The sequence below is a fragment of the Nannobrachium achirus genome, assembly GCF_963921795.1.
Source record: "Nannobrachium achirus genome assembly, chromosome: 15".
NCBI classification, from domain to species: domain Eukaryota; kingdom Metazoa; phylum Chordata; class Actinopteri; order Myctophiformes; family Myctophidae; genus Nannobrachium; species Nannobrachium achirus.
The window spans coordinates 36,464,764-36,608,942 of NC_137822.1; positions in this window are offsets into that span (position 1 = coordinate 36,464,764).

Genomic DNA, 144,179 nt, shown 5'->3' on the forward strand with positions numbered 1-144,179 from the left:
ATATTAGATTGTGACATTATTTTTGACATTGTGGGTGTGAGTGGGATTCGAACTTACTACCTCTGGCACTTCAGTCCTGCACTTATCCTCGGCGCCACTGGAACCTGTTAGTTAAAATGGGTGTTTGTCCCTATTTGTATATGACCAGCTTAGACCAGCACAGACCAGCACAGACCAGCACCAGCACAGACCAGCACCAGCACAGACCAGCAGTAAAACACAACATGTGCTGGTTTGTGCTGGTGCTGGTCTGTGCTGGTTTATGCTGGTTCATGCTGGTCTGTGCTGGACCAGCACCAGCACAGACCAGCAGTAAAACACAACATGTGCTGGTTTGTGCTGGTGCTGGTCTGTGCTGGTCTATGCTGGTTCATGCTGGTCTGTGCTGGACCAGCACCAGCACCAGCACAGACCAGCAGTAAAACACAACATGTGCTGGTTTGTGCTGGTGCTGGTCTGTGCTGGTCTGTGCTGGTCTATGCTGGTTCATGCTGGTCTGTGCTGGTGCTGGTGCTGGTCTATGCTGGACCAGCACCAGCACCAGCACAGACCAGCAGTAAAACACAACATGTGCTGGTTTGTGCTGGTGCTGGTCTGTACTGGTCTGTGCTGGTCTATGCTGGTTTATGCTGGTTCATGCTGGTCTGTGCTGGTGCTGGTGCTGGTCTGTGCTGGTGGACCAGCATGGGACCAGCACAGACCAGCATAGACCAGCACCAGCACAGACCAGCATGAACCAGCATAAACCAGCATAGACCAGCACAGACCAGCATGAAAATTGTGCTGGTCTGTGCTGGTTTTTCTAGCATGGAATTCCAAGTGCTTGTCAGGGTGGGGGTCCCCAGTTTGTACTGCTCTTTTTTTTCTTTTACTCTTATCTATCTTTTGTCTTACTTCTCTGTAACTTTGTAAATACTGTATACTGCTATGCTACAACTGGACAACTGAATTTCCCCCTTGGGATAATAAAGGTATCATCTATTCGTTCAAATATGTTCATTTTGGGGGCCACAGCCTAAAAGGTTTGGGAACCCTTGCCTCACTGCAAAGAGCCCTATAGCAGCTCTCACTCAGGCTGTTACCTGCACGTCAACCAAGGGCTAACTGACTCCCATCACCTACAGGCTCACTTTTATAGGAAATGAGATGTACCAAAACACATAACAGCAACTGGCAATTCAATTAACCCACACTAAGCAAACACGAGGCCTGTAAGTTAACTTACAACATTTACCATCAAGTTAACATACATATATTATCCGGGTGCCCATACAAACTCTTTTCAAATAGGATTGAATCAAACACCCCTCCTCCTCTACAGTACTTGGCACCTGCCCAATCAACAGGATTACCACTGCAGAGGGGAGAGGGTGATGTCTCTCCCCTCTGCATTAGGCATTATTACTTTAAACATTATTAATGCTTTAACTAACAAAATAGCAGATCTACAAGCTCGCAATGCGGCACCGAATGCCGCGCTGCAAGCTTGATCTGCTATTTTTGAAAAATCGAACATTTGTGCAAGTCTTGAATATTTTGACCTGATTCTATAAATATCTCATAAATCCTGACAGGTTTCTGAAAATGTGAAAATATTCCTATGTCAGTGGTGCTCAAACCTTTTCATGCAGAGGACCCCCAAAATGATATGTATTTTGGCCACAGACCCCCATCCCAAAATATTTAGATCCAGGAACCCCCAGAAGCAAAATTTGAGTTAAAAATATCTGCGTTAAATATACATACAGTTCAAAGATTTGCACAAATTTTCACGACTTTTCCAAAATAGCAGCGTGGCACTCGGTCGTCTCGGTGCCGAGCTGAGCTTGTACAGGTATATCTGCTATTTTTCAATGGTTAAAACATAAAATAATTTCAGGTCTAAAACCATGTGTAAAGTGCATGTGTTCTTTAGCAATGCATTGTTGATACAACTTACAATGACACAATTTGACCCACACTTCCAAGCCTATAAGGACATAGGATGATTGCTAGTTTGGAAGCAGCTGCGTAGTCAAGTGTGTGCCAACTGTGCCATGTCCCTGAGCATGTTCTATGTGTATGGGGCACGGGCTGGCTAACCTGAGGTGCTCTCATATGAATACAAATAGAGAACAATCAATCATACATATATATAGGCTAATGGCATTGCTGTTGTGGGCTGGTTCATGGCTGTACTAACTATGGGGGCAAACTAGCATGACCTCTCCTGCTACACTCTCATCAAAAATACTATCATGGAATAAGTATACTGGCATTTTATGTCTCTACTGATTAAATGCCAAAATGGAAAGACGTTTTATAAAACGTCTTTCTTTCTTTATAAATGAATTTATATTTGAGTGTATAGAGCATAACCATTGTCAAAGAAAAGGGAAAAACAGCGCCCTCTCTGTTTTGTTCCTCGCAGCATCAGTCAGTCTGTTCTTGAGAAATTAACTATAGAGGCACAAGGCACACATTGCACAGAGATTAGAAGGACATATGAGAATGCTATGGAGCCTATTTATATTGGTTATTTGCTGGTCTATGCACGTGCCTTACAGGACAATGAGTGCACCTGATGCTGTAAATATTAATGGCATGCATCCCATTGAACTGCACATAGTCCTTCTCTCTCTCTCTCTCTCTCTCTCTCTCTCTCTCTCTCTCTCTCTCTCTCTCTCTCTCTCTCTCTCTCTCTCTCTCTCTCTCTCTCTCTCTCTCTCTCTCTCTCTCTCTCTCTCTCTCTCTCTCTCTCTCTCTCTCTCTCCTGTCCTACCATACTCTCAGGGTCATCAATATGTCTGTAGTCTGTACACATGGATAATGCTTTCGTGGCAAAGACTTGGTCATGTCCGTAGATTTAAACACCATTTACACACCATTATAATTACGTGTGCCAGCATGAGCGTGCAAGTACTGCTCTCGGTGTATCTGTGCGACCCTGTGCGTCTTTGGTTACGTCATCCAATGGGAAAACCCCTGAAGAAACACAGGGTGACGTCACCAACTTGGTGAGGTCAACAACAACAAGTGCGACCTGATATAAATAACCTTATATGAAGTGCACAAGTAGCAAGTTGGCACCTCGACAGAGTGCAGTCTAGTTTTCTTATTTTGATCACAAGACCCACTTACCGAATGTCAGTATCCAGAATATGTATGACACTTATTTACTACGACACTATGGCATATTAGGAGTCTGACTAGTACTAGTGGTTCTCAAATGTTTTATTGGCTCTGTACTTTTATTTCTACTCCACTTCATCTCAGAGGCAAACATTTTACTTTTACTCCATTACAATTATTGGGAAAACTTTACTAGTTATGTTGTAGATTTTGATTATTATTATTACAAAACATACATTAACCACTTCAGCCCTATACACATTTCGACAATTTGAAAATAGCTGCTCTGCAAGCTTGTAGATCTACTTGTAGATCTGCTATTTTCAAAAGAAGATGAAATTAGACATTATGCGTAGTAGTAAGCCTTGCCAAGCCATGAGGCCCATAGGGCCTATCTCCTGTTTCTGTATATGAGCAGGCTTGATGTAAGTACACCCCCTGGACATGACACTAGTGTCACAGGGACTTACCCCCAATCCAACCCTTGATGCTGAGTGCCAAGCAGGAGGCACTGGGTTTCAGAGTCTGGTCCGGCCGGGGATCAAACCCTGACCTCCCAGTCTCAGGGCAGACACTCTAACCACAATGCCACTGAGCTGCTACTTTTACAACTTAAATTAATTGCATTTTTATAATTGCATTTTTATAGTGCTTTTCCAAGTGCTTTACAATGGTTCATTCATTCATACATTGGGAGGTGAAGCGGCCAACAGTTGACGCCAGCGTCCTCACTTCCCACATTCACACACCAAAGGTGGCAAGCTGACACCGACCGACTCATTGGTGGCAATGTGGGGTTCAGTCAGTGTCTTGCCCAAGGACACTAACATGTGGACAGGAGGAGCCGGGATTCCAGTGTTGGGAAAGTTCACTTTAAAAACGAACTAGTTCAAGTTCAAGTTCAGAACTTCTAAAATGAACTAGTTCATTTTTAGTTCATAATTCCCCATTATGAACTAAAGTTCATGGTTCCCCAAAATGAACTACATAGTTCTTTTTTAGTTCTTTTTTTAACCATATTTTTTTTATACTTTTGGCTATTGAAAAAAAAAAGAAAAAAAAAAAGGAAAATATATATATATAAAGGTCTATATATATATAAATGTTTAGACGTTGCTGCATGCTATTATTTGTCAAAATTATTGACTCAGCCCATATAGAACCACACACAGCAATAATTTCATCCAACTTAACATTGAGGTGCCCACAATATTTATGTGCCCACTGCCTAGTTCCCAGTCTTCCTGCACCCTTATTGTGAAGGGCTGAATGTAATAACCATGTTATTGTCTCATTGTGTGAAATATCATAATATTCAAAACAAATATTTGACTCCAATTGATTCCCCACACAGTATTGACTTGATATAGCAATATACAAATATATATATATTACACAGCAGTTGTGGGAAAACTAAGACATTGTTCAAAAAACACAATTCCGATTTTGGTCATTTTGGAAATAGGGCAAAAAATATATTTTTCTTCAATCTACTGTCTTGACACTCTAACCAAAATTGTTCTATAGACCATAATCTACAAATTGGAAGTGAAAGAAACTTTAACACACATTTGAAATAAAAAGAAAAATTACATGTACAAGGAACCCCACTAGAAAAAAAAAAAAAAAAAATTACATGTACAAGGAACCCCACTAGAAGGCAGACGTTTCTCGTGCACAGCATGTTTCCGCGTTGGTTAAAGTAGCTGATCTACAAGCTCACGTTGTCTCGTGGATGCGACGCGTTGTGAGCTTGCAGATCAGCTATTTTCGCCGTGCAACACACATAGGACAAAGTATAGTCAGTCAGGCTTGCGAGACGAGGAGGAGATTAACAGTGCAGCAGCAGAGTGCAGACAGCACCGCATATCAACGGAGGAACGTTCACGAGGAGCTTCGTGCAGTGCCTACTATTGGAGCATGTGAATGAAAAGAGAGACGAGAGGAGCAGAGGACAGACGACCGCGGAGGCGCGGACCGCCGCATGAACGGCCGACGAACGCCGACGAACGTCGTTCACGGGCGTCAGAATGACCGCGTTCGACAATATCGTTCATCAAGCGAAAACAATTACGTTCAGTTCACGTTCGCCCAAAATATGAGCGTGTTCATGAACGATCGTTCTTTGAACGCGTTCGGGTACAACACTGCGGGATTCGAACTGCCGACCCACAGATCATGACCTGCTCTTCCTTCTGAGCCACAGCCAACCTTTAAGTATATTTTGGTGCCAATACAATAGCTTCGTACTTTTCCCCCGGACGTTCAGAGTATTTCATACTTTAAGTAAGAAATGTGAGTTATTTTTCCACCACTGGTCACACAGGAGAGAAGGGTCTTGTTTATACCTTCCTAATGGATGACCATAAACTAAATCATACTCAGTTACCGAGAGGACGTGCACGCAACCAGAGATTCTCTTGACAAGTACGCTGTCAAATGCTCAGTGTTCATTGGCCCATCGGTACACTCCCAGAGTTAAATAAACGCTGACAGTTTTACAGTGCACTGTCTGTCATCACAGGGGTCAGCTGTGTAAACACAGATTAACCTCTCCCATTACACTGAGCCCTGAATAAGAGCACTGAGGGTTTTACAGTGTGCATTAGTGACTTGTTTACTTTGTAAGACTTGGATACATGTTTATGTGCTACAATAACGCAAGTGCATAAAAGGATTCATCCAAATAAACCTTAAGAAATGGACCCGCAAGGGAGTCGTTCTCAACCTTTTCAGGCCGTGACCCCCCAAATGATCATATTTGAACTGTGGACCACCCTGATAAGAACTTGAATGTAGGAGTTGAGGCATTACATCGGTTCCACAGATAAATAGTGTTAAAATAGCTGACTGACTATTTTCGATTTTTTATCAATCTATCTATCTTATATTATTTGACAATTTGGCCAATGTTTATAGTGTGTTGATTACTTTTTGATACAGTAAGTAAAGGCATTTTTTCTTTATGTCCGTATTACATGTCTTAAAAGTCCTTAATGGTCACTTAACTGTCATCTGGGGACAAAAAATAAAATAGATTTAAAAATCATGTGGCGACTGGGGACCCCGACCCACAGGTTGAGAACCACTGTAGTATACTGACATATCCTTTACAGATAGAAACCCTCCAGATTGGACCCATGAGGCTGGGTACATTTTCACACTGGGTTGAATTACCACCCGGGGTTTTTACTGTGTGTGGAAGCTTAGAGTGACAAACAGGTGAGAAGGAGAGACAGGATTTGAACCTACGGGCCGGCAGGGATAGATGTGGTTTTAAAGCAGTCGCTCAAATTAATCATTTAAATTTATGTACAGTGAGTGGCAGCCTAACACGCACATGCACGCACCAAACTCACACCCATTGCAAGCAGGGCCGTGCAGAGAGCACTGAGTGGGCAGGTGCTCAAACCTCACAAAAGGGCACGTGTCTTCTGCACATGCTCGTGCCATTTCCAGAAATGTAGCTAGTACATAGAACTTAGCATGCTTTATGGCCGTCTCTAATAAAGTTGTTTGCAGAGGAAAGGTTATAACCATTTTTTGCATGCACATTCCCAGTAGGCCATGGAAGAACCTCTAGGACATTTCAAATCGGGGGAGCCATATTTGAAAATATGAAAATGCATGACTATACATCACATATCTGGAACATAACATCACATACATGTTGCATTTAAATACATTTATTTAACTACATTGCAATATCAATATTTTTTGACAGTGTGTGCTCTGAACAAAACAATACCAATTCAGCCCTTTTCTGCCTTTTGTCACAAGAATGCATGACATTGCTAATAACACTAAGCCTATTCACAGACCAATTATATCCAAATGTAAGATGTGGAAAGGTCTCTACAAAATAGACTCACATCTTGAGAATGAGACAACATAAAGAACAAGCATTTAGACATCCTTACATACTGAGAAATAACCCCAGGTTAATTCCAAAACACTCAATACATACAAGGGCAGATCTACAAGCGATGTGTTGTGAGCTTGTAGATCTGCTATTTTCAAAATAGTTTCATAAAGTTTGAATCCTGAAATGGGACTTACTGCATAATAAGTACTTTTACTTTTGGTACTTTCAGGACAATTTGATGCCAAAGACTATTTCTATATTGTGGTATTGGTACTATTAAGTTAAGAGTACTTCTTCCACCCCTGGTTGTGCGACAAATACAATACATTTTTTATTTGTATTGAACTCAAGTGTCCATGGCGTGAGTAATCAATAGAAAAAAATACATTTTGGGGTGAACTACTCGTTTCGCTGGGGACCCCCTGGTACCCCGCCAAGGATCCCTGGGGGTCCCTGGACCCCACTTTGAGAAGCAAAGGCGTGGAAAAAATTGTGCCGTCTCATAACAGAGCATTAGCGAGGAGCGAGGACCAATTACATCAGAGTTGAGGAAGTACATTTTGTATAACACCTTTCTATTGTGAAAATAGTCGATCTACATGCGTTGCGAGGCGTTGTGAGCATGCAGATCAGCTATTTTCACAATTTCTGTCTCTAATATTTGACAATTTGGCCAATGTTTAATTTGTCATTTTAGAGGTATTAAAAAGTCCTTAAATTGTCGCTTTAGAAATGTGCAGACATCCTCTACACACTTAAACTTTATGTTGGTTTGTTTACTGTTGAGTGAGAAAACAATGTTGCACATTAAGTCAATCATCTGGGCCCCCCCTAAATAATTTGGGGACCCCCCTGGGGGTCCCGACCCACAGGTTGAGAACCACTGTCATAAACAAGCATTAGGAGCGAGGACCAATTAGCCAGTAGCTATGCCCCTCCCCTAAAAGCTTTTGTCCAATGCTAGCTTAGCAACCGGCAGCTTGCCAAGGCTGTTGCCAAGGCAAACCTTGGCAAGCAGGAAGTTATTCTAAGCTAGCATTGGACAAAAGCTTTTTGGGAGGGGCATAGCTACTGGCTAATTACATTAAGATAGGCTAGAAGTGCAGGGTGACAGTGGTCATTGATTTCAATAAGGCCACTCGCAGCCTGTGCAGCCGTCCCCGTAGACCAGGTTTCCGGGACACTGCTGGGTGATGGTGATCCCGTTGGAGCAGTGGTGGAAGGTGTTGCTGTCCAGCTCGTTCTCAAAGAGGCCGTCGGGCTTCCCCTCGCAGAAGCGGCTGCCGGGAACGTGCACCACGGGCCAGTCGCAGCACTTGCAGACGTCGGAGAACACCAGGCCGGCGGGACACCTCATGAGGAAGGTCGCCCCCCGGTGGCACTGGAAGAAGGAGCCGGGGTCCGCGGGGTTCACAAAGAGGCCACTGGGCTTCGTTCTACAGAAGGTGGAAGCAGTGGTGGCGGCGGAGGCGGTGTTAGAAGTGGTGGTGGGGGCAGCAGTGGTGGTGAGGCCTGTTGAGGGTCAGATAGAACGGGACGGGTCGGGAGTGAGAGCAGTGGCGTCAGTTCAGAAAAAGCTAAGGTATGGCAACATGACTTGTGTCTTGCACGCGCGCGAAGCACCAGTCATGTTGCCATACCTTAGCAACAGGCATGATACATTTATTTTAAGAAGTATATTTTATTTCCCCCCCCCCCCATTTCTACGGTTTCTTGGGCTGGATATGGCAGCCTGGAACAGTTGTTCAAGTGCAGCTAAACTTGGCATGTTAGTAAACATGCCACAATTAACAATAATGCATTGCACCTGTGCAGCTTGACCTACGGAACCTGGGAATGTACCATTTTGTCAAGATGGGGAGAAAACAAGTGTGGAGAATATAATTATAATACCTTGTTAAAGTGACATTTTTGTAAAAAAATGTTTTATTGTAGTTATTTTACTGTAATTTAACAATAACCAGCACAGATAGACAAAGAGACATTCATAGATTTATATTTATAAGTAACTTTTATTCTCCCCCTGGACCCAGGGTATGGCAGCTGCATACCCCTACCATACCCAATTGATGCCCCTGAGTGAGAGTGAGACTTTCAAGGCATTGCCCCTGTAAATGAAAGATTTCTAAAAAAAATATACTATATTTTAAGATGTGGTGCCATACTTTTTCTGTTTTGTATGTGTCTATGGAGTTAACGTTACTCTATTAGACCCCTGGCTGTGTGGTTATAATGTGCGGTTATAATTTGTCTTCCCTGTATATTTTTGGATACTTCCTGAAAGCTTAAAGCCTGAGTCAAAAGGCTGATCGAAAATCACTGAGTTAATGAGATCGTAAAGTCAGCCCCTCCCCTTTACCTTACACCCAACACTGTGGGTGTGGCTAACTTCAGCTGGGTCACCACCCACCTGACAACCAGGCATAGCTAATGAACTGGTGGGTGTGGCCACATAAAAACATAATTTTAAAACTTTCTGTAGACTTTTTTGGAAAAAATCTTCCTCCTGGTATAATCATAATACCTAATAATCATGTTTTTCATGGCACTGCATCTTTAAGGCGTTTTTAAATTTTAGTTATAGAGGACAAGGCTTATTTTGCTTATTAGTCAGAGATCCTTTTAAAGGAGTTGACGGTGATAAAAATGTAATCAGCTCACCTATAACATCAGCGATAACACATCGCAGCTTCGACTGATATTTGGCCACTTGACTTTGACTGAAACGGAATGAAGCACACAACGTTACGGCTGGAACGTCTTAAACAAGTTAACAAAATTATATATTACATTAAGTGTGTAGTTATGTGTTTGTGTAGTAGTATGGTTTCAGGTTTACCTGTTAGGATGTGTTTCACTTTCAACAATAAAGCAAATGGGGAACTGGCGATTCAACTCATTGGCAGGCGGTGTCCATGTAATGATAAACTCTTGACTGGACAGCCTGCTCTTCATAATTCCTGATGGTCCACTGATCTGAAGATTAAGGAACCTACAAAGAACAAAAACAATACTTTAAAAAAAAAAAAAATTCTGGGGGGAAAAAGGGAAAAGGGAAGCGCTTTTAAGAAATAGTGATAATAGCGATCTACAAGCTAACAACGCACTGTACCATTTCTGAGCCTTCCACTCCCAATTTTTTGGCTACAAATCAGAATGAAATTGTCTCATTCTTTAGTGCTGGATGTGCTCTAATTTGTGCCATTCAAATCATCAATTGTGTTCTTATAAATATTGATACCTACATATTGATGGTTATGAATTAGCAGAATTTAGCAGCAGTACAGTTATGTGCCCACAGAGGGCAGTGTAGAGCAGCAGTACTTGCTTGTAGAACATAGCAGCAGTACAGTGGTGGTCTGTAGGATATCTAAAAAATTATACCAGCACAAATTATAAAATTGACGGCACAATCCAGCACAAATCCAGCACTAAAGAATGACAACATTTTATTCATGTTTTCATCACAGAGGTGCACTGCTGCTATTTCTAGGTTCTTAACGGGCCTGAAAGTTAAGGCTCGGCCCCAACTAGTCCCTAACTGGGCCAGCCCAAGGCCCGGCCTGACTAATTAGCATACATTTTAGTAGAGTCAGGTTCGGGACTAATTTGAGAACTCTATCACAGAGTAAAAGTAATAAAAATAAAAATAAATGTCGGCTCGCCCCGACTAATTAGCCTGTATTTTAGGCCCTACACAGCCCGAAAATGTCGGTCCAGGTCGGGTATGGTCGGGTTTGGGCAGAATTTGAGAACTCAAATTTCCACTACTATTGAAATGGGGCTATATTATAATATTTCTTTGTCTCTGTCATGTTTCCAAAATCCTTTACTTTTCAGGATTCAAATTCAAATATAGTAAAAGTTGCTCATCGTCAAGGATCTGCTACTGCAGTGTGAGCAAGTATAGGATACCAAAATACATTTTAGTCGACAAAATCAACTGTACATCTAGTCGACTAAAATTGGATGATATTTAGTCGACTAAAACTAGACTAAACACTAAAACTAACCCTTCAGATTAATAAAATGTGACTAAAACTAAATCAAAATGTGCCTTCAAAATCAACACTGCTTTGAGTTTAGAGCTGAAAGAGTTTGGTTTTAAAGTGACGTTTGTTTCCTGACCTGCTGCGCCGTGACAGAGCTCTGACTCTGATCTCCAGCGGCACGCCGACAAGGATAGGGAGATGAGCTCCGTTGGGTGGAGTTGGAGACAAGATCAGGGGAATAAAGTCGCCAGCACAACACGACGGGGCATCTGCGTCAACTGAAAGTCACATGAATAAAAAACACAGTCAGAAGAATGCTGAAGCACGGGGATGTTGTAGCCTAAAGCAGGGGTCTTCAATGTTTTCAGGCCAGGGACACCTTAGCTGAGAGAGATGAAGCAGGGACCCCCTCTACATAATGTATAAATCATATGTGTGATGCAGATTTTCATCGATTTCATATAGATTTATAGACTTGTTTGACAGCACTGTCATCAGCCTATGTTGGATTTGTGTTTTTAGCTAACTTGACCTTTCACTCTGTACTTGGTCTGCTCTTTTTTACCTCTACACCAAACCTATTTGCCGAACATAGCCGATCTACTGCAAGGCGTTGAGAGCATGTAGATTTGCTAAATTTAGCTTTAAGTTCTCCTCAGAATAGGGGTGTGAGGGTTCAAGTTGTTCATTTAAAAGAATGATCCTATCACAAAGATTTGGAGGCCCCCCTGCAGTAACTCTGAGGACCCCCTAGGGGTCGACAGAAACCCCCTTTTGAAAACCCCTGGCCTAAAGAAAATGCTCAAATGTATGTTAAATTGTTGAAAGGTGTGTCTGACCAAACACGGTAAAATCCAGAGGAATTCTGCTTAATGGAGCTGATGTCGGTATTATGGTGGAGGTTCCGTCGCTGAAGGAAACAGTGATTTGTTTCCTGGGGAAGTCTTCCAGGATGAGCTCAAACGCCAGTACTGGTTGTCTCATAACACCAGTGAGGTTATATGTCAAGAGGCAGTTATCCTGAAGAAAAGAAAGGAAGTTTACTAATATTATACAGCTGGCAAATTATATGATAATTACACTATGGGCTGTATTTTGATTGTCTTAAAGATGCAGTGTGGGTGGTGTCCCAGCTGAAGTTAGCCACACCCACAGTGTTGGGTGAATGGTAAAAGGGGAGGGGATGATTATATGATGGAACAGCACTTTTGAGAAGGTGTCAGCCTCCAGGAAGAAACCCCAAATACAAAGGGAATACATAATTGCTCATAAAAAACACAACAGGGGGTCTAATGAAGTACTGTCAACCTCATAGACACACTAAAACCAGAAAAAGTACAAAACTATGGTACCGCCTCTTTAAGTACCAGCTCTTATGACTTAACGTAAAGGCCTATCTATCCATACCGTCTCCGATCACCACATTTTTTTGTCGGAGAGTTCCGACTTTTGGACATGCAGCTTTCCGAAACTCTAATTCAGGGTAATGCTTTTCAGAAGATGCGAGTGAACGTCATTTTGTAGTTAAACCGGACCTTTCCGACGGAATGTTCGGTAGTCCGAGACAGTATGGACAGGCCTTTAAGTTAAGGCATAAGAGCTGGTACTTAAGACAATTAAAATAGAGCCCATATATCTCTAAAAAAAGTTGGATGTGGTGGTTTGAACAGTTCTTACTTGATCTAAGAAGAACCCTGGAGGTAGGCCCTGGCATGGGCCACAGTTAGGGCTTACTGCAAACCTGCATCGAACCCGGTCGCCATCAGAATCGAATGCTGTGAAATTCACTGTCCCGGGACAGTTTTGGTGTATCCTGTTATGTGAGGAACAGTTCTGTGAGGTTACTCAGTGAGGGAAGAAGTCCTCACATGTTTTACTTAAAGGACCGCTGACACGCCCCGAAATTATTATAGTATGATACAGTAGGTGACGTGGTCTCTCTGAAAACGGTCTGAAATAGTCTGAAACTCATGTCACAGTGTCATCTGCCCCTCGCCCCCCAACAACAGCTGGCCAGTACAGTAAGTAGTCTAAGTACAGTCAATTCATTTGATTGGCTTATAATTGCGCATTCCCACAATGACATCATAAAAATATTAACTCATATTTTCAGATGACTTTGTGACAGTACCCCTTTAAGTAAAGGTATAAATACAGAAATGTAGATATATATACAGATCCATCTGTAAAAATTAGAATATTGTGAAGGCCTAAAGAAAAAATATCTTGAAACTTTCATATATTTCTTGACATTCAGTGACTTATTCCAGACCTTTCTTGTTAAAATTAAAATGTTTATGGCATACAGCTCATGAATATCAAAAGTCCATATTTCAAAAGATTACAATATTACACGAGACCTCTCAAAACAAGCATTTATAATAGAGAAATGTCAACCTTATGAAGTCAGAGTTGCTTGAATTCTAGTGGGATGTTTCTGAAGTCAGTTATGATTTGGGGTGCTAGGGCATCTGCTATGCTTTTTTTACACAATATTCTATTTTTCTGAGATGGATCTGTATACAGTATAGCGGTATATACTCCATTACAAGTAGAAGTCTTGTATTCAAAATGTACTTGAAAGTAGGCTACATAAGTATCAGTATCAAAATATATATATAATATAATATATTATACATACCTGTATATATAATAATAATATATAATAATATATTATATATATATATATATATATATATATATATATATATATATATACATAATATATAATGTATAATATATATATAAAGTAAAAGTACTCATTGTGCAGAATGTCCCAAAGTTCAAAATGTATATAACAAAAAAAAAACACACACACATTTTAAAATAGTTGAAGCTCACAAGCTCACTATGCGACGCATTGTGGAGCGCTGTGTGTTTTGTAATAATAATCAAAATCTACATATTACACATTTAGTTATGAAGTCATTACCATATTACATGCGCTGTATGTATGTACACTGTAGACAGTTTTATGTGACATGTATGATAGTTATGAAGTCATTACCATATTGCATGTATAATAGATAGTGTTGATGTTGTTACCGTAGGACATGTATGATACCCGGGATGGGAGGTCTGTTGGCCTCTCCGGTGTCCGAGCGGATTCCCAGGTCCACTTGTGAGGTCATTGTGAATGGAATTGGTGCTGGTGTGCTCCAGTTAAAGTAGAACCAGTTAGAATTGTTTGGGGCAAAGCTGTTTACAAGATTACAAAATATAGTAAATACATATATTCAAAATACAAGAACTATTACAATACAGTCAAGGTTATTTAAGGCAGTGAGTGTCTACCTTTGCAATGTCAAAGGCGGGGAGTTACAGTCAGGGACGTGCTGGGCCCCTAATTCAGCCCGGGAAAAAGAGTTGGAGAGGCCCTCATTCCTCATCTCTCTCTATAGCGCTGCTGCTGCTACTCAAAGATTTGCCATTTCAGATCATGACAAGTGACAAGCCAGTGGGCCAATTACATGAGTTAAATTTTGTCGTTGTCGGGTGGAAACCTTGCATGTCCAAAATAGGGATGTCACTAACGGTTTATCCAGTAACCGGTTAGCCGTCAGCATTAACCGGTTAATTAACGGTTTTTAATTATTATTTTTTTAATATATATTTTTTTATTATTATAATTTTTTTAACCCAAAATTGTATATATAAGTACACAGAATTAATGTTGGTAGACGAATGGTAGACATTTAGTTATGCTCCTTTGAAAGACAAACAAAAAAGACGGATTTAACAATAAAAATAAATTGTTCTAGGCTTAATCATCAATAAACAACAAGCATCGCCTGCGTGTTTCAACAAGTGGTCGGCGGCGGTGCCTATTCTGCCTTTCAAACAAACAAGCTCTAGCCTAGGCTGAGCATTTTTATTGAGAACCATTAACATGACGACGAGTTCTGTTGTGTACGAGTCTGTTGACTCGCGCTGCAGAGAAAACTCTTCCGAGATGAAAATGGCAGATCTACAAGCTCACAGCGCGTCAGCGACATGAGGCTGTTGCCTCATGTCGCTGCTGTATTTGAGAAAGATACTGTCGTCTACACTCCTTTCCTTTTGAAATGCTCCCAGACCGAAATACCTCTGTTGGCTACGTGTTCTGTTTTGTGTATTCCGACGCTCGTTGTCTGATCCTCCCCGGACCACACTGTGGCACATACCCCACTGCGTAACACTAAAACAGCTGTCTCTCATTCACTGTTCGATTGGACATGACATAAGACTACTTACTCTCTTGCGCCTCCCAGAGTCTGTTTGACAAAATCACATCTCCATAGCCAAAAACACTATGCAGGTCCAGGAAAATGCGATCATATTATTATGAAAATTAACCGTGAAACCGTTAAGCATGACCGGTTATTTCTTAACGGTCGGCTAACCGGTTAACCGGTTAATCGCTGACATCCCTAGTCCAAAACCGTTTGTTTTGTATTTATCATTTTAAACTAGTGAAAACAGCCGATCTACAAGCACACAATACCTCACGTTGCGAGGCGTTGTGTGCTTGTAGATCTGCTGTTTTCACTACTTTTGTGCGACGGCCTTGTATGATGAAGCAGGACTTTGCTTTGCGAAACAATTTACAAATTTGAAACTTGGAGATACAAGGTTTCTGCCCTACAGTGACGATTTACTTTGTTGGCCGCCCAGCCCCCAAAATGGAACGAAGTCCGACATTTTATTTTTAATTTTTTCCTAATGGCCAGCCTGGACCGGCCGGGAATGAACCGGCCGTTCAGGAGTTGTCCCGCTTTTCCCAATGGCCAGCACGTCCCTGGTTACAGTAGGTATGCAGATAAGGCTACTGGTTACAGTAGCCTTATTGTGATAGGACTTTAAGATTATTTTACATTACTCACTGGATTTTAGACCATCCTTTTTTCTTAAATGCAAATCGCATATAAAGTTAATTATTTGAATAATTGTGGTTGTTAATTTATATGAAAGATACAATATTGACAGACCACTCCTGTAAAATATAAATGCTCACCTTATCTCAAAAGGTCTGTTGCTACTCAACAGTCTTGTAGTCACCAACTCCTGTAGACATCTGGGTGGATGGGATGATAATCGTTTATCGTGATTAAAAAAATAAACACTTACAATATAGTCTCATGGAGATTTAAATGTATCAGCAAATTGTCCGTCATGCACGACCTGAGATAGCTCTGTATTTGGACAGTTTTTTTCCCGTCCACACCAAATCGCCATAAATAGCAGAACTACAAACTCATAATGTGTCACTACGCGGCGCATCGTGAGCTTGTGGATATGCTATTTTTGCCGAATGTTCAGCCCCGGAGTATGGATGCTGGGGTGTATATGTGGTCAACAAAGGTATAATTTTAAGAGTTTCAAGCTTATCGTGATAATATCGTCACAATCATTTGCAATAATTGTGGACACAATGATCTTGACATGACATTTTCATATCATCCAGGGGTCATCCAGGGGGCATTTTTGTCAAAATAAATCTTTTGGCCATTGATAGCCCTGAATGACTGCAATAGGTCTGTAACTCTGAGAGTGTAACACATTTTGTTTCCATTTGTAGGCTACTCTCAGAGTTATGGGGTCCTTGCAAATAGACTGTTTGAGAACTGCAAGTAGGCCTACTAGTGGACTCACAATGTCATAATGTGCCTTAGTGTCATAGTTAATCAATGTCATACATATTCTGAAGAAAACCTGACGTGACATTCAGTAATTGGGTCCTATGATCAGAATAAGAATATTATAATGGTGTGTAAAACCAAATACGTGCCACGGACGAGGCCAAGTCATTGCCACGGACACATGTCAGTGTAATGAGTGTACGGACATATCGATGACCCCCTGATATCTTCCCATCCCTATAAGCACCTGTCACTGCTGCTATCAATAACTGCGACTGATTGGCTTGTCACCGTTCCACAGTTTCCGCTGATACAGATGGTGTCATTCGCGCTTAAGTTCCCGTTGCACGTGGTAGCGGCTGCCTTGACGCGAAGTTCCACCTGCAAACAAAACATTAAAGGGGAAGACCACCTATTTTCAATATTGAACTATGTCATTAATATACCTTAGAGGAGTTGTGTGGAAATACAAAAATGTTCCCCCCCTTCCCCTTTAATAACAAAACGACTTGAATCTTCTTGAATCAGTGCAGCAAAATGCCAATGTCACAATACCCCCCCCCCCCCAAATAAGTACATAAATACAAAGATTATTAATAATTCAATGTTGTTCAGGTTAATATGAGCATTAGTGAGGCTTCTGCTTTTTATCCCCTGAAGATGAGCTAGGTACAGTAGGCCTATGGCAGAATTGAGCAAATTATAACAGTGACACTAGATATCAGTATGACATTTTAGCAAAATGTTACATTTGTTATGGGTTTATTTTAATTGTATGATGTACTTTGTACTGGGTACATGTAGGCCTATTAAACAGACCAGTAACAACAACAATAATATTAATAATAATAATAACAAAAATATTCACCTCCAAAGGTGAAAAAGGTCCTTTTGGGTAGAAGCTCATGGATCCTCCGTACAGTCGATTCTGTGCATTCACTGCAGTCACAGCGGTGGACACCAGCAGCACCAGTAGCAGCATCATGATGGATGGAGAGTCTGTCTGCTCCCCTCAGAAACAACCAGCCCTTATATGCACCGTCACAAGGAAATGAAACCGACGCCTCATTGTAGACCTTACAAAAGAACATGAAACTTGACCGGTTTTATCATCTGAGCGAATCCGTTTCAAAGCAGGTCACATTCAGTAGAGCACTTTAACATCAGTGGTGAAAGTGAGCCGGAATGGCCGGAACCCCCGTTCCGTTAAAACATTTGGGGCCGGAACGGCGTTCCATTAAGAAAAGGAGAAGCCAGCTGTCAAAATCCCATGTTATATAACCTGCCACAAACGCACGTCCAGGAAGAAAACAATAGCCTATAGGCCTACTAAACATGCCCTTAGAGCAGTGGCTCCCAAACTTCTTGGCCTGTGACCCAAAAGAGAAACCCCTAGAAATGTTCTCTTTTCAAATGGGGGTCCGCGGGCCAATAAGTGTCAATTTGGGGGTCCTCGACATGAAAAAGCAAATCGTAAAATCTAAAGTGACACGGATGATTTCCCGGTGTCATTAAGGGCCATTCACACTGAGCACTTTAACTATAACTATAAAAGTATAGTTTTGTCAATTAGAAGCTAGCATTGGACAAAAGCTTTTTGGGAGGGGCATATTCTAAGCTAGCATTGGACAAAAGCTTTTTGGGAGGGGCATAGCTACATGCTAATTGGATTGGCAGTGTTCACACAGTCTATAAAAAAGGTGAACTATATTGTTAGTTATCTTCACAGTTATATTTAGATAACTATAATAAATTAAGTACAGTACTTTAGGGTTTCTCAAACTTTCAAATGTCAAGGTCTCCCCTTAACTCTGACAGTGTACAAATGGAACCAAATGAACCCATTTGTACACTGTCAGAGTTACAGACTTGTATGGGTCAATTTAGACCCCTTTTAAGGTACCCAAAGGAGTCCCTGGAATCCACTTTGAGAACCACTGCAGTACTTCATTATAACTGTCAGTGTCCACCATCATCAGGAGACTTCTCAAATTCCTCCAGTCATTCTGTTTGCGTGGCATAGGCGTTATGGGGCTTTTAAGCCGTGACATCATTTTGTAGGCAGAGGAGAACTCTGCCCCCAGAGCATTTTCTGTCCCTCGCTATTTCAACAGATCCGAGACAAAAATAACGACTAAAGTATAATTCTAACACTTTCCTTTCAACAACAAAGATAAGAAAAATGTGTAAATATTAAAAATAGTAAAAAGATTCACGGAAACTGGGGGCAGAAATTCTCCTCTGCCTACAAAATGATGTCATACTTAACAGCCCCAATGTGTTATGTTACTGAGGATGTTATTCACTGTTAATAGATGCACTCAGTGGTGGAACAAGTATTCAGATCTGTTGCTTAAGTAAAAGTATCAAGACTGCACTGTATAAACACTGTCTGATAGGGCCACGGTCACACTGCACTTTAATTCTACCTATGAGGGTGGACTTTGCCAATGCATTTCAATGGGAATGTAGCGTTTCTTTTTTTTCCTTTTTTGTTGCAGAAATCCGCAAATGGCAGCAAACTGCTCCATTCCCATTGAAATTCCCAGTCAGAATCCACCCTCATAGGCAGAATAAAAGTGCGGTGCGACCGTGCCCATAGGAATAAAAGTCTGCACTTGAGCAAAAATACAAAAGCACTGACATCAAAATATAAAGTACAAAAAGTAAAACTCAATATGAAGAAATGTCCTATTTCACAAGTTTTAAAATGTCTAATTTGTATAGAAATATTTTATGTGACGCGTTGTGAGCATGTAGATATGCTATTTTCAAATAGCTGTAGGGCTGAAATGGTTAATGTATGTGTTGTAATAATAATCAAAATCAACAAAGTAACTTTACGTTTTCAAATGAAGACGTACAATGGAGTAGAAGTACTGAAATTTCGAAATACTCCAGTAAAGTAAAATTACCTCAAAACTGTGCTTAAGTTAAGTCACTTTCAAGCACTGACAAACAGATCTCATCCAGATCAGTATTGTTTTGCAGATATCTATTTACAATGTTGCAAATCATTCAAGGGTTAGGCCTACTTAGGAGTCAAACATATGCAATTCCATCCTACCGCACGTGCGCGTGCGTGCGTGCGTGCGTGCGTGCGTGCGTGTGTGTGTGTGTGTGATGCTGGCAGTGGTAAATGATTGTGTTAAAGCAGTAGATGTGTGTGTCTGAGACAGTGAGTCCGACAGACACAGAATGCTGTCTGCCCCAGATAATTAGAGATGGGAGGGAAATAGCCTGGCATGGCCAGACTAATATTACTGCGTAGATATTAATTAATGCCTCTGGTGATAAAACAAAGAAAGAAAAGATGGATTGCAAACCCCTAAAGGATCCATAATGCAATGCCAAGGGCCAAGAGATACTTTGCCCAGATCCCCGCCATGGCCCGCTACCTCCGCAATGTGGACTCGGAGCCCGTCGCCCGCGGCAACCAGCTGGCATCCAAGCCCGTCACCACGGAGACAGACAAGGGACCCGCCACCAACACTGTGGCCTTCTCCGCTCTCAAAGAAGCACTGTGATCTTTCTTAAAAAAGCTCTGAAACTAAATCACTTTCCACTTTCTACTTTCTACTTTCTACCTCTCCTCTCCTCTCCTCTCCTCCCCTCTCCTCTCCTCTCCTCTCCTCTCCTCTCCTCTCCTCTCCTCTCCTCTCCAACTGTGATGCTCTCAAAACTATTGCCTTTGTTTGCAAAATAATGCAAATCAAGTTGATTTTTGCTTTGTGTTTTGACTTTATTTGATTGAATTGGCTTACTGCTGGAACGTGCACATTTTCTAGAGATGGACACAAATATTCTTGACATATCTTTCATCAGTCTTTACCAACCAGTAAGACTCCCTAATCGGGAGATAAGCGACCGTTGGTCGCTTATCTCCTGTCACACTGCTGACATCAGTATGACATCACACCGTACACAAATGACCCTTATATAAGACCGGCATTATCTACCGACAGATTAGATGCAAGCAGGATCTCGACTCTGACACAACTCATCGGCTCATAAGCTGGTTCTCCCTCGATATATGGAGATAACCGACGAATCTCACTAAGTCTGACCTCACAAGCCCCATATTTGGACACGAACAACATATAACTCCATATATAGAGACATAGCTGCTGACATCAGTATGACATCACACTGCTGACATCAGTATGACATCACACCGTACACAAATGACCCTTATATAAGACCGGCATTATCTACCGACAGATTAGATGCAAGCAGGAACTCGACTCTGACACAACTCATCGGCTCATAAGCTGGTTCTCCCTCCATATATGGAGATAACCGACGAATCTCACTAAGTCTGACCTCACAAGCCCCATATTTGGACACGAACAACATATAACTCCATATATAGAGACATAGCTGCTGACATCAGTATGACATCACACTGCTGACATCAGTATGACATCACACCGTACACAAATGACCCTTATATAAGACCGGCATTATCTACCGACAGATTAGATGCAAGCAGGATCTCGACTCTGACACAACTCATCGGCTCATAAGCTGGTTCTCCCTCCATATATGGAGATAACCGACGAATCTCACTAAGTCTGACCTCACAAGCCCCATATTTGGACACGAACAACCATCAGTATGACATCACACCGTACACAAATGACCCTGACGGCACACACCAAGCAGTGTGATGTCATACTGATGCGGAGATATGAGCAGGGCAAAGATGTGACGTGTGACGTGTGACCGACGGACGGACGGACGGACGGACGGCCGGTGGAGGTTTTGATACTAAACTGCGACCTGACGGTCGCAATTACAGACTTGATTGATCATTTAGGGTGGCTTTTTGTGGAGAAAGTTCAAAGCATTTAAATTCGCTGTCATGGATGAAAAATTAACAGTGGAACGGAATGTAATTTTGTAATTAAAAGAAATTGGGCATTTTATAACAAAAGATTGGAAAGACATGAAGAAAACTGAGTTTCCCCAAAACTTTGATAAAAGGTTAATTGTTTTAGGGTCAGTTCTTGCATGGGAACACTAAAAAGAGTATTTGCCACACTTGACTCATGAAGCCATGGAACAGTGACATCAGAGCAAGATGAGCAAGGTGATTATACAACTAGAAAGGCCGAGTTGCATACCCAGGGCCCACAATATTTGGAAGGCAGTTATAGCTTCATGTGTTGGTCTATAACACTGTATAGTCATACAATCAAAATCTTCTTTTCAGTATTTTCACCAAAAGGCCCTTTTAGAAATGTCAGCCCCTGCCTCTCTAACATTCTCTGCGTGTCCCTGGTACACATTATCTCTGGGGCTTGAGTTGATCAAGAGAAACTGTATCACTCAGATCTTTCAGATCCCATTCCAATTGTCTCACTGCCTTCTAAATGTTGCGCGCCCTGCATAGGCAACACTACAGGTATGTGATTGTGATTGGTGTACGAAGGGAACCGACTTTCGGGTCCATTTGGTTCCATTCGTGTACGGTCAGATTTATGGGGGTCCGTGTCCTAATATGCCAAACTGGGAGTCCTTAAAAAGTAACCACTGGTTTATAGTAGGGTGCAAGTGGTGCAGGGGTGTTGCAGAATACTTCTATACTTCTATTACTATTACCTGGTGCATTCTTTTTCAATCTACATCTATACCTCTATCTCTTTTTCCAAAACTAGCAGTGCTACAAGCTCAGTACACACATAAATATATTTACTAATCCAAGTCAGAAAAAAAAGGAAAACATTGAAATGAAAATTTTCATTAATAATGAAAATGTAGTGATAGTGGAGTAGAAGTAAAGGCCTGTCCATACTTTGACCGAAATGTTCGTTGAGTTGGACTTTCCGACGTGCACATTTCCAAACTCACAGGCCTTCACACACACACACACACACACACACACACACACACACACACACACACACACACACACACACACACACACACACACACACACACACACACACACACACACACACACATATTTTCAAATAAAGAATAAAGAATGAATAGATTAATGAAAAGTGTTTGTTGAAGTGGAATTTAATACAGTGTAGGAAAATAACTGAGTACGGAGACAGCAGCAGTGACTCAGGATGTAGAGTGACCCGGCATACTTATTGTGACACACACACACACACACACACACACACACACACACACACACACACACACACACACACACACACACACACACACACACACACACCTGTTGTTCACTTTGAGGGAACCTGAGATACATTTCCTCAACTTGATACATCTTGATGATTATTACATCAGGGCCTGATGTAATAATCTTATGGGGTAGACAATAAGGGAAATATACTACTGATTATGATCACTGGCCCTGACACGTATGCGTGCCATAGACTGTAGAAAAATATGGACGAAACGACGCCATTGGTTTCTATGCAGCGCAAATGGCCCTTTTCCACCCCTTGAAATGGGTGTCGCCATCATAGAAATAAATAGAATTGTAAAAGCACCAGAGATGCTATTGGCTGCCAACGGTCACGTGCAACGCAAGGATACTCGGGAGAATGTGTTGAGCTCTGCCGAAAATATAGCAGACGAAGAAGAAAACGTGGACCGCCCACAAGCCAGCCAGCGAAAAACAAATCCAGTATGGCTGACACAGACGGACCGCAGTGACAGTAAATGTCCGAAAAACGCTTTAATTTTGCCACGGAGATTTGAGCACCGAACGTTTGGACTCTGGAGTAGCCGCTGCAGCCGCCGCTAACCAAGCCTCGGTTCCCGAGGCTACCGCTAACCTGACCGGGCCGTCTAGGACTCTGTACCCCGCATTGGAAGGCCGCTAACCAAGCCTCGGTTCCCGAGGCTACCGCTAACCTGACCGGGCCGTCTAGGACTCTGTACCCCGCATTGGAAGCCTTGTTGAGGACTCTACTTTTGAAAGTGCCCGTGCAGTTCTCCACTAGACTCGTGCAGTTCTCCACTAGACTTGTCACAAAGCAAAGAGGCATTCGTCCAGAGAAATATGCATGGGTCTATTATGCACTAATAGTTTTCATTCACACCTCTTAACAAAAGCCGTTGACAATGTCAATGTGACACCTATGTTAACAATGCGATTAATGTAGGAATGGATGCAATATGCATATGAATTGTTCATTGTGACTACAGTCTATGATTGTGACATGCTAAGTAGGCTACAGTAGCGAGAAGCTGGATTAATGAATTGATTCGTGAACTAATTATTGAGCTGACATTATGCAGTATCGTGGGTTAATTATTCCTACATATTAAAGAGGTTATTTCAATCAGCGATCGTTAACGTAAATGCACTTGATTCATGTCATTTTTTGTTTGATTGAGGTATTTACAGTAGTAGGCTAGCCTACATCATTCAGCCTATCCTCCTCTTTGATTCAGTCAATTTCATTCTGGTTTAGATTTTGGAAATAAAATGTGAGATCAACCAATGCCTATTTGTGTGCGTTCCTGCTTTTGTGTGAAATTTGTATGTGTGAATGTAAGTGCTAACTTTGTGCAGACTGTTCTATTAACAATTATACTGTAGCCTCTGTCGTTTTCAAATGTTTTAATCAATACCATTTGGCGAGGCGCTAAATGTGAGTGTTTCTTAATAGTTTTATATTCTATTATAGGCTATACCACTTTATATACGAGTGGTTACTTGGGGGAAATACATTATTATACTAGCCGTTCTAAACCTACAAAAAGCCAGATAATTGCCATAACATCACGTCGCCGAAGCAGCTGCTATGACCAACTTCAAAAAGAGCTCCCGACCAAGATCTCCCATACTCAGCTGGCTCCAACAACAGGATCAGGTATGCCAAGGGATACGGGATAGCAGGACATGCAATTTATGTAAAAAGGTGCTGTTTTCAGTTTCCAAAATGTTACATGATATATTTGATAAATGGCCTATAATGTAAAGTAAGTCTGTGGTAGGCATACATGACAAATTATCAAGAATGCCAATGTTAAAGACGAGTTCATAAAATAATCTAGGCTTCCATTGGCATAGAACATAGGCTATTTTGGCTGAGTGGCCACTGATAATCTGTAGGCACATGTCGATCACGGATTGATGTGGCATGCCATACTTGCACAAATCATGACGAGAAAAAAATAAAAAATAAAGACGCATTGTTTTGGTGGCATTATATATAGGCTCTCATAAGTTGTTACACAATCGGGCAGGTATAGCCTTCATAATAAATAAATACCAAGTCGTGTGGCTGATATGCCTATAAGAGTAAATACATTATAGGCGTATTAACAAAAACTAGGTTTTAACATTTATAGCCTATAATTATACAGAATAGCCTATATGTGTGTTTATTTATGTCCTCGCTCATTTTAATAGCTCTGGATTAAGAGCGTCTGCCTATATTGTACAGTGTAACCTGGGTTTGTATAATAGTTTTATATTGTAACAATGTTTATACGCCGTTGTACAAAGAAAACCGACCTACAAGCTAACAGTGCGTCGCATTACGACCCGCTGATGAGCTGATGTGGGCAAAGGCTGATCTGGGATCAGCCGCGCCCCTGCAACTTTATCATCTATTTTAAAATAAATGGACCAAATTTCGACAAAACGCATATGATGGTGATTGAAAGGCAATTTTTAACTAGCGATAGGAACCATAAAGTATTCATGAAAATGTTAATTAAGGCTAGAACACGAAAGGGGAAAATGGGAATCAATGAATGGGATCCAATGGTGAACAATTCTTTTTGCAACCGGCCGGGGGGGAAAACAGCGCAACTAGCGGCCAATCATAGGAAGTTTTACTTCCGTATTGGAGTCATTTTAAATCGGCAGAACTTGCCCCTTGATGCGTGCACAAAACGTGTGTCCTCATAGGACCCCAATGCAAAACAGCCATTGAGCTTTCTATACAGCTGGCAGCCATGCAGCCTATTTTTGGCTATGCATGGCTGAGTTTTTATTTTATTTTTTATTATACCTATTCCAAATACATATTAATTTGGGGGTAAAGTAAGTAAGTAAGCCTTGGCGAGCCATTAGGCCCATAAGGGCCCTTAACCTGTTATCAGTTCTCGGCCCGCCGGCGGGCCCAACGGCCGTACTTTGACTAACATTCACGTCCACGCAAGCGTGTGTTTCACCTACACGGGCATGTCGCATATCTATAGAAAGCCACAAGTCTTGTGATTACAGAGCTGCAAAACTCGCGCTACTATCAACGTTGAAGTCCGACATACATAAACTAACAAATGTTGATAAAGTTGTAACTACTCACGTTCAGAGATGGTTTCTAGTCCACCAACATGATCTATTTCCACAATAATGATGTTCTTAGTTCGTGTAAAGTACACATAATCCAAGCCATTGATTGAAAATAGTCCAAACCATGTTTTCCTTCATGCCATGACTGATCTCCCATTGGCAGACATACAAACATGATGACGACGAAAGACAACTCTTCACGGTGTTTTGCATGTAAATCCAGTCCACATTTTCAGTATAACCCCTTGTTTGCTCTCAAAATCATAGCTCAAAATGGCCCCCAAACGATTGACACTTCATTTCGCATGATTCCTAAACCCACCAGGATTGAGTTAAGACCCGCCTCCTCTGGCTACCGCTCTGGTCGGCCTTTCAAAAGAAAAGGTGTTCCAGAGGCTAAATGCCAGCCGCTGGCATAGATTGTATGTAACTGCAGTCAAGCCACTGTTTCAAAGGTTCCGTATTTGACCTCTTGGGGGCGCTCTAAGTGTGTCTTATGTGTTTCAAGTTCCTTCTTTCATCGGGGTTCTTTTTAATCAAGTGTGTTGACTACACCTGTTGTCTCCCTAAAGAGAGGGGAGCAGCAAACATGATGTTCCACAGACCACAGAGAGAGAGAGCTCTGTGCAGAAGTAGAGTTGGATATTAAAGCAAAGTAAAGTAAAATTGGAGTAAATTTTTGCTTCCTCATTACGTCACATGTCCCTCATCACCGCGGTGTGGTTGGCTACGTTCCTGCCTCTGATCTAGGCTGACACTACCAGCTAGCCAAAATACGCCGTGGGGATGCGGGACATGTGAAATTATGTTGTGGGGTCCCCAGATGATTAGCTTAATGTCCAACATTGTTTTCCTCACTCAACAGTAAATAAACCAACATACAACATACAACATACCAACATTTAAGGACTTAGCAGACCTTTTTAGTACCAAACTAGCCAACTTGTTAAATATTTATGTAAGAAAGAGGCAAACATTGTGAAAATATCCGATCTACAAACTCACAATGCAGTTGTGAGCTTGTAGTTTGACAATATGCATCTGTGGAAATTGTGGAATTGTGGAGTCAAACGTAATGTAATAGGCCCTACCTACAATTCCAAGTGCTTGTCAGGGTGGGGGTCCCCAGTTTGTACTGCTCTTTTTTTTCTTTTACTCTTATCTATCTTTTGTCTTACTTCTCTGTAACTTTGTAAATACTGTATACTGCTATGCTACAACTGGACAACTGAATTTCCCCCTTGGGATAATAAAGGTATCATCTATTCGTTCAAATATGTTCATTTTGGGGGCCACAGCCTAAAAAGTTTGGGAACCCTTGCCTCACTGCAAAGAGCCCTATAGCAGCTCTCACTCAGGCTGTTACCTGCACGTCAACCAAGGGCTAACTGACTCCCATCACCTACAGGCTCACTTTTATAGGAAATGAGATGTACCAAAACACATAACAGCAACTGGCAATTCAATTAACCCACACTAAGCAAACACGAGGCCTGTAAGTTAACTTACAACATTTACCATCAAGTTAACATACATATATTATCCGGGTGCCCATACAAACTCTTTTCAAATAGGATTGAATCAAACACCCCTCCTCCTCTACAGTACTTGGCACCTGCCCAATCAACAGGATTACCACTGCAGAGGGGAGAGGGGTGATGTCTCTCCCCTCTGCATTAGGCATTATTACTTTAAACATTATTAATGCTTTAACTAACAAAATAGCAGATCTACAAGCTCGCAATGCGGCACCGAATGCCGCGCTGCAAGCTTGATCTGCTATTTTTGAAAAATCGAACATTTGTGCAAGTCTTGAATATTTTGACCTGATTCTATAAATATCTCATAAATCCTGACAGGTTTCTGAAAATGTGAAAATATTCCTAACTAGCATGACCTCTCCTGCTACACTCTCATCAAAAATACTATCATGGAATAAGTATACTGGCATTTTATGTCTCTACTGATTAAATGCCAAAATGGAAAGACGTTTTATAAAACGTCTTTCTTTCTTTATTAAATGAATTTATATTTGAGTGTATAGAGCATAACCATTGTCAAAGAAAAGGGAAAAACAGCGCCCTCTCTGTTTTGTTCCTCGCAGCATCAGTCAGTCTGTTCTTGAGAAATTAACTATAGAGGCACAAGGCACACATTGCACAGAGATTAGAAGGACATATGAGAATGCTATGGAGCCTATTTATATTGGTTATTTGCTGGTCTATGCACGTGCCTTACAGGACAATGAGTGCACCTGATGCTGTAAATATTAATGGCATGCATCCCATTGAACTGCACATAGTCCTGCTCTCTCTCTCTCTCTCTCTCTCTCTCTCTCTCTCTCTCTCTCTCTCTCTCTCTCTCTCTCTCTCTCTCTCTCTCTCTCTCTCTCTCTCTCTCTCTCTCTCTCTCTCTCTCTCTCTCTCTCTCTCTCTCTCCTGTCCTACCATACTCTCAGGGTCATCAATATGTCTGTAGTCTGTACACATGGATAATGCTTTCGTGGCAAAGACTTGGTCATGTCCGTAGATTTAAACACCATTTACACACCATTATAATTACGTGTGCCAGCATGAGCGTGCAAGTACTGCTCTCGGTGTATCTGTGCGACCCTGTGCGTCTTTGGTTACGTCATCCAATGGGAAAACCCCTGAAGAAACACAGGGTGACGTCACCAACTTGGTGAGGTCAACAACAACAAGTGCGACCTGATATAAATAACCTTATATGAAGTGCACAAGTAGCAAGTTGGCACCTCGACAGAGTGCAGTCTAGTTTTCTTATTTTGATCACAAGACCCACTTACCGAATGTCAGTATCCAGAATATGTATGACACTTATTTACTACGACACTATGGCATATTAGGAGTCTGACTAGTACTAGTGGTTCTCAAATGTTTTATTGGCTCTGTACTTTTATTTCTACTCCACTTCATCTCAGAGGCAAACTACTTGTAGATCTGCTATTTTCAAAAGAAGATGAAATTAGACATTATGCGTAGTAGTAAGCCTTGCATAAAGCCAACATACAGTAAATGTATGCAGGGTATTCGTTCATTTTTAAAGAGACAATTTAAGGACTTAACAGACCTTTTTAGTACCAAACTAGCCAACTTGTTAAATATTATGTAAGAAAGAGGCAAACATTGTGAAAATATCCGATCTACAAACTCACAATGCAGTTGTGAGCTTGTAGTTTGACAATATGCATCTGTGGAAATTGTGGAATTGTGGAGTCAAACGTAATGTAATTGGCCCTACCTACAATTCCAAGTGCTTGTCAGGGTGGGGGTCCCCAGTTTGTACTGCTCTTTTTTTTCTTTTACTCTTATCTATCTTTTTGTCTTACTTCTCTGTAACTTTGTAAATACTGTATACTGCTATGCTACAACTGGACAACTGATTTTCCCCCTTGGGATAATAAAGGTATCATCTATTCGTTCAAATATGTTCATTTTGGGGGCCACAGCCTAAAAAGTTTGGGAACCCTTGCCTCACTGCAAAGAGCCCTATAGCAGCTCTCACTCAGGCTGTTACCTGCACGTCAACCAAGGGCTAACTGACTCCCATCACCTACAGGCTCACTTTTATAGGAAATGAGATGTACCAAAACACATAACAGCAACTGGCAATTCAATTAACCCACACTAAGCAAACACGAGGCCTGTAAGTTAACTTACAACATTTACCATCAAGTTAACATACATATATTATCCGGGTGCCCATACAAACTCTTTTCAAATAGGATTGAATCAAACACCCCTCCTCCTCTACAGTACTTGGCACCTGCCCAATCAACAGGATTACCACTGCAGAGGGGAGAGGGTGATGTCTCTCCCCTCTGCATTAGGCATTATTACTTTAAACATTATTAATGCTTTAACTAACAAAATAGCAGATCTACAAGCTCGCAATGCGGCACCGAATGCCGCGCTGCAAGCTTGATCTGCTATTTTGGTGCGCTGGTACAGGGGCTGCACCGCGACTCAGCGTGTCACGTATGCCTTGATGTGTTACAAATGTTTGTATATATGTTTTGAATACATGACTGCTGTGTCGTAAGACAAATTTCAGTGTGAACTGACAATAAAGTACTATATCATATATCATATCATATTTTTGAAAAATCGAACATTTGTGCAAGTCTTGAATATTTTGACCTGATTCTATAAATATCTCATAAATCCTGACAGGTTTCTGAAAATGTGAAAATATTCCTATGTCAGTGGTGCTCAAACCTTTTCATGCAGAGGACCCCCAAAATGATATGTATTTTGGCCACAGACCCCCATCCCAAAATATTTAGATCCAGGAACCCCCAGAAGCAAAATTTGAGTTAAAAATATCTGCGTTAAATATACATACAGTTCAAAGATTTGCACAAATTTTCATGACTTTTCCAAAATAGCAGCGTGGCACTCGGTCGTCTCGGTGCCGAGCTGAGCTTGTACAGGTATATCTGCTATTTTTCAATGGTTAAAACATAAAATAATTTCTGGTCTAAAACCATGTGTAAAGTACATGTGTTCTTTAGCAATGCATTGTTGATACAACTTACAATGACACAACTTGACCCACACACTTCCAAGCCTATAAGGACATGGGGCTGTTAAGTATGACATCATTTTGTAGGCAGAGGAGAATTTCTGCCCCCAGTTTCCGTGAATCTTTTTACTATTTTTACTATTTACACATTTTTTCTTCTCTTTGTTGTTGAAAGGAAAGTGTTAGAATTATACTTTAGTCGTTATTTTTTAGTCGTTGTTTTTTGAAATAGGCAGATTCTCCTCTGCCTACAAAATGATGTCAAGGCTTAAAAGCCCCATAGGATGATTGCTAGTTTGGAAGCAGTAGTCAAGTGTGTGCCAACTGTGCCATGTCCCTGAGCATGTTCTATGTGTATGGGGCACGGGCTGGCTAACCCGAGGTGCTCTCATATGAATACAAATAGAGAACAATCAATCATACATATAGGCTAATGCCATTGCTGTTGAGGGCTGGTTCATGGCTGTACTAACTATGGGGGCAAACTAGCATGACCTCTCCTGCTACTACATCAAAAATACTATCATGGAATAAGTATACTGGCATTTTATGTCTCTACTGATTAAAGGGGAAGACCACCCATTTTCAATATTGAACTATGTCATTAATATACCTTAGAGGAGTTGTGTGGAAGAAAAAAGTTCCCCCCCTTCTGTGTTGCCTAGAACTGGAGGATTGATTTTGGGGTTTGTATTGTAAAGTACAACTTGATGACATCACACCGTTGTACTTTACAATACAAACCCTAAAATCAATCCTCCAGTTCTAGGCAACACAGAAGAAGGGGAACTTTTTTTTCTATTTCCACACAACTCCTCTAAGGTATATAAATGACATATTTCAGTATTGAAAATGGGTGGTCTTCCCCTTTAAATGCCAAAATGGAAAGACGTTAAACGTCTTTCTTTCTTTATAAATGAATTTATATTTGAGTGTATAGAGCATAACCATTGTCAAAGAAAAGGGAAAAACAGCGCCCTCTCTGTTTTGTTGAGGCACAAGGCACACATTGCACAGAGATTAGAAGGACATATGAGAATGCTATGGAGCCTATTTATATTGGTTATTTGCTGGTCTATGCACGTGCCTTACAGGACAATGAGTGCACCTGATGCTGTAAATATTAATGGCATGCATCCCATTGAACTGCACATAGTCCTGCTCGCTCGCTCTCTCTCTCTCTCTCTCTCTCTCTCTCTCTCTCTCTCTCTCTCTCTCTCTCTCTCTCTCTCTCTCTCTCTCTCTCTCTCTCTCTCTCTCTCTCTCTCTCTCTCTCTCTCTCTCTCTCTCTCTCTCCCTCCCTCCTGTCCTACCATACTCTCAGGGTCATCAATATGTCTGTAGTCTGTACACATGGATAATAATGCTTCCGTGGCAAAGACTTGGTCATGTCCGTAGATTTAAACACCATTTACACACCATTATAATTACGTGTGCCAGCAGAGCGTGCAAGTACTGCTCTCGGTGTATCTGTGCGTCCCTGTACGTCTTTGGTTACGTCATCCAATGGGAAAACCCTTGAAGAAACACAGGGTGACATCACCAACTTGGTGAGGTCAACAACAACAAGTGCGACCTGATATAAATAACCTTATATGACCACAAGTCCACAAGTAGCAAGTTGGCACCTCGACAGAGTGCAGTCTAGTTTTCTTATTTTGATCACAAGACCCACTTACCGAATGTCAGTATCCAGAATATGTATGACACTTATTTACTACGACACTATGGCATATTAGGAGTCTGACTAGTACTAGTGGTTCTCAAATGTTTTATTGGCTCTGTACTTTTATTTCTACTCCACTTCATCTCAGAGGCAAACATTTTACTTTTACTCCATTACAATTATTGGGAGAACTTAACTAGTTATGTTGTAGATTTTGATTATTATTATTACAAAACATACATTAACCACTTCAGCCCTATATACATTTCGGCAATTTGAAAATAGCTGCTCTGCAAGCTTGTAGATCTACTTGTAGATCTGCTATTTTCAAAAGAAGATGAAATTAGACATTATGCGTAGTAGTACGCCTTGCCAAGCCATGAGGCCCATAGGGCCTATCTCCTGTTTCTGTATATGAGCAGGCTTGATGTAAGTACACCCCCTGGACATGACACTAGTGCAGGGGTTGGCAACCCAAAATGTTGAAAGAGCCATATTGGACCAAAAAAAAAAAAAAAAAAAAAAATCTGTCTGGAGCCGCAAAAAATTATAAAAGCCTTATATATCGTCGTTGTCGGGTGGAAACCTTGTATGTCCAAAACTTCGTTTTGTATTTATCATTTAAAAAATGAACTAAACTATTGAAAACAGCCGATCTGCAAGCACACAACGCCTCGCATCGCATTTTTCGTCACAACGCGAGGCGTTGTGACGAAAAAAAATCGTTAAAACAAAAAATATTTTTTTCCCCCCCATCTTTTTCCATTTTCATACATTTTTTAAAAAGCTCCAGGGAGCCACTAGGGTGGCGCTAAAGAGCCGCATGCGGCTCTAGAGCCGCGGGTTGCTGACCCCCGCACTAGTGTCACAGGGACTTACCCCCAATCCAACCCTTGATGCTGAGTGCCAAGCAGGAGGCACTGGGTTTCAGAGTTTGGCCCGGCCGGGGATCAAACCCTGATCTCCCAGTCTCAGGGCAGACACTCTAACCACAATGCCACTGAGCTGGTACTTTTACAACTTTAATGAATTGCATTTTTATAATTGAATTTTTAATTTTTATGATCCATATTTATTTAACTTTAATTAATTAATTTAACATTTATTAATTCATTCATTCATATATTGGGAGGTGAAGCGGCGAACAGTTGACGCCAGCGTCCTCACTTCCCACATTCACACACCAAAGGTGGCAAGCTGACACCGACCGACTCATTGGTGGCAATGTGGGGTTCAGTCAGTGTCTTGCCCAAGGACACTAACATGTGGACAGGAGGAGCCGGGATTCAAACTGCCGACCCACAGATCATGACCTGCTCTACCTTCTGAGCCACAGCCAACCTTTAAGTATATTTTGGTGCCAATAGCTTCGTACTTCTCCCCCGGACGTTCAGAGTATTTCATACTTTAAGTAAGAAATGTGAGTTATTTTTCCACCACTGGTCACACAGGAGAGAAGGGTCTTGTTTATACCTTCCTAATGGATGACCATAAACTAAATCATACTCAGTTACCGAGAGGACGTGCACGCAACCAGAGATTCTCTTGACAAGTACGCTGTCAAATGCTCAGTGTTCATTGGCCCATCGGTACACTCCCAGAGTTAAATAAACGCTGACAGTTTTACAGTGCACTGTCTGTCATCACAGGGGTCAGCTGTGTAAACACAGATTAACCTCTCCCATTACACTGAGCCCTGAATAAGAGCACTGAGGGTTTTACAGTGTGCATTAGTGACTTGTTTACTTTGTAAGACTTGGATACATGTTTATGTGCTACAATAACGCAAGTGCATAAAAGGATTCATCCAAATAAACCTTCCTGTTAATAAAAAGAAATGAACCCGCAAGGGAGTCGTTCTCAACCTTTTCAGGCCGTGACCCCCCAAATGATCATATTTGAACTGTGTGGACCACCCAGATAAGAACTTGAATGTAGGAGTAGAGGCATTACATTGATTCCACAGATAAATAGTGTTAAAATAGCTGACTGACTATTTTCGATTTTTTATCAATCTATCTATCTTATATTATTTGACAATTTGGCCAATGTTTATAGTGTGTTGATTACTTTTTGATACAGTAAAGGTATTTTCTCTTTAGTATGTCTTAAAAGTCCTTAATGGTCTTAACTGTCATCTGGGGACCACCACAAAAAAGGGGAAAAAAAAATAGATCATGTGGCGACTCGGGACCCCGACCCACAGGTTGAGAACCACTGTGGTATACCGACATATCCTTTACAGATAGAAACCCTCCAGATTGGACCCATGAGGCTGGGTACATTTTCACACTGGGTTGAATTACCACCCGGGGTTTTTACTGTGTGTGGAAGCTTAGAGTGACACAGGTGAGAAGGAGAGACAGGATTTGAACCTACGGGCCGGCAGGGATAGATGTGGTTTTAAAGCAGTCGCTCAAATTAATCATTTAAATTTATGTACAGTGAGTGGCAGCCTGACGCACATGCACGCACACACACTCACACCCATTGCAAGCAGGGCCGTGCAGAGAGCACTGAGTGGGCAGGTGCTCAAACCTCACAAAAGGGCACGTGTCTTCTGCACATGCTCGTGCCATTTCCAGAAATGTAGCTAGTACATAGAACTTAGCATGCTTTATGGCCGTCTCTAATAAAGTTGTTTGCAGATGAAAGGTTATAACCATTTTTTGCATGCACATTCCCAGTAGGCCATGGAAGAACCTCTAGGACATTTCAAATCGGGGGAGCCATATTTGAAAATATGAAAATACATGACTATACATCACATATCTGGAACATAACATCACATACATGTTGCATTTAAATACATTTATTTAACTACATTGCAATATCAATAGTTTTTGACAGTGTGTGCTCTGAACAAAACAATACCAATAAACCCTTTTGCAAATCCCGCCCCATTCTGCCCTGTTACTATGATGGGACATTAACCCTGGGCAGATTGTTTTTATAGTGGAAGTGGATGGGATTTTTTTCCCCTTCATAGCCTCATTACAGCTATATAAAGTACCAAAGGAAAAACACCTAGGTGATATTAATAAAAAGGGAAGACAAAGGTACAGTAGTTACATTGCAAAACAGGGGATTTACCCGAAAATATATGTTTTAATTTGTTTAATCCCAGTGGGACAGAATCCTCTTTGCAGATTCTTTTATAGTGGTAGTGGATGCGATTTTTTTCCCTTCATAGCCTCATTACAGCTATATAAAGTACCACAAAAAACACATCTACGTGATATTAATAAAAAGGGAAGAAAAAGGTACAGTAATTACATAGCAAAACAGTAGTTTTCCCCCGAAAAATAAATGTTTTAATTAGTTTAATCCTCTGGATAAGAGATAGAAAGAGAAGCGCATTGCATCTTGGGTACTAGGAAGAGGACAGAGAGAATGTTTCTCCTCACATAATAGGCTGGCTTTTCGTAATTCTGCCCATTTAAATTATATGTACCCAATCGTGACTCTTAGACCATTGATAAGGTACATGTGAACTAGTTTGTTGAAGCTTATTCGTTATGATGAGCGAGATCGCTTGACGCTTGCCGTCGCTATCACCGTACCGGCCGATCTCCGTGTCGCGCACTGCGGACAGTTTTTGAAAGGCTGAAGCAACATTCTCCACTGCACAAACTCCACCCCCGATAGCAAAAAGTGAATGTTTTTTTCTGGTTGGCCAGTCAGGGAGTCTCAGGGACCAATCAGAAGGCTGACAAACGGTCTATTCAGCCCTTTTCTGCCTTTTGTCACAAGAATGCATGACATTGCTAATAACACTAAGCCTATTCACAGTCCAATTATATCCAAATGTAAGATGTGGAAAGGTCTCTACAAAATAGACTCACATCTTGAGAATGAGACAACATAAAGAACAAGCATTTAGACATCCTTACATACTGAAAAATAACCCCAGGTTAATTTCAAAACACTCAATACATACAAGGGCAGATCTACAAGCGATGTGTTGTGAGCTTGTAGATCTGCTATTTTATAAATAGTTTCATAAAGTTTGAATCCTGAAATGGGACTTACTGCATAATAAGTACTTTTACTTTTGGTACTTTCAGTACAATTTGATGCCAAAGACTATTTCTATATTGTGGTATTGGTACTATTAAGTTAAGAGTACTTCTTCCACCCCTGGTTGGGCGACAAATACAATACATTTTTTATTTGTATTGAACTCAAGTGTCCATGGCGTGAGTAATCAATAGAAAAAAATACATTTTGGGGTGAACTACTCGTTTCGCTGGGGACCCCCTGGTACCCCGCCAAGGATCCCTGGGGGTCCCTGGACCCCACTTTGAGAAGCAAAGGCGTGGAAAAAATTGTGCCGTCTCATAACAGAGCATTAGCGAGGAGCGAGGACCAATTACATCAGAGTTGAGGAAGTACATTTTGTATAACACCTTTCTATTGTGAAAATAGTCGATCTACATGCGTTGCGAGGCGTTGTGAGCATGCAGATCAGCTATTTTCACAATTTCTGTCTCTAATATTTGACAATTTGGCCAATGTTTAATTTGTCATTTTAGAGGTATTAAAAAGTCCTTAAATTGTCGCTTTAGAAATGTGCAGACATCATCTACACACTTAAACTTTATGTTGGTTTACTGTTGAGTGAGAAAACAATGTTGCACATTAAGTCAATCATCTGGGCCCCCCCTAAATAATTTGGGGACCCCCCTGGGGGTCCCGACCCACAGGTTGAGAACCACTGTCATAAACAAGCATTAGGAGCGAGGACCAATTAGCCAGTAGCTATGCCCCTCCCCTAAAAGCTTTTGTCCAATGCTAGCTTAGCAACCGGCAGCTTGCCAAGGCTGTTGCCAAGGCAAACCTTGGCAAGCAGGAAGTTATTCTAAGCTAGCATTGGACAAAAGCTTTTTGGGAGGGGCATAGCTACTGGCTAATTACATTAAGATAGGCTAGAAGTGCAGGATGACAGTGGTCATTGATTTCAATAAGGCCACTCGCAGCCTGTGCAGCCGTCCCCGTAGACCAGGTTTCCGGGACACTGCTGGGTGATGGTGATCCCGTTGGAGCAGTGGTGGAAGGTGTTGCTGTCCAGCTCGTTCTCAAAGAGGCCGTCGGGCTTCCCCTCGCAGAAGCGGCTGCCGGGAACGTGCACCACGGGCCAGTCGCAGCACTTGCAGACGTCGGAGAACACCAGGCCGGCGGGACACCTCATGAGGAAGGTCGCCCCCCGGTGGCACTGGAAGAAGGAGCCGGGGTCCGCGGGGTTCACAAAGAGGCCACTGGGCTTCGTTCTACAGAAGGTGGAAGCAGTGGTGGCGGCGGAGGCGGTGTTAGAAGTGGTGGTGGGGGCAGCAGTGGTGGTGAGGCCTGTTGAGGGTCAGATAGAACGGGACGGGTCGGGAGTGAGAGCAGTGGCGTCAGTTCAGAAAAAGCTAAGGTATGGCAACATGACTTGTGTCTTGCACGCGCGCGAAGCACCAGTCATGTTGCCATACCTTAGCAACAGGCATGATACATTTATTTTAAGAAGTATATTTTATTTCCCCCCCCCTTTTCTACGGTTTCTTGGGCTGGATATGGCAGCCTGGAACAGTTGTTCAAGTGCAGCTAAACTTGGCATGTTAGTAAACATGCCACAATTAACAATAATGCATTGCACCTGTGCAGCTTGACCTACGGAACCTGGGAATGTACCATTTTGTCAAGATGGGGAGAAAACAAGTGTGGAGAATATAATTATAATACCTTGTTAAAGTGACATTTTTGTAAAAAAATGTTTTATTGTAGTTATTTTACTGTAATTTAACAACATAATAACCAGCACAGATAGACAAAGAGACATTCATAGATTTATATTTATAAGTAACTTTTATTCTCCCCCTGGACCCAGGGTATGGCAGCTGCATACCCCTACCATACCCAATTGACGCCCCTGAGTGAGAGTGAGACTTTCAAGGCATTGCCCCTGTAAATGAAAGATTTCTAAAAAAAATATACTATATTTTAAGATGTGGTGCCATACTTTTTCTGTTTTGTATGTGTCTATGGAGTTAACGTTACTCTATTAGACCCCTGGCTGTGTGGTTATAATGTGCGGTTATAATTTGTCTTCCCTGTATATTTTTGGTTACTTCCTGAAAGCTTAAAGCCTGAGTCAAAAGGCTGATCGAAAATCACTGAGTTAATGAGATCGTAAAGTCAGCCCCTCCCCTTTACCTTACACCCAACACTGTGGGTGTGGCTAACTTCAGCTGGGTCACCACCCACCTGACAACCAGGCATAGCTAATGAACTGGTGGGTGTGGCCACATAAAAACATAATTTTAAAACTTTCTGTAGACTTTTTTGGAAAAAATCTTCCTCCTGGTATAATAATAATACCTAATAATCATGTTTTTCATGGCACTGCATCTTTAAGGCGTTTTTAAATTTTAGTTATAGAGGACAAGGCTTATTTTGCTTATTAGTCAGAGATCCTTTTAAAGGAGTTGACAGTGATAAAAATGTAATCAGCTCACCTCTAACATCAGCGATAACACATCGCAGCTTCGACTGATATTTGGCCACTTGACTTTGACTGAAACGGAATGAAGCACACAACATTACGGCTGGAACGTCTTAAACAAGTTAACAAAATTATATATTACATTAAGTGTGTAGTTATGTGTTTGTGTAGTAGTATGGTTTCAGGTTTACCTGTTAGGATATGTTTCACTTTCAACAATAAAGCAAATGGGGAACTGGCGATTCAACTCATTGGCAGGCGGTGTCCATGTAATGATAAACTCTTGACTGGACAGCCTGCTCTTCATAATTCCTGATGGTCCATTGATCTGAAGATTAAGGAACCTACAAAGAACAAAAACAGTACTTTAAAAAAAAAAAAAAATTCTGGGGGGAAAAAGGGAAAAAGCGCTTTTAAGAAATAGTGATAATAGCGATCTACAAGCTAACAACGCACTGTACCATTTCTGAGCCTTCCACTCCCAATTTTTTGGCTACAAATCAGAATGAAATTGTCTCATTCTTTAGTGCTGGATGTGCTCTAATTTGTGCCATTCAAATCATCAATTGTGTTCTTATAAATATTGATACCTACATATTGATGGTTATGAATTAGCAGAATTTAGCAGCAGTACAGTTATGTGCCCACAGAGGGCAGTGTAGAGCAGCAGTACTTGCTTGTAGAACATAGCAGCAGTACAGTGGTGGTCTGTAGGATATATAAAAAATTATACCAGCACAAATTATAAAATTGACGGCACAATCCAGCACAAATCCAGCACTAAAGAATGACAACATTTTATTCATGTTTTCATCACAGAGGTGCACTGCTGCTATTTCTAGGTTCTTAACGGGCCTGAAAGTTAAGGCTCGGCCCCAACTAGTCCCTAACTGGGCCAGCCCAAGGCCCGGCCTGACTAATTAGCATACATTTTAGTAGAGTCAGGTTCGGGACTAATTTGAGAACTCTATCACAGAGTAAAAGTAATAAAAAAAAAAAAAAATGTCGGCTCGCCCCGACTAATTAGCCTGTATTTTAGGCCCTACACAGCCCGAAAATGTCGGTCCAGGTCGGGTATGGTCGGGTTTGGGCAGAATTTGAGAACTCAAATTTCCACTACTATTGAAATGGGGCTATATTATAGTATTTCTTTGTCTCTGTCATGTTTCCAAAATCCTTTACTTTTCAGGATTCAAATTCAAATATAGTAAAAGTTGCTCATCGTCAAGGATCTGCTACTGCAGTGTGAGCAAGTATAGGATACCAAAATACATTTTAGTCGACAAAATCAACTGTACATCTAGTCGACTAAAATTGGATGATATTTAGTCGACTAAAACTAGACTAAACACTAAAACTAACCCTTCAGATTAATAAAATGTGACTAAAACTAAATCAAAATGTGCCTTCAAAATCAACACTGCTTTGAGTTTAGAGCTGAAAGAGTTTGGTTTTAAAGTGACGTTTGTTTCCTGACCTGCTGCGCCGTGACAGAGCTCTGACTCTGATCTCCAGCGGCACGCCGACAAGGATAGGGAGATGAGCTCCGTTGGGTGGAGTTGGAGACAAGATCAGGGGAATAAAGTCGCCAGCACAACACGACGGGGCATCTGCGTCAACTGAAAGTCACATGAATAAAAAACACAGTCAGAAGAATGCTGAAGCACGGGGATGTTGTAGCCTAAAGCAGGGGTCTTCAATGTTTTCAGGCCAGGGACACCTTAGCTGAGAGAGATGAAGCAGGGACCCCCTCTACATAATGTATAAATCATATGTGTGATGCAGATTTTCATCGATTTCATATAGATTTATAGACTTGTTTGACAGCACTGTCATCAGCCTATGTTGGATTTGTGTTTTTAGCTAACTTGACCTTTCACTCTGTACTTGGTCTGCTCTTTTTTACCTCTACACCAAACCTATTTGCCGAACATAGCCGATCTACTGCAAGGCGTTGAGAGCATGTAGATTTGCTAAATTTAGCTTTAAGTTCTCCTCAGAATAGGGGTGTGAGGGTTCAAGTTGTTCATTTAAAAGAATGATCCTATCACAAAGATTTGGAGGCCCCCCTGCAGTAACTCTGAGGACCCCCTAGGGGTCGACAGAAACCCCCTTTTGAAAACCCCTGGCCTAAAGAAAATGCTCAAATGTATGTTAAATTGTTGAAAGGTGTGTCTGACCAAACACGGTAAAATCCAGAGGAATTCTGCTTAATGGAGCTGATGTCGGTATTATGGTGGAGGTTCCGTCGCTGAAGGAAACAGTGATTTGTTTCCTGGGGAAGTCTTCCAGGATGAGCTCAAACGCCAGTACTGGTTGTCTCATAACACCAGTGAGGTTATATGTCAAGAGGCAGTTATCCTGAAGAAAAGAAAGGAAGTTTACTAATATTATACAGCTGGCAAATTATATGATAATTACACTATGGGCTGTATTTTGATTGTCTTAAAGATGCAGTGTGGGTGGTGTCCCAGCTGAAGTTAGCCACACCCACAGTGTTGGGTGAATGGTAAAAGGGGAGGGGATGATTATATGATGGAACAGCACTTTTGAGAAGGTGTCAGCCTCCAGGAAGAAACCCCAAATACAAAGGGAATACATAATTGCTCATAAAAAACACAACAGGGGGTCTAATGAAGTACTGTCAACCTCATAGACACACTAAAACCAGAAAAAGTACAAAACTATGGTACCGCCTCTTTAAGTACCAGCTCTTATGACTTAACGTAAAGGCCTATCCATACCGTCTCCGATCACCACATTTTTTTGTCGGAGAGTTCCGACTTTTGGACATGCAGCTTTCCGAAACTCTAATTCAGGGTAATGCTTTTCAGAAGATGCGAGTGAACGTCATTTTGTAGTTAAACCGGACCTTTCCGACGGAATGTTCGGTAGTCCGAGACAGTATGGACAGGCCTTTAAGTTAAGGCATAAGAGCTGGTACTTAAGACAATTAAAATAGAGCCCATATATCTCTAAAAAAAAGTTGGATGTGGTGGTTTGAACAGTTCTTACTTGATCTAAGAAGAACCCTGGAGGTAGGCCCTGGCATGGGCCACAGTTAGGGCTTACTGCAAACCTGCATCGAACCCGGTCGCCATCAGAATCGAATGCTGTGAAATTCACTGTCCCGGGACAGTTTTGGTGTATCCTGTTATGTGAGGAACAGTTCTGTGAGGTTACTCAGTGAGGGAAGAAGTCCTCACATGTTTTACTTAAAGGACCGCTGACACGCCCCGAAATTATTATAGTATGATACAGTAGGTGACGTGGTCTCTCTGAAAACGGTCTGAAATAGTCTGAAACTCATGTCACAGTGTCATCTGCCCCTCGCCCCCCAACAACAGCTGGCCAGTACAGTAAGTAGTCTAAGTACAGTCAATTCATTTGATTGGCTTATAATTGCGCATTCCCACAATGACATCATAAAAATATTAACTCATATTTTCAGATGACTTTGTGACAGTACCCCTTTAAGTAAAGGTATAAATACAGAAATGTAGATATATATACAGATCCATCTGTAAAAATTAGAATATTGTGAAGGCCTAAAGAAAAAATATCTTGAAACTTTCATATATTTCTTGACATTCAGTGACTTATTCCAGACCTTTCTTGTTAAAATTAAAATGTTTATGGCATACAGCTCATGAATATCAAAAGTCCATATTTCAAAAGATTACAATATTACACGAGACCTCTCAAAACAAGCATTTATAATAGAGAAATGTCAACCTTATGAAGTCAGAGTTGCTTGAATTCTAGTGGGATGTTTCTGAAGTCAGTTATGATTTGGGGTGCTAGGGCATCTGCTATGCTTTTTTTACACAATATTCTATTTTTCTGAGATGGATCTGTATACAGTATAGCGGTATATACTCCATTACAAGTAGAAGTCTTGTATTCAAAATGTACTTGAAAGTAGGCTACATAAGTATCAGTATCAAAATATATATATAATATAATATATTATACATACCTGTATATATAATAATAATATATAATAATATATTATATATATATATATATATATATATATATATATATATATATATATATATATATATATACATAATATATAATGTATAATATATATATAAAGTAAAAGTACTCATTGTGCAGAATGTCCCAAAGTTCAAAATGTATATAACAAAAAAAAAACACACACACATTTTAAAATAGTTGAAGCTCACAAGCTCACTATGCGACGCATTGTGGAGCGCTGTGTGTTTTGTAATAATAATCAAAATCTACATATTACACATTTAGTTATGAAGTCATTACCATATTACATGCGCTGTATGTATGTACACTGTAGACAGTTTTATGTGACATGTATGATAGTTATGAAGTCATTACCATATTGCATGTATAATAGATAGTGTTGATGTTGTTACCGTAGGACATGTATGATACCCGGGATGGGAGGTCTGTTGGCCTCTCCGGTGTCCGAGCGGATTCCCAGGTCCACTTGTGAGGTCATTGTGAATGGAATTGGTGCTGGTGTGCTCCAGTTAAAGTAGAACCAGTTAGAATTGTTTGGGGCAAAGCTGTTTACAAGATTACAAAATATAGTAAATACATATATTCAAAATACAAGAACTATTACAATACAGTCAAGGTTATTTAAGGCAGTGAGTGTCTACCTTTGCAATGTCAAAGGCGGGGAGTTACAGTCAGGGACGTGCTGGGCCCCTAATTCAGCCCGGGAAAAAGAGTTGGAGAGGCCCTCATTCCTCATCTCTCACTATAGCGCTGCTGCTGCTACTCAAAGATTTGCCATTTCAGATCATGACAAGTGACAAGCCAGTGGGCCAATTACATGAGTTAAATTTTGTCGTTGTCGGGTGGAAACCTTGCATGTCCAAAATAGGGATGTCACTAACGGTTTATCCAGTAACCGGTTAGCCGTCAGCATTAACCGGTTTTTAATTATTATTTTTTTAATATATATTTTTTTATTATTATAATTTTTTTAACCCAAAATTGTATATATAAGTACACAGAATTAATGTTGGTAGACGAATGGTAGACATTTAGTTATGCTCCTTTGAAAGACAAACAAAAAAGACGGATTTAACAATAAAAATAAATTGTTCTAGGCTTAATCATCAATAAACAACAAGCATCGCCTGCGTGTTTCAACAAGTGGTCGGCGGCGGTGCCTATTCTGCCTTTCAAACAAACAAGCTCTAGCCTAGGCTGAGCATTTTTATTGAGAACCATTAACATGACGACGAGTTCTGTTGTGTACGAGTCTGTTGACTCGCGCTGCAGAGAAAACTCTTCCGAGATGAAAATGGCAGATCTACAAGCTCACAGCGCGTCAGCGACATGAGGCTGTTGCCTCATGTCGCTGCTGTATTTGAGAAAGATACTGTCGTCTACACTCCTTTCCTTTTGAAATGCTCCCAGACCGAAATACCTCTGTTGGCTACGTGTTCTGTTTTGTGTATTCCGACGCTCGTTGTCTGATCCTCCCCGGACCACACTGTGGCACATACCCCACTGCGTAACACTAAAACAGCTGTCTCTCATTCACTGTTCGATTGGACATGACATAAGACTACTTACTCTCTTGCGCCTCCCAGAGTCTGTTTGACAAAATCACATCTCCATAGCCAAAAACACTATGCAGGTCCAGGAAAATGCGATCATATTATTATGAAAATTAACCGTGAAACCGTTAAGCATGACCGGTTATTTCTTAACGGTCGGCTAACCGGTTAACCGGTTAACCGCTGACATCCCTAGTCCAAAACCGTTTGTTTTGTATTTATCATTTTAAACTAGTGAAAACAGCCGATCTACAAGCACACAATACCTCACGTTGCGAGGCGTTGTGTGCTTGTAGATCTGCTGTTTTCACTACTTTTGTGCGACGGCCTTGTATGATGAAGCAGGACTTTGCTTTGCGAAACAATTTACAAATTTGAAACTTGGAGATACAAGGTTTCTGCCCTACAGTGACGATTTACTTTGTTGGCCGCCCAGCCCCCAAAATGGAACGAAGTCCGACATTTTATTTTTAATTTTTTCCTAATGGCCAGCCTGGACCGGCCGGGAATGAACCGGCCGTTCAGGAGTTGTCCCGCTTTTCCCAATGGCCAGCACGTCCCTGGTTACAGTAGGTATGCAGATAAGGCTACTGGTTACAGTAGCCTTATTGTGATAGGACTTTAAGATTATTTTACATTACTCACTGGATTTTAGACCATCCTTTTTTCTTAAATGCAAATCGCATATAAAGTTAATTATTTGAATAATTGTGGTTGTTAATTTATATGAAAGATACAATATTGACAGACCACTCCTGTAAAATATAAATGCTCACCTTATCTCAAAAGGTCTGTTGCTACTCAACAGTCTTGTAGTCACCAACTCCTGTAGACATCTGGGTGGATGGGATGATAATCGTTTATCGTGATTAAAAAAATAAACACTTACAATATAGTCTCATGGAGATTTAAATGTATCAGCAAATTGTCCGTCATGCACGACCTGAGATAGCTCTGTATTTGGACAGTTTTTTTCCCGTCCACACCAAATCGCCATAAATAGCAGAACTACAAACTCATAATGTGTCACTACGCGGCGCATCGTGAGCTTGTGGATATGCTATTTTTGCCGAATGTTCAGCCCCGGAGTATGGATGCTGGGGTGTATATGTGGTCAACAAAGGTATAATTTTAAGAGTTTCAAGCTTATCGTGATAATATCGTCACAATCATTTGCAATAATTGTGGACACAATAATCTTGACATGACATTTTCATATCATCCAGGGGTCATCCAGGGGGCATTTTTGTCAAAATAAATCTTTTGGCCATTACCAGAAACGCATAAAGTGATAGCCCTGAATGACTGCAATAGGTCTGTAACTCTGAGAGTGTAACAAATTTTGGTTCCATTTGTAGGCTACTCTCAGAGTTATGGGGTCCTTGCAAATAGACTGTTTGAGAACCGCAAGTAGGCCTACTAGTGGACTCACAATGTCATAATGTGCCTTAGTGTCATAGTTAATCAATGTCATACATATTCTGAAGAAAACCTGACGTGACATTCAGTAATTGGGTCCTATGATCAGAATAAGAATATTATAATGGTGTGTAAAACCAAATACGTGCCACGGACGAGGCCAAGTCATTGCCACGGACACATGTCAGTTTAGTGAGTGTACGGACATATCGATGACCCCCTGATATCTTCCCATCCCTATAAGCACCTGTCACTGCTGCTATCAATAACTGCGACTGATTGGCTTGTCACCGTTCCACAGTTTCCGCTGATACAGATGGTGTCATTCGCGTTTAAGTTCCCGTTGCACGTGGTAGCGGCTGCCTTGACGCGAAGTTCCACCTGCAAACAAAACATTAAAGGGGAAGACCACCTATTTTCAATATTGAACTATGTCATTAATATACCTTAGAGGAGTTGTGTGGAAATACAAAAATGTTCCCCCCCTTCCCCTTTAACAAAACGACTTGAATCTTCTTGAATCAGTGCAGCAAAATGCCAATGTCACAATACCCCCCCCCCCCCCCCCCCCCCAAATAAGTACATAAATACAAAGATTATTAATAATTCAATGTTGTTCAGGTTAATATGAGCATTAGTGAGGCTTCTGCTTTTTATCCCCTGAAGATGAGCTAGGTACAGTAGGCCTATGGCAGAATTGAGCAAATTATAACAGTGACACTAGATATCAGTATGACATTTTAGCAAAATGTTACATTTGTTATGGGTTTATTTTAATTGTATGATGTACTTTGTACTGGGTACATGTAGGCCTATTAAACAGACCAGTAACAACAACAATAATATTAATAATAATAATAACAAAAATATTCACCTCCAAAGGTGAAAAAGGTCCTTTTGGGTAGAAGCTCATGGATCCTCCGTACAGTCGATTCTGTGCATTCACTGCAGTCACAGCGGTGGACACCAGCAGCACCAGTAGCAGCATCATGATGGATGGAGAGTCTGTCTGCTCCCCTCAGAAACAACCAGCCCTTATATGCACCGTCACAAGGAAATGAAACCGACGCCTCATTGTAGACCTTACAAAAGAACATGAAACTTGACCGGTTTTATCATCTGAGCGAATCCGTTTCAAAGCAGGTCACATTCAGTAGAGCACTTTAACATCAGTGGTGAAAGTGAGCCGGAATGGCCGGAACCCCCGTTCCGTTAAAACATTTGGGGCCGGAACGGCGTTCCATTAAGAAAAGGAGAAGCCAGCTGTCAAAATCCCATGTTATATAACCTGCCACAAATGCACGTCCAGGAAGAAAACAATAGCCTATAGGCCTACTAAACATGCCCTTAGAGCAGTGGCTCCCAAACTTCTTGGCCTGTGACCCAAAAGAGAAACCCCTAGAAATGTTCTCTTTTCAAATGGGGGTCCGCGGGCCAATAAGTGTCAATTTGGGGGTCCTCGACATGAAAAAGCAAATCGTAAAATCTAGAGTGACACGGATGATTTCCCGGTGTCATTAAGGGCCATTCACACTGAGCACTTTAACTAACTATAAAAGTATAGTTTCGTCAATTAGAAGCTAGCATTGGACAAAAGCTTTTTGGGAGGGGCATATTCTAAGCTAGCATTGGACAAAAGCTTTTTGGGAGGGGCATATTCTAAGCTAGCATTGGACAAAAGCTTTTTGGGAGGGGCATAGCTACATGCTAATTGGATTGGCAGTGTTCACACAGTCTATAAAAAAGGTGAACTATATAGTTAGTTATCTTCACAGTTATATTTAGATAACTATAATACATTAAGTACAGTACTTTAGGGTTTCTCAAACTTTCAAATGTCAAGGTCTCCCCTTAACTCTGACAGTGTACAAATGGAACCAAATGAACCCATTTGTACACTGTCAGAGTTACAGACTTGTATGGGTCAATTTAGACCCCTTTTAAGGTACCCAAAGGAGTCCCTGGAATCCACTTTGAGAACCACTGCAGTACTTCATTATAACTGTCAGTGTCCACCATCATCAGGAGACTTCTCAAATTCCTCCAGTCATTCTGTTTGCGTGGCATAGGCGTTATGGGGCTTTTAAGCCGTGACATCATTTTGTAGGCAGAGGAGAACTCTGCCCCCAGAGCATTTTCTGTCCCTCGCTATTTCAACAGATCCGAGACAAAAATAACGACTAAAGTATAATTCTAACACTTTTCTTTCAACAACAAAGATAAGAAAAATGTGTAAATATTAAAAATAGTAAAAAGATTCACGGAAACTGGGGGCAGAAATTCTCCTCTGCCTACAAAATGATGTCATACTTAACAGCCCCAATGTGTTATGTTACTGAGGATGTTATTCACTGTTAATAGATGCACTCAGTGGTGGAACAAGTATTCAGATCTGTTGCTTAAGTAAAAGTATCAAGACTGCACTGTATAAACACTGTCTGATAGGGCCACGGTCACACTGCACTTTAATTCTACCTATGAGGGTGGACTTTGCCAATGCATTTCAATGGGAATGTAGCGTTTCTTTTTTTTCCTTTTTTGTTGCAGAAATCCGCAAATGGCAGCAAACTGCTCCATTCCCATTGAAATTCCCAGTCAGAATCCACCCTCATAGGCAGAATAAAAGTGCGGTGCGACCGTGCCCATAGGAATAAAAGTCTGCACTTGAGCAAAAATACAAAAGCACTGACATCAAAATATAAAGTACAAAAAGTAAAACTCAATATGAAGAAATGTCCTATTTCACAAGTTTTAAAATGTCTAATTTGTATAGAAATATTTTATGTGACGCGTTGTGAGCATGTAGATATGCTATTTTCAAATAGCTGTAGGGCTGAAATGGTTAATGTATGTGTTGTAATAATAATCAAAATCAACAAAGTAACTTTACGTTTTCAAATGAAGACGTACAATGGAGTAGAAGTACTGAAATTTCGAAATACTCCAGTAAAGTAAAATTACCTCAAAACTGTACTTAAGTTAAGTTACTTTCAAGCACTGACAAACAGTATCCCTCATCCAGATCAGCATTGTTTTGCAGATATCTATTTACAATGTTGTAAATCATTCAAGGGTTACGTAGGAGTCAAACATATGCAATTCCATCCTACCGAACGTGCGCACGTGCGCACGTGCGTGCGTGCGTGCGTGCGTGCGTGTGTGTGTGATGCAGTGGTAAATGATCGTGTTAAAGCAGTAGATGTGTGTGTCTGAGACAGTGAGTCCGACAGACACAGAATGCTGTCTGCCCCAGATAATTAGAGATGGGAGGGAAATAGCCTGGCATGGCCAGACTAATATTACTGCGTAGATATTAATTAATGCCTCTGGTGATAAAACAAAGAAAGAAAAGATGGATTGCAAACCCCTAAAGGATCCATAATGCAATGCCAAGGGCCAAGAGATACTTTGCCCAGATCCCCGCCATGGCCCGCTACCTCCGCAATGTGGACTCGGAGCCCGTCGCCCGCGGCAACCAGCTGGCATCCAAGCCCGTCACCACGGAGACAGACAAGGGACCCGCCACCAACACTGTGGCCTTCTCCGCTCTCAAAGAAGCACTGTGATCTTTCTTAAAAAAGCTCTGAAACTAAATCACTTTCCACTTTCTACTTTCTACCTCTCCTCTCCTCTCCTCTCCTCTCCTCTCCTCTCCTCTCCTCTCCTCGTCCTCTCCTCTCCTCTCCTCTCCAACTGTGATGCTCTCAAAACTATTGCCTTTGTTTGCAAAACAATGCAAATCAAGTTGATGTTTGCTTTGTGTTTTGACTTTATTTGATTGAATTGGCTTACTGCTGGAACGTGCACATTTTCTGGAGATGGACACAAATATTCTTGACATATCTTTCATCAGTCTTTACCAACTACAGACTTGATTGATCAAGCCCCCCCCCCCCCCCCCCCCCCCACACACACACACACAAGAAAGGAATTGCACCACACCGATTACACCTCAATATCAGACTCCCATAGATTTATTTCAAAGATCAGCATCACTTCAAAGGTCTAAGGAAGAATGCTTTGATCACAGCCAAAATAATACTAAATAAAACATAGAGCTTATCATAAATTATTAAGCCTTTTGAATGGTGATTTTAGGGTGGCTTTTTGTGGAGAAAGTTCAAAGCATTTAAATTCGCTGTCATGGATGAAAAATTAACAGTGGAACGGAATGTCATTTTGTAATTAAAAGAAATTGGGCAAGCTTGGCTGCTTTCATTTTTCATTTTATAACAAAAGATTGGAAAGACATGAAGAAAACTGAGTTTCCCCAAAACTTTGATAAAAGGTTAATTGTTTTAGGGTCAGTTCTTGCATGGGAACACTAAAAAGAGTATTTGCCACACTTGACTCATGAAGCCATGGAACAGTGACATCAGAGCAAGATGAGCAAGGTAATTATACAACTAGAAAGGCCGAGTTGCATACCCAGGGCCCACAATATTTGGAAGGCAGTTATAGCTTCATGTGTTGGTCTATAACACTGTAGGTCATACAATCAAAATCTTCTTTTCAGTATTTTCACCAAAAGGCCCTTTTAGAAATGTCAGCCCCTGCCTCTCTAACATTCTCTGCGTGTCCCTGGTACACATTATCTCTGGGGCTTGAGTTGATCAAGAGAAACTGTATCACTCAGATCTTTCAGATCCCATTCCAATTGTCTCACTGCCTTCTAAATGTTGCGCGCCCTGCATAGGCAACACTACAGGTATGTGATTGTGATTGGTGTACGAAGGGAACCGACTTTCGGGTCCATTTGGTTCCATTCGTGTACGGTCAGATTTATGGGGGTCCGTGTCCTAATATGCCAAACTGGGAGTCCTTAAAATGTAACCACTGGTTTATAGTAGGGTGCAAGTGGTGCAGGGGTGTTGCAGACTACTTCTATACTTCTATTACTATTACCTGGTGCATTCTTTTTCAATCTACATCTATACCTCTATCTCTTTTTCCAAAATTAGCAGTGCTACAAGCTCAGTACACACATAAATATATTTACTAATCCAAGTCAGAAAAAAAGGAAAACATTGAAATGAAAATTTTCATTAATAATGAAAATGTAGTGATATAGTGGAGTAGAAGTAAAGGCCTGTCCATACTTTGACCGAAATGTTCGTTGAGTTGGACTTTCCGACGTGCAAATTTCCGAACTCTCATTCGGTCTAATGCTTTTCAGAAGGCGCGAGTGAGGTCATTTTGCAGTCGAACCGGAACTTTTGACCGAAAATGGCGGTTTCGGTCAAAGTATGCACAGGCCTTCACACACACACAACACACACACACACACACACACACACACACACACACACACACACACACACACACACACACACACACACACACACACACACACACACACACAAACATATTTTCAAATAAAGAATGAATAGATTAATGAAAAGTGTTTGTTGAAGTGGAATTTAATACAGTGTAGGAAAATAACTGAGTACGGAGACAGCAGCAGTAACTCAGGATGTAGAGTGACCCGGCATACTTATTGTGACACATACACACAAACACACACACACACACACACACACACACACACACACACACACACACACACACACACACACACACACACACACACAGCTCACTGTTGTTCACTTTGAGGGAACCTGAGATACATTTCCTCAACTTGATACATCTTGATGATTATTACATCAGGGCCTGATGTAATAATCTTATGGGGTAGACAATAAGGGAAATGTACTACTGATTATGATCACTGGCCCTGACACGTATGCGCGCACAAAACGTGTGTCCTCATAGGACCCCAATGCAAAACAAGCCATTGAGCTTTCTGTGGTTTAAATATAGAGTTTCATTGGAACAGAATACAGCTGCCAGCCAGCCTATGTTTGGCTATGCATGGCTGAGTTTTTATTTTATTTTTTATTATACCTATTCCAAATACATATTAATTTGGGGGTAAAGTAAGTAAGTAAGTAAGCCTTGGCGAGCCATTAGGCCCATAAGGGCCCATAAAGCTTATCTCCTGTTTCTGTAGCGTGAGGCAGCTTGATGTGTACAAGTACACCTCCTGGATATGACACTAGCATGACGCAGGGACTTGCCCCCAATCCAACCCTTGATGCTGAGTGCCAAGCAGGCAGCATCTGGGTCCCATTTTTCAGAGTCTTTGGTATCACCTGGCCATGGATTGAACCCCGACCTCCCAGTCTCAGAGCGGACACTCTAACCACAAGGCCACTGAGCTGCTACAAGGGGGTCCTTGAAATGAAAAGGTGGGAGTTGTAAAAAGGAAATGCATGTGTTGGGGTTGTCGTGGGCTGAAAAGGTTGAGAACCATTGCTATGGCAATCTAAGCCATTGTGAAAGAAAAGGGAAAAACTCTGTTTTCTCTGTTTTGTTCCTTAACACTACATCTCTTCTTGAGAGACTGCTATAGATGGTCTTTTTGCTTGCCTCTGCTCACAGGTCAGAGGACATGAGGGTGAAGTTACTACATACAGCACATTCAGAGCTGGGAGGAATGCAATGGCTTGCCTTGTTCAAGGACATGTCAGCAGGGTGAATTCTCAGTGACGCCAGGGTTTGAACCGGATCTTCTTTCTTTTTTTTTTTTCAAATTTTTTTTATCCCACAATTTTGTAACCCATTTTTTCACCCAGTGCCAATTGCCTATGTAATCCTGGGCTCTGCTCTCCCTCTGCTAACCTGGGGAGGCAACGGACTGACCTCATGCTTCCTTCTATGCATGAGGAGTCCAAGTTGCTTCTTTTTTCACCTGACAGTGGAGATTTCCCTGGTTTGGACGTAGCGCGTGGAAGGAACACGTTATTCCAACCAGTTCCTTTCCCCTCCATCAAGCGCCCCGGCTTGCAGGGAGGCAGGGAGGCATTATTGAGACCAGGATTACGTGCATGTTTTTGTGAGGGTATCAACCCTAGGAGACACGGGGAGAACATGCAAACTCCACACAGAAAGGCCCTATCGCCAACCCCACCTAGGGTGTGGGCGCTGATGACGCGGAGGAGAAACACGCCGCCAGCGCCCACAGCGTCCCCCGGCGGGAATCGAACCCAGGACCTTCTAGCTGTGAGGCGAAGCGCTAACCACTGCGCCACCGTGCCTCCCGGATCTTCTTTCTGCTCTCCACATTGTGCTGCCCATTGAGTGTACATGAGACTCAAGAGTTCCTTTTACTGCCGTTTATTTCCATAAACACTGTAGAACGGACACAGACAAAACAAAAAATAACTATAATATAATATAATATAATATAATATAATATAATATAATATAATATAATATAGGCCTACATGACTGCAAGATTCACAAAAACAAATACTGACCAGTGACACTTTGCCTGCATAAACAAACACAACTGGGAGGGGGGGGGGGGGGGGTCACAGGGGGTGACCTGGATCCTCAATACTTCTTGAAAAACGTCTATTTTCTCCTCTTTAATTTAGCCTATTTATCTTACTTAACTTTCTTTTACTTGAGTTCTCTTAGTTAACTTTATTTTACTTGAGTTCTCTTAGTTAACTTACTTAGATTTCACTCACTTTTACTCACTTTTTTAATTTTCTTCTCTTCCATTTTACTCCAATTTTACTTTACTTTGCTTATCCAACTCTACTTCTGCACAGAGCTCTCTCTCTCTCTGTGGAACATCATGTTTGCTGCTCCCCTCTCTTTAGGGAGACAACAGGTGTAGTCAACAAAATTGATTAAAAAGAACCCCGATGAAAGAAGTGACACATAATTAGGAACTTGAAACACATAAGACACACTTAGAGCGCCCCCAAGAGGTCAAATACGGAACCTTTGAAACAGTGGCTTGACTGCAGTTACATACATTCTATGCCAGCGGCTGGTATTTAGCCTCTGGAACACCTTTTCTTTTGCCCTTGGCTTGCCAGAGCAAGCCAAGGGCAAGTTTGTCGTTTGTTAGTATAGGCCTATAATACATACTGTATATATTGCCGTTTATCTAGCTAGTTTAGCTATTTAGTGTGGTTGCCCCCGCAGGTACTTGTCCGACTTCCATCTTCCAAATAAACCTTTATTTGCCGTGTTATTCCTCCCACAGTTTTGGTGGCACGCATTTGGGCCATATGTCAAATTGACCGGCTTTGATCGGGACACGCATGCGTGCTATTTTGCTAAGAGATACGTTATATAGGCTATAGTTTTTGTTATATAAAGTGGTGAAAGTGAGCCGGAACGGCCGGAACCCCCATTCCGTTAAAACATTTGGGGCCGGAACGGCGTTCCATTAAGAAAAGGAGAAGCCAGCTGTCAAAATCCCATGTTATATAACCTGCCACAAACGCACGTCCAGGAAGAAAACATAGCCTATAGGCCTACTAAAGTCAGATTAACATACAGTAGGCTACACAAGTGTTACTAGTTAGACTATATTTTCTGATAAAGTGCTTCTAAATTATTCCTGTGGGTTTGTGTAGGTCAGTGTAATCGATTCTGTTTGTTTCAGTGTTTGACACGGAGCGGGTAGAGGTGGGACGTTCGTGAACGAATCGAGTCGTTTGAACGGCTCTTTGAAATGAACGATAGGATTCGGTTCACAGTAGGGAGCCGTTCCTTCGAATGAGCCAGTCTTTTGAACGGCTCTTTGAAAGGAACGGATCCCAGAGATCCGGCTCACTTCAAAGAGCCATAAATCCCATCTCTACCGCGGACGCCATCGTGAAAATTATGCCTTTCCAGTAGTTAGTGTTTCCTAAACTATTAGGAGGCCTTTGTTATTTAGCATTACCAATAGTAGCAGAATCCATTGAAAAATCTCTTCCATCAATTATTTGGGGTTTCATACTGACCTATCTAATATTTGATTCATTGCAAACAGACCACTAGGGGGCGAGCCCAACTTGTTTGCGATGGTTTTTGTAAACCTTATAACCATACCTAACACCATGCCAAAAATCTAAAACTTGTCACCAAGTGCCCAAAGTTGATGTTTTTTGACGGATTCCCTCCCAGCTACAGGGATAGATGTGGTTTTAGAGCAGTCGCTCAAATTAATCGTTTTAATTGCGACCGTAAGGTCGCAGTTTAGTATCAAAACCTCCACCGGCCGTCCGTCCCTGAGTCACACGTCACACGTCACACGTCACACCTTTGCCCTGCTCATATCTCCGCATCAGTATGACATCACACTGCTGACATCAGTATGACATCACACCGTACACAAATGACCCCTATATAAGACCGGCATTGTCTGTCGTACATTTCGATCAATTCCAGTGGGGATGCCATTGAAAAGTTAATCTAGTTGTACAAAGTAATCAAAGAATGGGTTGACTGGTAGGCTGGTTGACTGCTTTATCTGTGGAGAATGTATGTCACTGAGTCCTTTTATAGCGATTGAAATCATGATGAGGTCACGATGAGTCATCTATGCCCAAATATAGATTTCTATGTCAGATGGCCCATGGAGTTTGTGATGTCAAACCTAGCAACCCAATATAAACAAACCTGATGTCAGACCTGAAGTATCCTTTTATACCCATATATGGAGATACAGAGATCTCCATATATGGGCATATTAGAAAGCCCATATATGGGCATATACGGATGACATCAGGGATATCCATATATGGGCATAAAAAAGACAAGGGCTTACAGTTAAGAGATCTCCATATATGGGCATATCAGAAAGCCCATATATGTTCATATACTGATGACATCAGGAATATCCATATATGGGCATAAAAGGGACAAGGACTTACAGTTAAGAGATCTCCATCTATGGGCATAAAGGGACAAGGACTGTTACAGTAGATATAGAGATGTCCATATATGGGCATACATGAACAAGGACTGACAAACACTGAGATCTCCATATAACCTATGGGAATAAGGGACGAGGACAATGCGTAGCATTGTGAGCTTGTAGATCTATTTTCTAAATATTGTTGTACATTAAAAACTTGAAATGGGTCGTTCTGCATAGTACTTGGGATTTGTTGATGTAAATGTTCACATAGAGTGTAATAATTGGTAAAACAAACTTTTGGCCTATTTGTGGAGATAAGCGACCAACATCTCCCGATTAGGGAGTCTTACTGGTTTATGTACAGTGAGTGGCAGCCTGACGCACATGCACGCACACACACTCACACCCATTGCAAGCAGGGCCGTGCAGAGAGCACTGAGTGGGCAGGTGCTCAAACCTCACAAAAGGGCACGTGTCTTCTGCACATGCTCGTGCCATTTCCAGAAATGTAGCTAGTACATAGAACTTAGCATGCTTTATGGCCGTCTCTAATAAAGTTGTTTGCAGATGAAAGGTTATAACCATTTTTTGCATGCACATTCCCAGTAGGCCATGGAAGAACCTCTAGGACATTTCAAATCGGGGGAGCCATATTTGAAAATATGAAAATACATGACTATACATCACATATCTGGAACATAACATCACATACATGTTGCATTAAAATACATTTATTTAACTACATTGCAATATCAATAGTTTTTGACAGTGTGTGCTCTGAACAAAACAATACCAATTCAGCCCTTTTCTGCCTTTTGTCACAAGAATGCATGACATTGCTAATAACACTAAGCCTATTCACAGTCCAATTATATCCAAATGTAAGATGTGGAAAGGTCTCTACAAAATAGACTCACATCTTGAGAATGAGACAACATAAAGAACAAGCATTTAGACATCCTTACATACTGAGAAATAACCCCAGGTTAATTTCAAAACACTCAATACATACAAGGGCAGATCTACAAGCGATGTGTTGTGAGCTTGTAGATCTGCTATTTTCAAAATAGTTTCATAAAGTTTGAATCCTGAAATGGGACTTACTGCATAATAAGTACTTTTACTTTTGGTACTTTCAGTACAATTTGATGCCAAAGACTATTTCTATATTGTGGTATTGGTACTATTAAGTTAAGAGTACTTCTTCCACCCCTGGTTGTGCGACAAATACAATACATTTTTTATTTGTATTGAACTCAAGCGTCCATGGCGTGAGTAATCAATAGAAAAAAATACATTTTGGGGTGAACTACTCGTTTCGCTGGGGACCCCCTGGTACCCCGCCAAGGATCCCTGGGGGTCCCTGGACCCCACTTTGAGAAGCAAAGGCGTGGAAAAAATTGTGCCGTCTCATAACAGAGCATTAGCGAGGAGCGAGGACCAATTACATCAGAGTTGAGGAAGTACATTTTGTATAACACCTTTCTATTGTGAAAATAGTCGATCTACATGCGTTGCGAGGCGTTGTGAGCATGCAGATCAGCTATTTTCACAATTTCTGTCTCTAATATTTGACAATTTGGCCAATGTTTAATTTGTCATTTTAGAGGTATTAAAAAGTCCTTAAATTGTCGCTTTAGAAATGTGCAGACATCCTCTACACACTTAAACTTTATGTTGGTTTGTTTACTGTTGAGTGAGAAAACAATGTTGCACATTAAGTCAATCATCTGGGCCCCCCCTAAATAATTTGGGGACCCCCCTGGGGGTCCCGACCCACAGGTTGAGAACCACTGTCATAAACAAGCATTAGGAGCGAGGACCAATTAGCCAGTAGCTATGCCCCTCCCCTAAAAGCTTTTGTCCAATGCTAGCTTAGCAACCGGCAGCTTGCCAAGGCAAACCTTGGCAAGCAGGAAGTTATTCTAAGCTAGCATTAGACAAAAGCTTTTTGGGAGGGGCATAGCTACTGGCTAATTACATTAAGATAGGCTAGAAGTGCAGGATGACAGTGGTCATTGATTTCAATAAGGCCACTCGCAGCTTGTGCAGCCGTCCCCGTAGACCAGGTTTCCAGGACACTGCTGGGTGATGGTGATTCCGTTGGAGCAGTGGTGGAAGGTGTTGCTGTCCAGCTCGTTCTCAAAGAGGCCGTCGGGCTTCCCCTCGCAGAAGCGGCTGCCGGGAACGTGCACCACGGGCCAGTCGCAGCACTTGCAGACGTCGGAGAACACCAGGCCGGCGGGACACCTCATGAGGAAGGTCGCCCCCCGGTGGCACTGGAAGAAGGAGCCGGGGTCCGCGGGGTTCACAAAGAGGCCACTGGGCTTCGTTCTACAGAAGGTGGAAGCAGTGGTGGCGGCGGAGGCGGTGTTAGAAGTGGTGGTGGGGGCAGCAGTGGTGGTGAGGCCTGTTGAGGGTCAGATAGAACGGGACGGGTCGGGAGTGAGAGCAGTGGCGTCAGTTCAGAAAAAGCTAAGGTATGGCAACATGACTTGTGTCTTGCACGCGCGCGAAGCACCAGTCATGTTGCCATACCTTAGCAACAGGCATGATACATTTATTTTAAGAAGTATATTTTATTTCCCCCCCCCCCATTTCTACGGTTTCTTGGGCTGGATATGGCAGCCTGGAACAGTTGTTCAAGTGCAGCTAAACTTGGCATGTTAGTAAACGTGCCACAATTAACAATAATGCATTGCACCTGTGCAGCTTGACCTACGGAACCTGGGAATGTACCATTTTGTCAAGATGGGGAGAAAACAAATGTGGAGAATATAATTATAATACCTTGTTAAAGTGACATTTTTGTAAAAAAATGTTTTATTGTAGTTATTTTACTGTAATTTAACAATAACCAGCACAGATAGACAAAGAGACATTCATAGATTTATATTTATAAGTAACTTTTATTCTCCCCCTGGACCCAGGGTATGGCAGCTGCATACCCCTACCATACCCAATTGACGCCCCTGAGTGAGAGTGAGACTTTCAAGGCATTGCCCCTGTAAATGAAAGATTTCTAAAAAAAATATACAATATTTTAAGATGTGGTGCCATACTTTTTCTGTTTTGTATGTGTCTATGGAGTTAACGTTACTCTATTAGACCCCTGGCTGTGTGGTTATAATGTGCGGTTAGAATTTGTCTTCCCTGTATATTTTTGGTTACTTCCTGAAAGCTAAAAGCCTGAGTCAAAAGGCTGATCGAAAATCACTGAGTTAATGAGATCGTAAAGTCAGCCCCTCCCCTTTACCTTACACCCAACACTGTGGGTGTGGCTAACTTCAGCTGGGTCACCACCCACCTGACAACCAGGCATAGCTAATGAACTGGTGGGTGTGGCCACATAAAAACATAATTTTAAAACTTTCTGTAGACTTTTTTGGAAAAAAATCTTCCTCCTGGTATAATCATAATACCTAATAATCATGTTTTTCATGGCACTGCATCTTTAAGGCGTTTTTAAATTTTAGTTATAGAGGACAAGGCTTATTTTGCTTATTAGTCAGGGATCCTTTTAAAGGAGTTGACGGTGATAAAAATGTAATCAGCTCACCTATAACATCAGCGATAACACATCGCAGCTTCGACTGATATTTGGCCACTTGACTTTGACTGAAACGGAATGAAGCACACAACGTTACGGCTGGAACGTCTTAAACAAGTTAACAAAATTATATATTACATTAAGTGTGTAGTTATGTGTTTGTGTAGTAGTATGGTTTCAGGTTTACCTGTTAGGATATGTTTCACTTTCAACAATAAAGCAAATGGGGAACTGGCGATTCAACTGATCGGCAGGCGGTGTCCATGTAATGATAAACTCTTGACTGGACAGCCTGCTCTTCATAATTCCTGATGGTCCACTGATCTGAAGATTAAGGAACCTACAAAGAACAAAAACAATACTTTAAAAAAAAAAAAAATTCTGGGGGGAAAAAGGGACAAGGGAAGCGCTTTTAAGAAATAGTGATAATAGCGATCTACAAGCTAACAACGCACTGTACCATTTCTGAGCCTTCCACTCCCAATTTTTTGGCTACAAATCAGAATGAAATTGTCTCATTCTTTAGTGCTGGATGTGCTCTAATTTGTACCATTCAAATCATCAATTGTGTTCTTATAAATATTGATACCTACATATTGATGGTTATGAATTAGCAGAATTTAGCAGCAGTACAGTTATGTGCCCACATAGGGCAGTGTAGAGCAGCAGTACTTGCTTGTAGAACATAGCAGCAGTACAGTGGTGGTCTGTAGGATATCTAAAAAACTATACCAGCACAAATTATAAAATTGACGGCACAATCCAGCACAAATCCAGCACTAAAGAATGACAACATTTTATTCATGTTTTCATCACTGAGGTGCACTGCTGCTATTTCTAGGTTCTTAACGGGCCTGAAAGTTAAGGCTCGGCCCCAACTAGTCCCTAACTGGGCCAGCCCAAGGCCTGGCCTGACTAATTAGCATACATTTTAGTAGAGTCAGGTTCGGGACTAATTTGAGAACTCTATCACAGAGTAAAAGTAATAATAAAAAAAGATGTCGGCTCGCCCCGACTAATTAGCCTGTATTTTAGGCCCTACACAGCCCGAAAATGTCGGTCCAGGTCGGGTCGGGTTTGGGCAGAATTTGAGAACTCAAATTTCCACTACTATTGAAATGGGGCTATATTATAGTATTTCTTTGTCTCTGTCATGTTTCCAAAATCCTTTACTTTTCAGGATTCAAATTCAAAAATAGTAAAAGTTGCACATCGTCAAGGATCTGCTACTGCAGTGTGAGCAAGTATAGGATACCAAAATACATTTTAGTCGACAAAATCAACTGTACATTTAGTCGACTAAAATTGGATGATATTTAGTCGACTAAAACTAGACTAAACACTAAAACTAACCCTTCAGATTAATAAAATGTGACTAAAACTAAATCAAAATTTGCCTTAAAAATCAACACTGCTTTGAGTTTAGAGCTGAAAGAGTTTGGTTTTAAAATGACGTTTGTTTCCTGACCTGCTGTGCTGTGAGACAAGGCGTGACAGAGCTCTGACTCTGATCTCCAGCGGCACGCCGACAAGGATAGGGAGATGAGCTCCGTTGGGTGGAGTTGGAGACAAGATCAGGGGAATAAATTCACCAGCACAACACGACGGGGCATCTGCGTCAACTGAAAGTCAGATGAATAAAAAACACAGTCAGAAGAATGCTGAAGCACAGGGATGTTGTAGCCTAAAGCAGGGGTCTTCAATGTTTTCAGGCCAGGGACACCTTAGCTGAGAGAGATGAAGCAGGGACCCCCTCTACATAATGTATAAATCATATGTGTGATGCTGATTTTCATCGATTTCATATAGATTTATAGACTTGTTTGACAGCACTGTCATCAGCCTATGTTGGATTTGTGTTTTTAGCTAACTTGACCTTTCACTCTGTACTTGGTCTGCTCTTTTTTACCTCTACACCAAACCTATTTGCCGAACATAGCCGATCTACTGCAAGGCGTTGAGAGCATGTAGATTTGCTAAATTTAGCTTTAAGTTCTCCTCAGAATAGGGGTGTGAGGGTTCAAGTTGTTCATTTAAAAGAATGATCCTATCACAAAGATTTGGAGGCCCCCCTGCAGTAACTCTGAGGACCCCCTAGGGGTCGACAGAAACCCCCTTTTGAAAACCCCTGGCCTAAAGAAAATGCTCAAATGTGTGTTAAATTGTTGAAAGGTGTGTCTGACCAAACACGGTAAAATCCAGAGGAATTCTGCTTAATGGAGCTGATGTCGGTATTATGGTGGAGGTTCCGTCGCTGAAGGAAACAGTGATTTGTTTCCTGGGGAAGTCTTCCAGGATGAGCTCAAACGCCAGTACTGGTTGTCTCATAACACCAGTGAGGTTATATGTCAAGAGGCAGTTATCCTGAAGAAAAGAAAGGAAGTTTACTAATATTATACAGCTGGCAAATTATATGATAATTACACTATGGGCTGTATTTTGATTGTCTTAAAGATGCAGTGTGGGTGGTGTCCCAGCTGAAGTTAGCCACACCCACAGTGTTGGGTGAATGGTAAAAGGGGAGGGGATGATTATATGATGGAACAGCACTTTTGAGAAGGTGTCAGCCTCCAGGAAGAAACCCCAAATACAAAGGGAATACATAATTGCTCATAAAAAACACAACAGGGGGTTTAATGAAGTACTGTCAACCTCATAGACACACTAAAACCAGAAAAAGTACAAAACTATGGTACCGCCTCTTTAAGTACCAGCTCTTATGACTTGACGTAAAGGCCTATCCATACCGTCTCCGATCACCACATTTTTTTGTCGGAGAGTTCCGACTTTTGGACATGCAGCTTTCCGAAACTCTAATTCAGGGTAATGCTTTTCAGAAGATGCGAGTGAACGTCATTTTGTAGTTAAACCGGACCTTTCCGACGGAATGTTCGGTAGTCCGAGACAGTATGGACAGGCCTTTAAGTTAAGGCATAAGAGCTGGTACTTAAGACAATTAAAATAGAGCCCATATATCTCTAAAAAAAGTTGGATGTGGTGGTTTGAACAGTTCTTACTTGATCTAAGAAGAACCCTGGAGGTAGGCCCTGGCATGGGCCACAGTTAGGGCTTACTGCAAACCTGCATCGAACCCGGTCGCCATCAGAATCGAATGCTGTGAAATTCACTGTCCCGGGACAGTTTTGGTGTATCCTGTTATGTGAGGAACAGTTCTGTGAGGTTACTCAGTGAGGGAAGAAGTCCTCACATGTTTTACTTAAAGGACCGCTGACACGCCCCGAAATTATAATAGTATGATACAGTAGGTGACGTGGTCTCTCTGAAAACGGTCTGAAATAGTCTGAAACTCATGTCACAGTGTCATCTGCCCCTCGCCCCCCAACAACAGCTGGCCAGTACAGTAAGTAGTCTAAGTACAGTCAATTCATTTGATTGGCTTATAATTGCGCATTCCCACAATGACATCATAAAAATATTAACTCATATTTTCAGATGACTTTGTGACAGTACCCCTTTAAGTAAAGGTATAAATACAGAAATGTAGATATATATACAGATCCATCTGTAAAAATTAGAATATTGTGAAGGCCTAAAGAAAAAATATCTTGAAACTTTCATATATTTCTTGACATTCAGTGACTTATTCCAGACCTTTCTTGTTAAAATTAAAATGTTTATGGCATACAGCTCATGAATATCAAAAGTCCATATTTCAAAAGATTACAATATTACACGAGACCACTCAAAACAAGCATTTATAATAGAGAAATGTCAACCTTATGAAGTCAGAGTTGCTTGAATTCTAGTGGGATGTTTCTGAAGTCAGTTATGATTTGGGGTACTAGGGCATATGCTATGCTTTTTTTACACAATATTCTATTTTTTCTGAGATGGATCTGTATACAGTATAGCGGTATATACTCCATTACAAGTAGAAGTCTTGTATTAAAAATGTACTTGAAAGTAGGCTACATAAGTATCAGTATCAAAATATATATATAATATAATATATTATATATACCTGTATATATAATAATAATATATAATAATATATATTATATAATAATAATAATAATATATATATATATATATATATATATATATATATATATATATATATATATATATATATATATATATATATATATATATATAATGTATAATATATATATAAAGTAAAAGTACTCATTGTGCAGAATGTCCCAAAGTTCAAAATGTATATAACAAAAAAAAAACACACACATTTTAAAATAGTTGAAGCTCACAAGCTCACTATGCGACGCATTGTGGAGCGCTGTGTGTTTTGTAATAATAATCAAAATCTACATATTACACATTTAGTTATGAAGTCATTACCATATTACATGCGCTGTATGTATGTACACTGTAGACAGTTTTATGTGACATGTATGATAGTTATGAAGTCATTACCATATTGCATGTATAATAGATAGTGTTGATGTTGTTACCGTAGGACATGTATGATACCCGGGATGGGAGGTCTGTTGGCCTCTCCGGTGTCCGAGCGGATTCCCAGGTCCACTTGTGAGGTCATTGTGAATGGAATTGGTGCTGGTGTGCTCCAGTTAAAGTAGAACCAGTTAGAATTGTTTGGGGCAAAGCTGTTTACAAGATTACAAAATATAGTAAATACATATATTCAAAATACAAGAACTATTACAATACAGTCAAGGTTATTTAAGGCAGTGAGTGTCTACCTTTGCAATGTCAAAGGCGGGGAGTTACAGTCAGGGACGTGCTGGGCCCCTAATTCAGCCCGGGAAAAAGAGTTGGAGAGGCCCTCATTCCTCATCTCTCTCTATAGCGCTGCTGCTGCTACTCAAAGATTTGCCATTTCAGATCATGACAAGTGACAAGCCAGTGGGCCAATTACATGAGTTAAATTTTGTCGTTGTCGGGTGGAAACCTTGCATGTCCAAAACCGTTTGTTTTGTATTTATCATTTTAAACTAGTGAAAACAGCCGATCTACAAGCACACAATACCTCACGTTGCGAGGCGTTGTGTGCTTGTAGATCTGCTGTTTTCACTACTTTTGTGCGACGGCCTTGTATGATGAAGCAGGACTTTGCTTTGCGAAACAATTTACAAATTTGAAACTTGGAGATACAAGGTTTCTGCCCTACAGTGACGATTTACTTTGTTGGCCGCCCAGCCCCCAAAATGGAACGAAGTCCGACATTTTATTTTTAATTTTTTCCTAATGGCCAGCCTGGACCGGCCGGGAATGAACCGGCCGTTCAGGAGTTGTCCCGCTTTTCCCAATGGCCAGCACGTCCCTGGTTACAGTAGGTATGCAGATAAGGCTACTGGTTACAGTAGCCTTATTGTGATAGGACTTTAAGATTATTTTACATTACTCACTGGATTTTAGACCATCCTTTTTTCTTGCAATGCAAATCGCATATAAAGTTAATTATTTGAATAATTGTGGTTGTTAATTTATATGAAAGATACAATATTGACAGACCACTCCTGTAAAATATAAATGCTCACCTTATCTCAAAAGGTCTGTTGCTACTCAACAGTCTTGTAGTCACCAACTCCTGTAGACATCTGGGTGGATGGGATGATAATCGTTTATCGTGATTAAAAAAATAAACACTTACAATATAGTCTCATGGAGATTTAAATGTATCAGCAAATTGTCCGTCATGCACGACCCGAGATAGCTCTGTATTTGGACAGTTTTTTTCCCGTCCACACCAAATCGCCATAAATAGCAGAACTACAAACTCATAATGTGTCACTACGCGGCGCATCGTGAGCTTGTGGATATGCTATTTTTGCCGAATGTTCAGCCCCGGAGTATGGATGCTGGGGTGTATGTGGTCAACAAAGGTATAATTTTAAGAGTTTCAAGCTTATCGTGATAATATCGTCACAATCATTTGCAATAATTGTGGACACAATAATCTTGACATGACATTTTCATATCATCCAGGGGTCATCCAGGGGGCATTTTTGTCAAAATAAATCTTTTGGCCATTACCAGAAACGCATAAAGTGATAGCCCTGAATGACTACAATAGGTCTGTAACTCTGAGAGTGTAACAAATTTTGGTTCCATTTGTAGGCTACTCTCAGAGTTATGGGGTCCTTGCAAATAGACTGTTTGAGAACCGCAAGTAGGCCTACTAGTGGACTCACAATGTCATAATGTGCCTTAGTGTCATAGTTAATCAATGTCATACATATTCTGAAGAAAACCTGACGTGACATTCAGTAATTGGGTCCTATGATCAGAATAAGAATATTATAATGGTGTGTAAAACCAAATACGTGCCACGGACGAGGCCAAGTCATTGCCACGGACACATGTCAGTTTAGTGAGTGTACGGACATATCGATGACCCCCTGATATCTTCCCATCCCTATAAGCACCTGTCACTGCTGCTATCAATAACTGCGACTGATTGGCTTGTCACCGTTCCACAGTTTCCGCTGATACAGATGGTGTCATTCGCGTTTAAGTTCCCGTTGCACGTGGTAGCGGCTGCCTTGACGCGAAGTTCCACCTGCAAACAAAACATTAAAGGGGAAGACCACCTATTTTCAATATTGAACTATGTCATTAATATACCTTAGAGGAGTTGTGTGGAAATACAAAAATGTTCCCCCCCTTCCCCTTTAACAAAACGACTTGAATCTTCTTGAATCAGTGCAGCAAAATGCCAATGTCACAATACCCCCCCCCCCCCCCCCAAATATGTACATAAATACAAAGATTATTAATAATTCAATGTTGTTCAGGTTAATATGAGCATTAGTGAGGCTTCTGCTTTTTATCCCCTGAAGATGAGCTAGGTACAGTAGGCCTATGGCAGAATTGAGCAAATTATAACAGTGACACTAGATATCAGTATGACATTTTAGCAAAATGTTACATTTGTTATGGGTTTATTTTAATTGTATGATGTACTTTGTACTGGGTACATGTAGGCCTATTAAACAGACCAGTAACAACAACAATAATATTAATAATAATAACAAAAATATTCACCTCCAAAGGTGAAAAAGGTCCTTTTGGGTAGAAGCTCATGGATCCTCCGTACAGTCGATTCTGTGCATTCACTGCAGTCACAGCGGTGGACACCAGCAGCACCAGTAGCAGCATCATGATGGATGGAGAGTCTGTCTGCTCCCCTCAGAAACAACCAGCCCTTATATGCACCGTCACAAGGAAATGAAACCGACGCCTCATTGTAGACCTTACAAAAGAACATGAAACTTGACCGGTTTTATCATCTGAGCGAATCCGTTTCAAAGCAGGTCACAATCACATTCAGTAGAGCACTTTAACATCAGTGGTGAAAGTGAGCCGGAATGGCCGGAACCCCCGTTCCGTTAAAACATTTGGGGCCGGAACGGCGTTCCATTAAGAAAAGGAGAAGCCAGCTGTCAAAATCCCATGTTATATAACCTGCCACAAACGCACGTCCAGGAAGAAAACAATAGCCTATAGGCCTACTAAACATGCCCTTAGAGCAGTGGCTCCCAAACTTCTTGGCCTGTGACCCAAAAGAGAAACCCCTAGAAATGTTCTCTTTTCAAATGGGGGTCCGCGGGCCAATAAGTGTCAATTTGGGGGTCCTCGACATGAAAAAGCAAATCGTAAAATCTAAAGTGACACGGATGATTTCCCGGTGTCATTAAGGGCCATTCACACTGAGCACTTTAACTAACTATAAAAGTATAGTTTCGTCAATTAGAAGCTAGCATTGGACAAAAGCTTTTTGGGAGGGGCATATTCTAAGCTAGCATTGGACAAAAGCTTTTTGGGAGGGGCATATTCTAAGCTAGCATTGGACAAAAGCTTTTTGGGAGGGGCATAGCTACACTGTAAAATAATTCGCTGTAAATTTACAGTAAATTACTGGCTAATAATTGCATTACTTTCACAGTAATTTTCACAGTAAATATTGCGCAGTAAATTACTGTAATTTCACAGCTGTGAAATGTTAGTAATTTACTGTGATTTAGCAGTATGTATTGCAGTTATTTACTGTGATATTACAGTAGTTGCCTGTATTTTTACACTATTACTGTGAATGTAAGGCAGCTCAGTAGGCAGTAATTTACTGTAAATTTACAGTAAATTGTATCTAATACAGTAAAATATTGTAAATTTGAATTTATAGGCCCATTCCCAATGGGCCAGATAACAGATACAAAAAAAGCTCTTTCTCCAGATATTTTTCCATTCAAAGTGGATGGTAGATACAGATAAAAAATATCTGCCACAGATATTTCTTTTATCTGTGACAGATATTGTTTTATCTGTATCTAACTATCTATCATCCACTTTGAATGGAAAAATATCTGAAGAAAGAGATTTTTTTATCTGTTATCTGGCTCAGTGGGAATGGGCCTTAACTGTGATTTTACCATACATACACAAACATGCTAAAAGAAAAAAAGAAAGGAAAAACAACTTCATTCATTTAAACTTTTTATTGTACAATTCCAATACAAAGTGCAACATTTCAAATGGACAAAGAAGAACCACACATGAAGCCTTTACTCAGTAGAAGTGTTAAGTCTACAAACACTGCTGGAGTTTGGTCTGGTGTCTGGAGGCCAGTTTGAAAACTGGTTGTCATAGACTTTAGTTATTTAGGAGGCTGCAACACTGTTTTCCTGTGAAACTCAGGAGTGATTTTGTGGACTAAAAAAAACTTCACCTGACTTTGTATCAGCATGGTGGTGAGTAGATACAACATTTTCACTTTTGAGTGAACTGTTCCTTTAACTGCAAAATAACTCATCTACTCACCCTCATGCCAGCTGGAACAGAGGTGAAATGTGTCCATATAACACAAATGGAGGTTGCCTTCACAACTTGGGGAGAAATCTGGCAACCCTCCTGTGTGTTATATGAACACACTTCAGCAGGCACGAAGTATGTGAAGTACACCTCAACTTTGCACTCAGTCACATAAGTCCTGAAGGTATAAAGCAACACAGTAGTGGTAAGAACAAAGCAAACTAATGATTACAGTATGCACCTTGCTAACATGCAGGCCGAGACAGAAGAGGCGAGCATTGCTGAATGAAGTGACAGGGCATCAGCAAAGAATATTGGCAATTTTACATATCCAGATAAGAATAATGGCTGGTGGAGTTGGACAAACAAGAGTAGGGCATCTGAAACACGTATGAGTGTGTCTCATATTGGAGTCCTGAATACCATCGACCATTCAAAGTCCACAAGTTGTCTCAAAAGTGTGCTCACGTGTGGGTTGATACGCCACGCTTCTTCGATTTGGAGCCTCTCTCAGGGTTAATGCCCATGAAGCACCTGTAAACAATAAGACAAGACAACAACTTTTACTTTCACATAAACATATATTGCATCGTTTATACAAGGCACATGCAGCAGTTCCCCTTTCCCTTAAGTAAACCCTACACCGGGTTCCCAAACTTTTTTGTCTCAGGGTACCCCATAAATATCTTTTTAATCCGAAGCACCCCTACATTATAATTTTCACTCCCAGCACCTTATATTTATAGCATATCATCGTTGTCGGGTGGAAACCTTTTATGTCCAAAACCGTTAGTTTTGTATTTATCATCCATAACATGTACTAAACTAGTGAAAAGTGATTAGGTTGAGAGGAAAACGTTGAGATAATAGCCATTTTGGTTAGAACTGACTGAAAATAACTGTACTTCAAGTTTAAATGATACTAAATATTTGTCCAAATAAATACATTTCAAATATTATCAAATGATCTCGCGGCACCCTGTCACCCACTTTGAAAACCCCTGCCCTACACCACAGAAAGAAAGTAGTACTGAGAGTAAGTAACATTCAAGTATCAATGTTGCAAGCAATCCAGTACAATGCTTCAGTACAATTTCAGTGTTACAATACCTCCAATCCAGAGTACACACACCATCCTCAGGAGCAGATTGAAGTTGTAGTAGATCGCGAAAACCACAGCTATCCAATAATGATCCCATCGTGTTGTCCCATCACACTTGCTCTTCAATGGACAGCATCCAGGCCATAGACTTCATTAAATCACCTGAAAAGAGATACCCATTATGTGATATTGTAGAGGTGAAATGCTAATTGAACAAGAGTAGAATTTCAATGATCAGCAACATCACAAACTGTGACACAACTCACTTTATTTTGATCTACCTTGGACAATCAAGCAGGGGGTGCTTGGTAATTTCTCCGTCATCTGCACATCAGTGGCTGTGGCACACAGCTGTAAAATAAATAAGACAAGACAACAACCACCTCAATGATTGACCATGCCCAAGAGATCTCAAGCTGACACCAAACTCTCTCCAGGACCTCTAAAACCTTATCTAGAACCTCAATCAATCTGTCAATCACATTAGATCTACTTTGTATTATTCTGTGCCAAATTCTATTAGCAATGTTAAATTCAGTATAATACATTTTCAGTAGCCTATAAGTATAATACCTTTGGATAAACTCCAGAGTACAAGTGCCATCCTCAGGAAGGATACTGCAGATTGAAGTTGCAGTAGCCATCACGTGGTCCCATCTTATTCTTCAATGGACAGCATCCTTCATTATATCACCTGAACAGAGATACCCATTGTGTGATATTGTTAAGAGGTGAAATGCTAAATGCATTCCACAATACACACACACACGCACGCACGCACGCACGCACGCACGCACGCACGCACGCACGCACGCACGCACGCACGCACACACACACACACACACACACACACACACACACACACACACACACACACACACACACACACACACACACAATGTATTTATGCCCACAGAGTGGCTTATCACTCTGTGGCATGTACTGTTTTGGTACAGTTTAAAATAAATGAAATCTTTCCAAAATGTTCAGTTTATTTTACTTTAATATTATTTGATGAAGATAATATAAAAAATAAAATCTCTATTCAGACACATTCCAGTATTTTTCTGACTTACATTATTTTCTAGGTATGCTTACATTATGATATTAAGGGGAAAAAAATCACCCTATGTCACCCTAATGACCATGTCTCACATGTGGAGGAAAGGGGAGGGGCGACTGGGCGAGGAGATTCCATCAAAGTCAAAACAAAGTTTTAATGTAGGCAATTAAATATATACATTTAATCCATGCATAAAGATTTAAGGACATTATACTTATGACGGGATTTTTGACGGAAATTAAGCTCCTACTGCAGTGGACACCACAGGTAGGCTAATGATCAATCATTAATCTGATGGTGTCACCCGTCGAATATCATCTACAGCAGTGGTTCTCAAAACTTGTGGTTCCACAAACCCCAATTTAACACTTATCAGCCAGTGGACGTCCATTTGAAAAGATATACGCCAGGGACCCCCATAAGAGAAGATTTTGAAGGCTCTGTAGTGATTCCATTTTAATTTCAAGGACCCCCAGGACATATGTAATGGTATTTCTATCTCTGAGATGATATATGTTAATTTAACTCTCAGAATGTACAAATGGAACAAAATGGACCTGTTATAATTTAGCCAGGGACCCCCTGGAACTCCCTGAAGGACTCCTGCGGGGTCCCGTACCCCACTTTGAAAACCAATGATCTACAGGCTCCCATTTGTCGTGACGCTTGGCTTGTGGATCGGTTGCTTTTACAACAGCAACTTTTAGCCACACTGGAGCATAAAACCTCCCCCGGTGCAAATATTATCATTGATATAGTTGAGAAGAACCAAATGGACCCGGCGTAAGGATACGTACAACTGACACAAGGATTGTCTGTGGTTCTCAAAGTAGTGTCCGGTCATTATCGCGTCCGAGTGATGGAGTTCCAGATGGTCCACAGCTAAATGATAGATATAGGAACCAAATGGACCCGTGTGGGTCTGTAACTCGTGCGTCGCGGGGAGTTCTTCCACGCGCGTCGGCCGTATTGAACCGGGCAGGGAACGTTCTCTATCGCGGTCCGCTAGCTAGTAAGCAGCCGACATGATATAAATAAGCCCCGCTGACGTGCAGCCTATCGGCGGCAGAAACCACACAAGCACACTGGTGAAACGGCTTGGCGTACACACCGAGCGACGCGCGCCAATATGAGCTTGTATATCTGCTATTTAGTTGAAGTGGTTTGTAAGGGAAATACACATTTAACTCGACAGTTTAAATGTGTGTTTCCCTCACACACCGCTTTAACTAATAGCAGATATACAAGCTCATAGTTGCGCGCGTCGCTCGGTACCGGTTCACCGGTGTGCTTGGGTGTCTTCTGCCGCTCGACAGGCGCACGTCAGCAGGGAAGCAGTGCTACTTCAGAGCCTGCAGCACACATACATTGCTGGAGCAAGACTGAACCACACGCGAAAGCACAACTAGTTGTCATTAAGGTGGAGGGGGTAAAAAAGGAGCGTGACTTACCTTATCAGAGCAATGTTATGAACTTCACATGACTTCTGAAAGTTCCTTTGAATTGAAATTGACTTCATAATTTCATAATTCCATCTTCACCATCAGTTCACTGCTTTCCCTCTCACAATGGATATAAATTTGAAATGTAATCCCACAATGCAGCACAGTACAAGTAATTTGTTGTGATATCACAGTAACATTCTGAACACAATATTTTATTGTGAGATATATTGTAAAGTGTTGTGTAATCCTGATAACAATTTAGAGTACAGTCATTTGTTGTGTTATCACAGATGATGGTGTGATTACACAGTAATATTCAGAATACAGTATTATATTGTGAAATAATAATGTAAAGTATTGTGAGATCCTGGTAATATTTAACAGTGTACATGCTAATTGGATTGGCAGTGTTCACACAGTCTATAAAAAAGGTGAACTATATAGTTAGTTATCTTCACAGTTATATTTAGATAACTATAATACATTAAGTACAGTACTTTAGGGTTTCTCAAACTTTCAAATGTCAAGGTCTCCCCTTAACTCTGACAGTGTACAAATGGAACCAAATGAACCCATTTGTACACTGTCAGAGTTACAGACTTGTATGGGTCAATTTAGACCCCTTTTAAGGTACCCAAAGGAGTCCCTGGAATCCACTTTGAGAACCACTGCAGTACTTCATTATAACTGTCAGTGTCCACCATCATCAGGAGACTTCTCAAATTCCTCCAGTCATTCTGTTTGCGTGGCATAGGCGTTATGGGGCTTTTAAGCCGTGACATCATTTTGTAGGCAGAGGAGAACTCTGCCCCCAGAGCATTTTCTGTCCCTCGCTATTTCAACAGATCCGAGACAAAAATAACGACTAAAGTATAATTCTAACACTTTCCTTTCAACAACAAAGATAAGAAAAATGTGTAAATATTAAAAATAGTAAAAAGATTCACGGAAACTGGGGGCAGAAATTCTCCTCTGCCTACAAAATGATGTCATACTTAACAGCCCCAATGTGTTATATTACTGAGGATGTTATTCACTGTTAATAGATGCACTCAGTGGTGGAACAAGTATTCAGATCTGTTGCTTAAGTAAAAGTATCAAGACTGCACTGTATAAACACTGTCTGATAGGGCCACGGTCACACTGCACTTTAATTCTACCTATGAGGGTGGACTTTGCCAATGCATTTCAATGGGAATGTAGCGTTTCTTTTTTTTCCTTTTTTGTTGCAGAAATCCGCAAATGGCAGCAAACTGCTCCATTCCCATTGAAATTCCCAGTCAGAATCCACCCTCATAGGCAGAATAAAAGTGCGGTGCGAAGATAGGAATAAAAGTCTGCACTTGAGCAAAAATACAAAAGCACTGACATCAAAATATAAAGTACAAAAAGTAAAACTCAATATGAAGAAATGTCCTATTTCACAAGTTTTAAAATGTCTAATTTGTATAGAAATATTTTATGTGACGCGTTGTGAGCATGTAGATATGCTATTTTCAAATAGCTGTAGGGCTGAAATGGTTAATGTATGTGTTGTAATAATAATCAAAATCAACAAAGTAACTTTACGTTTTCAAATGAAGACGTACAATGGAGTAGAAGTACTGAAATTTCGAAATACTCCAGTAAAGTAAAATTACCTCAAAACTGTACTTAAGTTAAGTTACTTTCAAGCACTGACAAACAGTATCCCTCATCCAGATCAGCATTGTTTTGCAGATATCTATTTACAATGTTGTAAATCATTCAAGGGTTACGTAGGAGTCAAACATATGCAATTCCATCCTACCGAACGTGCGCACGTGCGCACGTGCGTGCGTGCGTGCGTGCGTGTGTGTGTGATGCAGTGGTAAATGATCGTGTTAAAGCAGTAGATGTGTGTGTCTGAGACAGTGAGTCCGACAGACACAGAATGCTGTCTGCCCCAGATAATTAGAGATGGGAGGGAAATAGCCTGGCATGGCCAGACTAATATTACTGCGTAGATATTACTTAATGCCTCTGGTGATAAAACAAAGAAAGAAAAGATGGATTGCAAACCCCTAAAGGATCCATAATGCAATGCCAAGGGCCAAGAGATACTTTGCCCAGATCCCCGCCATGGCCCGCTACCTCCTTAATGTGGACTCGGAGCCCGTCGCCCGCGGCAACCAGCTGGCATCCAAGCCCGTCACCACGGAGACAGACAAGGGACCCGCCACCAACACTGTGGCCTTCTCCACTCTCAAAGAAGCACTGTGATCTTTCTTAAAAAAGCTCTGAAACTAAATCACTTTCCACTTTCTACTTTCTACCTCTCCTCTCCTCTCCTCTCCTCTCCTCTCCTCTCCAACTGTGATGCTCTCAAAACTATTGCCTTTGTTTGCAAAATAATGCAAATCAAGTTGATTTTTGCTTTGTGTTTTGACTTTATTTGATTGAATTGGCTTACTGCTGGAACGTGCACATTTTCTAGAGATGGACACAAATATTCTTGACATATCTTTCATCAGTCTTTACCAACCAGTAAGACTCCCTAATCGGGAGATAAGCAACCGTTGGTCGCTTATCTCCTGTCACACTGCTGACATCAGTATGACATCACACCGTACACAAATGACCCTTATATAAGACCGGCATTATCTAACGACAGATTAGATGCAAGCAGGATCTCGACTCTGACACAACTCATCGGCTCATAAGCTGGTTCTCCCTCGATATATGGAGATAACCGACGAATCTCACTAAGTCTGACCTCACAAGCCCCATATTTGGACACGAACAACATATAACTCCATATATAGAGACATAGCTGCTGACATCAGTATGACATCACACTGCTGACATCAGTATGACATCACACCGTACACAAATGACCCTTATATAAGACCGGCATTATCTACCGACAGATTAGATGCAAGCAGGTTCTCGACTCTGACACAACTCATCGGCTCATAAGCTGGTTCTCCCTCCATATATGGAGATAACCGACGAATCTCACTAAGTCTGACCTCACAAGCCCCATATTTGGACACGAACAACATATAACTCCATATATAGAGACATAGCTGCTGACATCAGTATGACATCACACTGCTGACATCAGTATGACATCACACCGTACACAAATGACCCTGACGGCACACACCAAGCAGTGTGATGTCATACTGATGCGGAGATATGAGCAGGGCAAAGATGTGACGTGTGACGTGTGACCGACGGACGGACGGACGGACGGACGGCCGGTGGAGGTTTTGATACTAAACTGCGACCTGACGGTCGCAATTACAGACTGTATTGATCATTTAGGGTGGCTTTTTGTGGAGAAAGTTCAAAGCATTTAAATTCGCTGTCATGGATGAAAAATTAACAGTGGAACGCAGGGCTCCAGACTAACTTTTTTCACCTACGTCCCGGGACCGTCCCAAAATACAAATTGAACCGTCCCCAAATGAATGTAATCCGTCCCAAAAAATAATAAAAATAATAATAAATGATTGCAGGCCTATTAGTAGGCTATTACTATTATAATAATATTTATTATTATTGTTATTGTTGTTATATTGTTGTTGTTGTGGTTTTTGTTGTTGTTGCTGCTGGTGAAATTGGCTTGACAATCCTTTCTATTTTTATACTGTCATTTGTGGCTTCTAAAAATCTTACTTCAGCCAGTTTGCTGGTGTGATTGTCATACACGGTAAACTAAATAACCAATCATGCACGACTGTTGGAGGAATTACGGTAAAACTGGGTTTGTACTTTGTCCGTACGAACGTGTTGCGCGCTAATCTACAACCCTACAACTACGCGCATCCTCAGGGCTTTGAGGGCTTTTAGATCGTCTATATGCTCACCGCACCGCACAACACCGTCGTACTGAAAGAAGTATAACCAGTGCCATCCACGCTTCATCGAGTGGAGAGTGCAGACGCGTGCAGCTGCTGCCGAAATGGAATTATTTATTATGAGTGGACCGGTTGTTTTTGAGAGTTTTAGAGACACTACTGGACTGGAGAAAATAAGCTGTCACACGGCACGGGAACTTTGTAAAATGAATGCCAGCTTGCACGGCTCACGGCTGGTTGTGATGATGAAGTTGATTAGACGATTAGACGAACATATTCACATAACGTCTTGTAATTGGGAATATAGGCTATAGGTTTATAGAGATGACAAAAGTTAAACAAACCGTTGATTTAATTACAATGTGTCCTACTCCAATATCCAAACAACTGCGCGTGCTGCTCACTAAACGTAGGCTATGTGTCTGTGCTTGGTGCGTTAGTGTTCCGTTTTACATTTTCATTAATAATCACAATCCAAATCATATAACGTTACTCTTTATGAGGCGAAGCAGGGGGCGGGGATCCTTCACGTTGGATCGGAGCCAAAACATCTCGGCTTCGGTAAACTGACGGTCCTTGGGTCGCTGCTGCTGACTAAGAACAAACCCCAGATGGGCAGAATGGACAGGCGGTCCATCATTTACTTTATTCTGCTTCTTTCTGGTGATATTGAGGTTCATCCAGGGCCCGTAGTCACTCGGCAAGCCGCCCGTCTCACGAGGGAACAACAACTGCTTTCGGAGACAAAGAACCCCAGCGGTGGTAACATCGATACGGGTTCTACTGGTTACGAGTGCTATGGCTGCCCACGCGGCTCTCTACAGCAAAGCCCCAACATTGAGGCTACTTGTGACCAGCTCGCGGCCGTGGTTTTCGAGCCGCCGCCCGATAACAACAGCGCCGACGTGGACCTGGATGTCCCCCTGGATGTCCCCCTGCCGCCCCCCCTCGTCACCGAGGATGTCCCCCTGCCGCCCCCCCTCGTCACCGAGGATGCTGGTGCCCAGCTCGCAGCCGCTGGATCGCCGGAGATGTCCGTCGAGCCGGATGCCCCCCCGCTGGTCCCGCCACCCCCCAGGGATCGTGATCAGTCGTGGCTGGCGCAATATCTTGGCTTTGAAGCTGTCGGCGCCGCTACACCGACCCCCCGTGCGGTCGAAAAGGCATGGATCTCCTCCTGTTTGAGCTCACAGTCGACACAGGAACCTGAGCTCCCCACCCCCACCCCCGCTCCCCCACTTCAGCCTCAACTACAACCGGACTATGATGACCACCTCCCCCCCACGACAAACTTTCCTGTCTCGGTCGTAGACAAAGAGCCCCCCAGCTACGACGATGGCTCGATTACTACAGAGAACATGCACTCTGTTGTTTTTGCCAAACCAGGACTTCATCATGTCCATTTGAACATCAATAGCTTGAATCCCAAAAAACTGGAGTTAATTAAGGGAATGTTTCATGACGGTAAGGCAAAGATTTTATCCTTCTCTGAAACTAAACTTGATGACTCGTTTACGGATGCTAGCATTGAAATTGCCAACTATACTGTAATCAGGAATGATAGAAACAGGTTTGGAGGCGGAGTTTGCATGTATGTACACAATGATGTCAATTTTGTCCCCCGTCCAGACTTACACCACAGTTCACTTGAAACTGTATGGATTGAGGTAATCTTTGAACATGCCAAAAACATACTAATATGCGCTGTCTATAGACCACCTGATCAGAATGATTTCTTTGAGCTGTTTGATGAGAGCTTAGCAAAGGTGGACGGTACCGAGTGTCACATTTTGGGCGACTGGAATGTGGACATTTTGCGTAAAGACGCACCCATGTTCAAGTCCTTTGATGGGTTATGCAAGCAATACAGCCTCACTCAGCTTGTCACAGTACCCACCAGGGTGACAGAGCACTCTCAAACCCTCATAGATCTCGTCGTAACCACTGACAAGTCCAAAGTCACCGCTAGCGGGGCTATTGTATGCGGTCTTAGTGATCATTATATGATCTACTCTACCCGAAAAATACACAAACCCAAAGCTAGTGGCCACAGAACTGTCGTTGCTAGAAGCCTGAAGAACTACTCCAGTGAGGCTTTTAATCTCAAACTAGCGGGTGTAGACTTTTCCCCAGAGCTGCAGTGTACAGATGTCGAGGAAGCATGGTGCGGTTTTAAAACCAAATTGACCGATGCTCTAGACGACGTGGCCCCCTTGAATACCACCAGGGTTAAAGCCCGCCAAGAGCCATGGTATAACTCAGACATTGCAGAATCAGCTAGACTCAGAGACAAAAAATACGATGAAAAACGAAAGTGCTGCAAAAAGCTCAAGAAAAAATTCAACCATGACCTCAAAAAACACATTGAGCATCTTACTGCTCAATGCAAGAGACTTAGAAACCAGACAACCGCCCTAGTTAGATCCGCCAAAAAAAACTACATCGACGACAAAATCGATGAATACAAAAACAACCCACGAGACCTATGGAAGTTGCTTAACAACCAATTAGGCTTAAAATCAAAAACCATATGCCACAACATAAACATCAAAACGGACGCCGCTCTCATTTCTGACAAAGGTGAAGTGGCTACCCATTTTAACAAAACCTTTACCACCACAGCCCGTTCACTGGTCAAAAGACTGGTCGCCCCATCTGGGCGGTATGGTGAAGAATTTGTTAATACATTCTACAAAAAACTGGGCGTCAGTAAAGACAGCTTTAAACTTTCCACAGTGACAACTGATGAAGTGTTTAAAAAATTGAGCGCCCTACCTCAACACAAGGCCACTGGCCTTGATAAAATCCCAGCTAGATTTCTCAGAGATTCAGCCGCCACCATTGCTCCAATCATTACCCACATAATTAACCTTTCCATCGAACAGGGTCATGTCCCCCAGGACTTCAAACTAGCAAAAGTAACCCCCCTGCATAAAAAAGGTAGCAAACTAGACCCTGGAAACTACCGCCCCGTTTCCATTCTTAGCTCCATATCCAAAGTCATGGAGAAAATAGTCTACGAACAGATTGCAAGATATCTCGATGAGAATAATCTGATTTACGAGTTCCAATCTGGATTCAGAAAATCCCATTCCACTGACACATGCCTTCTCTATTTGACTGACCAAATCAAACGCGAAGCGGATCAGGGCAAGTATAGTGGCATGGTCATGATGGACCTCCAGAAGGCATTTGACACCGTGGATCATGCTATTCTGATTGAGAAACTAAAAGCCATCGGTCTTGACAGCGCAGCAGTGAGCTGGATGCAATCTTACCTGGTGGGGAGGGAACAGGTGGTGGAGATTAACGGTACCCTGTCCCCCCCCCTCCCAGTAAGCTGTGGAGTTCCCGAAGGTAGCATACTGGGACCTCTGTTGTTCCTAATATACGTGAACGACATGGCATCTGCTTGCGACTGCAACCTGTTCCTGTTCGCGGATGACTCGGCTCTCCTAGTCTCGGGCAAGGACCACTTGCAGGTTGAAAAGACACTTAACTCTGAACTGAGTAAGATCTGCACATGGCTTAACGACAACAAATTATCAATTCACCTGGGCAAAACCGAGTCCATCCTCTTTGGATCAAATCATAACCTCAAAAAGGTAGAGAACTTCACAATCAAAGTGGGTGACAAGGTCATAACACGAAAAAACGAAATCTCCTACTTAGGATGTATCCTTGAAGCTAATCTTTCCAGCGAAAAGATGACTTCAAAAGTAATACAAAAAATCAACCAACGAACTCGTTTCCTACAGAGGATCGCCCCAATGGTCAACTTCAACACACTGAAGACCATAGCTGGTGCAATAATCCAGCCCCTCTTTGACTATGGAGTCCACGTATGGTATCGTGACGCCCCACAAGCCCTAAAAACTAAACTCCAAACAGCCCAAAATAAACTAATTAGGGTCCTGCTTAACCTTCCCAATCAGACTCACCTCACCGCTACTCACCAGTTAAGAGTGGGGTGGCTCAGAGTAGATGACAGAGTACAGCAACTTGCAATGGGCCTGGTGTACAAGATACACTACACCACTATGATACCCAAGTACCTGTCAAAATACTTTAAAAACGTTAAGGATGTCCATAATTACAACACCAGAGGCAGTGCCACAGATCACGTTCAACCCAGAGTCAACTCAAAGAAAGGGTCGAACTCGTTCTTCTGCTACACCACAAAAATGTGGAATGCCTTACCGAAGGCCATAAAGGAGTGTGGATCACTAGCATCCTTTAAAATTGCCCTAAAAAACCACTTACAGGCAGCAGCCGTTCACAACTGGTAAAAACCTAGCCCAACCCTACCCTCCCTGCCCCTTCCTTGTATATACTGTACATACTGATTGTTTAGACTTACTGTTACCTGCCCCTTCCTTGTATATATTGTATATACTGTACTTACTGATTGTATAGACCTACTGTTTTCTTTTTTTCTTTACATATCTACTGCATTGTACTGTGTTCTATTTGTCTGTCATTCAATGTTATATGAGATACTTTAATGGTTTCCTGTTGAAATAAGCTTAGTCTTTTCATGGATCTCCTTTTAGTAGACCTTGTACCAGTGAACTGTACCGTCATGAATCTGTACATTTTCCTATGCAAACTTCTAATAAAGCCTTCAATCAATCAATCAAAGATTTATCTCTCAGCCACAGCTTGTAGATCGGCTATTTTCCACTAGTTGTAACCCAGACAGTCTGTTCTCTGCCTCATTCTGCTAGTTAATCTCTTCAAATTGCGCAGCATTTTAGCAACTAAGTACCTGAAAAGGATGATCAGCACTGCCTGTGGTAACTTCTTAAACATTCTGTTTACATCATAGCCTATTCATTTTCTATGAGTCTCATGCTGCGAGTTTGCACACCATGGTTTGAGCAGTGACATTGATATGCGCCGTTGGCTCAAAAAAATCCTCTACGTCCCGAATGCGTCCCAGGGGAGATTCATTTGCGTCCCGAACACATATATTTAAGTCCCTGGGACGTAGGGATGCCGTTAGTCTCGAGCCCTGGTGGAACGGAATGTAATTTTGTAATTAAAATAAATTGGGCAAGGGGCTGCTTTCATTTTTCATTTTATAACAAAAGATTGGAAAGACATGAAGAAAACTGAGTTTCCCCAAAACTTTGATAAAAGGTTAATTGTTTTAGGTCAGTTCTTGCATGGGAACACTAAAAAGAGTATTTGCCACACTTGACTCATGAAGCCATGGAACAGTGACATCAGAGCAAGATGAGCAAGGTGATTATACAACTAGAAAGGCCGAGTTGCATACCCAGGGCCCACAATATTTGGAAGGCAGTTATAGCTTCATGTGTTGGTCTATAACACTGTATAGTCATACAATCAAAATCTTCTTTTCAGTATTTTCACCAAAAGGCCCTTTTAGAAATGTCAGCCCCTGCCTCTCTAACATTCTCTGCGTGTCCCTGGTACACATTATCTCTGGGGCTTGAGTTGATCAAGAGAAACTGTATCACTCAGATCTTTCAGATCCCATTCCAATTGTCTCACTGCCTTCTAAATGTTGCGCGCCCTGCATAGGCAACACTACAGGTATGTGATTGTGATTGGTGTACGAAGGGAACCGACTTTCGGGTCCATTTGGTTCCATTCGTGTACGGTCAGATTTATGGGGGTCCGTGTCCTAATATGCCAAACTGGGAGTCCTTAAAAAGTAACCACTGGTTTATAGTAGGGTGCAAGTGGTGCAGGGGTGTTGCAGAATACTTCTATACTTCTATTACTATTACCTGGTGCATTCTTTTTCAATCTACATCTATACCTCTATCTCTTTTTCCAAAATTAGCAGTGCTACAAGCTCAGTACACACATAAATATATTTACTAATCCAAGTCAGAAAAAAAAGGAAAACATTGAAATGAAAATTTTCATTAATAATGAAAATGTAGTGATAGTGGAGTAGAAGTAAAGGCCTGTCCATACTTTGACCGAAATGTTCGTTGAGTTGGACTTTCCGACGTGCACATTTCCGAACTCACAGGCCTTCACACACACACACACACACACACACACACACACACACACACACACACACACACACACACACACACACACACACACACACACACACACATATTTTCAAATAAAGAATAAAGAATGAATAGATTAATGAAAAGTGTTTGTTGAAGTGGAATTTAATACAGTGTAGGAAAATAACTGAGTACGGAGACAGCAGCAGTGACTCAGGATGTAGAGTGACCCGGCATACTTATTGTGACACACACACACACACACACACACACACACACACACACACACACACACACACACACACACACACACACACACACACACTCACACACACACACACACACACACACACACACACACACACACACACACCTGTTGTTCACTTTGAGGGAACCTGAGATACATTTCCTCAACTTGATACATCTTGATGATTATTACATCAGGGCCTGATGTAATAATCTTATGGGGTAGACAATAAGGGAAATATACTACTGATTATGATCACTGGCCCTGACACGTATGCGTGCCATAGACTGTAGAAAAATATGGACGAAACGACGCCATTGGTTTCTATGCAGCGCAAATGGCCCTTTTCCACCCCTTGAAATGGGTGTCGCCATCATAGAAATAAATAGAATTGTAAAAGCACCAGAGATGCTATTGGCTGCCAACGGTCACGTGCAACGCAAGGATACTCGGGAGAATGTGTTGAGCTCTGCCGAAAATATAGCAGACGAAGAAGAAAACGTGGACCGCCCACAAGCCAGCCAGCGAAAAACAAATCCAGTATGGCTGACACAGACGGACCGCAGTGACAGTAAATGTCCGAAAAACGCTTTAATTTTGCCACGGAGATTTGAGCACCGAACGTTTGGACTCTGGAGTAGCCGCTGCAGCCGCCGCTAACCAAGCCTCGGTTCCCGAGGCTACCGCTAACCTGACCGGGCCGTCTAGGACTCTGTACCCCGCATTGGAAGGCCGCTAACCAAGCCTCGGTTCCCGAGGCTACCGCTAACCTGACCGGGCCGTCTAGGACTCTGTACCCCGCATTGGAAGCCTTGTTGAGGACTCTACTTTTGAAAGTGCCCGTGCAGTTCTCCACTAGACTCGTGCAGTTCTCCACTAGACTTGTCACAAAGCAAAGAGGCATTCGTCCAGAGAAATATGCATGGGTTTATTCATATTTATTAACAGGGATGTGTGATGTTTATAGGACTGAAGTTGCACTAATAGTTTTCATTCACACCTCTTAAAAAAAGCCGTCGACAATGTCAATGTGACACCTATGTTAACAATGCGATTAATGTAGGAATGGATGCAATATGCATATGAATTGTTCATTGTGACTACAGTCTATGATTGTGACATGCTAAGTAGGCTACAGTAGCGAGAAGCTGGATTAATGAATTGATTCGTGAACTAATTATTGAGCTGACATTATGCAGTATCGTGGGTTAATTATTCCTACATATTAAAGAGGTTATTTCAATCAGCGATCGTTAACGTAAATGCACTTGATTCATGTCATTTTTTGTTTGATTGAGGTATTTACAGTAGTAGGCTAGCCTACATCATTCAGCCTATCCTCCTCTTTGATTCAGTCAATTTCATTCTGGTTTATATTTTGGAAATAAAATGTGAGATCAACCAATGCCTATTTGTGTGCGTTCCTGCTTTTGTGTGAAATTTGTATGTGTGAATGTAAGTGCTAACTTTGTGCAGACTGTTCTATTAACAATTATACTGTAGCCTCTGTCGTTTTCAAATGTTTTAATCAATACCATTTGGCGAGGCGCTAAATGTTGAGTGTTTCTTAATAGTTTTATATTCTATTATAGGCTATACCACTTTATATACGAGTGGTTACTTGGGGGAAATACATTATTATACTAGCCGTTCTAAACCTACAAAAAGCCAGATAATTGCCATAACATCACGTCGCCGAAGCAGCTGCTATGACCAACTTCAAAAAGAGCTCCCGACCAAGATCTCCCATACTCAGCTGGCTCCAACAACAGGATCAGGTATGCCAAGGGATACAGGATAGCAGGACATGCAATTTATGTAAAAAGGTGCTGTTTTCAGTTTCCAAAATGTTACATGATATATTTGATAAATGGCCTATAATGTAAAGTAAGTCTGTGGTAGGCATACATGACAAATTATCAAGAATGCCAATGTTAAAGACGAGTTCATAAAATAATCTAGGCTTCCATTGGCATAGAACATAGGCTATTTTGGCTGAGTGGCCACTGATAATCTGTAGGCACATGTCGATCACGGATTGATGTGGCATGCCATACTTGCACAAATCATGACGAGAAAAAAATAAAAAATAAAGACGCATTGTTTTGGTGGCATTATATATAGGCTCTCATAAGTTGTTACACAATCGGGCAGGTATAGCCTTCATAATAAATAAATACCAAGTCGTGTGGCTGATATGCCTATAAGAGTAAATACATTATAGGCGTATTATTAACATTTATAGCCTATAATTATACAGAATAGCCTATAGGCCTATGTGTGTTTATTTATGTCCTCGCTCATTTTAATAGCTCTGGATTAAGAGTGTCTGCCTATATTGTACAGTGTAACCTGGGTTTGTATAATAGTTTTATATTGTAACAATGTTTATACGCCGTTGTACAAAGAAAACCGACCTACAAGCTAACAGTGCGTCGCATTACGACCCGCTGATGAGCTGATGTGGGCAAAGGCTGATCTGGGATCAGCCGCGCCCCTGCAACTTTATCATCTATTTTAAAATAAATGGACCAAATTTCGACAAAACGCATATGATGGTGATTGAAAGGCAATTTTTAACTAGCGATAGGAACCATAAAGTATTCATGAAAATGTTAATTAAGGCTAGAACACGAAAGGGGAAAATGGGAATAAATGAATGGGATCCAATGGTGAACAATTCTTTTTGCAACCGGCCGGGGGGGAAAACAGCGCAACTAGCGGCCAATCATAGGAAGTTTTACTTCCGTATTGGAGTCATTTTAAATCGGCAGAACTTGCCCCTTGATGCGTGCACAAAACGTGTGTCCTCGTTTTGTGATAAGCTTAGTCTTTTCATGGATCTCCTTTTAGTAGACCTTGTACCAGTGAACTGTACCGTCATGAAACTGTACCTTTTCCTATGCAAACTTCTAATAAAGTCTTCAATCAATCAAACTCATAGGACCCCAATGCAAAACAGCCATTGAGCTTTCTATACAGCTGGCAGCCATGCAGCCTATTTTTGGCTATGCATGGCTGAGTTTTTATTTTATTTTTTATTATACCTATTCCAAATACATATTAATTTGGGGGTAAAGTAAGTAAGTAAGCCTTGGCGAGCCATTAGGCCCATAAGGGCCCTTAACCTGTTATCAGTTCTCGGCCCGCCGGCGGGCCCAACGGCCGTACTTTGACAAACATTCACGTCCACGCAAGCGTGTGTTTCACCTACACGGGCATGTCGCATATCTATAGAAAGCCACAAGTCTTGTGATTACAGAGCTGCAAAACTCGCGCTACTATCAACGTTGAAGTCCGACATACATAAACTAACAAATGTTGATAAAGTTGTAACTACTCACGTTCAGAGATGGTTTCTAGTCCACCAACATGATCTATTTCCACAATAATGATGTTCTTAGTTCGTGTAAAGTACACATAATCCAAGCCATTGATTGAAAATAATCCAAACCATGTTTTCCTTCATGCCATGACTGATCTCCCATTGGCAGACATACAAACATGATGACGACGAAAGACAACTCTTCACGGTGTTTTGCATGTAAATCCAGTCCACATTTTCAGTATAACCCCTTGTTTGCTCTCAAAATCATAGCTCAAAATGGCCCCCAAACGATTGACACTTCATTTCGCATGATTCCTAAACCCACCAGGATTGAGTTAAGACCCGCCTCCTCTGGCTACCGCTCTGGTCGGCCTTTCAAAAGAAAAGGTGTTCCAGAGGCTAAATGCCAGCCGCTGGCATAGATTGTATGTAACTGCAGTCAAGCCACTGTTTCAAAGGTTCCGTATTTGACCTCTTGGGGGCGCTCTAAGTGTGTCTTATGTGTTTCAAGTTCCTTCTTTCATCGGGGTTCTTTTTAATCAAGTGTGTTGACTACACCTGTTGTCTCCCTAAAGAGAGGGGAGCAGCAAACATGATGTTCCACAGACCACAGAGAGAGAGAGCTCTGTGCAGAAGTAGAGTTGGATAAGCAAAGTAAAGTAAAATTGGAGTAAATTTTTGCTTCCTCATTACGTCACATGTCCCTCATCACCGCGGTGTGGTTGGCTACGTTCCTGCCTCTGATCTAGGCTGACACTACCAGCTAGCCAAAATACGCCGTGGGGAGGCGGGACATGTGAAATTATGTTGTGGGGTCCCCAGATGATTAGCTTAATGTCCAACATTGTTTTCCTCACTCAACAGTAAATAAACCAACATACAGTAAATGTATGCAGGGTATTCGTTCATTTTTAAAGAGACAATTTAAGGACTTAGCAGACCTTTTTAGTACCAAACTAGCCAACTTGTTAAATATTTATGTAAGAAAGAGGCAAACATTGTGAAAATATCCGATCTACAAACTCACAATGCAGTTGTGAGCTTGTAGTTTGACAATATGCATCTGTGGAAATTGTGGAATTGTGGAGTCAAACGTAATGTAATAGGCCCTACCTACAATTCCAAGTGCTTGTCAGGGTGGGGGTCCCCAGTTTGTACTGCTCTTTTTTTTCTTTTACTCTTATCTATCTTTTGTCTTACTTCTCTGTAACTTTGTAAATAGGGGTGGACTCAGGTAATGTGGGCCATCAGGTAATGTGAGCCAGCCATAGTTTCAGGCTCCTAGCAACTGTGCCTTTAAATCTTTGCAGCCAATGGCTGCACATGTTCTTGCCACAGCTGTGCTTGACACCAACAAGTGATTTGATTGGTCCATAGTCGTTTTGATGGGAGGAGCTAAGCCACACAACAAGACCTGCTGGAAGAATTTGCAAGGTGGGTGCAGAGACACAAAGTTTTAACTTGAGATTGCTAAGGATACTACATCAATGAAAACAAATGCACATTTATAAAAACTGGTGCAAAATGTGTGTTAAGATGTCCTTTACCAGGCATGATGTTGATATTTTGCTTAATGAAATCATTTTTCATAAATAATGACGTTTTTGTAAGTGGCTCACATTACCATAGTCAATTGTGGTGAAAGCTTAGCTGGGCCAGCTTAGGTGGGCCACCTTCATTAGCATTATGTTTTGTGTTAGCTTAGGTGGGCCACCTTCAGAAATGAGCCCTGGGGGTCCCTGGGGGTCCCTGGAGGTGGTCCCCGGGCGGCAGTGCTCGGAGGCCCGCCAGGGACCTCCGGTGGTGGTCCCTGGTGGTCCCTGGTGGTCCCTGGTGGTCCCTGGCCGTCCCCAGGCCCTGTTTTGGGGGCCTGGAGCCGGCCCTGGGGGTCCCTGGGGGTCCCTGGAGGTGGTCCCCGGGCGGCAGTGCTCGGAGGCCCGCCAGGGACCTCCGGTGGTGGTCCCTGGTGGTCCCTGGTGGTCCCTGGCCGTCCCCAGGCCCTGTTTTGGGGGCCTGGAGCCGGCCCTGGGGGTCCCTGGGGGTCCCTGGAGGTGGTCCTCGGGCGGCAGTGCTCGGAGGCCCGCCAGGGACCTCCGGTGGTGGTCCCTGGTGGTGCCTGGTGGTCCCTGGCCGTCCCCAGGCCCTGTTTTGGGGGCCTGGAGCCGGCCCTGGGGGTCCCTGGGGGTCCCTGGAGGTGGTCCCCGGGCGGCAGTGCTCGGAGGCCCGCCAGGGACCTCTGGTGGTGGTCCCTGGTGGTGCCTGGTGGTGCCTGGTGGTCCCTGGCCGTCCCCAGGCCCTGTTTTGGGGGCCTGGAGCCGGCCCTGGGGGTCCCTGGGGGTCCCTGGAGGTGGTCCCCGGGCGGCAGTGCTCGGAGGCCCGCCAGGGACCTCCGGTGGTGGTCCCTGGTGGTGCCTGGTGGTCCCTGGCCGTCCCCAGGCCCTGTTTTGGGGGCCTGGAGCCGGCCCTGGGGGTCCCTGGGGGTCCCTGGAGGTGGTCCCCGGGCGGCAGTGCTCGGAGGCCCGCCAGGGACCTCCGGTGGTGGTCCCTGGTGGTGCCTGGTGGTCCCTGGCCGTCCCCAGGCCCTGTTTTGGGGGCCTGGAGCCGGCCCTGGGGGTCCCTGGGGGTCCCCGGAGGTGGTCCCCGGGCGGCAGTGCTCGGAGGCCGGGCAGGGACCTCCGGGGACCCCCGCTGGTGGTCCCTGGTGGTCCCTGGCCGGCCAGAGTGGTGCAAAGGCCTGCTTTTGGGGGCCTGGCGCCGGCCCTGGGGGTCCCTGGGGGTCCCCGGAGCTCCCCAGGCCCGGTTTTTGGGGCCTGGCGCCGGCCCTGGGGGTCCGCGGGGGTCCGCGATGGCACCATCGTGTGCGGGGCGGCGAGCCGGTTCCAACGGTACCATTATTGAAATTAAATTCAATGAATGAAATTAAATTGACCTCCAAATCTTGTTTGACTGTTTTGCTTTGATTTGCTTTGGCTCATTATAGCAGATGAGTGGCTCACATTACCTTATTAGGGTTAGGGTAAGATGGGCCACTGACAAAAATATGATTTAATATAAAAATACACTAGATATGCAAAATATAAGCATTGTTTCTGGTTAAGGCCGTCTACATATATATTATATATATTTTTTATCGATGTGCATTTGTTTTTTATTCACTTGTCAAACTTATAACTGACAAATTAGATATGTTTGGACAATGCAATTCTCCTCTGCAGGCTAGTTTTGAGACATTGCTCTTCCCACCAAAACAACCAAAGACCACTCAAATTTTGATTGTTTTGTGTCAAGTACAGTTGTGGCAAGAAACATGTGCAGTCATTGGCTGTTAAATTTTAAAGAGCTAGGAATTAATGGGGTCAACCCTAAAGTGGCCCATTTTAGCTGATCAGGTGGCCTAAATTACCTGAAAAGTGTTAATCTTGAAAATGTGTGACATTTTAAGCTTAAACATTAAAAAAAAAATAACCATCTAATTTTCCTACATACATTTAACACAAATATATTAAGGACAGTCTATATTAACTATAAAAAATACATTCAGCGTTCTGCACTGCTTTTTCTTAGTTTCCCAGGCGATTTACCAAAAAGCGGCCCACATTACCTGAGTCCACCCTACTGTATACTGCTATGCTACAACTGGACAACTGAATTTCCCCTTTGGGATAATAAAGGTATCATCTATTCGTTCAAATATGTTCATTTTGGGGGCCACAGCCTAAAAAGTTTGGGAACCCTTGCCTCACTGCAAAGAGCCCTATAGCAGCTCTCACTCAGGCTGTTACCTGCACGTCAACCAAGGGCTAACTGACTCCCATCACCTACAGGCTCACTTTTATAGGAAATGAGATGTACCAAAACACATAACAGCAACTGGCAATTCAATTAACCCACACTAAGCAAACACGAGGCCTGTAAGTTAACTTACAACATTTACCATCAAGTTAACATACATATATTATCCGGGTGCCCATACAAACTATTTTCAAATAGGATTGAATCAAACACCCCTCCTCCTCTACAGTACTTGGCACCTGCCCAATCAACAGGATTACCACTGCAGAGGGGAGAGGGTGATGTCTCTCCCCTCTGCATTAGGCATTATTACTTTAAACATTATTAATGCTTTAACTAACAAAATAGCAGATCTACAAGCTCGCAATGCGGCACCGAATGCCGCGCTGCAAGCTTGATCTGCTATTTTTGAAAAATCGAACATTTGTGCAAGTCTTGAATATTTTGACCTGATTCTATAAATATCTCATAAATCCTGACAGGTTTCTGAAAATGTGAAAATATTCCTATGTCAGTGGTGCTGAAACCTTTTCATGCAGAGGACCCCCAAAATGATATGTATTTTGGCCACAGACCCCCATCCCAAAATATTTAGATCCAGGAACCCCCAGACGCAAAATTTGAGTTAAAAATATCTGCGTTAAATATACATACAGTTCAAAGATTTGCACAAATTTTCATGACTTTTCCAAAATAGCAGCGTGGCACTCGGTCGTCTCGGTGCCGAGCTGAGCTTGTACAGGTATATCTGCTATTTTTCAATGGTTAAAACATAAAATAATTTCTGGTCTAAAACCATGTGTAAAGTACATGTGTTCTTTAGCAATGCATTGTTGATACAACTTACAATGACACAACTTGACCCACACACTTCCAGCTAGTTTGGAAGCAGCTGCGTAGTCAAGTGTGTGCCAACTGTGCCATGTCCCTGAGCATGTTCTATGTGTATGGGGCACGGGCTGGCTAACCCGAGGTGCTCTCATATGAATACAAATAGAGAACAATCAATCATACATATATAGGCTAATGCCATTGCTGTTGAGGGCTGGTTCATGGCTGTACTAACTATGGGGGCAAACTAGCATGACCTCTCCTGCTACTCTCATCAAAAATACTATCATGGAATAAGTATACTGGCATTTTATGTCTCTACTGATTAAAGGGGAAGACCACCCATTTTCAATATTGAACTATGTCATTAATATACCTTAGAGGAGTTGTGTGGAAATAGAAAAAAAGTTCCCCCCCTTCTGTGTTGCCTAGAACTGGAGGATTGATTTTGGGGTTTGTATTGTAAAGTACAACTTGATGACATCACACCGTTGTACTTTACAATACAAACCTGTTACATCCCTATGTATTTTCTATTACTTTATTATTCTATCTTATTACTATTTTCTAGTTATCCTTATTACGTTACTATTGTTCCCAATATTGGTTGGAGTCCACATACTTATACTAGTGTCAGTTTAGGTCTTGGCCTTGTGTTGGAGTGGGAGGAGACGAGACCTGAACTTGGAGGAGACCTGAGTGAGCTGAGCTTGATGGAGAGCTACACCCTGATTCCATCTGGTCCAATCACCTGCGGGGCCTCCCTACAAAAGCCTTGCCAGCCCAGAGCTCCTCGTCAGTTTGTTCCTTGCTGCCCATGGGGGAACATCCTGTCCAACATATATTGACACTCACCTGCTGCAGCTTTGGGAGCTACTCTCTGTAGTAGTTTCCCTCTGCCATGTTAGCGTTGTAGAACCTGCTTACTGCTTAGCTTATAGCATTCTTACCTTTGTGAGTTTGGAGAACATTGGGAACTTGAACTTGACTTTGTTTAAAACCCACAACTAGGTTGTGGCATTCAGCTAACACGTAGCTACCACTGCCTGCTTCTTGTAATCACTCATGTTTTGATAGTTTAGAATAGTGTAGTTATGTTAGTTTAGTAATCTCCTGTAATTTTGATTTGGTCTAGTTTAGTTATTTAGTGGTTAATATATAAGTTTAGGATTAGTACTTTTTGATTGTTTCTTTTCTTTGCAGGGTAGTTATGTTTGATTATTGTTAAAGTGTTCCCTTATTTTGTGTTCTTTCATTCATTTGTTTTTGTAAACAGTTCCTAAATACTCAACAAAAGAAGGTATAAATAAAAATACTTCTTACATCTACCCTTTGCCTTATTAATGTTGCATAACCTTGTACCCCTAGACTGGGGCATGTAACAAAACCCTAAAATCAATCCTCCAGTTCTAGGCAACACAGAAGGGGAACTTTTTTTCTATTTCCACACAACTCCTCTAAGGTATATAAATGACATATTTCAGTATTGAAAATGGGTGGTCTTCCCCTTTAAATGCCAAAATGGAAAGACGTTAAACGTCTTTCTTTCTTTATAAATGAATTTATATTTGAGTGTATAGAGCATAACCATTGTCAAAGAAAAGGGAAAAACAGCGCCCTCTCTGTTTTGTTGAGGCACAAGGCACACATTGCACAGAGATTAGAAGGACATATGAGAATGCTATGGAGCCTATTTATATTGGTTATTTGCTGGTCTATGCACGTGCCTTACAGGACAATGAGTGCACCTGATGCTGTAAATATTAATGGCATGCATCCCATTGAACTGCACATAGTCTCTCTCTCTCTCTCTCTCTCTCTCTCTCTCTCTCTCTCTCTCTCTCTCTCTCTCTCTCTCTCTCTCTCTCTCTCTCTCTCTCTCTCTCTCTCTCTCTCTCTCTCTCTCTCTCTCTCTCTCTCTCTCTCTCTCTCTCCTGTCCTACCATACTCTCAGGGTCATCAATATGTCTGTTACTGTACACATGGATAATAATGCTTCCGTGGCAAAGACTTGGTCATGTCCGTAGATTTAAACACCATTTACACACCATTATAATTACGTGTGCCAGCAGAGCGTGCAAGTACTGCTCTCGGTGTATCTGTGCGTCCCTGTACGTCTTTGGTTACGTCATCCAATGGGAAAACCCTTGAAGAAACACAGGGTGACATCACCAACTTGGTGAGGTCAACAACAACAAGTGCGACCTGATATAAATAACCTTATATGACCACAAGTCCACAAGTAGCAAGTTGGCACCTCGACAGAGTGCAGTCTAGTTTTCTTATTTTGATCACAAGACCCACTTACCGAATGTCAGTATCCAGAATATGTATGACACTTATTTACTACGACACTATGGCATATTAGGAGTCTGACTAGTACTAGTGGTTCTCAAATGTTTTATTGGCTCTGTACTTTTATTTCTACTCCACTTCATCTCAGAGGCAAACATTTTACTTTTACTCCATTACAATTATTGGGAGAACTTAACTAGTTATGTTGTAGATTTTGATTATTATTATTACAAAACATACATTAACCACTTCAGCCCTATATACATTTCGGCAATTTGAAAATAGCTGCTCTGCAAGCTTGTAGATCTACTTGTAGATCTGCTATTTTCAAAAGAAGATGAAATTAGACATTATGCGTAGTAGTACGCCTTGCCAAGCCATGAGGCCCATAGGGCCTATCTCCTGTTTCTGTATATGAGCAGGCTTGATGTAAGTACACCCCCTGGACATGACACTAGTGCAGGGGTTGGCAACCCAAAATGTTGAAAGAGCCATATTGGACCAAAAAAAAAAAAAAAAAAAAAAATCTGTCTGGAGCCGCAAAAAATTATAAAAGCCTTATATATCGTCGTTGTCGGGTGGAAACCTTGTATGTCCAAAACTTCGTTTTGTATTTATCATTTAAAAAATGAACTAAACTATTGAAAACAGCCGATCTGCAAGCACACAACGCCTCGCATCGCGTTGTGACGAAAAAAAATCGTTAAAACAAAAAAAAAAAATTTCCCCCCCATCTTTTTCCATTTTCATACATTTTTTAAAAAGCTCCAGGGAGCCACTAGGGTGGCGCTAAAGAGCCGCATGCGGCTCTAGAGCCGTGGGTTGCTGACCCCCGCACTAGTGTCACAGGGACTTACCCCCAATCCAACCCTTGATGCTGAGTGCCAAGCAGGAGGCACTGGGTTTCAGAGTCTGGCCCGGCCGGGGATCAAACCCTGATCTCCCAGTCTCAGGGCAGACACTTTAACCACAATGCCACTGAGCTGGTACTTTTACAACTTTAATGAATTGCATTTTTATAATTGCATTTTTATAGTGCTTTTCCAAGTGCTTTACTGATGGATATGAATTATTATATCATAATTCTATGTTTGTTTATGAAGCTCATATGACCATATAAGGTTATATATTATGAACTGAACTTACAGCATGGGACCACATTTTGGTCGCATGCTGTAGGTTCAGGCAAACTGATTACAGGTCATAATAACTTTGGTTGCCCTGACTACGAAATCAGGCCTGTTTTGGTTTATACTGTATACACTAGCGGAAAATTACCAACACTACGTGTCCCTTTCTTCCTGTTACTTCCTTGTTATGATATGGGAATGAATCAATGAGTCCCACGATTCTTACTGTCATAAACTGTACTCTTTATATACTGTTCTCCTCCATCTTGGAGGAGAGAGAGAGATTTAGAAAGCTGCCATTATGGTACGCTCACTGTCTGTCTTCCTTGTCTGCTCTCTTAAAATACAGCAATCTAAGATATACGTCCTTTGGTCTCTTTGTCTTATTTTAATGATGGATTTATAGATCCATATTTATTTAACTTTAATTAATTAATTAATTTAACATTTATTAATTCATTCATTCATATATTGGGAGGTGAAGCGGCCAACAGTTGACGCCAGCGTCCTCACTTCCCACATTCACACACCAAAGGTGGCAAGCTGACACCGACCGACTCATTGGTGGCAATGTGGGGTTCAGTCAGTGTCTTGCCCAAGGACACTAACATGTGGACAGGAGGAGCCGGGATTCGAACCGCCGACCCACAGATCATGACCTGCTCTTCCTTCTGAGCCACAGCCAACCTTTAAGTATATTTTGGTGCCAATAGCTTCGTACTTTTCCCCCGGACGTTCAGAGTATTTCATACTTTAAGTAAGAAATGTGAGTTATTTTTCCACCACTGGTCACACTGGAGAGAAGGGTCTTGTTTATACCTTCCTAATGGATGACCATAAACTAAATCATACTCAGTTACCGAGAGGACGTGCACGCAACCAGAGATTCTCTTGACAAGTACGCTGTCAAATGCTCAGTGTTCATTGGCCCATCGGTACACTCCCAGAGTTAAATAAACGCTGACAGTTTTACAGTGCACTGTCTGTCATCACAGGGGTCAGCTGTGTAAACACAGATTAACCTCTCCCATTACACTGAGCCCTGAATAAGAGCACTGAGGGTTTTACAGTGTGCATTAGTGACTTGTTTACTTTGTAAGACTTGGATACATGTTTATGTGCTACAATAACGCAAGTGCATAAAAGGATTCATCCAAATAAACCTTCCTGTTAATAAAAAGAAATGAACCCGCAAGGGAGTCGTTCTCAACCTTTTCAGGCCGTGACCCCCCAAATGATCATATTTGAACTGTGTGGACCACCCAGATAAGAACTTGAATGTAGGAGTAGAGGCATTACATTGATTCCACAGATAAATAGTGTTAAAATAGCTGACTGACTATTTTCGATTTTTTATCAATCTATCTATCTTATATTATTTGACAATTTGGCCAATGTTTATAGTGTGTTGATTACTTTTTGATACAGTAAAGGTATTTTCTCTTTAGTATGTCTTAAAAGTCCTTAATGGTCTTAACTGTCATCTGGGGACCACCACAAAAAAAAAAAAAAAAAAATAGATCATGTGGCGACTCGGGACCCCGACCCACAGGTTGAGAACCACTGTGGTATACCGACATATCCTTTACAGATAGAAACCCTCCAGATTGGACCCATGAGGCAGCCAGGGTACATTTTCACACTGGGTTGAATTACCACCCGGGGTTTTTACTGTGTGTGGAAGCTTAGAGTGACACAGGTGAGAAGGAGAGACAGGATTTGAACCTACGGGCCGGCAGGGATAGATGTGGTTTTAAAGCAGTCGCTCAAATTAATCATTTAAATTTATGTACAGTGAGTGGCAGCCTGACGCACATGCACGCACACACACTCACACCCATTGCAAGCAGGGCCGTGCAAAGAGCACTGAGTGGGCAGGTGCTCAAACCTCACAAAAGGGCACGTGTCTTCTGCACATGCTCGTGCCATTTCCAGAAATGTAGCTAGTACATAGAACTTAGCATGCTTTATGGCCGTCTCTAATAAAGTTGTTTGCAGATGAAAGGTTATAACCATTTTTTGCATGCACATTCCCAGTAGGCCATGGAAGAACCTCTAGGACATTTCAAATCGGGGGAGCCATATTTGAAAATATGAAAATACATGACTATACATCACATATCTGGAACATAACATCACATACATGTTGCATTTAAATACATTTATTTAACTACATTGCAATATCAATAGTTTTTGACAGTGTGTGCTCTGAACAAAACAATACCAATTCAGCCCTTTTCTGCCTTTTGTCACAAGAATGCATGACATTGCTAATAACACTAAGCCTATTCACAGTCCAATTATATCCAAATGTAAGATGTGGAAAGGTCTCTACAAAATAGACTCACATCTTGAGAATGAGACAACATAAAGAACAAGCATTTAGACATCCTTACATACTGAGAAATAACCCCAGGTTAATTTCAAAACACTCAATACAAGGGCAGATCTACAAGCGATGTGTTGTGAGCTTGTAGATCTGCTATTTTATAAATAGTTTCATAAAGTTTGAATCCTGAAATGGGACTTACTGCATAATAAGTACTTTTACTTTTGGTACTTTCAGTACCATTTGATGCCAAAGACTATTTCTATATTGTGGTATTGGTACTATTAAGTTAAGAGTACTTCTTCCACCCCTGGTTGTGCGACAAATACAATACATTTTTTATTTGTATTGAACTCAAGTGTCCATGGCGTGAGTAATCAATAGAAAAAAATACATTTTGGGGTGAACTACTCGTTTCGCTGGGGACCCCCTGGTACCCCGCCAAGGATCCCTGGGGGTCCCTGGACCCCACTTTGAGAAGCAAAGGCGTGGAAAAAATTGTGCCGTCTCATAACAGAGCATTAGCGAGGAGCGAGGACCAATTACATCAGAGTTGAGGAAGTACATTTTGTATAACACCTTTCTATTGTGAAAATAGTCGATCTACATGCGTTGCGAGGCGTTGTGAGCATGCAGATCAGCTATTTTCACAATTTCTGTCTCTAATATTTGACAATTTGGCCAATGTTTAATTTGTCATTTTAGAGGTATTAAAAAGTCCTTAAATTGTCGCTTTAGAAATGTGCAGACATCATCTACACACTTAAACTTTATGTTGGTTTGTTTACTGTTGAGTGAGAAAACAATGTTGCACATTAAGTCAATCATCTGGGCCCCCCCTAAATAATTTGGGGACCCCCCTGGGGGTCCCGACCCACAGGTTGAGAACCACTGTCATAAACAAGCATTAGGAGCGAGGACCAATTAGCCAGTAGCTATGCCCCTCCCCTAAAAGCTTTTGTCCAATGCTAGCTTAGCAACCGGCAGCTTGCCAAGGCTGTTGCCAAGGCAAACCTTGGCAAGCAGGAAGTTATTCTAAGCTAGCATTAGACAAAAGCTTTTTGGGAGGGGCATAGCTACTGGCTAATTACATTAAGATAGGCTAGAAGTGCAGGGTGACAGTGGTCATTGATTTCAATAAGGCCACTCGCAGCCTGTGCAGCCGTCCCCGTAGACCAGGTTTCCGGCACACTGCTGGGTGATGGTGATCCCGTTGGAGCAGTGGTGGAAGGTGTTGCTGTCCAGCTCGTTCTCAAAGAGGCCGTCGGGCTTCCCCTCGCAGAAGCGGCTGCCGGGAACGTGCACCACGGGCCAGTCGCAGCACTTGCAGACGTCGGAGAACACCAGGCCGGCGGGACACCTCATGAGGAAGGTCGCCCCCCGGTGGCACTGGAAGAAGGAGCCGGGGTCCGCGGGGTTCACAAAGAGGCCACTGGGCTTCGTTCTACAGAAGGTGGAAGCAGTGGTGGCGGCGGAGGCGGTGTTAGAAGTGGTGGTGGGGGCAGCAGTGGTGGTGAGGCCTGTTGAGGGTCAGATAGAACGGGACGGGTCGGGAGTGAGAGCAGTGGCGTCAGTTCAGAAAAAGCTAAGGTATGGCAACATGACTTGTGTCTTGCACGCGCGCGAAGCACCAGTCATGTTGCCATACCTTAGCAACAGGCATGATACATTTATTTTAAGAAGTATATTTTATTCCCCCCCCCCCCCCCCCCCCCCATTTCTACGGTTTCTTGGGCTGGATATGGCAGCCTGGAACAGTTGTTCAAGTGCAGCTAAACTTGGCATGTTAGTAAACGTGCCACAATTAACAATAATGCATTGCACCTGTGCAGCTTGACCTACGGAACCTGGGAATGTACCATTTTGTCAAGATGGGGAGAAAACAAGTGTGGAGAATATAATTATAATACCTTGTTAAAGTGACATTTTTGTAAAAAAATGTTTTATTGTAGTTATTTTACTGTAATTTAACAACATAATAACCAGCACAGATAGACAAAGAGACATTCATAGATTTATATTTATAAGTAACTTTTATTCTCCCCCTGGACCCAGGGTATGGCAGCTGCATACCCCTACCATACCCAATTGACGCCCCTGAGTGAGAGTGAGACTTTCAAGGCATTGCCCCTGTAAATGAAAGATTTCTAAAAAAAAATATACTATATTTTAAGATGTGGTGCCATACTTTTTCTGTTTTGTATGTGTCTATGGAGTTAACGTTACTCTATTAGACCCCTGGCTGTGTGGTTATAATGTGCGGTTATAATTTGTCTTCCCTGTATATTTTTGGTTACTTCCTGAAAGCTTAAAGCCTGAGTCAAAAGGCTGATCGAAAATCACTGAGTTAATGAGATCGTAAAGTCAGCCCCTCCCCTTTACCTTACACCCAACACTGTGGGTGTGGCTAACTTCAGCTGGGTCACCACCCACCTGACAACCAGGCATAGCTAATGAACTGGTGGGTGTGGCCACATAAAAACATAATTTTAAAACTTTCTGTAGACTTTTTTGGAAAAAATCTTCCTCCTGGTATAATAATAATACCTAATAATCATGTTTTTCATGGCACTGCATCTTTAAGGCGTTTTTAAATTTTAGTTATAGAGGACAAGGCTTATTTTGCTTATTAGTCAGAGATCCTTTTAAAGGAGTTGACGGTGATAAAAATGTAATCAGCTCACCTATAACATCAGCGATAACACATCGCAGCTTCGACTGATATTTGGCCACTTGACTTTGACTGAAACGGAATGAAGCACACAACATTACGGCTGGAACGTCTTAAACAAGTTAACAAAATTATATATTACATTAAGTGTGTAGTTATGTGTTTGTGTAGTAGTATGGTTTCAGGTTTACCTGTTAGGATATGTTTCACTTTCAACAATAAAGCAAATGGGGAACTGGCGATTCAACTCATTGGCAGGCGGTGTCCATGTAATGATAAACTCTTGACTGGACAGCCTGCTCTTCATAATTCCTGATGGTCCATTGATCTGAAGATTAAGGAACCTACAAAGAACAAAAACAATACTTTAAAAAAAAAAAAAATTCTGGGGGGAAAAAGGGAAAAGGGAAGCGCTTTTAAGAAATAGTGATAATAGCGATCTACAAGCTAACAACGCACTGTACCATTTCTGAGACTTCCACTCCCAATTTTTTGGCTACAAATCAGAATGACATTGTCTCATTCTTTAGTGCTGGATGTGCTCTAATTTGTGCCATTCAAATCATCAATTGTGTTCTTATAAATATTGATACCTACATATTGATGGTTATGAATTAGCAGAATTTAGCAGCAGTACAGTTATGTGCCCACAGAGGGCAGTGTAGAGCAGCAGTACTTGCTTGTAGAACATAGCAGCAGTACAGTGGTGGTCTGTAGGATATCTAAAAAATTATACCAGCACAAATTATAAAATTGACGGCACAATCCAGCACAAATCCAGCACTAAAGAATGACAACATTTTATTCATGTTTTCATCACAGAGGTGCACTGCTGCTATTTCTAGGTTCTTAACGGGCCTGAAAGTTAAGGCTCGGCCCCAACTAGTCCCTAACTGGGCCAGCCCAAGTCCCGGCCTGACTAATTAGCATACATTTTAGTAGAGTCAGGTTCGGGACTAATTTGAGAACTCTATCACAGAGTAAAAGTAATAAAAAAAAAAAAAATGTCGGCTCGCCCGACTAATTAGCCTGTATTTTAGGCCCTACACAGCCCGAAAATGTCGGTCCAGGTCGGGTATGGTCGGGTTTGGGCAGAATTTGAGAACTCAAATTTCCACTACTATTGAAATGGGGCTATATTATAGTATTTCTTTGTCTCTGTCATGTTTCCAAAATCCTTTACTTTTCAGGATTCAAATTCAAATATAGTAAAAGTTGCTCATCGTCAAGGATCTGCTACTGCAGTGTGAGCAAGTATAGGATACCAAAATACATTTTAGTCGACAAAATCAACTGTACATCTAGTCGACTAAAATTGGATGATATTTAGTCGACTAAAACTAGACTAAACACTAAAACTAACCCTTCAGATTAATAAAATGTGACTAAAACTAAATCAAAATGTGCCTTCAAAATCAACACTGCTTTGAGTTTAGAGCTGAAAGAGTTTGGTTTTAAAGTGACGTTTGTTTCCTGACCTGCTGCGCCGTGACAGAGCTCTGACTCTGATCTCCAGCGGCACGCCGACAAGGATAGGGAGATGAGCTCCGTTGGGTGGAGTTGGAGACAAGATCAGGGGAATAAAGTCGCCAGCACAACACGACGGGGCATCTGCGTCAACTGAAAGTCACATGAATAAAAAACACAGTCAGAAGAATGCTGAAGCACGGGGATGTTGTAGCCTAAAGCAGGGGTCTTCAATGTTTTCAGGCCAGGGACACCTTAGCTGAGAGAGATGAAGCAGGGACCCCCTCTACATAATGTATAAATCATATGTGTGATGCAGATTTTCATCGATTTCATATAGATTTATAGACTTGTTTGACAGCACTGTCATCAGCCTATGTTGGATTTGTGTTTTTAGCTAACTTGACCTTTCACTCTGTACTTGGTCTGCTCTTTTTTACCTCTACACCAAACCTATTTGCCGAACATAGCCGATCTACTGCAAGGCGTTGAGAGCATGTAGATTTGCTAAATTTAGCTTTAAGTTCTCCTCAGAATAGGGGTGTGAGGGTTCAAGTTGTTCATTTAAAAGAATGATCCTATCACAAAGATTTGGAGGCCCCCCTGCAGTAACTCTGAGGACCCCCTAGGGGTCGACAGAAACCCCCTTTTGAAAACCCCTGGCCTAAAGAAAATGCTCAAATGTATGTTAAATTGTTGAAAGGTGTGTCTGACCAAACACGGTAAAATCCAGAGGAATTCTGCTTAATGGAGCTGATGTCGGTATTATGGTGGAGGTTCCGTCGCTGAAGGAAACAGTGATTTGTTTCCTGGGGAAGTCTTCCAGGATGAGCTCAAACGCCAGTACTGGTTGTCTCATAACACCAGTGAGGTTATATGTCAAGAGGCAGTTATCCTGAAGAAAAGAAAGGAAGTTTACTAATATTATACAGCTGGCAAATTATATGATAATTACACTATGGGCTGTATTTTGATTGTCTTAAAGATGCAGTGTGGGTGGTGTCCCAGCTGAAGTTAGCCACACCCACAGTGTTGGGTGAATGGTAAAAGGGTAGGGGATGATTATATGATGGAACAGCACTTTTGAGAAGGTGTCAGCCTCCAGGAAGAAACCCCAAATACAAAGGGAATACATAATTGCTCATAAAAAACACAACAGGGGTCTAATGAAGTACTGTCAACCTCATAGACACACTAAAACCAGAAAAAGTACAAAACTATGGTACCGCCTCTTTAAGTACCAGCTCTTATGACTTAACGTAAAGGCCTATCCATACCGTCTCCGATCACCACATTTTTTTGTCGGAGAGTTCCGACTTTTGGACATGCAGCTTTCCGAAACTCTAATTCAGGGTAATGCTTTTCAGAAGATGCGAGTGAACGTCATTTTGTAGTTAAACCGGACCTTTCCGACGGAATGTTCGGTAGTCCGAGACAGTATGGACAGGCCTTTAAGTTAAGGCATAAGAGCTGGTACTTAAGACAATTAAAATAGAGCCCATATATCTCTAAAAAAAGTTGGATGTGGTGGTTTGAACAGTTCTTACTTGATCTAAGAAGAACCCTGGAGGTAGGCCCTGGCATGGGCCACAGTTAGGGCTTACTGCAAACCTGCATCGAACCCGGTCGCCATCAGAATCGAATGCTGTGAAATTCACTGTCCCGGGACAGTTTTGGTGTATCCTGTTATGTGAGGAACAGTTCTGTGAGGTTACTCAGTGAGGGAAGAAGTCCTCACATGTTTTACTTAAAGGACCGCTGACACGCCCCAAAATTATTATAGTATGATACAGTAGGTGACGTGGTCTCTCTGAAAACGGTCTGAAATAGTCTGAAACTCATGTCACAGTGTCATCTGCCCCTCGCCCCCCAACAACAGCTGGCCAGTACAGTAAGTAGTCTAAGTACAGTCAATTCATTTGATTGGCTTATAATTGCGCATTCCCACAATGACATCATAAAAATATTAACTCATATTTTCAGATGACTTTGTGACAGTACCCCTTTAAGTAAAGGTACAAATACAGAAATGTAGATATATATACAGATCCATCTGTAAAAATTAGAATATTGTGAAGGCCTAAAGAAAAAATATCTTGAAACTTTCATATATTTCTTGACATTCAGTGACTTATTCCAGACCTTTCTTGTTAAAATTAAAATGTTTATGGCATACAGCTCATGAATATCAAAAGTCCATATTTCAAAAGATTACAATATTACACGAGACCTCTCAAAACAAGCATTTATAATAGAGAAATGTCAACCTTATGAAGTCAGAGTTGCTTGAATTCTAGTGGGATGTTTCTGAAGTCAGTTATGATTTGGGGTGCTAGGGCATCTGCTATGCTTTTTTTACACAATATTCTATTTTTCTGAGATGGATCTGTATACAGTATAGCGGTATATACTCCATTACAAGTAGAAGTCTTGTATTCAAAATGTACTTGAAAGTAGGCTACATAAGTATCAGTATCAAAATATATATATAATATAATATATTATACATACCTGTATATATAATAATAATATATAATAATATATAATATATATATATATATATATATATATATACATAATATATAATGTATAATATATATATAAAGTAAAAGTACTCATTGTGCAGAATGTCCCAAAGTTCAAAATGTATATAACAAAAAAAAAAACACACACATTTTAAAATAGTTGAAGCTCACAAGCTCACTATGCGACGCATTGTGGAGCGCTGTGTGTTTTGTAATAATAATCAAAATCTACATATTACACATTTAGTTATGAAGTCATTACCATATTACATGCGCTGTATGTATGTACACTGTAGACAGTTTTATGTGACATGTATGATAGTTATGAAGTCATTACCATATTGCATGTATAATAGATAGTGTTGATGTTGTTACCGTAGGACATGTATGATACCCGGGATGGGAGGTCTGTTGGCCTCTCCGGTGTCCGAGCGGATTCCCAGGTCCACTTGTGAGGTCATTGTGAATGGAATTGGTGCTGGTGTGCTCCAGTTAAAGTAGAACCAGTTAGAATTGTTTGGGGCAAAGCTGTTTACAAGATTACAAAATATAGTAAATACATATATTCAAAATACAAGAACTATTACAATACAGTCAAGGTTATTTAAGGCAGTGAGTGTCTACCTTTGCAATGTCAAAGGCGGGGAGTTACAGTCAGGGACGTGCTGGGCCCCTAATTCAGCCCGGGAAAAAGAGTTGGAGAGGCCCTCATTCCTCATCTCTCACTATAGCGCTGCTGCTGCTACTCAAAGATTTGCCATTTCAGATCATGACAAGTGACAAGCCAGTGGGCCAATTACATGAGTTAAATTTTGTCGTTGTCGGGTGGAAACCTTGCATGTCCAAAACCGTTTGTTTTGTATTTATCATTTTAAACTAGTGAAAACAGCCGATCTACAAGCACACAATACCTCACGTTGCGAGGCGTTGTGTGCTTGTAGATCTGCTGTTTTCACTACTTTTGTGCGACGGCCTTGTATGATGAAGCAGGACTTTGCTTTGCGAAATAATTTACAAATTTGAAACTTGAAGATACAAGGTTTCTGCCCTACAGTGACGATTTACTTTGTTGGCCGCGGCCGCCCAGCCCCCAAAATGGAACGAAGTCCGACATTTTATTTTTAATTTTTTCCTAATGGCCAGCCTGGACCGGCCGGGAATGAACCGGCCGTTCAGGAGTTGTCCCGCTTTTCCCAATGGCCAGCACGTCCCTGGTTACAGTAGGTATGCAGATAAGGCTACTGGTTACAGTAGCCTTATTGTGATAGGACTTTAAGATTATTTTACATTACTCACTGGATTTTAGACCATCCTTTTTTCTTAAATGCAAATCGCATATAAAGTTAATTATTTGAATAATTGTGGTTGTTAATTTATATGAAAGATACAATATTGACAGACCACTCCTGTAAAATATAAATGCTCACCTTATCTCAAAAGGTCTGTTGCTACTCAACAGTCTTGTAGTCACCAACTCCTGTAGACATCTGGGTGGATGGGATGATAATCGTTTATCGTGATTAAAAAAATAAACACTTACAATATAGTCTCATGGAGATTTAAATGTATCAGCAAATTGTCCGTCATGCACGACCCGAGATAGCTCTGTATTTGGACAGTTTTTTTCCCGTCCACACCAAATCGCCATAAATAGCAGAACTACAAACTCATAATGTGTCACTACGCGGCGCATCGTGAGCTTGTGGATATGCTATTTTTGCCGAATGTTCAGCCCCGGAGTATGGATGCTGGGGTGTATATGTGGTCAACAAAGGTATAATTTTAAGAGTTTCAAGCTTATCGTGATAATATCGTCACAATCATTTGCAATAATTGTGGACACAATAATCTTGACATGACATTTTTATATCATCCAGGGGTCATCCAGGGGGCATTTTTGTCAAAATAAATCTTTTGGCCATTGATAGCCCTGAATGACTGCAATAGGTCTGTAACTCTGAGAGTGTAACAAATTTTGTTTCCATTTGTAGGCTACTCTCAGAGTTATGGGGTCCTTGCAAATAGACTGTTTGAGAACTGCAAGTAGGCCTACTAGTGGACTCACAATGTCATAATGTGCCTTAGTGTCATAGTTAATCAATGTCATACATATTCTGAAGAAAACCTGATGTGACATTCAGTAATTGGGTCCTATGATCAGAATAAGAATATTATAATGGTGTGTAAAACCAAATACGTGCCACGGACGAGGCCAAGTCATTGCCACGGACACATGTCAGTGTAGTGAGTGTACGGACATATCGATGACCCCCTGATATCTTCCCATCCCTATAAGCACCTGTCACTGCTGCTATCAATAACTGCGACTGATTGGCTTGTCACCGTTCCACAGTTTCCGCTGATACAGATGGTGTCATTCGCGTTTAAGTTCCCGTTGCACGTGGTAGCGGCTGCCTTGACGCGAAGTTCCACCTGCAAACAAAACATTAAAGGGGAAGACCACCTATTTTCAATATTGAACTATGTCATTAATATACCTTAGAGGAGTTGTGTGGAAATACAAAAATGTTCCCCCCCTTCCCCTTTAACAAAACGACTTGAATCTTCTTGAATCAGTGCAGCAAAATGCCAATGTCACAATACCCCCCCCCCCCCCCCCAAATAAGTACATAAATACAAAGATTATTAATAATTCAATGTTGTTCAGGTTAATATGAGCATTAGTGAGGCTTCTGCTTTTTATCCCCTGAAGATGAGCTAGGTACAGTAGGCCTATGGCAGAATTGAGCAAATTATAACAGTGACACTAGATATCAGTATGACATTTTAGCAAAATGTTACATTTGTTATGGGTTTATTTTAATTGTATGATGTACTTTGTACTGGGTACATGTAGGCCTATTAAACAGACCAGTAACAACAACAATAATATTAATAATAATAATAACAAAAATATTCACCTCCAAAGGTGAAAAAGGTCCTTTTGGGTAGAAGCTCATGGATCCTCCGTACAGTCGATTCTGTGCATTCACTGCAGTCACAGCGGTGGACACCAGCAGCACCAGTAGCAGCATCATGATGGATGGAGAGTCTGTCTGCTCCCCTCAGAAACAACCAGCCCTTATATGCACCGTCACAAGGAAATGAAACCGACGCCTCATTGTAGACCTTACAAAAGAACATGAAACTTGACCGGTTTTATCATCTGAGCGAATCCGTTTCAAAGCAGGTCACATTCAGTAGAGCACTTTAACATCAGTGGTGAAAGTGAGCCGGAATGGCCGGAACCCCCGTTCCGTTAAAACATTTGGGGCCGGAACGGCGTTCCATTAAGAAAAGGAGAAGCCAGCTGTCAAAATCCCATGTTATATAACCTGCCACAAACGCACGTCCAGGAAGAAAACAATAGCCTATAGGCCTACAAAACATGCCCTTAGAGCAGTGGCTCCCAAACTTCTTGGCCTGTGACCCAAAAGAGAAACCCCTAGAAATGTTCTCTTTTCAAATGGGGGTCCGCGGGCCAATAAGTGTCAATTTGGGGGTCCTCGACATGAAAAAGCAAATCGTAAAATCTAAAGTGACACGGATGATTTCCCGGTGTCATTAAGGGCCATTCACACTGAGCACTTTAACTAACTATAAAAGTATAGTTTCGTCAATTAGAAGCTAGCATTGGACAAAAGCTTTTTGGGAGGGGCATATTCTAAGCTAGCATTGGACAAAAGCTTTTTGGGAGGGGCATATTCTAAGCTAGCATTGGACAAAAGCTTTTTGGGAGGGGCATAGCTACATGCTAATTGGATTGGCAGTGTTCACACAGTCTATAAAAAAGGTGAACTATATAGTTAGTTATCTTCACAGTTATATTTAGATAACTATAATACATTAAGTACAGTACTTTAGGGTTTCTCAAACTTTCAAATGTCAAGGTCTCCCCTTAACTCTGACAGTGTACAAATGGAACCAAATGAACCCATTTGTACACTGTCAGAGTTACAGACTTGTATGGGTCAATTTAGACCCCTTTTAAGGTACCCAAAGGAGTCCCTGGAATCCACTTTGAGAACCACTGCAGTACTTCATTATAACTGTCAGTGTCCACCATCATCAGGAGACTTCTCAAATTCCTCCAGTCATTCTGTTTGCGTGGCATAGGCGTTATGGGGCTTTTAAGCCGTGACATCATTTTGTAGGCAGAGGAGAACTCTGCCCCCAGAGCATTTTCTGTCCCTCGCTATTTCAACAGATCCGAGACAAAAATAACGACTAAAGTATAATTCTAACACTTTCCTTTCAACAACAAAGATAAGAAAAATGTGTAAATATTAAAAATAGTAAAAAGATTCACGGAAACTGGGGGCAGAAATTCTCCTCTGCCTACAAAATGATGTCATACTTAACAGCCCCAATGTGTTATGTTACTGAGGATGTTATTCACTGTTAACACTTTGACTGCCACAATGTTAAGGGTTTTAAGGGTAAAACCCTTGCCACCATAGACGGCCATTCATTTTTGACGGAATAAATTGAAAATGGTAGGATGTACGAAAATTGACAAAAATTATTTCAGAGAATATAGAGTCGGAACCTTAGCTTTCACCATAAAAATTTCGTCCTGCTGTGGTGTTCTGCTGTGGAGAAACCTGAGGGAGAGCGAAAGCTGTACAGATGAAAAAGGAGCATCAGAAATTTACTTTCTGAGATAATTGAGGTCAAAGGAAAAAAACTTTCAGAAGCCCTAGAAACAAATTGGTAAATGGTACAAGAACACACAGTACCTCTAAATGAAGAACAGGGTGCAGGCCATAATAATGTAAAAAAAAAAGTTAAAAAAAGTTGTACCGTGGTCTAGTTATAAGGCAGGAAAGTGGAAGAAGCCAGGAGACTGACAGAGGCTCTTTTTTCATCTTCCCAGGATGAAGGAGAGACAGAGTAGAATCCACTGTGTTTTGACCTGGGATTTTTTATTCAAGCCTTCAGTTAGACATCAGACATCTCAAAAATAAAGATAAAAACTCTGATAAAGATAACAAAAAAAAACTTTACATTGCTGTTTCACTTCAGTATAGTTGTAGATGTGTTCCATTGCAATCATCATTTTAGTCACTTCAAACTAAAACGGTCAAACTACCCTGAGCAATTCAAAGTCATAATACATAAAATTAAATAAAAATTGATGTACATTCATATGGAAATGTTTGTATTGACAAAGTCAAGCCAACTGCGACAAACTTCACCATGTTAGAATCCAGACCAGGCAACTGCAAGTAAGAGTAATTATGAAAAAAAAAAAACATAATTACCATAAGGTATATATAATTATTTGCTATACATTTTATATACACAGGTACATATATTTCCAAAATAGCAGATCTACAAGCTCATAGCCCGGCACCGCGCTATGAGCTTGTAGATCTGCCATTTACATATGATGCCTAATAGCCGATCTACAAGCTCATAGCCCAGCAAGGCACTATGAGCTTAGTATTTTCATGGCTCTCCTTTTAGTAGACCTTGTACCAGTGAACTGTACCGTCATGAAACTGTACCTTTTCCTATGCAAACTTCTAATAAAGTCTTCAATCAGTTTAAATGCACCCGTATGCAAAAAACTTCTGCATGCAAAACCCCCAAGCCACTGAGTGGTGTTCTAAACATGAAAGGAGCTTTAATCAATACCTCTCACTCATCTCAAGCAGATGCTTATTACACCAGCTAATGTGCATTTTCATCTATCCCACAGATGCCCCTGGCAGGAGCAGGACAATGTTAATATTGATGCAGACCAGGAAACCATAGTCCATGAAATGCTAATCTCACGCTGACGTTAGCTTCATGCTAATCGCTAAACTGTCATGAGCCACAGAAGAGGATAACGGAGATGGATATGATCGGAATGCTAATATTGACACTGGGAACCATATGAGTATGCTAATCTGAAGGTATTGACTAATATGGCATCGGTATGGTAATGCCAAGGAAGCAAATGCTGATGTTATACTACTGTATAAAGTAGTTCAGATGCATACCTGTAGCATCGTAAGCAAAGAACACTTCTCACATTTCCACCAACAAATGCAATCTAAAAGAGAGTTTGGTGTTGATTGTGTCACTTATAGGCTACTAGAGACAGATAAAGGTTAATGCACTGGCTTTAGGGCAGGGGTCTTCAACAGGGGGCCTCAGAGTTTGGTCCTCCAAATCTTCCAATCCTTTTTATATCAACAAATTGAACCCTAGTGTCCACATTCTGAGAACTGTATCCAAAAATTGCAGATCTACAAGCTCACAATGCCTCGTGCCAGCGAGGCGTTGTGAGCTACCATGTGAGCTACCATGTGATGTTATCATCACTCTAATACAGGGGTTCTCAAACCTTTTGATTTGAGCTTAGTATTTTCATGGCTCTCCTTTTAGTAGACCTTGTAGGCTACCAGTGAACTGTACCGTCATGAAACTGTACCTTTTCCTATGCAAACTTCTAATAAAGTCTTCAATCAATCAATCAATCAATCAATCCCTTCTTTGTATTTACCTACTGTATGTTTTTATACTGTTTTTTATTTCCCCCTTTTTTCCTGACTATATCTACTGCATAGTACTGTGTTCTATCCGTCTGTCATTCAATGTTATATGAGATACTGCAATGGTTTACTATGGAAATAAGCCTAGTCTTTTCATGGATCTCATGATCTCCTTTTAGTAGACCTTGTACCAGTGAACTGGTACAAGGTCTGACCAATCCATCTCGCTGGATTGGTCAGACTGCGACGTTTGCGAGTGACTTATAGTGGTTATTTTGCTGGGATGTGTTTGTTTTGCACTAAATGGAGCATCTGTCCTCCTTTCTCACCAAGCTAAGCTAAAGAGGCGTCAATTGGGTATGGCAAGCTATGGCAGCTGCCATACCTTGGCTACAGGGGGAATATAATAAAATGTACTGTAATCGTGCCTGTTGTAAAGGTATGTAACATGACTGGTGTCTTGCACGCGAGCCTCGCGCGCGTGAAAGACACCAGTCAAGTTGCCATAACTTAGCTTTTTCTGAACTGACGCCGCTGAGCTAAACGCCCTGCTCGATCGGTGGTCCGCGCGCGGACCACCTGTTGTGATCCGAGATGAGCATAATCATCTCTCATCTCATGCTTGCTCTCGGAGCGACGTCGCGACCCCCCAAACACGCCAATACACCACTGTATGTATCAATCAATCAATCTAGCAACAACCACTTACTTTATATAGCAGTTCTTTTCGCTGCGACGCCGCGGCTCGGTGGTCCCTGGTGGCCTGGTCGATGAACCATGACGATCCAGTAAAACTTTTCAGATCACATGTAACGGGCCACGGCTGTAGAAGTAGTCCTCAGTAGTATAGTAAAGCACTAAACTAAACCCCCCCCCCCAAACACATGGCTGCTGCTTCTTTTCGCTGCGACGCCGCGGCTCGGTGGTCCCTGGTGGCCTGGTCGATGAACCATGACGATCCAGTAAAACTTTTCAGATACGGCTGTAGAAGTAGTCCTCAGTAGTATAGTAAAGCACTAAACTAAACCCCCCCCCAAACACATGGCTGCTGCTTCTTGCCAAAGTTGCCGTCCATCCAGCAATCCCAGGCCTGGGGAGGACGGTCATGTACCAAATCACCATGGTAACACAAGGTAACACAAGCTGATTGGCCACACAATGGTAACCATGGTGATTTTAGTCATTCCAGGGCCCAGGACGGCTGAATCCAAGCGTCAGTGATACATATGCTCCTAATCTTGTGTTAATTAAAAAAAAGACATTCCGGCGTCATATGACGCCGGTGGCAGCGCGGGGGGTGTAAAAGCTTGACGTCATATGACCTCCGTGGCGGTCAAAGTGTTAATAGATGCACTCAGTGGTGGAACAAGTATTCAGATCTGTTGCTTAAGTAAAAGTATCAAGACTGCACTGTATAAACACTGTCTGATAGGGCCACGGTCACACTGCACTTTAATTCTACCTATGAGGGTGGACTTTGCCAATGCATTTCAATGGGAATGTAGCGTTTCTTTTTTTTCCTTTTTTGTTGCAGAAATCCGCAAATGGCAGCAAACTGCTCCATTCCCATTGAAATTCCCAGTCAGAATCCACCCTCATAGGCAGAATAAAAGTGCGGTGCGACCGTGCCCATAGGAATAAAAGTCTGCACTTGAGCAAAAATACAAAAGCACTGACATCAAAATATAAAGTACAAAAAGTAAAACTCAATATGAAGAAATGTCCTATTTCACAAGTTTTAAAATGTCTAATTTGTATAGAAATATTTTATGTGACGCGTTGTGAGCATGTAGATATGCTATTTTCAAATAGCTGTAGGGCTGAAATGGTTAATGTATGTGTTGTAATAATAATCAAAATCAACAAAGTAACTTTACGTTTTCAAATGAAGACGTACAATGGAGTAGAAGTACTGAAATTTCGAAATACTCCAGTAAAGTAAAATTACCTCAAAACTGTACTTAAGTTAAGTTACTTTCAAGCACTGACAAACAGTATCCCTCATCCAGATCAGCATTGTTTTGCAGATATCTATTTACAATGTTGTAAATCATTCAAGGGTTACGTAGGAGTCAAACATATGCAATTCCATCCTACCGAACGTGCGCACGTGCGCACGTGCGTGCGTGCGTGCGTGCGTGTGTGTGTGATGCAGTGGTAAATGATCGTGTTAAAGCAGTAGATGTGTGTGTCTGAGACAGTGAGTCCGACAGACACAGAATGCTGTCTGCCCCAGATAATTAGAGATGGGAGGGAAATAGCCTGGCATGGCCAGACTAATATTACTGCGTAGATATTACTTAATGCCTCTGGTGATAAAACAAAGAAAGAAAAGATGGATTGCAAACCCCTAAAGGATCCATAATGCAATGCCAAGGGCCAAGAGATACTTTGCCCAGATCCCCGCCATGGCCCGCTACCTCCGCAATGTGGACTCGGAGCCCGTCGCCCGCGGCAACCAGCTGGCATCCAAGCCCGTCACCACGGAGACAGACAAGGGACCCGCCACCAACACTGTGGCCTTCTCCGCTCTCAAAGAAGCACTGTGATCTTTCTTAAAAAAGCTCTGAAACTAAATCACTTTCCACTTTCTACTTTCTACTTTCTACCTCTCCTCTCCTCTCCTCTCCTCTCCTCTCCTCTCCTCTCCTCTCCTCTCCTCTCCTCTCCTCTCCTCTCCTCTCCAACTGTGATGCTCTCAAAACTATTGCCTTTGTTTGCAAAATAATGCAAATCAAGTTGATGTTTGCTTTGTGTTTTGACTTTATTTGATTGAATTGGCTTACTGCTGGAACGTGCACATTTTCTAGAGATGGACACAAATATTCTTGACATATCTTTCATCAGTCTTTACCAACCAGTAAGACTCCCTAATCGGGAGATAAGCGACCGTTGGTCGCTTATCTCCTGTCACACTGCTGACATCAGTATGACATCACACCGTACACAAATGACCCTTATATAAGACCGGCATTATCTACCGACAGATTAGATGCAAGCAGGATCTCTTCTCTGACACAACTCATCGGCTCATAAGCTGGTTCTCCCTCCATATATGGAGATAACCGACGAATCTCACTAAGTCTGACCTCACAAGCCCCATATTTGGACACGAACAACATATAACTCCATATATAGAGACATAGCTGCTGACATCAGTATGACATCACACTGCTGACATCAGTATGACATCACACCGTACACAAATGACCCTTATATAAGACCGGCATTATCTACCGACAGATTAGATGCAAGCAGGATCTCGACTCTGACACAACTCATCGGCTCATAAGCTGGTTCTCCCTCCATATATGGAGATAACCGACGAATCTCACTAAGTCTGACCTCACAAGCCCCATATTTGGACACGAACAACATATAACTCCATATATAGAGACATAGCTGCTGACATCAGTATGACATCACACTGCTGACATCAGTATGACATCACACCGTACACAAATGACCCTGACGGCACACATCAAGCAGTGTGATGTCATACTGATGCGGAGATATGAGCAGGGCAAAGGTGTGACGTGTGACGTGTGACCGACGGACGGACGGAGGGACGGACGGCCGGTGGAGGTTTTGATACTAAACTGCGACCTGACGGTCGCAATTACAGACTTGATTGATCATTTAGGGTGGCTTTTTGTGGAGAAAGTTCAAAGCATTTAAATTCGCTGTCATGGATGAAAGATTTACAGTGGAAAGGAATGTAATTTTGTAATTAAAAGAAATTGGGCAAGGGGCTGCTTTCATTTTTCATTTTATAACAAAAGATTGGAAAGACATGAAGAAAACTGAGTTTCCCCAAAACTTTGATAAAAGGTTAATTGTTTTAGGGTCAGTTCTTGCATGGGAACACTAAAAAGAGTATTTGCCACACTTGACTCATGAAGCCATGAAACAGTGACATCAGAGCAAGATGAGCAAGGTAATTATACAACTAGAAAGGCCGAGTTGCATACCCAGGGCCCACAATATTTGGAAGGCAGTTATAGCTTCATGTGTTGGTCTATAACACTGTATAGTCATACAATCAAAATCTTCTTTTCAGTATTTTCACCAAAAGGCCCTTTTAGAAATGTCAGCCCCTGCCTCTCTAACATTCTCTGCGTGTCCCTGGTACACATTATCTCTGGGGCTTGAGTTGATCAAGAGAAACTGTATCACTCAGATCTTTCAGATCCCATTCCAATTGTCTCACTGCCTTCTAAATGTTGCGCGCCCTGCATAGGCAACACTACAGGTATGTGATTGTGATTGGTGTACGAAGGGAACCGACTTTCGGGTCCATTTGGTTCCATTCGTGTACGGTCAGATTTATGGGGGTCCGTGTCCTAATATGCCAAAATGGGAGTCCTTAAAAAGTAACCACTGGTTTATAGTAGGGTGCAAGTGGTGCAGGGGTGTTGCAGAATACTTCTATACTTCTATTACTATTACCTGGTGCATTCTTTTTCAATCTACATCTATACCTCTATCTCTTTTTCCAAAATTAGCAGTGCTACAAGCTCAGTACACACATAAATATATTTACTAATCCAAGTCAGAAAAAAAGGAAAACATTGAAATGAAAATTTTCATTAATAATGAAAATGTAGTGATAGTGGAGTAGAAGTAAAGGCCTGTCCATACTTTGACCGAAATGTTCGTTGAGTTGGACTTTCCGACGTGCACATTTCCGAACTCACAGGCCTTCACACACACACACACACACACACACACACACACACACACACACACACACACACACACACACACACACACACACACACACACACACACCACACACACACACACACACACACACACACGCACGCACGCACACACACACACACACACACACAAACATATTTTCAAATAAAGAATAAAGAATGAATAGATTAATGAAAAGTGTTTGTTGAAGTGGAATTTAATACAGTGTAGGAAAATAACTGAGTACGGAGACAGCAGCAGTGACTCAGGATGTAGAGTGACCCGGCATACTTATTGTGACACACACACACACACACACACACACACACACACACACACACACACACACACACACACACACACACACACACACACACACACACACACACACACACACACACACACACACACACACACACACACACACACACAGCTCACTGTTGTTCACTTTGAGGGAACCTGAGATACATTTCCTCAACTTGATACATCTTGATGATTATTACATCAGGGCCTGATGTAATAATCTTATGGGGTAGACAATAAGGGAAATGTACTACTGATTATGATCACTGGCCCTGACACGTATGCGCGCACAAAACGTGTGTCCTCATAGGACCCCAATGCAAGAAAGCCATTGAGCTTTCTATACAGCTGGCAGCCATGCAGCCTATTTTTGGCTATGCATGGCTGAGTTTTTATTTTATTTTTTATTATACCTATTCCAAATACATATTCATTTGGGGGTAAAGTAAGTAAGTAAGTAAGCCTTGGCGAGCCATTAGGCCCATAAGGGCCCTTAACCTGTTATCAGTTCTCGGCCCGCCGGCGGGCCCAACGGCCGTACTTTGACAAACATTCACGTCCACGTAAGCGTGTGTTTCACCTACACGGGCATGTCGCATATCTATAGAAAGCCACAAGTCTTGTGTGTAGCATCAAAACTCGCGCTACTATCAACGTTGAAGTCCGACATACATAAACAAACAAATGTTGATAAAGTTGTAACTACTCACGTTCAGAGATGGTTTCTAGTCCACCAACATGATCTATTTCCACAATAATGATGTTCTTAGTTCGTGTAAAGTACACATAATCCAAGCCATTGATTGAAAATAGTCCAAACCATGTTTTCCTTCATGCCATGACTGATCTCCCATTGGCAGACATACAAACATGATGACGACGAAAGACAACTCTTCACGGTGTTTTGCATGTAAATCCAGTCCACATTTTCAGTATAACCCCTTGTTTGCTCTCAAAATCATAGCTCAAAATGGCCCCCAAACGATTGACACTTCATTTCGTGTGATTCCTAAACCCACCAGGCTTGAGTTAAGACCCGACTCGCGGAAACGCGAGGACTTCCAGGAGTGGCTGAAATCCCTGCCTGACACATGGAGGGTAGTTAAAGTGCTCAGTGTGAATGGCCCTTAATGACACCGGGAAATCATCCGTGTCACTTTAGATTTTACGATTTGCTTTTTCATGTCGAGGACCCCCAAATTGACACTTATTGGCCCGTGGACCCCCATTTGAAAAGAGAACATTTCTAGGGGTTTCTCTTTTGGGTCACAGGCCAAGAAGTTTGGGAGCCACTGCTCTAAGGGCATGTTAGGCCTATGGCTATTGTTTTCTTCCTGGACGTGTGTTTGTGGCAGGTTATATAACATGGGATTTTGACAGCTGGCTTCTCCTTTTCTTAATGGAACACCGTTCCGGCCCCAAATGTTTTAACGGAACGGGGGTTCCGGCCGTTCCGGTTCGCTTTCACCACTGATGTTAAAGTGCTCTACTGTCCTGTATAAAATGTCATATCACTGCAGCATTGATACTTTTACACTTTTCTCCATCACTGAATGTGACCTGCTTTGAAACGGATTCGCTCAGATGATAAAACCGGTCAAGTTTCATGTTCTTTTGTAAGGTCTACAATGAGGCGTCGGTTTCATTTCCTTGTGACGGTGCATATAAGGGCTGGTTGTTTCTGAGGGGAGCAGACAGACTCTCCATCCATCATGATGCTGCTGCTGGTGCTGCTGGTGTCCACCGCTGTGACTGCAGTGAATGCACAGAATCGACTGTACGGAGGATCCATGAGCTTCTACCCAAAAGGACCTTTTTCACCTTTGGAGGTGAATATTTTTGTTATTATTATTATTAATATTATTGTTGTTGTTACTGGTCTGTTTTATAGGCCTACATGTACCCAGTACAAAGTACATCATACAATTAAAATAAACCCATAACAAATGTAACATTTTGCTAAAATGTCATACTGATATCTAGTGTCACTGTTATAATTTGCTCAATTCTGCCATAGGCCTACTGTACCTAGCTCATCTTCAGGGGATAAAAAGCAGAAGCCTTACTAATGCTCATATTAACCTGAACAACATTGAATTATTAATAATCTTTGTATTTATGTATTTATTTGGGGGGGGGGGGTATTGTGACATTGGCATTTTGCTGCACTGATTCAAGAAGATTCAAGTCGTTTTGTTAAAGGGGAAGGGGGGGAACATTTTTGTATTTCCACACAACTCCTCTAAGGTATATTAATGACATAGTTCAATATTGAAAATAGGTGGTCTTCCCCTTTAATGTTTTGTTTGCAGATGGAACTTCGCGTCAAGGCAGCCGCTACCACGTGCAACGGGAACTTAAACGCGAATGACACCATCTGTATCAGCGGAAACTGTGGAACGGTGACAAGCCAATCAGTCAGAGTTATTGATATAAGCAGTGACAGGTGCTTATAGGGATGGGAAGATATCAGGGGGTCATCGATATGTCCGTACACTCACTACACTGACATGTGTCCGTGGCAATGACTTGGCCTCGTCCGTGGCACGTATTTGGTTTTACACACCATTATAATATTCTTATTCTGATCATAGGACCCAATTACTGAATGTCACGTCTCTAGGTTTTCTTCAGAATATGTATGACATTGATTAACTATGACACTAAGGCACATTATGACATTGTGAGTCCACTATACTTGCGGTTCTCAAACAGTCTATTTGCAAGGACCACATAACTCTGAGAGTAGCCTACAAATGGAACCAAAATGTGTTACACTCTCAGAGTTACAGACCTATTGTAGTCATTCAGGGCTATCACTTTATGCGTTTCTGGTAATGGCCAAAAGATTTATTTTGACAAAAATGCCCCCTGGATGACCCCTGGATGATATGAAAATGTCATGTCAAGATTATTGTGTCTTTTGCAATTATTGCAAATGATTGTGACGATATTATCACGATAAGCTTGAAACTCTTAAAATTACACCTTTGTTGACCACATATACACCCCAGCATCCATACTCCGGGGCTGAACATTCGGCAAAAATAGCATATCCACAAGCTCACGATGCGCCGCGTAGTGACACACTATGAGTTTGTAGTTCTGCTATTTATGGCGATTTGGTGTGGACGGGAAAAAAACTGTCCAAATACAGAGCTATCTCGGGTCGTGCATGACGGACAATTTGCTGATACATTTAAATCTCCATGATATGACTATATTGTAAGTGTTTATTTTTTTAATCACGATAAACGATTATCATCCCATCCACCCAGATGTCTACAGGAGTTGGTGACTACAAGACTGTTGAGTAGCAACAAACCTTTTGAGATAAGGTGAGCATTTATATTTTACAGGAGTGGTCTGTCAATATTGTATCTTTCATATAAATTAACAACCACAATTATTCAAATAATTAACTTTATATGCGATTTGCATTTAAGAAAACAGGATGGTCTAAAATCCAGTGAGTAATGTAAAATAATCTTAAAGTCCTATCACAATAAGGCTACTGTAACCAGTAGCCTTATCTGCATACCTACTGTAACCAGGGACGTGCTGGCCATTGGGAAAAGCGGGACAACTCCTGAACGGCCGGTTCATTCCCGGCCGGTCCAGGCCGGCCATTAGGAAAAAATTAAAAATAAAATGTCAGCCTTCGTTCCATTTTGGGGGCTGGGCGGCCAACAAAGTAAATCGTCACTGTAGGGCAGAAACCTTGTATCTCCAAGTTTCAAATTTGTAAATTGTTTCGCAAAGCAAAGTCCTGCTTCATCATACAAGGCCGTCACACTAAAGATCTACAAGCACACAACGCCTCGCACCGTGAGGTATTGTGTGCTTGTAGATCGGCTTTTTTCACTAGTTTAAAATGATAAATACAAAACAAACGGTTTTGGACATGCAAGGTTTCCACCCTACAACGACAAAATTGAACTCATGTAATTGACCCACTGGCTTGTCACTTGTCATGATCTGAAATGGCAAATCTTTGAGTAGCAGCAGCAGCGCTATAGAGAGAGATGAGGAATGAGGGCCTCTCCAACTCTTTTTCCCGGGCTGAATTAGGGGCCCAGCACGTCCCTGACTGTAACTCCCCGCCTTTGACATTGCAAAGGTAGACACTCACTGCCTTAAATAACCTTGACTGTATTGTAATAGTTCTTGTATTTTGAATATATGTATTTACTATATTTTGTAATCTTGTAAACAGCTTTGCCCCAAACAATTCTAACTGGTTCTACTTTAACTGGAGCACACCAGCACCAATTCCATTCACAATGACCTCACAAGTGGACCTGGGAATCCGCTCGGACACCGGAGAGGCCAACAGACCTCCCATCCCGGGTATCATACATGTCCTACGGTAACAACATCAACACTATCTATTATACATGCAATATGGTAATGACTTCATAACTATCATACATGTCACATAAAACTGTCTACAGTGTACATACATACAGTGCATGTAATATGGTAATGACTTCATAACTAAATGTGTAATATGTAGATTTTGATTATTATTACAAAACACACAGCGCTCCACAATGCGTCGCATAGTGAGCTTGTGAGCTTCAACTATTTTAAAATGTGTGTGTTTTTTTTTTGTTATATACATTTTGAACTTTGGGACATTCTGCACAATGAGTACTTTTACTTTATATATTATAAATTATATTATATATATATATATATATATATATATATATATATATAATATTATTATATATTATTATTATATATACAGGTATATATAATATATTATATTATATATATATTTTGATACTGATACTTATGTAGCCTACTTTCAAGTACATTTTGAATACAAGACTTCTACTTGTAATGGAGTATATACCGCTATACTGTATACAGATCCATCTCAGAAAAAATAGAATATTGTGTAAAAAAAGCATAGCATATGCCCTAGTACCCCAAATCATAACTGACTTCAGAAACATCCCACTACAATTCAAGCAACTCTGACTTCATAAGGTTGACATTTCTCTATTATAAATGCTTGTTTTGAGAGGTCTCGTGTAATATTGTAATCTTTTGAAATATGGACTTTTGATATTCATGAGCTGTATGCCATAAACATTTTAATTTTAACAAGAAAGGTCTGGAATAAGTCACTGAATGTCAAGAAATATATGAAAGTTTCAAGATATTTTTTCTTTAGGCCTTCACAATATTCTAATTTTTACAGATGGATCTGTATATATATCTACATTTCTGTATTTATACCTTTACTTAAAGGGGTACTGTCACAAAGTCATCTGAAAATATGAGTTAATATTTTTATGATGTCATTGTGGGAATGCGCAATTATAAGCCAATCAAATTAATTGACTGTACTTAGACTACTTACTGTATTGGCCAGCTGTTGTTGGGGGGCGAGGGGCAGATGACACTGTGACATGAGTTTCAGACTATTTCAGACCGTTTTCAGAGAGACCACGTCACCTACTGTATCATACCATTATAATTTCGGGGCGTGTCAGCGGTCCTTTAAGTAAAACATGCGAGAACTTCCCTCACTGAGTAACCTCACAGAAATGTTCCTCACATAACAGGATACACCAAAACTGTCCCGGGACAGTGAATTTCACAGCATTCGATCCTGATGGCGACCGGGTTCGATGCAGGTTTGCAGTAAGCCCTAACTGTGGCCCATGCCAGGGCCTACCTTCAGGGTTCTTCTTAGATCAAGTAAGAACTGTTCAAACCACCACATCCAACTTTTTTTAGAGATATATGGGCTCTATTTTAATTGTCTTAAGTACCAGCTCTTATGCCTTAACTTAAAGGCCTGTCCATACTGTCTCGGACTACCGAACATTCCGTCGGAAAGGTCCGGTTTAACTACAAAATGACGTTCACTCGCATCTTCTGAAAAGCATTACCCTGAATTAGAGTTTCGGAAAGCTGCATGTCCAAAAGTCGGAACTCTCCGACAAAAAAATGTGGTGATCGGAGACGGTATGGATAGGCCTTTACGTTAAGTCATAAGAGCTGGTACTTAAAGAGGCGGTGCCATAGTTTTGTACTTTTTCTGGTTTTAGTGTGTCTATGAGGTTGACAGTACTTCATTAGACCCCCTGTTGTGTTTTTTATGAGCAATTATGTATTCCCTTTGTATTTGGGGTTTCTTCCTGGAGGCTGACACCTTCTCAAAAGTGCTGTTCCATCATATAATCATCCCCTCCCCTTTTACCATTCACCCAACACTGTGGGTGTGGCTAACTTCAGCTGGGACACCACCCACACTGCATCTTTAAGACAATCAAAATACAGCCCATAGTGTAATTATCATATAATTTGCCAGCTGTATAATATTAGTAAACTTCCTTTCTTTTCTTCAGGATAACTGCCTCTTGACATATAACCTCACTGGTGTTATGAGACAACCAGTACTGACGTTTGAGCTCATCCTGGAAGACTTCCCCAGGGAACAAATCACTCTTTCCTTCAGCGACGGAACCTCCACCATAATACCGACATCAGCTCCATTAAGCAGAATTCCTCTGGATTTTACTGTGTTTGGTCAGACAAACCTTTCAACAATTTAACACACATTTGAGCATTTTCTTTAGGCCAGGGGTTTTCAAAAGGGGGTTTCTGTCGACCCCTAGGGGGTCCTCAGAGTTACTGCAGGGGGGCCTCCAAATCTTTGTGATAGGATCATTCTTTTAAATGAACAACTTGAACCCTCACACCCCTATTCTGAGGAGAACTTAAGCTAAATTTAGCAAATCTACATGCTCTCAACGCCTCGCAGTAGATCGGCTATGTTCGGCAAATAGGTTTGGTGTAGAGGTAAAAAAGAGCAGACCAAGTACAGAGTGAAAGGTCAAGTTAGCTAAAAACACAAATCCAACATAGGCTGATGACAGTGCTGTCAAACAAGTCTATAAATCTATATGAAATCGATGAAAATCTGCATCACACATATGATTTATACATTATGTAGAGGGGGTCCCTGCTTCATTTCTCTCAGCTAAGGTGTCCCTGGCCTGAAAACATTGAAGACCCCTGCTTTAGGCTACAACATCCCTGTGCTTCAGCATTCTTCTGACTGTGTTTTTTATTCATGTGACTTTCAGTTGACACAGATGCCCCGTCGTGTTGTGCTGGTGACTTTATTCCCCTGATCTTGTCTCCAACTCCACCCAATGGAGCTCATCTCCCTATCCTTGTCGGCGTGCCGCTGGAGATCAGAGTCAGAGCTCTGTCACGGCGCAGCAGGTCAGGAAACAAACGTCACTTTAAAACCAAACTCTTTCAGCTCTAAACTCAAAGCAGTGTTGATTTTGAAGGCAAATTTTGATTTAGTTTTAGTCACATTTTATTAATCTGAAGGGTTAGTTTTAGTGTTTAGTCTAGTTTTAGTCGACTAAATATCATCCAATTTTAGTCGACTAAATGTACGGTTGATTTTGTCGACTAAAATGTATTTTGGTATCCTATACTTGCTCACACTGCAGTAGCAGATCCTTGACGATGTGCAACTTTTACTATTTTTGAATTTGAATCCTGAAAAGTAAAGGATTTTGGAAACATGACAGAGACAAAGAAATACTATAATATAGCCCCATTTCAATAGTAGTGGAAATTTGAGTTCTCAAATTCTGCCCAAACCCGACCATACCCGACCTGGACCGACATTTTCGGGCTGTGTAGGGCCTAAAATACAGGCTAATTATTACCTGACTCTACTAAAATGTATGCTAATTAGTCAGGCCAGGCCTTGGGCTGGCCCAGTTATAGGGCCTAGTTGGGGCCGGGCCTTAACTTTCAGGCCCGTTAAGAACCTAGAAATAGCAGCAGTGCACCTCCGTGATGAAAACATGAATAAAATGTTGTCATTCTTTAGTGCTGGATTTGTGCTGGATTGTGCCGTCAATTTTATAATTTGTGCTGGTATAATTTTTTAGATATCCTACACACCACCACTGTACTGCTGCTATGTTCTACAAGCAAGTACTGCTGCTCTACACTGCCCTCTGTGGGCACATAACTGTACTGCTGCTAAATTCTGCTAAGTCATAAGAGCTGGTACTTAAAGAGGCGGTGCCATAGTTTTGTACTTTTTCTGGTTTTAGTGTGTCTATGAGGTTGACAGTACTTCATTAGACCCCCTGTTGTGTTTTTTATGAGCAATTATGTATTCCCTTTGTATTTGGGGTTTCTTCCTGGAGGCTGACACCTTCTCAAAAGTGCTGTTCCATCATATAATCATCCCCTCCCCTTTTACCATTCACCCAACACTGTGGGTGTGGCTAACTTCAGCTGGGACACCACCCAGGCCTTGGGCTGGCCCAGTTATAGGGCTATAATTTATATAATTATATAATCTATAATTTTTTAGATATCCTACACACCACCACTGTACTGCTGCTATGTTCTACAAGCAAGTACTGCTGCTCTACACTGCCCTCTGTGGGCACATAACTGTACTGCTGCTAAATTCTGCTAATTCATAACTATCAATATGTATATATAGGTATCAATATTTATAAGAACACAATTGATGATTTGAATGGCACAAATTAGAGCACATCCAGCACTAAAGAATGAGACAATTTCATTCTGATTTGTAGCCAAAAAATTGGGAGTGGAAGGCTCAGAAATGGTACAGTGCGTCGTTAGCTTGTAGATCGCTATTATCACTATTTCTTAAAAGCGCTTCCCTTTTCCCTTTTTCCCCCCAGAATTTTTTTTTTTTAAAGTATTGTTTTTGTTCTTTGTAGGTTCCTTAATCTTCAGATCAGTGGACCATCAGGAATTATGAAGAGCAGGCTGTCCAGTCAAGAGTTTATCATTACATGGACACCGCCTGCCGATGAGTTGAATCGCCAGTTCCCCATTTGCTTTATTGTTGAAAGTGAAACACATCCTAACAGGTAAACCTGAAACCATACTACTACACAAACACAACTACACACTTAATGTAATATATAATTTTGTTAACTTGTTTAAGACGTTCCCAGCCGTAACGTTGTGTGCTTCATTCCGTTTCAGTGAAGGGGCCAAATATCAGTCGAAGCTGCGATGTGTTATCGCTGATGTTATAGGTGAGCTGATTACATTTGTATCACCGTAAACTCCTTTAAAAGGATCCCTGACTAATAAGCAAAATAAGCCTTGTCCTCTATAACTAAAATTTAAAAACGCCTTAAAGATGCAGTGCCATGAAAAACATGATTATTAGGTATTATGATTATACCAGGAGGAAGATTTTTTCCAAAAAGGTCTACAGAAAGTTTTAAAATTATGTTTTTATGTGGCCACACCGACCAGTTCATTAGCTATGCCTGGTTGTCAGGTGGGTGGTGACCCAGCTGAAGTTAGCCACACCCACAGTGTTGGGTGTAAGGTAAAGGGGAGGGGCTGACTTTACGATCTCATTAACTCAGTGATTTTCGATCAGCTTAAGCTTTCAGGAAGTAACCAAAAATATACAGGGAAGACAAATTATAACCGCACATTATAACCACACAGCCGGGGGTCTAATAGAGTAACGTTAACTCCATAGACACATACAAAACAGAAAAAGTATGGCACCACATCTTAAAATATAGTATATATTTTTTAGAAATCTTTCATTTACAGGGGCAATGCCTTGAAAGTCTCACTCTCACTCAGGGGCGTCAATTGGGTATGGCAGGGGTATGCAGCTGCCATACCCTGGGTCCAGGGGGAGAATAAAAGTTACTTATAAATATAAATCTATGAATGTCTCTTTGTCTATCTGTGCTGGTTATTATGTTGTTAAATTACAGTAAAATAACTACAAATAAAACATTTTTTTACAAAAATGTCACTTTAACATGGTATTATAATTATATTCTCCACACTTGTTTTCTCCCCATCTTGACAAAATGGTACATTCCCAGGTTCCGTAGGTCAAGCTGCACAGGTGCAATGCATTATTGTTAATTGTGGCACGTTTACTAACATGCCAAATTTGGCTGCACTTGAACAACTGTTCCAGGCTGCCATATTCAGCCCAAGAAACCGTAGAAATGGGGGGGGGGGAAATAAAATATACTTCTTAAAATAAATGTATCATGCCTGTTGCTAAGGTATGGCAACATGACTGGTGCTTCGCGTGCGTGCAAGACACAAGTCATGTTGCCATACCTTAGCCTTTTCTGAACTGACGCCACTGCTCTCACTCCCGACCCGTCCCGTTCTATCTGACCCTCAACAGGCCTCACCACCACTGCTGCCCCCACCACCGCTTCTAACTCCGCCTCCGCCGCCACCACTGCTTCCACCTTCTGTAGAACGAAGCCCAGTGGCCTCTTTGTGAACCCCGCGGACCCCGGCTCCTTCTTCCAGTGCCACCGGGGGGCGACCTTCCTCATGAGGTGTCCCGCCGGCCTGGTGTTCTCCGACGTCTGCAAGTGCTGCGACTGGCCCGTGGTGCACGTTCCCGGCAGCCGCTTCTGCGAGGGGAAGCCCGACGGCCTCTTTGAGAACGAGCTGGACAGCAACACCTTCCACCACTGCTCCAACGGGATCACCATCACCCAGCAGTGTGCCGGAAACCTGGTCTACGGGGACGGCTGCACAGGCTGCGAGTGGCCTTATTGAAATCAATGACCACTGTCACCCTGCACTTCTAGCCTATCTTAATGTAATTAGCCAGTAGCTATGCCCCTCCCAAAAAGCTTTTGTCCAATGCTAGCTTAGAATAACTTCCTGCTTGCCAAGGTTTGTCTTGGCAACAGCCTTGGCAAACTGCCGGTTGCTAAGCTAGCATTGGACAAAAGCTTTTAGGGGAGGGGCATAGCTACTGGCTAATTGGTCCTCTCTCCTCGCTAATGCTTGTTTATGACAGTGGTTCTCAACCTGTGGGTCGGGACCCCCAGGGGGGTCCCCAAATTATTTAGGGGGGGCCCAGATGATTGACTTAATGTGCAACATTGTTTTCTCACTCAACAGTAAACAAACCAACATAAAGTTTAAGTGTGTAGAGGATGTCTGCACATTTCTAAAGCGACAATTTAAGGACTTTTTAATACCTCTAAAATGACAAATTAAACATTGGCCAAATTGTCAAATATTAGAGACAGAAATTGTGAAAATAGCTGATCTACATGCTCACAACGCCTCGCAACGCATGTAGATCAACTATTTTCACAATAGAACGGTGTTATACAAAATGTACTTCCTCAACTCTGATGTAATTGGTCCTCGCTCCTCGCTAATCCTCATTTATGGGTCGGCACAATTTTTTTTCCACGCCCCACACACACGCACGCACGCACGCACGCACGCACACACGCACACACGCACACACACACACACACACACACACACACACACACACACTGGTAACAGGTTGAAATAATAATTTCCTGTTTCTGTAGCTTTGTTTTAGCTCAAACCAATATGCTTGCCCTTGTATGTATTGAGTGTTTTGAAATTAACCTGGGGTTATTTCTCAGTATGTAAGGATGTCTAAATGCTTGTTATTTATGTTGTCTCATTCTCAAGATGTGAGTCTATTTTGTAGAGACCTTTCCACATCTTACATTTGGATATAATTGGACTGTGAATAGGCTTAGTGTTATTAGCGATGTCATGCATTCTTGTGACAAAAGGCAGAAAAGGGCTGAACTGGTATTGTTTTGTTCAGAGCACACACTGTCAAAAACTATTGATATTGCAATGTAGTTAAATAAATGTATTTTAATGCAACATGTATGTGATGTTATGTTCCAGATGTGTGATGTATAGTCATGTATTTTCATATTTTCAAATATGGCTACCCCGATTTGAAATGTCATAGAGGTTCTTCCATGGCCTACTGGGAATGTGCATGCAAAAAATGGTTATAACCTTTTGTAACAGCCCCCCGGATTTGGTATGGACGATATTGATGAGACAGTAGAGTTTCTGACAGATGCTGTTTATTTGTAGCACCGAGCACAGTTGATAGCGCCGTTGATACAGTAGCACCGTAAAACTATAGAAAAACATATGACAGAAAATATACATGAGAGTCTATAGTTACCCAAAAATACAAGTAGTACTGTAGGAGATACTATAAATTCACTATACAGTTGACCACCAATAGCTAAACTTGACTGGACAACAAGCTATATAACCTTTAAATTGTACAAATAGGACTTCTTATGAGACAACCAAAAGACATTGGATAATGAAATGAACCAGAATGAAATTCACCTTGACAAAACATGTGCTTTAGACTAAGCCTAAACATGTGTTTCATTCATTTTTACATGGCTTTAAAGTGTTTACATTAGAGTAGAGAAAAACGATCCTTTTAACCTAAAATAAACACTCACACTTGACATATTATGAAATGATCATGTTATTTATCTTACTAACCTCATTCCGCCTTCCAAGGGGTGTTAAACATGAACTTATTTATTGTTTATCTGTGACAAAGGTTCGTTTTGGACTGGCTTCAGCCATCTTGCTTTTTATAAAATCTCCCAGAATCCCCCTCAAGGTGACTCATGAACTGACTGAAAGCAACAGGTATACAATGGGGAACTCTGCCACCCAGTGGATGTTTTTGTAAGCAATACCCAGAAAACATTCTTAAATGTAGCAACAGAAAGGATAGATAAAGAGTAAAGACCAATCTATCAATAAAGAAGAACAACTATAACCATAATTGAATATTAATAAACTTGTTTGGCGGTCATTTACACTCCCACCAAATCCTGCTATGATGAAAGGCATAAACATGAATGAATCATACAGGATTTCTAGAACAATTGACCACTATAATGTTACTGCAAAATGTGTAGCACAATACAAATGTCTTTTCACAGTAATCAACAATGAACTGAACATCTCTTCTCATACTCTCAAGGAGGTTGTGTGTTGCCAAAGAGCAAGCCATAGTCATAGTTATGTGGGGTGTAGTATTTAGGGATTGTTACTTCTCTGAGCTTCTGTATACCATCTTTCCACTCCTCCCACCGTGGTTGAATACCATCCTTCCGTTTCTCCCACCGTGGCTTTATATCATCTTGCTGTGAATCATCCTGACGCGCTGAAGGCTGATCTTGCATGTCGACGCCGAATCCGAAGGTGTCATCTCCTGAAGTCCACTGAAGGCCAAGTGCATGCTGTGGTTGAATTGCACCTGGTTTGAGTTTGAGAGGTTCAGTGGCTGTAGCTCTGTTGAATTTTTGCAGACGTGGGCTTTCTGTTTTGCACAAATCCTGTGCTTCGATCAGTTCATTGGGCTCTTTACCTGATGAAACACTGATTAACTCTTTCTGTCCATTGTTGTCACTGGGGAATTGTGTGAAGTGAACATCATCTTGTGACACAATTTCTTTATAGTTCTTTTCCGTGATGTCAGTCTCTGTGGCTTTCAGGATGTCAGTGTTTGATGGCGATGGCATTTCCTTTACTGCAACTCGATGCACAAAACTCTTGTTTCCCTGTCGATCTGGATGACGATTAAATGAGCCTATTATGCTCCAGCCCAGCTCAGTTCGTTGTGCAAAGGGTTCGTTTTTGCTGCCTGTGACGACTTCAAGTGGAGCTAGTGCTGATGGACAGTTACAGCCGATTAACAGTCCCACCTCACAGTCTTGGAGTGCAGGTAACTTGTCTGCTAGGTGTTTGAGGTGAGGCCACAGTAGTGCTGTTTTCCAGGTTGGGATGAAAGACTTGTCCACTGGGATGAAGCTACGAGTGTAGGCTTCTGGTACACTGACGTTGTTTTCAGAATGGAACGCTCGAACGTGTAGACCACTGACACTCTTACTTGTTATGACTGTGTCAACAGCTGTCATTGTACTGAGACTCAGCTTCGTTGGTTGACTTTCCACATTCAGCTTGTCTAGCAGATCTTCTAGGATGAACGTAGAATCGCTCTGTGTGTCGAGCAGTGCATATGTGAGAACTTCTTTCTGTGGCTCTTGTTCTGAGGACACAAAGACTGGGACAATGTTCGAGGTGGCAGAGGCATATCTTGTCGTTGTATGCGACACGACCTTGTGGACTTCTTCACTTTGGTCGTTCGCTGTAGCCGAGTCATTCTTTGTTGCTTCTACCTGCCTTTGTGTTCTCTCTTCGTGAAGACATGTTGGATGACGACGGCTGCAGGTATTACAGGTGTGTCTCCCTTTACAATCTTTACTGTTGTGTCCCTTCCTTAAGCATCCAAAGCAGAGACGGTTTTGATGGATGAATGCCTTTTTATCTGCAATGTTTTTTGATGCAAAGGTGGGGCACCCAGCAATGCCATGTGTTTCTTCTTTACAGACAGTGCATGGTGGTTTCACGTTTACCTTACTTGTTGAGTCTTCTGTCTCTGCAGTGTCATCCTCCTCTTCTGTGTTCGTGTTGAAGGCTCTGGCTCTCTTGGTAAACTTCTCTTCTGTGGGTTTGAAGTTGAACAGTAAGGGGGAGGCAATGGGGTTACAGGCTATCCGGGCCTCTTTGTTCAGGAACGCTGTGAAGGTTGCTAGACTTGGATAACTTCCGGTCAAGTCTAATTCCTTAACTACCATTCTGCTCCACTTTCTTACAATCCACTCAGGGAGTTTATTGAGCAGTTTGTGATTTTCTTCACAGTCGTTTAGAATAGCCAGTCCTCTGACGTGCGGAATTGCCTCTGTGCATCCCTGTAGGAAGTCAACAAACTCTCGGAGTGCCAGAGGATCGTTTCCATTTATCTTTGGCCATCTCATGAGCTTATCTCTATAGGCTTTCTGTATGATGAAAGGGTTCCCATACCTCTCTTTCAGCACTGTCCATGCCCCTCTGTATGCTTCCTCTGAGTCTCTGTAGAAGAATCCCTCCACAGCCTTGCGTGCTTCTCCACTTAGATACATTTTCAGATAGAACATTTTCTCACTTGGTGGGAGGGGCTTCCGATCAATAAGGGCCATGAATGTCAACTTCCAGTCAACAAACTTCATAGGGTCTCCACTGAAAGTTGTTGGTTCTGGTGTGGGCAGGCGGTTCATGCTTAATGAGCTTGCGATGGCTTGAGCTAGACTGACAGCCTCTTGATTGGCTGACAGCTCAGGATATGCTTGAGGTTGGAACGATGTAGCATTGGGATTCAACGTAATATCAGGTTCAGTCTTTTGGTGAGCAGTGTTTGGTTCTGGGTTATTTTCTTCTTCGTAATCGCTTCCAGAACTGTCGTAGGCCCTCACACGGGCTGCTGCTACCTTGACTCCTGTTTCTGCCCTTAACTGCTGTAGCTTTGTCCTCTCCTTCTCAAGCATAATTCGAAACCCTGCCTCCTTCCGTTTCCTTGCTGCCAACATTCTTGCCTCTTCACTCTCTAGTGCGTGGAGATGTTCTTCTTGAGCCTGGATATCTTTCATACCTTTTGCCTCTTCCACTTTAGCTGCAAGTTCTGCTTCTGCATCTTCTCTTTTGTTCAGGTCCCTTGAGTTATTTGATATTTCTGAAATCGTTTCAGTATTTGTTTGACCAAACACAGACCCGTACTCATCCTTATTTAGTCTAATTCTCACTCTGTCCTTTTCAAGTCTGTCGTTGAATTCTTCCTTAATGGTCTCTTTTCGTTTACACACAAGATCGTTTATCTCATTTGTCAGAGTGACACATGCTTCCATCCTCTTGAGAATCTCTGCGGTTGGGGTCTGGTTGCGTATAATTGGCTGATACTCAAGGACGACTAGATCACGACTTGTTTGAATGTCTTGGTTTACTTTAACAAGGTCTTCTTCAGCGCAGTAGGCTTTTAATTTAATTCTATTTTCCCTTGCAATCTTCTTCCATGTGTCATAAGCCTTGTTAAACGCTTTCTCTCTTTTCCTGGCATCCTTCTCATGCATCTCTCTACCTTTCTCTGTGTGTGTTCTTTGTCTGGTACTTGTCCTCTTTTCCTCCTCTTGTGCCTGTACTGCTTGGCTCGCTTCTTCTTCTCCTTGTTGTGACATTTTGTTTTCTAAAGCTGCATTCACACTGCAGATATATATATTTGAACATTTAGCTTGGTAGTTCAATGTTATCTCTATGGAAACCAGCTTCCATGCTCGAAAAAAAGCTTGGAAATGAAAAGTTTGCTTTTTTTTCACTAGTCCTCAATTTTATAGCAGCTTTTTTTATCGTTCAGACTGCAACATAGCTTGCTTTGTTTTGCCCAACCAATCAGAGCACAGCATGGTCTGAGTAGGCGGGGATTCAGCCCCCCGAATCAACTCGTCTGACCACAGACACGGAACGGCAGAAATTGCGACATAAATATTTCAACTTTTTTAAAATAACGGCTATATATGTAATATTGATCATAATTTGGCTTAAATATGGACTTAAATGAAAGGATATACAACCAACAAGTCGTGAAAACCCCGTGTCTTCCCGTGAGCGAGTATTCCTACCGTAGGAGACGGTAGGAAACGGTGTTACAACCATCTTCACCTACGTTTGGAATAATAGCCTCCCGTACGACCCCCTGCATCCAGAGGTTGAGCAGAGGAGAGGAGACCGGTTTGGGGAAGCGTTATGTGCGTGTGTGTGTGCGTGCGTGCGTGCGTGCGTGCGTGCGTGCGTGTGTGTGTGTGTGTGCGCGCGCGTGCGTGTATGCGCGCGCGTGTGTGTGTGTCTCATTGGTCCAAGCACAAGCTAGGCACCGTCCTGAACACGCCCTTCTTTGACGAAACAGGAAAAGTTTTGCAAGTAAACAAGACGGCGTGCAAGTAACTTTTTACATCTCACCATGGCGGACCAAAGGACCGGGAAAGCCAAGCAAAAGGGGGAACAGTGGGAAGGCAAGCTGATTTTTGCTGTCAGCCAGAAAGCGGTTCTTTACAATAAAAGTCTCGTCGACTATAAAGACAGGACCAAGAAGGAACAGGCTTGGGAGAGCGTGGCTGCTATGGTTGGCAAGTCAGGTTAGTTCAATAGCATACACATGTCGTGTTGTCTTCTATCTCGGTGTTGTTGCTGTAGAAACCAGCATGTTACCTGATGTCAATGAAAAAATAAGTAGGGTTTCATTTTAGGTTTGATATGATATTAATCGATTATATCGATCAACGAATAGCCTAATATGTGTTCATCATAGTTCTGAATTAAAAACTAGAATAAATCACTGTATCTCAGTTAAGATGACTGGATGAGGGATCATTATTTGTATAGGCCATGGGTCTTCAACAGGTGGTCCGGGACCCCTTGGGGGTCCTCAGAGTTACTACAGGGGGTCCTCCAAATCTTTAAGTGATAAAAACCTTTCTTCTCCTTTTTTATATTAACCACTTGAACCCTAACATCCATCGAGTGAAAAGTCAAGTTTTATTAGGTAATGACGGTTCAAGTGGTTAAATATCTGAAAACACAAATTGACATGAATCCAAAATACACTGATGATTGTGCTGTCAAACAATGACACTATATGGAATCTATGAACAGGTTGTGGGGGTCCCTGCTTCATCTCTCTCTTAACTAAGGGGTCCTTGGCCTGAAAACGTTGAAGACGCCTGGTATAGGCTATATGCACCGTAAACAACATGCATATGTTGCAAGCTAGACGATGCATCTTTCCTACTTGTAATATCACAGTTGTGACATCTGAAAGTAGTACATGCATGCATGCACAGTTATCATGAATTCAGTGGTTTTGAAACTGACCCATGGGGGTCCCCACATGATCATAGGGGTACTATAAAAACTGGTCTGACATAAGCCAAATTGGCAAATAAATATAAGAAAGAGGTCAACATCGTATTGCAAGGATATGTCAAACTAAAGTAAATTGAATGCCTCAACTCCTTATCAGTTCAAATATGATTATGTTGGGGGTCATGGCCTGAAATGGTTCAGAACCACTGCATTAATATTAGTACAGTAGTCCATAGTATCTAGTAAAATTGGTAAATAACACGCACACTGTAATGTCTAAATTCATATGAGTAAATAATACATTCTGTAATACTTATTTTGATATGATGTAGCTGCTGCTTTACTCAGGTCACATGATGTGTTTTGTGTCATGTGTTCTTTCCCAGTGGCAGAGTGCATGAAGCGGTGGAAGACGTTAATGGATGGGTACAGACAGTATCTCAAGACGTTGGCAGAGAACACCACAAGTGGCTCTGCCAACAAGAATGTTAAAGTCTGGAAATATGCAACAGTCATGTCATTCATGAAGGAACACATGGCCAAGAGAGAGACCTCTGGCAACATGGGGACGAGTGCTGCTACCTCCCAGGGTAATCTGCACCTTAATCTTCATGTATATGCACTGAAACTCTTCTAGCTCTAATGTCTAGCAACAGATACCAGCTGCTATGCTCATGCAACTTATTTTGAAATCCCATTTACACACACGTTTTTGATGGATATGCTATGTGTAAATGTAGATAGATGTTTTCTCTACATTATTTTTTCTGGACACATTCAAAACTGTTGGTGCGTGTTGCACACACACAACAAAAATATGTTTTTTATACCTTTAAACCTGTGATGTGACAATAAAGATAATTCTGATTCTGATCCTACTACCTCCAGGACCTCAACATCGCAGTACTTTCATCTCCCAGGGCACCAGCAGCAGCATGCCCTCCCACAAGAGGGCCCACCCTGCATCTACCCACGCCACATCTACCCACCCCAAGGCCCAGGGCACCAGGATCACACTACCTCCTCCAGGACCCGATCATTTGACCGCGGTGACTATGGAGTGTGCAGCAGCTGGGGAAACCAGCAGAAGCCTACCTCCCCCTCCAGCTACGCACCCCATTGGCCCCACAGTCTCAAGGTTTGTTATATTGTTACATCCTGTGTACAGGTACACTAGTAAGACGCTTCAGGGCGACATGGCCATCTGGCCAGTGATGTATATGGGACCAGTTACCCTTATGGAGACCCCTGGTACCCAAATATGGAGAGCCATGTACTGTATCTGGAGATATGCTGTAAGAGAAGAGTCCAAAAATGCTTCAGTTATTCGTTATGTGAAAGTCATCTATGATGTCTATGACGATGTCTATGACATCTGACATCATACCCTTTTATGCACATATCCCTGTCTGTAGAACCAGCGGTTAGTGTGGTATGTAGCCAATGTCCATCCATCCATCTTCAACTGCTTATGTGGCCTACCATATATTGATAACATCAAGGGAACTCCATATATGGGCATAAAAGTGATTCTGTTAGTGTGACATCATAGTGAAGCCAGAGCGTGATGTCAGTGCAGCAAACCCATTCTGTTAAAAGTGGTTCCTCTGACATCACAGTGATGTCAGAGCATGATGACACAGTAATATGTCAGGGGAACCACAGTGTCAGGTGTTATAGACAGAGATACAGTCAAGCTATGATCATTGACATACTAAACTGTGACCTATGGTCGCAATAAAAATGAATGCTGTTTGGCTTCCTTCAGACAATGTAGCAGCATAGAAAGTATTTAAAAAAGAGACGTACATTGAGATGTACATTGAGTTTGGCATAATATTATATAGACCGTTTTCAAACAGGAGAAGGAGTGCGATGTGAGGGTGGTTAGTGTTTCCCCGGACCCACCATATTTTCTGTGGGTCCAACTGTAAAATATTCAAGTATTGGCCCCTGAAGGTTAGAGGTGCACGTTTGTGACGGCATGGTTTCTGATTTGATTTATTTTTTGTTCTTTTCTGTACATGTAGCTTTCCTGCTCCCGACTCCGAGGGCATAGCTCAGGCCTCAGGCACCTGGTCAGATGAGGAAATCCCAGAAACCCAGGTAAGGGCTGGGAAATGTTGTCTGGGATGTATTCACATTCTCAGTCGCTACAACTGATTTCAGTCATTTTGATCATTGATGCAGAAGGCAGCATTGTCCGCTATAGCAACTCTTCATGAAATAACAGCTCACAATGTAACAAACTAAATGTAATAAAAAGCTCATAGTTACAAATCATGACTAAACTTAACTTATTTCATTTTGCCTGTATCGCCCGGTTCTAGGCACAGGACAACCCAGAACCTGAGCGATACCAGCTGTCCGAGGATGACGAATACATTGAGGAGCCCCGAAAGGTGCGTCGTCATCAGTCTCACTCGGAGAGTGAAGACATGACGGCCTTTCAAATGAACCTAGTGCGGGCAATGGAAGAGACCGCTGGGCCCTCTGTCCCCATAACTGAGTTAAGTGGGAGCCACCAATTTTATCTGTCAATTGCCAAGATGGCAGATACATTGTCGGCCAGAGGGCAGGCTCTGGTACAGAAGAAGCTGTTTGAAGCATATTATGGACAGTTGATGGAGGAGATGGGAGAGCAAGCACCCTAGTGTCCTTTTATTTATTTTTTGTGTTTAATGTGTTATTTATTTTGTATTTGGTTGGTTACTCAAATTGTTGCACAGTTTGCACTTGACTTCACATATTGACACAATTGAGTGAAAATACCTCATTTATTTTGTAATAAACATTTCTGCATCAATCACAATGTCTCCCTCTGCCTAACAATGCATGTAAATATGCACATCTTTCCACCTGATAAAGGGTACTATGTCACGGAGAAATATCTGTTTACATCAGAACTGACTGAAAATAACGTTATACTTAAAGCCCATCTACAAGCTCAACGCAACTGTTTTTTTTCCCCCTCCTCGTTTATGCTATCCTCGTTTAGCGTTCACAGGGCTATTACTCCACAGAGGACACCAGCTTGACAGCAGCAGAGCAAGGCTCCTGAACTCCTGGGTTGTGACATGAAAGTGATAGTGAGCCTGCAGATCGGCTATTTCCACTATCAATGTTATATTTTTAAGTAAAGCGTTGTGAGCTTGTAGATCTGCTTGTAGTAGTACTTAACTATTAAGTATGTATACTATCACTAGTACGTTTTACCAATAGAAGGTTGAAATGGTAGGGGATATGCAGCTTGGAAAATAAAAGGTGAGTTGATCCCAGTGCATGACGGATAAATTACGATAAATTAAATCTCCACGATGCGATTATCGTGAGTGTTCTTTAGCACAATAAACAATAATATTGCCCCAACAAACACCAGATGTGAAGACTGGAGAGAAATGGCAAACATATTGGCTCTTTGCTTCATTACAGCTTATTATGAGGGGGTTTAGAGTTGTTTAGAGTAACAGCTTCAGACACTTAGCATAATCCTGCATAAATTAGCATCTGCCAAAAGCATCCGTCCTCTCTGCTTGCCCTGGAGGTGTATTCTGACCCCCCATTAGTGCTCACATCCTCCAGGGTGACCTCCGTCAAAACGGCAGCAGCTATCTGTCAACTTTGACAAGCAGCGTCTTGTCAAAGTGTTTGCTCCATTTGCTAATGCCCAGTAAAGCCCTGTCCTTTTGTAGAATACTCAGATCAATCATATCAGTTGTTTTATTGTATATTAGGATCCCCATGCATCAGCTTTAGACAAAAGCTTGTCTTCCTGAGGGTTCCGACATAAGATAATCCCAACAAATGCAGTTCTATGGTTGCATTAATTTCATTAATGCACCATGCATCAATGATTATTTGGTTGATGCCCTAAAAAACACTCCATGCCGGCCTTGTAATGTGTTGAATTATATTATAATTGAAGACACATGTAGGGTGAAGGAGCAGAAATGAACAACACAGAAACATTATGGCAATGACATTTATTTTTTAAATAGTTTTTTTAATGCCTATAAGATTTTCATACACGTGCCATAACATCAACAGAGTAATAACAGTTAACAATTAATATGTTATTTGATTGTTTCTATGTTTTTGATTACATTTACATAGGGAAACATTCATTTATGTACAAATGTTCAATTTAACAATTTCCTCTTATAATATAACTACATCACAAACCTCCGAAATGCCAGGATTGTTAAGTGTCTTTAGTTTGGCAATTAACCAAAATCCAACATTCTGGTTTCTATTTCAACTCCCTGCTATATCAAGGGTATTATATTGATATGTTATTATAATGAACATAAATATCATTGGAAAAACAATTCAATCAATTTAAATACAATGTCTAAATAAAAAATAAAATACTAAAATGACTGAACTAATGGCATAAAGGTAGAACTATTGTTACTTTTAAGTATTCACTCTAAAATCCATATCTATTTCATCCTCACAATGGAGTCGCCCGCCACAAATAATCAATCTACGAGCTCACGTGTCGCGATGCATCGTGAGCTTGAAGATCTGCCGTTTTCTGGCGCGCGACTCTGGCTTGTGTCTGGAGTATAAATGAAACATAAGATTGTCTCCACATTCAAGCAGCTGACAAACATATTATCTTGTTGAGGATTAACCGGCTGGGGCTGAGGTCTTTAAGAGAAGAATCATTCACAATTGTGGACTGCAAGCAATACTAATTCCTTCACCTACGGTATAACTGAGTTCATATACAGCTCTCTCTAGATAGCAACGTTTTAACAAAGAAACAAGCCTATATCAATATAGGCTAACTGTTTAGTAGGTGTTGAGCGACATTTGCAACCCCCCAAACTTTGAATGGTCAACCACTGGTCAACATGGATGTGCGGATCCGACGACAGAGGCTCCTGCTAATAATTGCCGCCCTCGAAGAGGAGGAGATGCGGGAACGGGAGCTGGCATCATGGCACCCTAGGCACCCACCACACGATCTTGCCACGGAAGAGCCCCCACTTCAGAGAAGAATGTGGCAAAACATTGTCTTCTGAAGAGGGGCTCTTCGTCAGGATTGATGTTTGCCACTCCCCTAATTGCACGGAGCCCCGGAACGTCTCCCACCACAGGCTGGTCCACCGGTCTCCGAGCAGCGGGTCCACGGATGCTTCCTCTCCTCCTGAGGAAATTGTGCAGGATGCACGTGGCCTTGACACAGGCATCCATGTTTGTTGGGAGGATAGCGATTACCCTATGGTACATCCGCCACTGGCTTGCCAGGATGCCAAAGGCGTTCTCCACCACCAGCCTGGCACGCGACAGCCTGTAGTTGTACAGCCTCTCCCTTCTGGTGAGGTGACGCCCGGGGAATGGCCTCATGAGGTTGCGCTGTAGAGGGAAAGCCTCATCAGCCACAAACACATGAGGTTGAGGACCCAAGTGTCCAGCCAGAGGGAGTGGAGTGTCTTCAGGCAGGGAGAGGGTGTCACTGAGCAGACGCTCCCCCCGTCGCTGGAACCACCAAACCCGCCCATGTCAACCACCCGGAACAGTTTGTTCGCGTCCACAACTGCCAAGAGCACCAAGGAGAAAGTGCCCTTGTAGTTGTGGAACAGCGAACCTGTTGCCGGGGGGGCCTCGATGACGACGTGCTTCCCGTCTATGGCTCCCACACAGTTTGGAAAGTTCCAGCGCTGCTGGAAGGTGGAAGCCATGGCACGCCAGTCATCGGTGGTGGGCACTGGCATGAAGTCCTCGACCAGACAGTCCCAGATGGCCTTGGACACGTCTGGCACAATACCAGACACTGTTGAGGTCCCCACCCGGTAGCTGTCTGCAATTGTCCGGTAACAGTCTCCAGTGGCCAAGAATCTTAAAAACAATAGAAAAATATATAGTAATTATTACTGCATTCAGTTTTCCCGTCACTCTGTTGCATAATCTATGTATGCATACATGTACGTACGTATTAAGGCTGCCAAATTAATATTTGAATTTCGAATATTCTTCGAATATGGAAATAACAAGTACATTCGAATATTTATTTATTTATTTATTTATTTATATGTATTTATGTATTTATTTATGTATGAATGCATGTATGTATGTATGTATGTATTTATTTATTATTTTTACTTTTGGAGAGACTCCAGTCACTTTCAGAGCACTGCAGATGGAGTGTGTGTGTGTGTGTGTGTGTGTGTGTGTGTGTGTGTGTGTGTGTGTGTGTGTGTGTGTGTGTGTGTGTGTGTGTGTGTGTGTGTGTGTGTGTGTGGCTGGCTGTGTGGCTGTGTGTACAGTATATCAGTATACATACATGTATGCACTATGCATACATTGATTGAAGAATGTATTAGAAGTTTGCAATAGGAAAAAGTACAGTTCATGACAGTACAAATCACTGGTACAAGGTCAACTAAAAGGAGATCCTAGTAAGATTTTCGGCTTATTTACACATTAAACACTTTATGTATCTCATATAACATTGAAAGACAGAAGGATAGAACAGAGTACTTTGCAAACATGCATGTATCCATCATGTATATGTATGCATACATAAATGTATGTACACATGTATGTATGTACACATGTATGTATGTATCCATCCATGTATACATACTAGAGCTGCCAATATTCCTCAGAAATGAAATTCAAATATTGGTCTTCGAAATTGGCTTGAATATCGAATATATTCGAATATTACTATTGATATTTCTTTAATATTTGTATTTTTGTATTATTTTTTTACACACACACATACACACACACACACACACACACACACACACACACACACACACACACACACACACACACACACACACACACACACACACATATATAAAACATAGGCTATACTGTATGTATGATGTATACATTATGTATACATACATACATTTATTATAGGCTACAGTACAAACAAAAATACTCTAGGCCTACATACCTACATATTTAACTATCATTATGATAAAATAAAAGCAGTAACACCAAAAAACTAAAAAGTACAATAGGCCTATAATAGGCCTATTTACTTCCTCAACACTGGGTTATTACAATATTACAGCGAATGCATTAAGAACTTTACTGGGTTTTTCAAAGACTATACAGGCAAAACAGTAAATAACTAGGCCTATGCTTATTTGAAAGTTGCTATAATACAAGTCTCCTCTCACCGAAGGCAAATGGCGAGCCGTTCAGCTGGTGGTATAGCTTTTCGGAATGATGTGTCCATCCTCGCTATACTTGGTCCCACCCTTGCCAACAGCTCCTCAAATTGACCCACGTTGAGCCTGAATGCCGCTCGGAAACGGTGTCTGTCGAGCATCTGTTCCTGAACCAGGGTGTGGAATTCACCTAGTTCTAGGCGGGCCTGGAGGATGCTGTGGACCCAAACAGAGCGCCGCCGCCGGGAGCATCGTTCCCGCATCTCCTCATCTTCTAGGGCGGCAATTATTAGCAGGAGCCTCCGTCGTCGGATCCGCAAATCCATGTTGACCAGTGGTTGACTATTCAAAGTTTTGGGGGTCGCAAACGTCGCTCACAACCTAATAAACAGTAGCCTATATTGATATAGGCTCGTCTCTTTGTTAAAACAGTTGTTGCTCAGAAAATATATGGGTTGTCAGGGGCGCGCGACCCAAGAACACGGCAACACTGAATATGACAGTGTTAATTGCCGCTCTTTATAATATATATGTTGCCCGCGAAATGTTTTAAGAGGGAATCATTTCTATTGGTCAGGGGGATGGATGGATATAGATGGATAGATAGATATTATAGAGATACATAAAGGTAGGTAGAGAGATTAGATAGCGCACGCACACGCACATGCACACACACACACACACACACACACACACACACACACACACACACACACACACACACACACACACACACACACACACACACACACACACACACACACACACACACACACACACACACAGAGAGAGAGAGAGAGATAGAGATAAAACCTATATAATATTGGATCACTGAGAACCTGTTTGAGAAAGTTGAGGGGGGGGGGCGTCGAGACAGAGCAAAGTCAAGTCCGGTGACTATCCGTCTTGACTTTTTTTTTATTTATTTTTTTAACTAAAATCAGTGTGTAGGCCTATAGAATAATCCACCTCCACTGTAGCAAAAGCATCAAACCATAAAATAAACATCCAGCTGTCTACCGCCGGATATAACAACGGCTCTGCCTCTGAAGGGGACACTATTGTCTCATCTGCCCAGGGACAAGAGCAGTTTTACGGGGAGACTGAACGCAACACCGGCCGTTTGTGTGTGTGTGTGTGTGTGTGTGTGTGTGTGTGTGGGTGGGTGGGTGGGTGGGAAGCAAGGAATGCGTGTTTTTCTCTTTCGCGCACAAGCGCACGCACACACACACACACACACACACACACACACACACACACACACACACACACACACACACACACACACACACACACACACACACACACACACACACACACACACACACACACACACACACACACACACACGCACGCAAGCACACACACACACACACACACACACACACACACACACACACACACACACACACACACACACACACACAAAGGCACAGCAGCAGTGACGGTGACTGTAGGCTACAAGCAGCGGTAGGCTACCGACCAAAACGGCTTGTTAAGTTATTTAACAGCTTGTTTGAATGTTCTAATCTTATTTTGTTTCCATAAAAAGCTTATGTAGTAACTTATTTCCCATGTAGAGACGCTATTTTAGATTATAGGTTTCCGAATTAAAACGACCTGTTTGTCTAGTTGAAAGCAGGCTGACCGACCGGCAGAGTCGAGTGACAGGTACCTCATTTGCATAAAAATAAAGCTGGACACGCTCATTTGCATAAAAATAAAGCTGCATGGTTTTGACCAAGCTTCCAGGTTGTTTAGCTCGCTTATTTTTACAACTATATATCTGCATATCTGTGAATGTAGCTTTATACTACTTTAAGGTCAGTTTAATATCTGGGCAGCAGGTGCTCTGATGAGGACTCACAGGAAGGGATGACAGTACAGGAAGGATGTCTTCGAAGTAGTGATGATAACTCACTGGTCTCACATCCAGCGTTGAGTTTTACTGTAACAGCCCCCCGGATTTGGTATGGACGATATTTATGAGACAGTAGAGTTTCTGACAGATGCTGTTTATTTGTAGCACCGAGCACAGTTGATAGCGCCGTTGATACAGTAGCACCGTAAAACTATAGAAAAACATATGACAGAAAATATGCATGAGAGTCTATAGTTACCCCAAAATACAAGTAGTAGACCTACTGTAAGAGATACTATAAATTCACTATACAGTTGACCACCAATAGCTAAACTTGACTGGACAACAAGCTATATAACCTTTAAATTGTACAAATAGGACTTCTTATGAGACAACCAAAAGACATTGGATAATGAAATGAACCAGAATGAAATTCACCTTGACAAAACATGTGCTTTAGACTAAGCCTAAACATGTGTTTCATTCATTTTTACATGGCTTTAAAGTGTTTACATTAGAGTAGAGAAAAACGATCCTTTTAACCTAAAATAAACACTCACACTTGACATATTATGAAATTATCATGTTATTTATCTTACTAACCTCATTCCGCCTTCCAAGGGGTGTTAAACATGAACTTATTTATTGTTTATCTGTGACAAAGGTTCGTTTTGGACTGGCTTCAGCCATCTTGCTTTTTATAAAATCTCCCAGAATCCCCCTCAAGGTGACTCATGAACTGACTGAAAGCAACAGGTATACAATGGGGAACTCTGCCACCCAGTGGATGTTTTTGTAAACAATACCCAGAAAACATTCTCAAATGTAGCAACAGAAAGGATAGATAAAGAGTAAAGACCAATCTATCAATAAAGAAGAACAACTATAACCATAATTGAATATTAATAAACTTGTTTGGCGGTCATTTACACCTTTCATCTGCAAACAACTTTATTAGAGACGGCCATAAAGCATGCTAAGTTCTATGTACTAGCTACATTTCTGGAAATGGCATGAGCACGTGCAGAAGACACGTGCCCTTTTGTGAGGTTTGAGCACCTGCCCACTCAGTGCTCTCTGCACGGCCCTGCTTGCAATGGGTGTGAGTGTGTGTGCGTGCATGTGCGTCAGGCTGCCACTCACTGTACATAAACCAGTAAGACTCCCTAATCGGGAGATAAGCGACCGTTGGTCGCTTATCTCCACAAATAGGCCAAAAGTTTGTTTTACCAATTATTACACTCTATGTGAACATTTACATCAACAAATCCCAAGTACTATGCAGAACGACCCATTTCAAGTTTTTAATGTACAACAATATTTAGAAAATAGATCTACAAGCTCACAATGCTACGCATTGTCCTCGTCCCTTATATTCCCATAGGTTATATGGAGATCTCAGTGTTTGTCAGTCCTTGTTCATGTATGCCCATATATGGACATCTCTATATCTACTGTAACAGCCCTTGTCCCTTTATGCCCATAGATGGAGATCTCTTAACTGTAAGTCCTTGTCCCTTTTATGCCCATATATGGATATTCCTGATGTCATCAGTATATGAACATATATGGGCTTTCTGATATGCCCATATATGGAGATCTCTTAACTGTAAGCCCTTGTCCCTTTTATGCCCATATATGGATATCCCTGATGTCATCCGTATATGCCCATATATGGGCTTTCTAATATGCCCATATGGAGATCTCTGTATCTCCATATATGGGTATAAAAGGATACTTCAGGTCTGACATCAGGTTTGTTTATATTGGGTTGCTAGGTTTGACATCACAAACTCCATGGGCCATCTGACCTAGAAATCTATATTTGGGCATAGATGACTCATCGTGACCTCATCATGATTTCAATCGCTATAAAAGGACTCAGTGACATACATTCTCCACAGATAAAGCAGTCAACCAGCCTACCAGTCAACCCATTCTTTGATTACTTTGTACAACTAGATTAACTTTTCAATGGCATCCCCACTGGAATTGACCGAAATGTACGACAGACAATGCCGGTCTTATATAGGGGTCATTTGTGTACGGTGTGATGTCATACTGATGTCAGCAGTGTGATGTCATACTGATGCGGAGATATGAGCAGGGCAAAGGTGTGACGTGTGACGTGTGACTCAGGGACGGACGGCCGGTGGAGGTTTTGATACTAAACTGCGACCTTAAGGTCGATTAATTTGAGCGACTGCTCTAAAACCACATCTATCCCTGTAGCTGGGAGGGAATCCGTCAAAAAACATCAACTTTGGGCACTTGGTGACAAGTTTTAGATTTTTGGCATGGTGTTAGGTATGGTTATAAGGTTTACAAAAACCGTCGCAAACAAGTTGGGCTCGCCCCCTAGTGGTCTGTTTGCAATGAATCAAATATTAGATAGGTCAGTATGAAACCCCAAATAATTGATGGAAGAGATTTTTCAATGGATTCTGCTACTATTGGTAATGCTAAATAACAAAGGCCTCCTAATAGTTTAGGAAACACTAACTACTGGAAAGGCATAATTTTCACGATGGCGTCCGCGGTAGAGATGGGATTTATGGCTCTTTGAAGTGAGCCGGATCTCTGGGATCCGTTCCTTTCAAAGAGCCGTTCAAAAGACTGGCTCATTCGAAGGAACGGCTCCCTACTGTGAACCGAATCCTATCGTTCATTTCAAAGAGCCGTTCAAACGACTCGATTCGTTCACGAACGTCCCACCTCTACCCGCTCCGTGTCAAACACTGAAACAAACAGAATCGATTACACTGACCTACACAAACCCACAGGAATAATTTAGAAGCACTTTATCAGAAAATATAGTCTAACTAGTAACACTTGTGTAGCCTACTGTATGTTAATCTGACTTTAGTAGGCCTATAGGCTATGTTTTCTTCCTGGACATGCGTTTGTGGCAGGTTATATAACATGGGATTTTGACAGCTGGCTTCTCCTTTTCTTAATGGAACGCCGTTCCGGCCCCAAATGTTTTAACGGAATGGGGGTTCCGGCCGTTCCGGCTCACTTTCACCACTTTATATAACAAAAACTATAGCCTATATAACGTATCTCTTAGCAAAATAGCACGCATGCGTGTCCCGATCAAAGCCGGTCAATTTGACATATGGCCCAAATGCGTGCCACCAAAACTGTGGGAGGAATAACACGGCAAATACAGGTTTATTTGGAAGATGGAAGTCGGACAAGTACCTGCGGGGGCAACCACACTAAATAGCTAAACTAGCTAGATAAACGGCAATATATACAGTATGTATTATAGGCCTATACTAACAAATGACAAACTTGCCCTTGGCTTGCTCTCGTCGGCCTTTCAAAAGAAAAGTTGTTCCAGAGGCTAAATGCCAGCCGCTGGCATAGAATGTATGTAACTGCAGTCAAGCCACTGTTTCAAAGGTTCCGTATTTGACCTCTTGGGGGCGCTCTAAGTGTGTCTTATGTGTTTCAAGTTCCTAACTAGAAAAATATTGTTCCTTCGAAACAATTGTGGGCTCGCTTCAAGCCAGAAAACAATGGCTATAAAAGTACAAAATGTCAAGATCGCAGGCAGTGCTCTCTTTGACGTTACTGACGTCAAAGATTGGTCCATTTTGTTCCAAAAATGTGTTGTGCAAAAGTTGACCCGCTGGTGGCGCTATAACAGGCCAATGTAAGAAGGGTGGTATCTGTTCCTTGACCTATTGGGAATGTGCTTGCAAGATTTCACGCACATTGCAGGCTGTGTTCATGATTTGAGGTGTTTTTGGCTTTGGCCACTTTATCGCTGCTTGCAGCTATATTCATTATTATTATTTTTTTTGTGTGTGTGCACTTCATAGGCATATTAGATAAAGGTCCTTAGATTGTGTGTAGAATGTTTCATGCAAATTGCAAAAAAAAATCCTACCGGGTTTAAGTGTTTCACAAACTGCTCAAAATGATATAGCGCCCCCCTTTGGCCAATTGGGGTAAGATTGGTTTTAGTGATATTTGGACTAACACTCTACATCTTTGCCAAATGCCATGAACATGTTACTTTGCATGTATGATTTAGAGGCAGAAGAATAATTTGCATAAAACTGCAATATTCATTGAATTTATTTTAAAAAGCATGTTTCAATTTTAAAGAAATCCGATCTGACAGATCTTTAGATATCGGTCCAAAGTTCACGTAAAAAAAGTTTTGTGCACGTGGAGCGAAAATTCCAGAATAAAAGCGGGTTTACGCGTTTTACAAACTGCTCAAAATGGCGGAAAATCAAAGGGCGGAGCTTACTTAACAACGACACAGATGTCTTCCGCTTGAGTCAAAGCACGCGTGTAACAAGTTGCATGTCTTCAAACGAAACGAGTCATGACTTATGCCCGTTTGAAGTTTGAATTTTCAAACGCTTCGTATAGCGCCCCCCTTTGGCCGATTGGAATAAAATTGGTTTCAGTGATACTTTGACTAACCCTCCACATCTTTGCCAAATGCCATGAACGTGTAACTTTGCATGTATGATTTAGAGGCAGAAGAATAATTTGCATAAAACCGCAAT